Genomic DNA, 144,179 nt, shown 5'->3' with positions numbered 1-144,179 from the left:
CAATGTGCTTAGCTTGCCACTGATCTCCTCATACATGGTATAAGGAAATAATCTTATCCATGCAATGAGGAATTGGAAGGGAGGATGTATTGTAAGCATATTTCACTAAAAAAAAAAGGCCTCAGATGTAATTGCTCAAACTAGACAGAAAACTAATTGAACATAATAACTGTGGTAATGCTTTGTGCTTCATGGCAGAGGCAGCACTGTTGGCTGAGCTTTATCTGCATTAAGGTGTGTGGGTTCCACAGAGCAGCCCTAGGAAACAGCCTGCAGTCTGGACAGACTTCACACCAACTGTGTGGCCACCAACCCCACCTCCTTAAAGTAATAAGTGATTTTGAGAGACATAGATTATATAAGGTTGTTGTAACCAGCTGTTTTCTAAATAAGCAACTCATTTTTTTTACCTTCCTCTCTAACAGTTTTTACTCTACTGATTGCTGTTGTGAATATAAAATTTATTGCATCTTAAGCGAGACCAGGGGATTCAGGGAGAGTAAAGTAAAATGTAATTTGACATCAAAATAACTCACAGAGAAGCTGCTTCACTGACTGTAAGATTAATTGTCGTATTTAATGCATTATAAACCTCTACTTGTTAATTTATGTCAAGTCACCCCAAGATTTCCAGGCTGTTGCATCAGGCAGTTACTGCTTTCAGGGTAGCTTGTTCTAACATTTAGGTCCAGCCTGGCTATAGTCCATTAGGATCTTACTGCTCAATTACAAAAGGAACATTAAAAAATTATTTCATCTCATGACATCGATAATAAATCAGTTCTTCAACACCAAGTTTTATGCAATGGTTGACTGACTATATTTTAGCATATCTTTTTCAAAGCCTTTCCATCTTATTTTGAAAACCCTAAAGCTTTTTGAAATCTTGTTTTTGTGCACCTGGATTCCTGTGGCCCATCCCCAACTCAATCTCTGAGCAGATTAAATCATTACCTCTCCCCAGATCTGTGGCAGTCCTTGGGCCACAAACCACTGGCCCAGAAATTGAGAGGTTTACACCTGTTTTTCCACCCAATTTTTAAGAATGACTCCTAAATATCTATTCTTGTCCAGTGTTTAAGAAAAAAATGGCATGAGCTGAATCTTTGGTCTGATTTGGCAGAGTCCTCCTTGGAGCACAGCTTTGGTCCTCCATCTGCCTGTCTGTAAGAGGGATGAGGGGTGGGTTTGGTAACAGTTGTGTAAAGTCAACATCCACGACAGAGGGGTGAGGCCCAGAAATCTGTTTTTCACACAAAAGGACTCAGAGAACTCCTTCAGAATCATCTGGATGGACTCTCCATGCTGCTTGCTGTGCTGCACAGGAAGCACGTTTCCCATCAGACAAGGGCAGATCACAACAGGCGAAGGAAACCTCTGTTTAAGCAAATTTAAAGACTATCCATGCATGCTTTAGAGGCACAAATTAATGCCCCCCTCTGCCCACAAACCAATCAAGCAGCAGTGCTGTAAACGTGGAGACATCAGAGTGCAATCCCCCTCTCTGGCTCTCTCTGCGCTCCACGCGCACACACAGAGTGTTCGTCTCCGGGTCAGTGGGAAAGTTAATTAGAAGAACGGAGTTTCTTGTGATGGAAGATGCCACCCTGTTATGATTCTGAGTCTTCTCTCTGCTTCTGATGAATTACAAATGACAGCAAGGGAAGTGAAGGACACTGGCAGTGACAGTTTGTCAGCCACACTCACTCTGCGTGCGTTGTTTTGGGTGGATAACTCTTCCCTTCTCCCTTCATTTACACCACTCACTACGACTTCCTTCCTCCCCTCTGCCTCCTCTCCTTTCCTTGCCTTCACCAGAGGAAGGTGAAAGAGAGGGCAGGCTCTTTGATCAGACCTGACTGGGATGGGGCAGTGCAGGAGAGCTCTGGATGGGGCTTTCAGATGGGACCAGGGCGGTGCTGAGCAAACACCTGAGCAGGTGCAGGGCTCTGTGCTCAGCCTCACCTGCCTCCACACAGGCAGAGCAGGAGCCCAGCACTGAAACGTGTCTTAGCAAGAGATGCTGCTTCTTTCCTCCAGCCTATCAATCAAGAAGCCAGCAAGAAAACTGGAACAGGGCGTGCTCGTTGCTGCTTCTTCATTCTTTGTATTTTTGCAAGTTGTTCATCTACTGCTACAAAGTCCTGGTTTTTCTTAAGTGTGTTTTTAATGAGAGGTGACTGCTGTTATCCTGATATATCATGGGCTGGGCAAAAATATTCTCTGCACAGAGTGATTTCTCCCATCAGAGTATTTTATTCCTACCAAAATATATGTCTACAAAATACTTGTTTCCTCTCCTTAAAAAAACCAAATACCTGTTTCCTCTCCTAAAAAACAACTAAACCAAAACAACAACAAAACAACAAAACAACAAAACAACAAAAAAACCAAAAACAAAACAACAAAAAAAAAAAGACAAAAAAAAAGGAGACACACAGAAAGAGAAATTTAATTTAGTGAACTTTGCATCTTGAGACAATTTTTTTTTGGAAAACCTCTCTTTGAAGTTGGAAACATATTTCAATGAATTCCAGAGGAAGAAAGTTCTGATTTTATTTTCTTGAAAATAAGTGCAAGATAGATCAGTTTGGGAAGAACTGTGGGCTGTGGAAGTCTTCCCAGGGCAGCAAAAGCTCTCTGAGTGATTGGAGTGTGCTTCTATTCTCCCAAGTGCTTCTCCTTCACAGAAGCAGATAAAACATGCAGGGCCCCTAAGTCTTGATCTAGGAGCCAGAATAGGGAATTGAGCACTCATTTCAAAGGATGGAAAATTAAGCAAATAGCAATAGAGAAGAGTATGTGTTCATGAATCAGATTATGATCATGCCTGAGTGAAGACAATTGGTTGTTAACTCTACTCCTATTAAAGTTCATATTCTGAAAGGCTACACAGCTGCTAAATAAAAGCTGAAATAGATTTCTGTGCTAACTTCAAGGTCATGTTTCTGCAGCATTATGGAATACATTAAAATGCTCAATTTATCCTCTCTAACTCAAAAAAAAAAATTTAGCTTATATTAAATAAACCTTTGCCAGGATCTCTTCTTCTCTCACTTTTTCTCCTTTGACCTCTATATTTAATAGAAAATGTATTTCAATATGAGAAGATTTTCTTTATTATATTTGCTCTTTCCTCAATGGAAAGCCATTATTGCCCAGAAGGAAAAATATATAGAGTGTCCTCTTGCCCACAAAATCCACTGACCTCAATACAACTATTTTTTGTCCTACCATAGGATAGCAATGGTAAGAGCCCTGATTTTCTTTGATTATGAGCAGGCATGTGCCATGTTGTGCAAGAATAATGTGGTTCCTTTACCTCCAGACTAACCCAGCCTGGTGAGGGGAACCCTTACCATGCAGGGGCTGTACTTGTGGGCAGCAGAATTCCCAGTCCATGTATTCAAGGGCAATCCAAAAAATCACAATCAGGCAGTGGAGTGTAAATTAAGATAGCAGATGCAGTGTTTTTGTTATTACTGCCTGCTGCTGCAGAAATTAAAGGGAAATGTCCCAGAATTTGTAAAGACATGCTCGAATCCTTTAGGGAATGTTTTCCCTAAGGAGAGAGCAGCATCCTGCTAAAATGACCATATAAATGGCTCTTATGCCAGGTTGGGATTACATCTGACCAGTTTGGAGCACACCAAGATTGGCCATCTGGCTCCTGCCAGGGAAGATACAGCTTCAAAGGCATTTTTAGTAGGATATCTGCTGAGTCTGTGCTTCTTCCATAGTGCATCCATCAAAATTCTGGTGAGGTAAGGAATTGCTTCTAGGCACCCCTTCCATGGGAGCAAAGAACAGGATTTACCCTTTGAGGTGGACTCACACTGCAGTCATGGGCACAGCTGCCCTTGAGTTTGGGTAAGCTGAGGATCAGCTTCAGATCTCTCTGGACTCAACCAGAAAAGGCTCTTGCTTTGTGACACACCTGAAATTAAAATCTGTCGGCATTTTAGTCCTCTGCCACGGATGGTGCTGTGGTGCAGATGCAGAAAGATGGGCCTCTTGCCAGAGCACTGAGCTCTGAAGGACACACCAGAACCATGGGAAGAGTTTCTGTGAGCTGAAATAACCATTATTTTAATCACCCTTCTGTCAAGTCCTGTACTGCAAAGAAACCAGCTCCCAACCATTTACTTTACTGCCTCGACCTAGATGGAATTTCACAGGACACATAATTTTTCAGCTAACAAACCAGATCTTGCTCCTTCTACCACAGTGTCATGCGGGGGACTCTCTTGGCTCCTGCAGACCTGGCAGTGCAGCAGGGAGGCCTTTGTTCCCCTCCTTGCCACATCCCTTGGGCTGTCTGGCAGCACCATGTCCCACGGGCTTTGCCCTGAGCTGCTCTGCCAAATGGCTTCACATTTAGAAGAAGAAGAGGAAGCTGTTTCCTGCAAACAGATTATGAATTTAAATATTTCCCCGAGCTTCTGTTCACAGGATTTCTAATGCGCTGGGCATCAGCGTAGCCCTCTGATGAATCAAAGTCATTTTGCAAAAATGGCACCTTAGTGTTGCATATATATTGCCCCTCTACAGCTTCCCTGGTATATTTATTCAGTTTACTAGTCAAAACTAGTTTCATGCTACACTAAGCCCAGCAGGGTCAACACCTAGCCTATGAAAACCAAGCTGTCTCTTTTCTCTCTGCTTCATACACTATCATCAACCAAAGCTGGATATTAGAAAGTAGGTTTTGATCCTGGAATGATTATTGCTGCTGCTGCCTGGGATATGGCAGGAAGAAAGACAAAGAGAAATGTGGGCGTTTGCAATGGTTTGATCCTGAAGATCTGGGAGAGAAAAGCAGGGAAAGTGTGACCTGTCATATCAAGTGAGAGCACCATGTGGACAAGGTGTAAGGGTGTCTGTGCTGAGGCTGCAGATGCTGGGATGGCTTGGTAGGGACATTCAGAAACACACCAGCACAGAGGAGCTGGAAGAGCTGCAGTAGGGAAAGCCCTGCCTGCACACAACACAGAGAGAGGGGAAAAAAGGGAGTGAAAGAGTAACTTAAGCTTCAAACCGAAAGAGAGCAGATTTAGATTGGACATTATGCAGAAATTATTTACTGTGGGGTGGTGAGGCACTGGAGCAAGTAGCCCAGAAAAGATGTCAATGCCCCACTCCTGGAAGTGGGGCTGGTTGGACGAGCTTTGAGCAAGCTGGTCTAGTGGAAGGTGTCCGTACCCACAGCAAGAGGGCTGGAACTGATCTTTAAGATACCTTCCAACTCAAACCATTCTGGGATTCTGTGATAGGCTGGCCCTGCTCAGAGCTGTCAGATTGCTCTATGACCAGAGGAGAAAATCAGGAGTTGCATCTGACTATCCAACTCAAAGCACACAATCCCTATATTAATTCAAATTAGTTATGCCTTTTAAATTAAAAAATGCTTTCTCCATTGATTTTCCTCTCACTCTCCCTGATTGTCTCCACTGACAGCTTTAGGATGGTGGTCTGACGATACAGCACTGAGCATCAGGGCTGTGCTTTGAAAATGGCCAAAACTCCACAACCTTCTGGGAGACCAGGATGCTCAGGAGCTCAGGTTCTGGCAGTACCTGCAGAAGGGGGCACAGGAGCAGGGATGTGTGAGGAAGTTGAGAGCAGGGACACCTACAGAGCCCCAGGCAGATTCATGCAGCACTAACTGTGTGCAGGTGTAGCTGATACAGTCCCTCTCTGACTGACAAACCCAGCAAAACTGAGCTTTCCAGTGAGATTAAAAAAACCCTGAAACATCTCTCATCATCTGTGGAGCATGCACAAGGGGAGGCTGGTAACACAAACACACACACACACACACACACACACACACACACATTTATTGAAGTTTTGCAGCCATAATTAAAAGCAGGCATTTCCATCCCGCAGCACACGCTGTGCTGCAGCCCTGGAGCTGTGCAGCTCCCCCTGCTCCCTGCCCTGCTGCTCAGCTCCACAACAGCTCCAGTTGTCACTTTTACATTTCTCTGTGTTTAACATGCAGCCAGCACTCCTCACCTGCCTTTCACTGCAACTCAGCGTGGCCCCCCTGCTATTGATTAATTTGCGCTAATTGAAACCAGCAGCGTTTCTGAAGAAAAGAAAGATGTGTAAGTGTCAATAAGTTATGGGAAATTTCACAGATTAGAGATTGCCAACTTCTGCTTGAAAATAACTAAACAAATGTTAATGGCTCCTTCCAAAAAGCCTAAATTCACTAACAGTGCTGTAGGAGTGAGCTCCAGTGCTCTTCTTGGATTTCAGTGACTTGCAGTGATGCTCTGCCTGGGTTACAAACTGAAAGACTTCATTTTTTCCAACAAAAGTATTTCTGTTTTCCAAGACAATTTATGCATCATTGCTCTATTCTTCCTTGCCAGCGACTCAAACCAATCCGTTGAACCAAGATTTTTCACTGCCAACAACATGGCAGCCCCACTGAAATCCCAAGCAAATAAACAGAGGAATTGTGGTGAGCCACCAAGCCAGCAGTGCTTGTTAGCAGCTGCTGGTAATAAACCTGCTGGAAAGCAGGTGCAGTGAGGAAAACTTCGTAAATCTAGAACAAACAGCTGGGGAAAAGCCTAGATTTTATGGCATGAAACTGGATTCAGGAACCTGAGGTAGGGGTAATTCAGAGCAAGGTTAAATTTCCATCGCCCCAGACCTGGGGTGCAGATGGAGGGAGCAGCACTGGGACAATTTTCTTGCACTTTTCTTTTCCCTGTGTTCCCTGCCCTGACTCCAGTGATCCCAGTTTTAAATACAGCACTTTCTTGGTGGTTTACAAGATTTACAAAGTCAGCTTCAGGAGATGTTGGTGAACAGGAGCAGCCTCCCAGTCTCTGCAGCTCAGCAGGGACAGTTTATCCTCAGGGCTTACAGATGCACAGTGGCTAAAATCCAAATGCACCAAAGTTTTGCAGCTTGATGGCAGTTGAGGATGCAGACAGCATCAGCTTTAGGCTTTCCAGCAGGGACAGTGCACTCACTGATTTTCAGGTGGGAGGAGTGAACTCCCTGGGAATGAGAAGCATTATGAGGCCTGACAGTGCCAGTGAGACTGAGGGCACGGGGGCTCAGTTGTGAGAGGGGTGTGTGGTTTGTTACAGGGTGAGGTTTAATGCAGCCCTTTTGCCCTTCATCTCTGGAGCTGTGTGAGAGAGCAGAGAGGAGGCAGGGCTCAAATGTCAGCTCTGCACTGGGGTGGGTGAATTCCCCAGCCCTGGCTGGGATGAGGTCCTTTCCTGGTGGGCGAATCTCATCAGACGTGCTGAGAGCAGCAATGAGAAATCAGGAAGTTCCTGCCGTTGGCTTGGTGGGATTAATTAACTCCAGCATTGTCACTGCCTCCAATTAACTCCGTGGCTGCAGGCTGGGTCCTGCTGGGTTTTGGTGGGGAAGGACTGATGGGGTGGTGAAGGCTGGTGAGTGGAAGCTGTGTGGCAGCACAGGGGCAGGAGCAGATCAGGGGCTCAGCTGCACACAGAGAAAGGGAAATGCCATTGGAAGTAGACAGAAATGTGAAAGAAACAACAGTTTGAAAAGTCATGCACTTGGGTGTGACATAAGGAAGAATTTTTACAGCACAGCTAGGGAGGGAAAGGAGGACCCCTGTCCTTTGTAATTCTTTCTGTTGAAAGACTCATTTTATTAGTCATCCATGATAGAAAAAATGTCATCAGAACAGTGTTTTCATGAGAAAAGGGAAGAACTGATGCCAAGGCAGTAGTAAGACTGTGTTTGGAATATTTTGTACAGTTTATGGTTACTCTCAGTCAAGACAAAAGGCATGATGTTAGTCTGTTAGTCTGGCATGATGGACATCAGTCTTTGATCTTCAGACTCCTGGGGTCAGAAGGTCCATTGAACTTTAAAATGTCCCCTAAAGCATTATTTGATTCCAGAACTGGATTGCCACCTGGACCAAGGACAGAGATAGGGGCTCTGTGGCTCACACTTTATTTCACTGCTGCTAAGGAATATATATTTGGTCTGATACATACCTTAGGCTGCAATAAATTAATTTCCAATAGTCCATCTCAATTACTGTCACCCATAATGACCAGTATCTCAAGATGTGAAAGAGTTTATAAAGTTGAGGTATAATTTAGCATTACCTGACTTAGCTTGTTGTTTGTTGCAGGAAAGACAAGAAAACAAGATTGACAGTTCTGGAAATGTTCAAATAGCCTTAATCCACAGGTATTCTGTACCACCTGCTGCCTGGTCTGGTTAAAAACTCCAGATGCTGCCCTCAAGAATTCAGTTTGTGGAAACTGTGGAGACTTTTTGTGACCAATCCAGCATCAAACTGTAGGAGGGTGGAGAATTCTGCACTGAGATACCCAGAAATCAGAAATGGGATTAATTTCATATTCTTATTCAGAGAACTAATCCACTCATCATAGCTTTATTTTACAGGCTAGAAAGAATAATAGGCTTTTTAAAGTGCAGTTCATCTCATGCTATTACAGACATTAGGCTGACTGCCTGTGTCTGTCCTTGGCTATAATTGGAGCCTGGGGTGCCCAGCTCAAATGGAAATATCTGCCTCGAAGAATTGAGATAAATCCAACCCCTTGCATAAAGAAACAGAGGGTTATACTTTTTCTTTCCTCTCCAAGATAGACCATCCTTTTAGGGTGCTCCTATTCTGAGTTGCTCAGCATTTTTCTAGACAGGTGTCTTTGTTTTTCTCCATGGTGTTTCAGGACTCTCTTTCCAAGCACAAGCTCATTATGCCTGTCCGGTTGCCTGCCATGGGCTAACAGGTCTAATCATAGCTTGCATGGGTGCTGTGCCCTTTTGTCACTCCCCCAACTCTTGGAAAAGAAGCTCTGAACTCTTGTGGAGAGGGAGGAAGACATGGCCCATGGAAGGGTAATGGCCATTCAATCCTGTAAGCAGCAGAGCTGGGCAAAGGCCTCAACTTGTGACCTTTAGGCTGTGATGTCTGTCCAGACCAGGCAATGATGTGCTGCTTCTAGCTGAGCTGGGAGGAGCAGCAAAAGTCTTTGGCAAGTCTATAGGGAAACATACAGGAAAGAAACAATATCACAGTTATTGAGTTGTGGGTGAGGTATTAAACCATGGTCATTTGCACTGAGCATGAAACCTCACATTCAAAACAAAGCACATGCTTTTTTTATTCCTTGGAAAACACACACTTGGGAGACAAGTGGATTATTTCAGAATGCAGTGTTAATGAGGCGTTTTTCAACCTCTCCCCAGGTCAGTAAGTCAAGATCTTGCCCCTCATGCCAAATCCTGAGTGATCATATTTACCTCAGCTCTGAAAGACAGCAAGGTACCAGCAGGGCAGAGGCAGGAAAAATGCCATGGAAGAGCCCTGGGGAAAGCTCAGATGTGAGGTTAAAGAGCAGCTTGGCCACTCTGTCCGCTGGAACAATGTGAAAGGAGTTCAGAGTCCAAACCGGAGGGGGAGAAGTTTGTGTCAGAGGAGAGCAAATTGTGTGCTGAGCAATTCAGGTGGATGAAGACACACCAAAGTGGATCCCTGAGGTTGAACACCAAGAACTGGAGCTGCAGATGCTGACACTGGTCAGATGGGAAATGCTGGGGGAAGTGACCTGAACCTTGCACAGAACCTGCCATCCCACACAATCAGTGCCCTGGGAGCTCTGTACCCACTCACAAAGGTTTCAGACAGAAGAGAGAGCTGTGTCAGCACAAAACCCAGCTCCATTATGCATGGGCTGTTGGTTTCCCTTTATTGCCAGCTCCTCTGGATTCATATCAGGAAGCCTGGAAGCTGCACATCCCTAATGAAAAGCAGAAGATATTCATTATTAAATCTGAACTGTTCAAATGCATTTGATTGCTAGCAGGCTTCAAGGTCTGTTTCAGTGATCCCCATGCAACAAAACCAACACAAGGCAGATGGTGATGGAGCAGCTCTGGCTGAGGCTGGTGGTACAAAACTTCCACTGGAACTGCTTTTTGCTGTTTCCAAGGCTGCTGGTTCATCTACAGAGACAACTTCTGCCCTCAGAGACTGGCAGTGGCTTCTTAATCTGTTCTATTCTCCTGAGTTTAGGTGGAAGCTCAGTACAATCAGACATTCTCTCCATGACACAAAAAATCTTCCCTTCCATTAAGTGGTCACTTGGAAACACATCTTCTCTGGACCTCTGCAACACCAGATCTCACATAATGCATTAAACTCATGTTTCCTGCAGGACTGTGAGTGATCTGCAGTAATTCCCAAGAAAGTTGGGTATTTAAAGATATTTCACTGCCATACTTTTAAGAACAACTATATTACTGCAGTAAAATGTGCCTAAATATCAAACCATCCATGCTGAAAACAGACTAAGCTCAAATTCAGGGAAGATAAAATGCAAATAAAAATGATTATTTACAATGTCTAACTGCACAACACAGTAGCAGGTGAAGAAAGCAAGAAAAAGCTACTCTATCCAGTTACACAAGGATCAGATCTACAAAGGCTCTTTCTTTCTCCATGTACTTAAGCTTCTCTCAGCTGGCACTACTGACCCTCTGGATCCAGTGCAAGGAGCTGGTGGTGCAGCTTCTCCAAATGTGGGACTTCTGGGAAAACTTAGTGGCTGTACAATCCAGACAGGCAAATCTGCAGAGCACCAGCAGACAGTTTCAATATTCCCCTGTCTCTGCACACTGGGATCTTTGTTCATGAAATGCCTCTTATTTTAAACTAAAACACTGCCTATTATCTCATCTCCAGACACATCAGAACAATGTTTTTCAGCAAAGCTGTAATCAAGAGTGTGATACTTCTCTGGGCCTCATAGCTCTCTCTATTGCTGGAAAATTGGGGGTTGCTTTTTAAGTTGCAGGCTGAAAGAAGCAGGGGATTTATTTCCATTTATCCCAACAGGAACATTTTAGGCCTGAGCTGCATCAGGAGAAATACTTGGGGGCTTCCTAAATTTTCAAGACACCTTCCCTTAATTCATCGTGAAATTTATTTTCGCGGTAAATCAGGAGAGTCAGTTTGTCTTGTAAATATGCAGATGAAACCCTGGTGGGCTGAGAGGAGAGGGGAGAGGCATGAGAGATGAGTGCCTTGGGTGCACTAAGGAGATGCAAGCAAGCGCTGACGAGGTGCTGAGCAGACCACAAACGGGGTGACCATACCAGGATGGCACTGGGCCAGAGCTCATCCAGCATGCTGGCAGCCTGGCTTTGTTCAGCTGCTTGGGCTCCCTGCCGTGGTGCTGCAGTGTGTGCTGGTCAGCCTGGAGAGTGGGCAGAACACACCTGGTTTAGTGGCGCTGGGTGTGCCTGCAGCCCTTCTCTCCTTCCCACCGCTCAGTCTGGAGGGAGGGAAGAAATGTGTCTCGTTTTCCTCCCCATGTTCTTGCCAGGAGACTTGAAAACTCTCCATCCTTCCATTTATGCTCTGCAGAGCAGTTTGATCTCAATGCATAAGCAAATATGAGCAGGAATACCCTCCCCATCTCCTCAGCATCCAGCCTAAAGCTCCAGGAGTCAGTACTCTGCAGGATGGCAGAGGTCAGGCATCCCTTACCACTCATGGAAAAAGGAAACACATCCTGCTTGCCCATGTGTGAATCTCCAGGCTTGCATTGGGAAGGCATCTGAGGCTTGATAAAGATTTAACCACTCCTCATGGTGACTAAAGCTGGTTGAGCAATGCGCAACTCCCCACAAAAGTCATTAAAAAAAGTACAAAAAGCATGGCTGTTCTCTAAATCCAGTATTTTAAAGGAAATGCAAGCCCTGAAATATCATATTCCCAAGCAGAGATATTTCATATTAATAATGTCCCTGTGGTGTCTCAAACCAGTCAGATTTGAAGCACTCCAGGCTCTCCCTGTCTTTGTAGGTGAGACCTCCTGCTCAGGCTCCTTCCCAGAGGATTTCCTCCCTGAAGAGGGAGGCACTGCCCCAGGAACTCTGCCATGCCCACCACCAAAGAGGCAGCAGATTCAGGGCATTCACTCCACGTGGGGAATGAGAATTACTCTGACAAAATCCCCTGTGTGGCAGCATTTCCAAATCAAAGTATTTTAATAGAGACAAAAACACACACATTGTGGATTGGATTTTTTTTTTTTTTTGCTTTTTTGGCTGAAGTATTTAGGGTTTCCGTCAAAATGTTTTCATTTTTTAATATTTGTTTTTCTGAGGAATAATTGAAGTTTTTGCTGTGAAGCAGATACTTCACACAATAAACATGTCTTTTTTTCAAAAGAAAAAAAAACAGATTAGAGGGAAAATTTTCAACCATCTGTCTGGCTGAAGGACTACTGAAGAGGGAATACTAAGGGTTTATGTAGATTTTTTTGCAACTCTTTGAGACTCATTAAAAACCAGAAGCTTTGACTCGTGTGAGAAAAGGTGAAGGACAAAGAAGGGAAAGCAAAACAACAGGGTCAAGTGAAATGCCACAGTCAAAGTAGCTCTGAAATAATCATGAAAACTTTCAGTAGCCCTTTTCTGTATTTCCAGTGTGTTTTTCCACATGGGGTATTGCTGACTCTCCTTGGAAAGAGAAAGGGCTGCACTGTGACGGTGGTCACAAGGGTTTGAGGTGAAGAGAGAGAAGGCTTGATTTATTACTTTATGATATATATACTACATTATAACTATACTAAAAGAAATAGAAGGAAAAGTTCTCAGAAGGCTAGCTAAGCTAAGAATAGAAAAAAATGAATAACAAAGGAGCTCTCTCTGACTCTGTCCCCGAGAGAGCTCGGTCCTTGATTGGCCATTAATTATACACATCCAACATGGTCCAATCACAGGTGCACCTGTTGCATTTCACAGCAGCAGATAACCATTGTTTACATTCTTTTTCTGGGGCCTCAGCTTCCCAGAGGGGAAAATCCTAAAGAAAGGATTTTTATGAAAAGATGTCTGCGACACTGCACTGCCGCACTGCTTTGGGAAGGTCCCTTTCTCCACCAGCACTTCACTGAAATCCCCTGGACTGTTTGTGCAGCAGACACAGAAGCAAAGCCCAGCACCCAGAGGTGGCCCAAGCATCTCTGCAGAACCTCCAGTGCTGCAGATCCCTGTGCTGGTCCAGCTCTGCAGAACCCCCCAGTGCTGCAGATCCCTGTGCTGGTCCCTGTGCTCACACCCTGAGAGGAACAGCAGCAATTGCAGCCAAGGTGCTGATTGTCATCAGGCAGGGAAAGGATCAGCTCGTCAGGGGCTCGTTCCTCTGCACAGCTAAAGGAGCTTAGTGCAGTGGAGGTTAGCTGGAATCCAGGCAGAATTGGATTCCCCCTCCCCTCCCCTCCTGGGAATCACCCCCTCTTTCAGCATAAATCCTTAGATCTGGACCCAGAGGCACTGAGTGAAATATTGGTGGACCCTCCTCCACCCTCTCCATCAGGCAGCGTAATGTGGTTTAGCCCTTCCAAAAAAATAAAAAGAGGAGGGGGAATCACTAAACATTTTCTATTTCAAAACAGATTTCATCTTCCTTAGAAAGTAATACTGCCTCCAGCCATGTGTAACTTATTTTTTATCCAACAGAGTATATGGGCTTATAACTAGATCCTGATAGGAACCCAGGTTTAAAACATTATTCACAGCAGGTTATTTGATCTTTATTTGCTGAATGCACTCAGCTGAATCCCTATCTCCAAACAATATGAGAAATAAAATGCCGGGCATGCTTCATTGGCCAGCCAGCTCATCTTGATTTGCAGAGATGGCTACATCCCTCTCAGAGATGTGCTGTATCCCAGGCCCTGAGAGGCAGCTTTCCTTTCCTCTTCCCCCACCCAAACACTTATCATTTCTTGTTTTTCTCCTTTCCCCCATTAGAAGCTTTAAAAAAACCACTTCAGACCAGAGCTTTCGTCTCCCTTCACCATGATTTCTGGGAAATTGTTTTTCCCACTGCATATTTGTGGATACTCATGCAGAATTCCTTTGCTAGCTGCTGTTGTGCAGAAGGTCAGATGCTGATAACCTGCCCAGGAAGCCACAGGGTTTGGTGATGAGGCTGCAGAAAGATGGGTTGGAGGAGCCTGCAAGACTCTGGCAAAATTACTGATACTTCATTTTATTAACAGAACTGCTGTGACACATCTCAGTGCTGACCTTGCCTCTCCCGCACCAACCTTGCTGCAGCTTCAAGCTGTGCCACAGTTAAAGGTGGACTTGGACATCACAGGTGACCACTGGGATCGCTTTTTTCAAGAAAACCCCTGATGGCTACAAACTGGATTAATTGCCAAGCAGGATGGATAAGGCTTTGCTATCCTGAAAGGGAAGCCAGAGCAGCTTGGGGAGAGAGGCCAAGCTGCACACAAGGAGGTCAGGTTCTTCATTCCCTTTGACTTTTGATGAGATATGCCTTTGAAAATCCTCTCTCACATATCCTAAAATAAAACTCTCCAGTTTCCAGGCCAGAGCCTAAGCACAAAATATATTTCAGGAATTTCAGCATGGAGGGTTCTGCTGCAGCAGGGCTCTGGGAATAGCAGGCAAGTCCTCGGTGGACATCCCTGAATCAGGATGGTGTCATTAAAGTGGCCATTTTTCTGCCTGCTATTGCAGATACAGCAGCACAGAGCCACTTCTCACATGAATATCTGCAGCTCTAATGTTTCCTTGCCTGGGATGTGTTTCAAAGCCTATCTGCCCATCACAGCTACCTCCTCCTGCTTCCCTTTCAAGACATGTCAGGAGGCCATCCTGCTGCCAGGCACTGTGTAGTTCATGCTCATTTTCCCTGGGTAAGGGCAGAGCAGTGTCACTGACCCAGCTGAATGTTTCTTCACAAAAACACGAATTAAAACCACCCCCTGCTGCCAGTAACCAGCTCACTGTGCAGTGTGGAGGATTTGTCCCTGTCGTCGTCCCTGGCCAGCCTGGGAGTGTCACCGAGGCCACAAGGATGTGGCAGCAGCTGGGACAGCCCAGCCTGGGCTCTGTGGTCTAAGGGCAAACAGATTCTGGGGGCTTCACTGGGGAGGGAGGGGGAGATCTGAGCAGGCAAGAATTAAATGTCTCACTTTTCTTTACCAGTAATTAACCCTGGAAAAGAGAAGAGGGAAAAAAAAGAAACAGAAACCAGTCAGAGATGAAGCTTTGCATGACTGGATTAGAGTTACAGTTGGCCTATCCCCTTGGGAACACTACTCTGCTATTAATAAAAAGATAAACAAGCCCTTTTATTTATTTATTTTCCCTTCTCTCCAAGCCCTTTGATTTCTCTTTTCCTGCTTGAGGGGGTCCTGCTCCCTTCCATCAGCTCTGCATAAGGGAGAGTTTGCAGAGTGTTTGCAAGGCTGCCTGGGAAAGACAAAAACCGAGGGTGAAGGGATTGTGGGGAAGAAGAAAGTGGGTGAAAATCATTTTAACCGTTTCTAGCAATCACATCACCTCTTGGCACTGGCAGAAACGATGCCTTTATTTATTCCTCTTGCCATTCCCACAGGCTTCCTGCAGGTACCTGTCTGTCCCTCCCCAGCCCTGGGGGCAGCTGTCTGGAGCCCCTTGCTGAGACTCAGACAGGCTGCTGCCTTCCCTGGGTCCGTGTGGAATAGGGGCTGTCAGGCAGGGGTGGTGGGGAGGGTTCCCCACTGAGAAAATGCTAATTGCTGCTCTCAGGCAAGGGGGTCTGTGAGTCTGAACCATCAGCAGAGTGCAACCGATCTCAGCAGCTCCCCAAGAGGAAAAACACATCAGGTTATTTGCCACAGAAGGGATATTTGCCAATTTTGTGGGCAGAAATGGGTAGGGATTAAACTGTGGTAATTCTGTGGTAATTCTCTGTACAAATTAGGCATTCAACTGAGTCTGAATTTTAAATATTAGTCTTAAAAAAATTAAACACCTGAAAAATACTTCCTAAAGCTTCAGAATAAGTGATGAAAGCTATTTTCCAGGCTTGTTCTTTGAGACTTAGAATAGAAAAAAGGTAGATAAATGGCATACACACACACCTGGGCACTACTTGTGTGCATTTTTGGGGGATCATCTCATCAGTACCTCTGGACATGATCTGAGAAAAATATGCTTGTTGAAGGGACAGGAACGATCTGAAGAAGTTCAGAGCTTGGTGTGTTTGCTGCTCCAGAGACACTCAGACTTTGAGCAACAAGCATCAGTCATCGGCATGGGGGTGCCCATGGCAGGAGCTGTCCCTGTGCTCTGCGTGTCCCCTTGGAGAGCTGGCAGAAAAGGAGGAGGAGATGCCTCAGAGCTGCTATGGGATTACTCTTGCCCAGCCTGAGTACCAGCCTGACATGCTTTTTGCTGGTAAAAGCAGAGTTGCAGAGCAGTGGGGAATGGAGAATCAGGAAACTGAGCTGCCAAGCCACTAGAGGAATATCCCAGGGTCTCACCCCAAACACAAGCCCAAGCACTGCTTCCTCAGGGACCTTTGTCTCCCGAACCATCCCTCTAGTCTTTCCATCAATGTGTTGAATTTTCTTTAAAAGTTTTGCAAATAAAACCCCTTTTTGCCTTTTTTTTTTTCCTTTTTATTTTTCTTTTTCCTCAGCAAGCATGGGGCAGGGAAGTGAGAGCAGAGGCCAGCACTGCAGTCAGGGTGTTAATGGCCACATTAGCTGGAATGGGGCAGCCAAAGCAGGATGTGTAAAACCCCACCCAGGCTGCCCTTTAATTTGCTGTTACATGGAGTGGAAGATTTGAAAGCGTATTTCTGGGTAATTAATTCAAAGAGTGATTCTAATGGCTAATGCTGTCAGTTTTGACTGCAAGGGAGGTCTGGGGCTGAAGCAGGCAGTGAAGGGAAAGGAAAATGCTTGGAGGTCACAGGCAGATGTTAAAATATTTTGACAGCCCACATCCAAGAGGCTAACTTAATGAAAGCCTTTGGCCAGCACCTTCCAAGAGGTCTGAAACTGAATCCATTTATTTTTCTCCAGAATAGCATGCACGGCTTGGACCATGGCTTGTCCATAAATCACCATTCTCCATTTGGTCAGCAACACCATCAATCATTCTCAGAGCCCACCAGCCTGCTCTCTGTGCCACTGCAGAAACACCAGTAAGAGGGATTTGGTGTCTCTTTGAATTTAGCTCCTCAATTTTCAGTGACGCACAGGATAAGCTCTGCCTTTATCTCTACTGATTATTAAAGCCAGTGAGCAAAGGTCCTGCACCTGTGTATGGAAATATAACTGCTCCATGGTGCTGGGAAATGAAATTAGGAAGCTCTATTCATGTTGTTATCTTGCTTGGAAGGATTTAATCAAAGCAGTGCAGTTCTGAGGGGATGTCCACAGCCTGGCAGTTTGGTTCCTCCCCAGCTGTATATCCCTGTGGCATTCACTGAACTCCTCCAGCCTACCCCAGCAGACTTGGAGCTGAGTAGCATTTGCAAAGGGTTTGCTGGGGACCATTCTGCTGAGGTTTTTTCAAAAGATTTCATCAGGAAGCTGGAAAGGCACAGCTCCTGGCAATCGTGTTCACTGGTTTTCACTGCTTTTTTCTTTGTGCTTCAGAGAGCACTTGGAGTAAAGACACAGGGAATGAAAATTTGTGAATATGGAAAGTAACTGGGAGAATATTTGATTCAAGTTTATATTTTGAAATAAGGTTTGGGTGAAGTCTGCTCCTTTTGACCTCCTTTGGCTGTTTAAATTAATTCAGTTCCTGCTATGTATCAGCTCATCACTTCAGCATCTACCATTGCAATACTTCTTGTAACAGAATGTGTTCATAAATTGGTTCATCCTTCATTTCATGTTCTTAACTTTTGTGCAGGACTGTAATGCATGGAAAAACGTTTTTCCAGCCCAGACCTGGGGTGGCTGCACTTCAGGATGAGTGAAAGAATGCCCTGTGCCTCTGCCACTTGCAGATGCAGTCACAGACATTGATTAGACCAAAGCTGGCAGATTTCCACCCCAATTCACTGCATTAATTTTATTCAGCTCTCTAAAAAAACACAAGAGACAGACATCCACATGCAGAAATGGCCATCTACAGAATTACAGGTGCCAATACATGTGGTATATGCCAACACAGAATTTAGAGCAGAGCCTCACCATCCTGGGGCTCCTGGAGTTTGAGAACTGGGCTTGTGGGTGATGGCACAGGACACCACCTTCCTTAGCCTGTGTTCTCAGGAGATGTGAATCACTGAAACACAAGTGTGGCACCAGAGATGTGTAAATCTCTCTACCAAGCACATGCACAATTGCACCCTGGGTTTATAAGCAGACGTTGTCTCTCCAGTGATTATTTGGTGCTTGCTCCACTGGCTGATCATCTGTATGTGGACATGCACTGGCCTTATTGCAGGGCTAAAGTAAGGAAAAGTCTTTTGAGTCCAAAAATGTCTGGAACCCCTGGTCATGTCAATATCATTTACTTCTTTATTCCAGTTCTGCTGCAGACGTGCAGCCAGTCTGTCTGAACACATTTTTCATTAGCAGTTCTCCGGGATGGCCAATGAACATAATTAAACCATACATAACACACAATTAAACCATTGTTTGCCCAATGTCCTCCTCCAGGCACCCCAGGGGAATCAATAAGCAGCATTTTGGGATCAGCAGCAGGCATCAGCCCCTCTTTGCCAGCAGTGAAGTGCTCTCACTCCCTGCCCCATGTTGAGGTGTCCAGGGAGGGCAGTGTCAGGGTGTTTGGCACATTCTGCCTGGCACAAGCTGCCCTTCCTTAAGCTCTGCTGCTGCTGAGCCCTGCACAGAAGGTGGCTCCAGCAGCCCTTGATATTTTGGCCACTGAGCACAGCAATAAGAGCACAGTGCTTGGGAGGGAGTGGGAACAGCTCTGCTCTCTCCCAGATCAAGCCTTGCTCTCACTGTAATAAAAAGGAGAGATTTCTCTTTGGCATTTTATTGTTAAGGAACAAGTGACAGCTATGAAAGATTTTTCCCTCCATGTTCTTCTCCACTTCTGTGAAGCCAGAGCAAACTTGCCTTGCTGAAGGAGGGTGTGAAAGCACATGGCAGGTTTTGCAAGTGTCCATTAAGCTCATCAGGTACACCCTGTACTTCTGTGTTAACTCACATCCAAGCTTTCCGTGGCAGTGGTGGGAGTCAAACAGAAACTCCCCAGGATCAGAGCCAGGCTAGCAGAGCTGGGCTTTACTCATAGGGGGAGCATGACAAGAAGGGCAGCTTTGATTCATTGCAGCCCCCAAATATATCTGGGGTTTGCCTTGTGCTGCAGATTTGTTCATTGCTGTGAAATTTCTTTCATCCTGGATAACATCTCACAGCATCAGCTCCTGAACGATGTGACTTGGGTCACAGCTCAGGGCTGGGGAGATGTCCTCTCATGGTGAGGAGGAGTCAAAGAGCAAATGAAAAAACTACATCAGAGGGGCAGGCAGTTACTCTGAGAGCACCAAAATCACCCAAATAGCTGCTGGGGGGAAGGGGGGCTGTGTACAGAGTCTGGTATTTCATATGCACAGCACACTCCATAATCAGCATAAGGGGAAGAGCAGTTAGAAACTTGATAAAGTTTCAGAATAATTTTAATGTTTTCTTACTAATTTTTCATTTGGATACTTCTGCAGCTTGTTTTTAACATTTCATCAGGGTGTGATAGTCTCCTATTCCTGTTTTCCCTTGGAGAAACTGAGGCACAGAGCAATGACATGACCTGGCTGGGGTGATCTGACAAAATGTTGTATTTTCTGTATTTGAAAACCCAAATTCTGAAAACCCAAAACTTGGGAGATTTTAGCTGCTTTGGGGCAGGCAGATGAGGGAGGGTAGGTAACAGCAAAAAACTGCAGCATGGCTATTAACTTCAGTGCCTTCAGAAGTAACCCTTTATCCTGGAGCCTGGCAGAGCAGCCCTCCTCACTCGTTAATGTGCTTGCTTAAAACCATTGCCCTTAAACTTCCACCAGTGCTGGAGTTAATGCACTGCCCTTTGCCACCTCGAGCGAGGCTCTGCTGGGGAAAGCTGATTCCTGTCAAGGCTGTATAATCAGAGATGGGAAAAACTGGAGAAGTGGCTCTTAGGAGGTGCCTCCCAGGCTGAGACAACTTCTTTTTATGTTGGAAAAATACAGTGTTTTTCTGCTAAGAAAGGAGAAAGTTGTCTGCAAAACTTCTACAAGTTAAAAATTACTTTAGGCTCTCTGTGAAATCCCCACACTTTCACTGATGAGAGGATGAAATACCAGATATCTGCTCAGAATAAACAGGGGAAAGAGGGAGGAAAGGCCACCTCCACTGCTACAGCATAGAAATGCTTTAGAAAGGGCCAGTTTTGCTTCACCTCAAGGATGGATAAAATGCTGGTGTTGTCTCAGATCCTAAGAGCAGCTCCTAACCTATGATTAGAATGACTAATCTTGCTTTCTCATCCACACCCTTCATGCTGCTGAGGATGGGTCTGGCAGCCAGTGTTTGTCAGGCCAGCTCTGAGCCAGATCTGAGCTGCTGCCCCTCCTGAGAGAGACGTGCTCAGACCTGGCACACACTGGGACAGTGATGGTGCTTTTGGATGGGGTAAGAGGTGCATTGTGGTGCCTTTGGAGCAGAGCAAGGGCAGAGCTCCAGTGGCACAATGACTCCCACACCTGTGGTAAAGCCCAGAGATCCCATTTAAAGCTGAAATTCAAATGGACTTGTCTTCATCAGGGCCAGGTCTTAACCCCATGCCACAAAACCAGCAAATCCCAAATATGTCATCTATGGGGCTTTTGCTGCTCAGATGTGTTAGAAAGTCTCTTTTCCCAGCCCAGAAGCCAAAGAAGGAGCCATAACTCTTCAGTTCTCATTCTCAAGGTTGTTTATTGTTTCTTATCTATAAAATTCTTTATTCTGGCCTGCTGAAGTCCATTCAGCAGGACAGACAGAGGCACTCTGCCTTCCTTGGGGTGGAGTTATCTTTTTATACTAAAAACTACGTGTACAATGTTTACAATTACTTTCCAATCCCTATCACCTATGTTAGACAGTGAGCTTCTACTCTAAACCAATCCAAAAGTGCCACCATCACAGCAGAAGATGGAGGCCAAGAAGAAGAAGGAGAAAGGCTGGGAGCGCCCAGATCCCTCCATCTTGCCTCCTGAACCCCCACTCTAAAAATCCTAAAAAATCCATTTTTCACCCCGTGACAAACTAACTATTATTCTACTTAGACTTTTGTGACTTGCAGATCCTCATATAAGGTTGGTAATTTTTTCCATGGGTCACAATCAAAATCACAGGTGTCTTGGGCTCTGTGCCAGGGTCTCTGAGCCCCGGGGTTCTGGCAATCCAGGACAGCCAGAGGGATGTCCTGAATTCTGGCAATGTCACAGGTCTGCCATGGTAGCAGTGAGGTTATTCGAGCATAACACACAATTAAAATAATCACAATCACAATTAAATATTCACTTTTTGGTGTGGTGCACAGATTGAGCTTGGGGAGCCACATCTGCATGGGGGAGTTGTGCTGCAGGTGATGAGCAGAACTGGTCACTGGGAGAGGGGGAATGGGCTTCAGGTCGGGAAGGAGGTTCCTGGAACAGCTTCCCAAGGGACTGGGAAATGGGGAAACAGCAGAGCACAGGTTGGCGTTGTGCCATGCTGGCAAACCTCTCTGGAGTGCTGGGGAATGGAGAAGCAGAGAATGATTTTGGCCAGGCTTCAGCATCTGCTAGAAGGGGTGTGCATGTGTGAGGGCTCGATGACTGAGGCTTTGGCAGGTGGAGGGATAAAAAGGAGCTTTTCTGTTGTGTTGCAAAACCTAAAATTTCATGAGGGAAAAATATGCATGAGTCAAATTAAACCAGAGCATTTGCAGGAGGAAGGATTCAAATCCCTGAAAAAAACATAACTCAGGGGGTAACTTGAAGTTCCCCATTTGCACTGAAACAAATAACTCAGAATGTTTAGCCCTGATTTCTTTAAAACTCTCTTTCAATTTGATTCTTCCCAGAATGAAAAATGCCATTTTGAAACAATAAAGTTTCCCTCAAAAATATCTTCAAAATGAAACACTGCAACATATCCAAATATTTGTTTCCCTTTAAAACTGTCAAAATGCAGTGTGTCACACTTGCCTACAGCTTTGCCCTGACCTTTTTATTCAACCAAAATAATTTTCTCAGTGTAACCAGAGCAGCTTTAGCCCCCTTGAAGTTTTGCTTTTTGGGATGAATTTACAATTTACTGAAAGAATATCTTTTCAGTTTTGCTTTAGTCTGAAGTATATTAGCAGAGCTGTTTTGGAGAAGGAAATACTCAGTTTTGTTCCTGCTGTTAAAACTGCTGATGGTCTCCATTAACAAAACATCACTTTCATAAGACATGGGCTCATCTGAAAGTGCATAGAAGAGAAGACCTGAAAACAGAGCTGAGGAATAATAAAAGAAAAATATTAACTGCACAAAAAGGCTACTTACATTTATGGGATCTTTTAAAATAGCATTTAGATGGAAAGCTGATTCCTCATTTTTGTCCACGCTGGTATTTTTCTCAGGCTATCTCAAATTTCAGGAGTTAAGAAAAGAAAAAAGTCTTGCATCGCACCATATATGCCAAAGAAATGCAATACAATCTGATTTCACTTCTTTCTCTCATGCCTGAATGTGCTCATTTTTGCTTACAAAAGGAAAGGCACAAAAGGATTGTAAGAAAAGGAATCAGATGGTGCTGCCCGATACTGTTTCACAGCTAAAACGTGAAAACAAGACCAGCTCCTTCTGCTGACACTCAGGTCTCAAAAAAAAGGGGTTATTATTCTTTTTAAAGGGAATTCTCTTAAAGGGAAATTGCTCTGAGTTTAATCAAAAGCAGCATTTATTATAACTGAGCGGAGCGGGTGCCACCCGCTGCCGAGGCACCGCGCCTTCTGCCCGGCTCCGCAGCAGCACCAGCTCCCACATTCCCTCCCTGGGGCTCCCACTGGGCTGCACTCTTACAAATGGAGGTGGGACCCACTTTGTTGGGGACTCATGGCTTAGCTTTCCCCTCCTTGGATGGTGCACAGCTGTGACTTTTCAAGATTTCTCTTGATTTCTCAAGGAATTTCAAGGTCACCTGGGTAGCCTGGGCTGAGTGGTGCACCTCAGGCAGCACAGTGGGAGGAGTGCATGGGCACCTGAAGGCAGCAGTCACCCAGCAGCTGGTGTCACCCCTCCTGCTAGGTGATCCAAACTCATCCCACCTCCAGCTCCCTGCTCAAATTCCAGGCCCAGCTTGAGAGAGACAGAGCGAGACAGCACATGGTGTGCTACAAACCTGTACCAGGACCTCTGTTCCTCTCAGAGGCCTCAGTAATGAGGAAAACAAATGGTGTTTTGAGGCTTGCAATTGTTACATACATATAAACAATTTCACCTCCTCGTGTGTCCAAGTTTCAGGGTATTTGGCATAGTGTATAAAGCACAAATAGATTCACGCCCTCTCCCAGCTACAGCTCTCTCCCAGTAGATGATTTTCAAAGGACCAAATCTCTCTTTAGGTAAGGTTTCTTTCCTCTTTCTGCCTTGCTATTGTCTCCTTTGCCATCCAGAATTTTGCAGCTTTCTGCATTGTTCAGGTCAGGATGAAGGCCAAGAGAAACTGTGGTCCTAAAATTACCTGGTCTGAACGCTTTGTGCCTTTCCCATATGCTGGCAAAATAACATCTTAGCACAAGTGGAAATGGAAGTGGAAGGAGAAACACTTGGAAATGATTGTTATTTTTAAGTTCTGCCTCAACAAACAGCCACTTGCAGCACTTACCGTCTGTCACACCAGAAAAACCTACATCAGTCCCCCGTAACCAAACACCAGCCTTGCTAATGGGTTCAGACAACAGGAATCATTGCAGGCTGTCCTGTGGCTTCTGCCATGGATGAGTCTCCTGCTGGCTTTTATCCTCAAATCTCAAGCAGAAGTTGAAAGAAAGGAAAACTTGCTGCAGAATGCTCTCAGCACATCTGGCAGGTCCCACACCAAGGCCAAAGGGACAGCTGCTCCATCACAGAGCCAAGTGCAGAGCACAGGACACCCTGGTGTGCCACTGCTGGCACGTTCACCCTGGTGCCAAACACCAGATTGTGGCATTATCCCAGCTGTCACACAGAGGGGGCTGCTCTACACTGCTGCTCCACATGGGCTTCCCAGCCTGCAGCTTTCAATAGGCCTCAGGAAAATCAGGGTCTGACTTGTCTCCTAAGCCTTGCACTCTCTCAGCTGAAAGGGAGCCCACCCCTCACATCCGTGCATCAAACAAAGGCACAATATGCTAATGGATCCAGAAAACTTGAAGTCTAGACTTTGCTCATCACTGCTGATGTGGTTTATAAACCTGGGTGAGTTACAGAGCTTATCTGAGAAACAGGAGGCATTTGAATGGTTACTTCCAGCCACTTCCATAAGCTCCCAGATGAAAACCTGTCGATGAAAACATCTCTATGAATGGGGCTTTATGCAGCTTGTGGTTATCTGAATAATCCTTAATACCAGCTCCCTCTTCCTGCCTGATTTCTGCTGTGGTTAAGAAGCCTAAAGTAGTAAGATTAAGAAGCCTAAAGTAGTAAGAAATATGCCCTAAAGCAGTCAGCTAAGGATCCAAACTTAATGGGAACATCTGCAAAGGACTGAGAGCTGGAAAATTAGCTTTGCAATATTGGCTGCTGTGTCTCAAGGCACAAAGGGATTGCTCCCAGACAGGAGGCAGCAAGACAGAGCAAAACCATCATATCCTGTGGCATCATTTGTAGGGCAAAACCCCATCCCAGTTTCAGCCAGGGAATTTAGCCCTACCCTGAAGTTGCTGTAACATATGCTGTGGAACAGGCTTTGCTTTCCCCATCCCAGCAGACCTATGAAAGACAACAAAGCACCCCAAAACCAGCTGTCCCTACTATGAGCCCAGAGGAAAGGATCTGACTCTGAAATATGAGCCCCAATAGAAACACCTCCCTTTCCAGAAGGAATGCCCTCAACCAGGCCAGCACCCTCCCTTCCTAGCTTTCCCTTTTATCACCTGCAGCAGGGCCTATAAGTTCACTGAATACAGGGGGAACATCCCACCAGCCCTTAGCCCTTCCTCTTCTGCTCTTCTCCCACAAATCCCAAAGAAAATAAAATGGATGAACCAAAGGACATCCAAGCAAAATTCCTTGAACTTTTTGGTACAAACCTTCTGGAACAGTAGCAGGCCATGGTGAAGTGGGAACTTCTGCAAATGCAGATCAGAGGAAAATCCTGTCCTGAAGTTCAGGAGGGCAAGAGTTACTTCAGCAATTTGAAAAAAAACATTCTTTGCCCAGATGGTGCCTTGAACATAAACTGTCAAAGTCATTACTCAGACTTTATTGTCAGGGTTATGTTTTCTTTATTCGCTTTAATATTCCATATGCTGGTCATATAATAAATTTCTTTGTATTCCTCTTCCCTTTTATTCTCTTTGTTTGTTTCATTCATGACTTATCACCTTCTGGTGGCAATTTAATTATCGGATCTATATTATTGGTATCTCTTTTTTTTTTAATATAATAAAAGATTTCAGTACAAAACACTGCAAGTAATTCAATTTCCATCAGTGAGGAAGGAAGCTGGGTGTATTCAATGAAAGGGAGGAGAGTAGCTGGCTATAACATTTTTAATAAAAATATAATAGCCCTTTGTACTTTTTAGCATCTTCTATTTGGAGAGCGTTGTGGCTTCATAATCATTAATATTGTTTAACTTTTCCTCTGCACTTTTCATCTATAGCTTTCCCAGCACTTTCTGAAGGTGAATCAGTATTACCCTCCCTTTTATTTCGCCCAGGGAAACAATATGAAAGCCAATACAATCCAGCTGGACAGGGTTACTGCAGGGATGAGACCCTGGGCATCCTGGAGCCCCAGACTGAAGTTCTTTCCCCTGGGCTGTGCTGTTCCTCAATATGAAGAGCTGCTCATCCCTTTCCATGAGTGATGAGCAGCCCCATCTCCTTCTCAAGTCTACTGTTGCCTACAAAAGTCAAGAGTCCATCACTTTTTAATCTTGGTCTGCTTTAGGGCATTCTGCCCTGTCCGATCTGAACTACCCCATGTGCTCCTCTGGGCAGGTCCTGCATTCTCTGGGCAGGAGAGCTTCAGAAGGGTTTGCTACAACAGGACACAAAAGAGACTCAACCCCAGAAGCCCTACAAAGACTTCCTGAAATGTCTCAGTTTGCCCCTTAATCATGTGGGACAGATTTCTGGTTTGACATTTTGTGTGAAAATTCAGTTTCTCTAGAAGCGAAGGATCCCAGATTTGATTGACCAAATCCCGAGTGACCTGAAGGTGGTGAGTAGGGGTCAATAGTTTTTGTCTAATACAAGGCTATTAAGTTGCATATTTGGCATAAAAACAGTGAAATGTTTCTTCAGTTCATGTGGAGCTGAGCTGCAGAACACATACTGAGGATGCTGAAAGTTTATATGGATGCGAAAGATGATCTGAAGGATCCCACAGAAGCACAATGCCCCAAGGACTGTTAAGTACAGAGATGCCACCTTGGGCTCAGAACCTCCCACAACAACCATCAGTGTGGTGCAGTGTTTGGAGGGGGGTAATTCTGTGCCTTCCATCCGCTTCCCTCAGCCTCAGCACCAGAGGTGGGATGATGGGCCCACACTGACCTTCTCAGCAAGTGCCAGCCTGGAGGGAAGAGGGTTGTTTGGTAGCCCAGATGTACACTGCTTTGTACCACACCTGAGTGACTGAGAGCCTTCATCTCAAGACACATCATTTGACTGGAGAAACTGTGTGCAAGGCAAGATCTACCTTTGGCAGGTGGGTCCCTGTGTCTGTGTTGTGGTGCCTTGACTTTTCCATGGCTGAGACAATCCTCCAGAGAGGGCCTGTGGAACTATCTCCTGAGATGATAAATTTATTTTGTTATGCATTCTTTTCAATTTGTTTTCTTCCTAGTAAAGTTCAAAATTACTCTCTAAAATTTAGTATCTTCAAATAATGAAGATACTAGACTGGCTATTTTGCCACCTCTAACTTCTTCATAAAAAAAGGTAGGTTCTTGCTTTTCCTATTCATAAAGACAGCTCTGCTCCTAAGTCTCCAAACACAGCAGTCAGAATGACAGAAGATGTTATTTTCTGATGGGTAAAGTGTTTAGAGTAAAAGCTTTCCTTATTTTGCTGCTTCTTTAAGTATCAGTCAGTTTTCTTTTCTCATAGATCAAAGCTTTCATGTGGTATTTTTTTGTTTCTGTAGTGTTTCTTAGGTCAGAAATTATTTAGAACACAATGGAGAAAAAGAAATCAACATTTCTTTCCCTTTTGCTTTTTAAATGAAATCACTAAAAATATTTTAAGTTCCAAAATTATCACCCAAACTCAAAACACCCACAAAAATGACGTGGGAAGAAAAAAAAGGGAAAAAAGCCAGTAGACATATATTCATGAGACTAGCATGTGTGTGGCAGATTTGTTTATTTATTTATTTATTTAGGTATTTTAATACTAGGGAATTATTGTATCTGCAAGCCAAAACAACAGCACTCCCCAATGCCAACTCCAGCTGTTCATCCCTTGTAAAATTATGAGCTGTTTTCAAGAGCTTGATTGAGTTCTGTGATGGAACTTCAGCATAGCTGTGCAGATATTGTTGATTGCTGTGGCGCTGTGAAGACTCCATGTGACAAAAGAGAGCAGTTATTGGCCTGATTGGAAAAAATCCTCCTGGAGTGCACACCAAGGCCATGGCCATGGTCATTTCACAGAGATGTAGGAGCAGCCACACTTGTGGAACAGCCTTGGCTTGCCTTTGGCAGCCCCAGTGTCCCTGGAGCTGGCTATGGGCTCTCGGGCTGTCTAGAGCCCAACCCTAGGCCTAACCCTAAGCCTAAGCCCAAGCCCATGTCTCACTCTAACCCAGAACATTGAGTATGGGTTTTCCTGTTTAGAAGGATATAGGAGCAGCCATTTTGGGGCCTTGTCAGAGTGGCCTTGGCCTGCCTTTTCCAGCCACAGCGTTCCTGGAGCTGTAGGCCCTTTGATTGTCTAGAGGACAGCCCTAGGCCTACACCTAGGCCTAAACCTTAACCTAATCCTAACCCCAACCACTACCCCTAAGCTCTATCATAAACCCTCCCCTAACCACTACCCTCTCCCCACCCCTCACCAGGTATGATCAAGCTGAAATGTCCATCCTGACTTAAGATCCACCCCAAATCCTTTTGGGGAGCTCTAGCAAACAGGCTTGGCTTTCAAAGATAGGATGAAATAGCTCAGTATCTTCACCACAAGCTCTCCACAAAGCTCCAAAAGGCATCTGGCACTGAAGGCAACAGCAACGCTCGTGTCCTGTAGGGAATTCTGCTGAGCTTGAGGAAGGTAAGCACAGTGGCAGCTGTCCAAAACACCTGTGGCCTCACTCACTTTAGGCTGTGATGTAGAAGTTTCACCCTGAGCATGTTTTGCTGTTGGAAGTCTCCTGTCAGGTATCATGAAAGGAGCAATTTTATGTCACCTAATCTGAATTCAAATTTCATCATTATAATTTTGTGTCTGCTTCTCCCCAAAGGAAAGACTCAACTATTTATAGAGGTCTAGAAAAGACCACGGTCAGAACAAGCAGCAGTATCATCAGTCCTGGATAGGTTGTCCAGAGCAACTAAAGTTAAGAGAGATATTGCCAGGTTCTGCTGGCTGGAGGCATTAACTCAAGTGCTCCACCCTCCACACATGCTTGCCATAAAGAAAAAAGTGCAGATGACATGAATTATGCAGCCACTAACTAAGAAGGTATGTGTAACTTCTGAGTTTGTGGTTTTAAATATTTTCATGCCACAGAGATCTCAAACCACTAAGCAGCTCAAGACTTGTAAGACAAAAGCTTTAAAATGTCTGCCAAGGACTCACAATAAAGGACATTAAAACTTAAATAGAAAATTGGAAAAGAAGTGAGATTATTAATTGCTACCTTTTAAGCAAAGCTGTCTGTAGTACTAGGACCTTTTGTGGCTTGACATTTGTAGACTTGGTAAATTAGAGCCATAAAAGAAATTGGCCTCTCTAGACACAGGTAAAATCAGGTGTAATACCAAGGGTTACTAGTTAGTTCACAGTCCTTCAGCATATTGCAGATAAAAATCCCTGAGGCCTGAGCTTCCATCCCCATTTTGATTGATCAGGAGACATCCCCAGGTAAGGCACAGCTTCCCCAGCTGTCCCAGGGAGCAGGTGATGCTGTGAGTTACCAGGTCAAAGGACTCATGTGGCAAGAAGGAAAATCATAGATTTATCCTCTCTTTTCCTTTCAGATTATTTACATCCGTAGGAGTGCAAGGAGCAATCAGCCCCTCTCTCTCTTGCCTGTCAAACCATAAAGAGTCTAATCCAAATCACTGTTAATATTTCATTCGAGTTCAGTAGAATTTGGAGCCAGCCCCAGGCTCAGACTTAGCATGTCTTTTTGGAAGCTCACTACCTGATTTTTATTAAGATGTGAGAGGCTCCTGTGAAGCAGAAGCCTTAGGATCCCTGTTGAAATGAGACTTGAAGCAGTGAAAGGAAGAAAAACTAGATTGTTTGGGCTGCATCTTGCCCTGTGCCCAGGAAACTCAGCACTGCTCCAGGAACAGAGGGAAGATATGGAAGTGATGTACTACAGATGTTTTAACATGATATCAGGTAGCCTGCAGATCCCAGTGCAAGCAGCACACAGGAACTTGCTGTTTTCTGGGATCTTAGGGATAAACTCTGATGTTGTGCACATCCTTCAGACATTTTGCACTTATTCTGAACTGTGGTGGTGGAGCATCCTCTGCTCTGCATCACCATTTACACTGCACAAGGTGTTGGCACAGGCCCCCAGCCAGGTAATAATTAGCATTGACCCCATTATTCTCAGAAGGCTGATCAGTCACTTTATTGTACTATACTTATTAAGAAACCCATTACCCTCACACAGTCATGATACAGGTGGATCCAATTAGTCCTTGAATCCAAACACCATGACCATTGGCCAATTAGGAAACTACCCTTTGGTAAACAAATGTCCATAACACATTCCACCTGCTCACAACAACAGGTGCAGCAAGTGAAGGTAAGAATTGTTTATAATTCTTTTCTCTGATCTTCACACAGCCTTCTCCAGGTCAATGCCTGGGGAAGTTGTGCCTCTGTGGCCAGAGAGGTGCTGCTGTACAAGGCATAAAGGAGTCAGTGCCATGGTATCAGGTGATGGAAGCTGTTTTTACATCCCTTTCTTACACTGTGTGTAACTTGCCTTGACCTAGGGAATAACCTGAAGGGGTTGGAAGCAGATAAGAAGACACCTCAGCCACCTCCTACCTTAGTCTGCACCTCCTCCCACCATGGGAAGGGACTGGCAAGCCAAATGTTGTGTCAGACACCAGAATGCCTCACACAGTTTAGGAATACATGGTGTTTCCTGTACCTAATGATTGAACTCTCCCAGTACTCTCTGATGCTTGTAGTGGTTCTTCACTGCCATGCAGTTTGTCACCTCTGTGGTTTCCCACTGCTGCTGGGAGGATGTAAAACCCAATAGGTCTAGGCCAAATGGAAGCACATCTTGCTAAAATGTAGTATTTTTGAGAATGAATAATAACAGCAGATTATAGAGTTCATATGTGTTTCCAATTTCCAAGATGTTATCTTTAATAGCTTTTTTTGATACAGCTTGATATAAGTAGCATCCTAGGAAATTCAGTCTGGGCTGGTTACAACTTTGACCACTGCACTGGTAGGGTCTATGCACAGCTGTTTGGTCTTTTTCCATCAGCCTTGAGTTTGCTCAAAGGCGGTGTGAGATGTTTTGGAGTCTCTAATGAGCTTTGGTGTGTGAACTCAACAAAGATCCTTCCTAAGCCAGATAATTACTGTATCAGGGTGATCAGAAACAATGATCCTTGTGTTCTTATATAAACACATAGAAAAGTGCATTAGTATCCTCAGAATAGGCTGGGGAGACACATGAACAGCCTGCTTAAGCTTAGTGAAGTCACCTTAGTGGGATGCCAAGGTGTAACCCTCATGCCAGGATTATTTTAATGCCTGGAGAACCAGGAATTCTGAGGCAGCACTCTCCCATGGGCACTCTTTGGGCTACACAGGTGGATGGCAAAGTGAGGAGCAGAGCCCACTGCTGTCTCTCCTCTGAAAGGATTAACAAACAATCTGTCAGTAGGAGCCTGGGAGTGAGAGATCCCCATAATAGCAGAGCAAGTGAATAGCATGTGTTTAAAGAGCCCATAATCCTATATTTACACAACAGTCCTTAATGGCTCATTCAGAGCCATTGCAAAGAACCAAGTAAATAGTGTGGTTAGAAAGTCTGTTACTTTATATTTACTCACTAGACCGTCTGCTGTGGGAGCTGTGAATGTCATGGAGAGTTAAAAGGAGCATTCTTTTGATTTTAATTTTCTTTTTTTTTTTCCTTTTCTTTTTTTTTTTCTTTTTGCTATGAAAAGCTAACTAATAATGATACTGAAAACCACTTTCAATAGGAACTACACCTTCACTTTGCACCAGTGGAGAACAACCATTAGCACACTTTGTCAAGGAAAGGGATGCATTTATCATCACCTGGAGCCTTTTCATAGAGGCTGGATGTGCTCTAAAAGATACACTCTTACTCAACAAGATGCTATTGAACTCAATAGCACTCACCTGTGTGGCGGGAAAAATTCATTCCTGTCGCTGCAAGAACTTCTGGGAAGGCATAAAATGGTCTGGTTTACACATATTTTATACAAATAGTCTCTTCTGGCTTTAAAATATGCTACATGTGAGACTGGACACTAAATTTATTCTCTCAAATGTTTATTCATGTAAACAATCAAATCTTCATTAAAGTCGAAATTATACACACAAATCAGAGTGAAGCAGACAGCTGATTAGTGTGTGAAATGAAGGTGACATTAAATATTTGGAGATTTGCATAGCAAATAATTATAAATCCAAAGTTAGTGGTGAGTTATGAAATACACTGTTAAGATCTAACAAAGTCCACTTAAATAAGAAAAATTCACATAGGCAGCCTGGTATCTTAGATCCCTGAAACATTATTCAAGATCTTATCTGAACCTTAATTAACTGATCCTCAGAATTCCCATGAGACAACAGCAAGCACTGGAAAAGAGCAAATAATTAATAAGTAATCATTTACACAATGAATTTTTCTTCTTGTTTGTGATCATCTACAGAGATCATTAAATCTATTTATAATACACAATGACTCACAATTTTGTCAATAATACTTTGCTTGTAAATAGTTTATAATTTGCAACTAGAAGGAAGGACAGAGGAATCCTGTGTGTTTACTGCTGTTTCCTGACTATTTACAAAACCCATGAGATCAGCAAGGGTGACTGTGAATTCAGAATCAAATATTGAACAAAATGTGCTATTTAAAATTTCTCTTCAGTAGAAAAAAAATAAGACCTACTATCTAAGGAAGAAGGTGCTTTTTCCTAGAGGAAAAAGGTGAGAAGAAATGACAAACTGTAGTTCAGGCAGTCCAGTGTGTGGTCACACACCACTCAGAGTGCCCAGGGAGGGTGACACATAGAGTGGCTGCAGCCATATGGGAGAAGGGGATAATGCTGAAGCCCTCCTGAACCTCCACATGTTGGGGGACCTAAAATTTAAAGCCACCACTTCAACATCTATCCCACCTTATTCAAAGAGATCTGATGAAACTTCACTCTGATGTAATCTCCTGTTTCCTTCCTCCAAGCACATGTGCTACCAAGGTATGAGAAATAAATTGTGCCAGGAGAGTAAAGGGAAATAGATCAAGAACTGGTCAAATTGACTTTCCCTATCAAAATGAAGTGAGTTTTTGAGAGCCAAAAATATAATGTGGGAAATCCAGTTTAAGCAACAAAATTATTGATGATTGGGGAGAAGGAGGCACAGGCCAGCAATGAGGAGCCAGTAATAACAACCAGGATTTTCCTGTTGAAAGATCCAAAGTTTGTAAGGCTTCATCCACTGCAAGGAGGGCAAGCCTATGCTCCTCTCTGTACCACAAAACCTCAGCAGTATTTCTGCTATTTTCATAGGATACTCTTCACAGACAGCAGACCCTTTTCTACTGCAAAAGTGCATTTCTGCCTTGACTTTTGCAGCACATTAACACAGCAGAATGGCCACGAGCACCTACAGAGCCTGTGATATTGGATTTGGATAGCACTCCTTTCCTCCTGTTTGCTGCAGCATTCAGCCCTGCCTTTCTCACTCCACATTTGCAGCCCTGTAAGGAATTATTTCAGTCTGGGTGAGGGGTCTTGTCTCAGACACTACCAGGCCTGTGAGCATGGCTATATGAATTTGTGTAAGGATAGCAACACCCATCCCTATTTGTGCCTTGCCATTCTTAAAAGGCTTTTCTCATGGCAGTAGAGGGAATGAGATTAGAACAGCAGTTCTGAAGCATTTTTTTCAGTGTATCCTTTTTCTTCTGCTGCTTTGTCTTTTGCCCCTGAGCTGATGTCAAAGGTCTCATCTGTAACTGCAGCCAAAATGTCTCCATCAGTCCTGACCAGGCTCAGGGGCCAGTGGACACCCACATGAAAGGATGTGCATGAGTAAAACCTGGAGTGAATCCTCCAAGCTCAGGGGTCCTTGTGCCTTCATCTCATTTCCCTGGGTTTTTTTCAGTACAGTCGAGATACTGACTTGACTACATCTGTGGTTTTTCACAGTTTCTTTAGCTAATTAAATGTTTTAAGATGCCACAATGAACGTTATATAGACACAAGCAATTTTTATGAACTGGTAGCATTAATTTACACTTGATTCCAGCAGAGCATGCCTTGATGTTTCTGGCTATTAGGCCATCACTAATACAGACTATAGAATAGGTCCTTTCAGTCCATTCAAATCCAAGACATATTTTGATTTGCTGAATAGCTTTAATTCTCCCAAAGCTGATCAAATAATAATAACAACAGTAACAATAACAATAAAGGCAATTCCAGTGTGATTGGCTAATCTGATGGTTTTGCTCCCAGTTTATTTTTAATTTCTGGCAGCAGTGATATTGGAAATTAAAAAGCTCTCTTGACACTCGAGTGACTCGAATCTCAGACCAGATGAAATGAGGTGACTGAAGCAGCTCTGGGCCTTTTATTCTCTCCTATCATTATCACAGCTAATAAGAAGGAACTGTGAGGCTGCCCAGCAGTGAAGGCTGAGGACTTCCTCCCCCCATCCTTTCTTTCCTTTTTGTGCTATCCAAGATAAAGTACTAATTATCAGGACAGCTCAAGCTCATTTGTAGGAGGAAGGGAATTGAATGCTGCTTCAGTGAAAAGACTTAGCTCCTGTGTGCCCTTGGGCAGGAATTGTGGTACTTTGGTGATTTAAGCAATCCAAATTTAAGCACCTTGAAATGACAGGCAGACATCCCAATGGGCTTGCTCCTAGGACCTCTGTCCTAGCTCTTGTTGCAAGGTGCAACAGATAAAAAAACCCAATAATGTCACCCAGACCATCATGTAAAAGCTCAGGCCCTTCTCTGATTTGGACAGCCAAACTGGGAAGCTCCGAAGCATAAGTTTACCCCAGGACACAGGGAAGTGTGGACTGGAAATTCACACATTATTGGATAGCAAATGATTTGTGTGGAAGAGCAATTGGATTGAAAGTCTGGGGATGAATAAGTCTTTGGCCTGGTTCTGTCTGGAAAGGACACACTTCAGTGTGCACACAGTGTGATGGCACTGTCACTGCTGCCACAGCACAGGAAGCACAGGATGTGCAGGCTGACTCAGCCTGCAGCCCTCTCTTTGGTGTTTGTCACACCTCTTTTTGAAGATCCCCAGTGATGATGGGGACTCTGCAGACTGCCTGGCCTTTTCTTCCTTGTCAAAAGTCACCTACACTATGACATTGTGAGGAATGCCACAAAGAGGACTGTGGTTGTGCAATGGGCTTAGCATCAAGCAAAGATTTCCCCCAAATCACTGCTGCACTCACTCTGAAGCTGCTGAGGGAGGCCACAGTGAGAATATAGGATGAGGGGTTGTGAGAAGGGCCCCAAAAACCCTCCCCAGTGCAAGGAACATCCAACAACCCCTCTGCTTCATGGGTGAAGGTCCTGCTGTGTTCTGCTTGTCCAGGCAGCAGGCACTGAGTGAACAGAAGGAGTGTTTGGGCCACAGGTCTGTCAAATCCAGGAACTAATTATTTTGAAATAAAACACAGTGTTTTCATTGCTGGTATTAAAGTGCTTTATCAGCAGGAATCTGTGTCTGCCATGTTGCAGATAAATGCTGGGAGAGGAGCAGAGCACTGTGCTCACAGGCTGCCCCATCATCTGTTTTGTTAATGGCTCCATCTCTTGCCTGCCTGGAGAGGATGATTCTCACCATGCATCATGAGGATGCTGAACGTGCCTTACAGGCTTTGGTGCCAGAGGAGAGCCATTCCTCCTTCCCACCCCTGCACCAAGTGCCCCAGGGGGGGAAAAATTCAGCTCTGCCACTTCTGCCCATGAGTAGACAAAGCAGTGTGTGATTTTGCTGATTGCTCAGAAAAACTACCACAGGTGAGGGCAGGAATGGGAGAAGTTGGGAGGGAGATTTTGCAGAACATCTTCCCCATTGGGTTGCTTGGGGCTCCCAAGGAGAGTGGCACAGTTTTTCTTGTCTTCTAGGCATTTAATTCTTCTTTTCCATTCGATGTCCCTTAGGATGCTTCACCCCCATTAATACCACAAGTGTTTTGGAATGGTGGTTTGTCACAGACATCTTTTATGAAAAATCCTTTCCTTAGGATTTTTCCTCCTGAGAAGCTGAGAGACCTCAAGAACAAAATGTAAACAATGATTATCTGCTGCTGTGGAATGCAACAGGTGCATCTGTGATTGGTCTCATGCAGTTGTTTCTAATTAATGGCCAATCACAGTCAGCTGGCTCAGGCAGAGAGCCAAGACACAAGCCTTTGTTATCATTCTTTCCTATTCTATTCTTAGCTAGCCTTCTGATGAAATCCTTTCTTCTATTCCTTTAGTATAGTTTTAATATAATATATATATATCATAAAATAATAAATCAAGCCTTCTGAAACATGGAGTCAGATCCTCGTCTCTTCCCTCATCCTCAGACCCCTGTGAACACCGTCACAGTGGTTCACACTGGCAGACATTTGCTGTCTTGTACCCAAAGCAAAACCAAAGCAGGATTTGAGGAGAGTGTTTCCCTGGCCTGGGCTGTCTGGGAGCCCTCTCGTGTCTGAGGGGCTGGGAATCCCAGGGGAGGCTTGCTGACTGTGGCGATGGCTCCCATGTCTGCCAGAGGACAAGGTGGTAAATAAATTTCAGGCTAATGGAGTTGGGTGTTAAATATTTGCTGTACTTGAGCAGGAGGGCCTTTGTCACTAATTAGCAGGAGATGTTAAAGGAGATGGGATGTATTTAAACCTCATTGTTTGCTATTAAAGCACAGATTCTTTTACTTCTCTTCTGGGCTAGGCAGCTAATGCATTTCAAGCAATAGCAGAAGGGCTTGGTGGATTAATCACTGTCCTTGGAAATACAAAATGATTTAATTTAATGCATGCAAATGCCAGGCAAGAGATAGAAGCAAGTGGTCACTGGCTTGTGAGCCAGATCAGAGTCTGGGGTCTGGTCTCTGCATCCAAACAGGCTCTTCAGACTCAGCGCTGACCTGAGGGAGAGCAGAGACTGGGGGATGTGCCAGGCAGGGGTGTCCTGAGTATCTTCACTGGTGCCTTCCTGGAAGCTTAAAGTCTTTGTAACACCTGCCATCCAACCTCAGGGCCCAGCACTGGGGAAAACATCAGGTTCTTCAGGCTTAAAGAAAAGCTTGGTGGCTGCAGAAGCTTCTCTACCCATTTCTCACCAGCTCAATCCTTCCAACACACGTGATTTGTGTGGCCCTTGGCAGCTGAGTATATGGGTGAGCAGACAATACTAACTATGCTATTAACTCCAGCTCAGTAACTAGAAGGATTCCTTGGCCCTTTCCCTGCTGCTAAAAGTACAGCACAGAAAGGCTTTAAACAGTGCAAGGGAATTCTTGCCAGCTCCAATGCCTGTGGTGCCATCCAGCTTGGCACCCAGAGCAGCCCAGGGCACCCATGTGCATCAATCCCCATCTGCAGGTGCCTTGTGGCTGTGACTGAGCCTGGCCCAGGGAGTGGGGAGGCTCTGGGGATGCAGGCAGGCTGTCAGCCTTCACTGCTCCACAGTCCTCATTGTGCACTAACACCCTTATTCACCCTGGGTGAATCAGATTAATTACTGCAACGAGAAATTTCCCCTAGCAAGTCATTTTCCCGTTCAGTGCACTTTGTAAATATGAGCTGCCTCTTCCAAAATCTTCCTGTGAATCAACAGAAAATCCTGGTTTTCCAGAAAGGAAAGTGAGGCATAGGAAAAGGTAAATGACATGCCCAGAGCACAGGGAAGTTTGTATAAATGAAACGAGAACAATCTTATCAACACTTTTATGGGAATTTGAAGATTATAATTACAGCAGGTGATGGGGCATATTTTCTCAATGCAGTGTGTGAAAAAACATTTTTCCTACCTCAAGTGTTTTCTGGCAGAGGAGGGAAGCCCTGAACAGTACATCTAACTGTCTGCATAACAAACCTGTTTTTCTCAGTTATGTCTTGCAGATCCATTAGAAATAGTCCATGAACTCCCTTAGATCCCTGCTGCAGAGATTAGGAAAAACTGTAGATAGAACATTTACATCATAGTGAAAAAGAAGATGTTAAATTATTGGTTTTAATCCAATGCAGAACCAGAAAACATCTGATTTCCTAGCTGTCCACCAAGCAGAATGCCCAGCCAATTTTTTTAAATCTAAATTTTATATTACAATATTAAGAGGAAACATTGTGCCAAAAAAATAAAGACATATTTCTATTAGTGCTAAGCAGCAACTACTCTTGGGATTTTACTGATGGGATGCAAAAAAGAATGGCAGAATATTTCCAGCAGCACATCTGTGGAATCAGGATCTATTGGCATAGGTTATTATTCTAGTTTTTCTTTATGCATTTCTGCCTGTGACTTTAGAAGGCAGGCAGCTAAGAAATTTACAGAAAAAAATAGAAATAAAAATTTCCACATGTGTTGCAAGGACCAAAAAATTCAAAACTTAAAAATTTACCAAACAAAAGTTTTTCTTTCACCACGTTCAGATTTTGCCAGGAAGAAGATGCTGAAATTTCAAGGAAAGTTTTGGTTTTGACTGACCAGTGTTTTTCAATAGGAAATAGTATTGGCATAGAGGTTCTAAATAGCTCCAATCCCAAGTCAACATTTGCAGCCCATAGTGACAGGCAGCCTACAATGGCTGAAATAAAGACATCCATTTTCTGGAAGTTTAACTGCAGAAAGGTTGGGGAAGGCATCACAAAGCCTGGTATGACCTCGTTTGCCTAAGAGAAGAACAGATGGGTTAAAAGAAAGCACCAGGTTAGGGATTCAGGAGGATCAGCTCAGCAGTGCCAGCATTCCCACCAGGTTTTGATGGTCCACCAGAATCAAACTGTGGAAAACAGATGGTGTGAAGGTCAAGGCAGTCAGGACCAGCAGGACCAGGTTCAGCACCTCCAGGGTCAGCAGGACTAAAGCACCTCCTTGAAGGCAGCCTTACCCCAGGACAATCCTGCCCTGCCCCAGAGCTGATTCCCAGTGTCCCAGCCACAGCAGGTACCAGGGCTGTGAGTGCTCACAGGGGATTCACCTGAGAAGGAATGGGGTGTGCTGAAGAGGCAGTCCAGCACTCACACATGTCAGGAGACGTAAAATCCTGGGCTGTAATCTCCAGTGGGTGGCAAGAGTGTAACTGGGGCATAGACTGAGTTGCTAAAGACACCTGGGATGTGTATTGCAAAAACAAGGAAGGATTGGGAGAAACACATGTCCCCAGTTTCATGTTCTCATAGAATCATTTAGATTGGAAAAGACCATTTAAGGTCATTGAGTCCAACCATTAACCCAGCACTGCCCAGCCCAGCACTTGCCCATGTCCCTTGGTGCCACATCTTCACAGCTTTTCAATTCCCCCAGAGATGGTGACTCCACCACTTCCCTGGCAGGCTTTTCCAATGTTTGACAACCTTTTTTCCTAATGTCCAATGTAAACTTCCCCTCTCATCACTATTTATTTCTCCTTTCCAAGGACCTTGATCTTGCCTCTTATTCCTAAGATAAACACAGGAAATTTTATATCAGGCTTGTGCCTGCTGTCTTCCCTGGATTTAGGAGACATTGCTGTGCTCTTCACCCTTGGGAGCCCTCCATTTGCAGGAGAGCTGGGAGAACTCCTTTCCCAAGGCAGTGCTGAAATGAGGATCTTTTGGATGAACCACAAAGCAGCTTATTCCAGATGAGCCAGGAGGAGCTGAGTGGAAGTGTGTCCCAGCTGGAAGTCTCTCTTAGCAGCTATTACAACAGCAGGGTAATCTCTGCTGCTGAAAGGAGATGTTACTGTGAGCTATGACAAACTCATTGAGTTTTGCAACAACACAAGCAAACTAAAGGCAATGAATTTAGAGAGGATGCTTGGGGAATGCTAAGCCAGTTCCTTCCTCTGCCTTTGGCTTTGCACCACTCATTAAGCCTTGCTCCAAGGCATGAAGGAAGAGTTGGGATTTAGGACACATGCATACACAAGCACATCTTTTATCTTTGCTCACAAGGATATGGCCATGGGGAGGTGCTTTATTTTAGTGAAGAATACAGAATACTGAGTTGATTGGAATTGAAAGATGGTGCAAGAGGCTCCACTAGCATTTTCCAGAATTCATCAGAGAGCAATATCAACAGGCATGTGAAATCCTCACCATTTCAGCCCACTAATGAGAAAACACACATGGCCAAAGGAGTGATTGCAGCTCAAGTTTCTTGGCTTTGAATCTGCCTTTCAAGCTATGTGAAGAAAGAGTTGTGGCTAGCAGAAATGCTACAGCTACTTCACCAACACTCTCCCAAACCTCCTAGCCAGACTCAAGCCCTTTACTTGACAAATGTCACTAAAGTGGTGTCACCACTGGTTTAGGGCAGTTAAAGAGTAAGTTTATGCTCAGAGACTCCAGAGGAGACCTGGCAAGGGCACTGCCAGGCTCAAGAGCTATTCAGGTGCCTACACACAGACATCATGGACAGCACATGGAGTCAGAGATGCCTGGAAGTGGTGGGTGGAAGTGATATTGGGAGCTCTTGGCAAGGTGGGATGCCTGAAGGCCACTGTGTTTCACAACCTACATTGCTCACCAGAGAACACAAACATGCTGTGGGGAGCTCTATGCCCTCGGCAGGCAGTGCTCTGGGCTGCTGGAAAGCACCAGCAAGGACATGCTTTGCTCCTGACACATCCCCTCCAACAGCACTCCTAAGAGGACAAGGCAGGCCAAAGTCTAGTCTGCAGCTGGTGCCATCCAGAAAAAAAACCAAAAACATTTTAATAGAAAAGCAAATCCACAATGGCAAGGTGAGCAGTAGGAGCTGGAGAATCAACAGAGTGTCTCCATTGCTGTAAATCTTGCAATAGCTGCAACTGCCCCAAAAATCTATTTTGTTCTTTTCACGATGACTTTTTCAGAGGAAAATTGAGGACCTTATTGTTATTTATTATGATCACAGCTAGTTCTTCAGAGATTTCCTTAATTAGCATCATTAGACACACAGCTTAATCTTAAAATCCTAGGCTTGTCAGCATAGCAAATTAAAACTTCAGTTTTTTTACTCCCTTCTACATGCCAGGTTGGAGAGTGTGTGAAGGAAAACTGGGGGTCTCCTGACAGTTTCTGGGAGTGTGGGAATCTGTCTTTAATCTTTGATGGCTGGAGCAGGGTATGCAGAGCGGGTGAGTTAGAGGAGTCAGTTCTGTGGCAGAGAGGGAAATCAAGGGTCACTGCATTCAAAAGCAGACCTAGCCTTTTTCACACCAGATGAGCTGAGCATACAGCTTGCTGGCTCCCCCCCTCCAGCGAGAAATTTCTCAAACCCTTCAGGAATAATGGGGGAAAATACCTGCTGCAGTTAATGAACACTGAATCCTAGCAGAAAGAAACCCTACAGAAGTATCTGTGACATCCACATTAATAGCAAAGGAGTTAGTTGTGATTGATGCTATTCCAGTGAACACTAAAGGAATTAATAATGATTAGGGCCATTATTTTAAAGCATTACCCCCCAAAACACCCAAAGGAAAAACAATTAGATGTCTTCAGTGGTTATCTTTCACAGTATACTTACTGCAGTGATCAGACACGATATTATGCCTATTAATCAGCAAAATGATGGAAAAGGATGTAACTCGTGTATATCCACGAGACAGTCCTTAGCAGCACATACCTTATTTGCTAGTCTGATTATGAATCTGCTGCTGGCACAGAGAAACACATTTTATCTTTTCATACCCGTAGAAGGTGCCTCATGAGCTTGGAAATAGGTGGAAGAGTGGTTCATTGAGAAGAAAACAAATAAAACCAGCCACTCTTAGGGATTTTGCATGCATAGACCATATGACCCTGCTTACCTCCACTGGGTCTGAGGGAGGGTGCTCCAAGCCCTGTGAGATCAGTTTTTTATCAGCAGTGAAAAGTTGTGATGGGCCTTATCACTATATTGCAGGTGAGGAAACTGAGGCTCCGAGACATCATGAGATTTTCCTGAGGTCACACACTAATCAGTACAGAGCCAGAGGGAAATCCTGATTTTTGGCACTCTGCATTAAGCACTGAGTTAATAATCTCTCTTTTGTCCGTCTGTGGTGCGTTGATTCACTTCTATCATCAATGGGTCATGACCCAACGTCATTGCTCATCTGTGTCACGGTCCTGCAATGCAAAGTGAGCTTTTAGTAATTCATCTGAGCCTAATGGGTGGGTTGAGACACAAATGCCAGCAGGGAGAGGGCTGTGGGGTGCAATGCCTGTCCACCCCTGCAGGATGAGAGCACTGAGAGCAGGCCAGCCCCAGCTGCTGTGGAAGGCAGGCAGTGCCTTCTCATGCCCAGCAGCACCAGAGGGTGCAGAATCATGCCCAGCTCAAGCCTGGCTGAAGTTAATGGTTTATATAGTTTATATTCCTTCTGCAGGTTGACCAGGGCAGGTTGGGAGGAAAGATGGTGGAAAAGGTCATTATGTGATGTATCTGCTTGTGATGTGATGTATCTGCATTTTCTCAGGCAGGGGCAGATGGGATTCCACTGTATCTAAAGCCATAACATGCCATAAGCTGAATAATCACACCAGCATCTCTATTCTCTTCCAGGGGCCAGTTATGTTCACTGTACCCCTATCATAGCTAAAGAGAGGAGAGCTTGAACACAAGTCAATGACAAAACAACATCAACCCTTGGGATCATTTTCTTTTCCAAGTTAAATTTCAGCTGTTATTAAACTCTTTCAGACCACATAGATTTGGCTTCCATTTTCCTTTTGAAAAGTGATCTGAATTTTCCAGCCAATTCTCTGTACCCCTCAGTCCCAACTTTGATGATTAACGTCCCCAAACGGGGCTGAGAATTCAAATAGGAGCCTGTAATAAAATTCCTCATTGATTCCCATGATACAGGATCAGAAGCACAATGATGAAGCAATCCTAATTTTGCAGCCAGAGCCAAATGCCAATTAGATCCTCAGCGGGTGTAAACTGAGCTGGCATTGTTCTCCCTGGAAGAGATAAAGCTGATTTACACCCGGGTGAAGATCTGCCTTGCCAGCCCTTCCTGTCCTGTGTAACACTGAGCTCCCACAGTGGCCCAGTGGCCCAGAGGGAAGTGAGCAAAAGTGTATTTCCATGACAATGGATGTCCATGTAAGCGGGAAATATTCCACTTTCTCTATGCCTATCAATGGGAGTAAGCACAGTCCTTGTTTTAGAGGTCATTTTGAAGCACTAAAATTCAGCCATGGAAATAATCTGTCCATACCTTCCTTTATTTCCAGCCTGGCACACCCCCTTCCCTGCAGCTCTTTGGGAGAGGGACCAAGTCAGGCTCCCACACCCTTTTTCCTTGGGGAGGATTCTGCTGGCTCATGGCAGCAGCTCTGGTTCTGCCCAGCTCCCAGCGCATCACAGCACAGCCCTGCAGTGCAGGACATCCCCCCCATCTTTCCCAGCTGCTCCTCAGCTGTCACTTAGCCCTTCCTTCCCATATCTGGGTTTAGCATTGCTTCCAGAGACAAAATCCTTGTGATTCCACTACCACAGAAATCAAAGCGAGCTAGAGAAATAAAATCTTAAAATCTGTGTTCAGAAAAGGAGCTGTGGCTGCATCAGGCTGTGCAGAGCCACCCACCCATCTCGAGCACCCTCACTGAGCTCCTGGGAGCCTGGATGTGAAGTGCTGCTCCAAGAGGGATTATCCTGCACCCAAAGAGGAACCACCCACGTTAAAAATGGCAGCAGCAAAAGAGAATATATTCAGGGAATTAATTGTACGGGAAATTATCCAGGCTATTAAAAGCCACACGAACAGGCTGAATATCATGCATTTTAAGCATACACAGAAAAACATCATTTTGAAGGGGATTATTGTTGAAACAGGCAATAGGGGTTCTAGCAGATAAGCTTCCTGCTCCTGTCTTCTCTTATTGTCTGGAGTACATTATCTCCACCATAATATTCTCAGCTCTCTCCAGGAGTATTGTCAGAGTGAAATGCTATTTTAAAAGTATATGTTTATGTTTCAATAGACTTTATAATAGCAAACACATCCACCCAAGACACAGTAAGTGAGAAGGAAAAAAAGGAGAAGGAAAATCAAGAAACAGAGGTGGCAGTTTTCCTGGCATGGAGTATAGGAGGAATAAATGTTACCAGCTGAAGGTGCTCTGGGTTTTTTTCCTCCCTGCTGAATGCAGGCATCCAGAGGAGGATTAGCTAATGTGCATTTGTCCATGGGACAAGCAGCCAGCAGCACACAACCATTGGACAAGGACAGGTCTGCACAGGACCTCAGCCCCTCTGTGGGGCTCCCCTTCAGCAGTCACTTCATTGCATTTGCAAGCTTTGGTTTAAAAGGTGAAAATCCAGGCCAGGCTGGATGGAGCTCTGAGCAACCTTGTCTAGAGCAAGGTGTCCCTGCCTCACGCAGGGGGTTGGAACTGGGTGATCTGTAAGGTTCCTTCCAACCCAGACTCATCTAGGATTCAGTGAAAACAGCCCAATGCAAGGCTGAGCTACCACAGCCTCCCACCCATCTGCTCTGAATTAGGGAAAAGCTCGAGTGACCCCAACCCTGCATCTTGTGTTTGCCCAGAGGCCTGGAGCCATCCTGTTGGGATGCCCTGTGCATGTCTGTGCACACATGGGGGTGGACCTGGCTGGGCTGTGGGATTTGTACATGGCAGGAGGTAGAAGCTACCCCGAGTCTGTAATTCACTTTTGAAGCTGTCAGACATCATTACAATGTATTTCTGAAAGATATACTGTACAGAGTGAATTTCTAACAAGCTTCCATGTGATTTTAATCTCTCGAGTGAGAGGAACCTGATAAAGATATAGATCCATTCTCACATCTTGGCATAAAATCATATCTTATTGGTTTACATCATTCTGTGTTTTATTTTTTTATAGTACTAGTGTTTTCTAGTTGCAGCAGAAAATACAAACACTCAAGAGATCTCATTTTTCTGCTAAATGGATTTTCATTCCACATGAGTTATCACTCTCTAGATATAAACATACACACACAGATATACCATGTACACCCCCTCACATTAAATGCCAAAGACACCATTAAATGTAATGTTAAAATAAAAAATCCCCAGGCTGGCACTCAAAAATCTCCTCTTTTAAACATTCACAATTTAAAGATACTTAAATAGACATTCTTCAAACTTGAGTCAATTTTAGCCTCTGTAGCATAGCCCATAAAACAAGCTGAGAGTAGTAATTTTTGGGGGGAAGCTATTCTGGGAGCAGTGCATGTGGAACTTCTCCATTGTTGTATGGGGGATGAATGTGGTCTCCACTCATCCTCACCTACCTTAAATAGGTCAGCTGAACCACACCAACCCCCCAGTTACCATAATAAAATATTACAGAGAGGAGCTAAATTTGAAAAGTGAGAATCACTTGCTTCCTCCCTCAGAAAAGGGAGAAACTACAAAGGACAGTCTGAATACTGAATTTATGGCAAGCTTTTTCTTACAGACTCGGCGCCAAAAATCTGCTGTCAGTTACATTAGTATAAATCTGGAGCAGCTCCACTATCATCATTAGAGTTACAGGCCAATTACGTAATGAAAAGAAGTATTTTGGGCTTGCCAAAAATCTTAAATGTAGGTCCTGCTTCAGGCCATGCTGAAAGCCCAGATTAGTGGCCTGAATTTCAGTGCACCCTTCACCAGCATTTCATGCCACCTACCAGTTATTATTATGCCTATCAACAGTTGTATGTATAAATTTATATTGTTATCAAGCATGATTTGACCTCTAATTCTGGGAATAAAAAGGAAGTCCACCCATTGACTTTCCATGTCTTTGATGTTAAACTCTGCAGACAAAATACTATTCAGGAGATCCTGATAGATGGCTGGATAAAATATCCAGGGAGATCTTAATGCATTCATTTGCCCTTCCTTTAAGACATGGCTGTCAAAGGAGATTGTATCACCAACAGTGCTGGAGAGATTCAGCTTGACCTGGGATGTTTTAGGTGTCACAGTCCAGAGGAAGATTTTCTCTGACTTTGGGAAGGTACATTGAGCTACTGAAATTGCTTTTCACAATTCCCCATGGCAACCCAAGGAGAACTTTGGGGTATCAGCCACTGCTCAATTTACTGGGCATTGGCACTTTCTGGTTTAGCTAAAACAGCCAATATTGGACTGAAAACACATTTCCCTTTAAAAGCCTTACCTCCTCTTACCAGCTCTTCCTCTTTCCCCATCTTACAGTACCAAAGCTGGTGAACTTCATGAAAATAGAGGGGAAAGAAGGTAATTTTGCCGAACTGGAATTTACCCAGAAAAATATTCTCCAACCATTTCTGCCAAACCCTGAGCCCCTGCAGAGCAGCCCCATGGGCACACACATGCTCACACATGCATGCAGTGGACACAGATGGGTAGATACCCGTGCAAGAGTCACAAAAGCTGGTATTAATCTCCAGCCGTGGCTGCAGAGCAGGAACACTGATCAATTCCTATTCACAGCATTGTTGAAAGGTAGAGTTCACAGAGTGCCTGGTGTGATCTCTTCCCCCATTTCCTGAAGATGCAGAGTATGTAGAAATGTGAAGGGAAAAAAGGAAGGTTATTCCCGGCGGTGTAATTGGCCAGCAGTGCCTGGATGGGAGCCAGAAGATCAGAGGAAGAGAGGAGAGCACTGAGTAATGAACCACATGCTTTTAATTTCACTTAAGAACTCAAAGCAGGAAAACCTGAGCTGTATCCATGGGGATTGCAATCAATAGTCAAGCAGATAACAAAGAACTGCTGCTCAGGATAGAAAACTGCCTGGGCCCATTAGTTTATTGCCCAGCATTTCTTTGGGAATTTGCCCTTTCTTTCCTGAGTTTTTGGCTCCAGCTCTGAATCCTGCTAACACTAGGGAGCAGCAGCTTCCTTTGAAAACATCCTGGCTGCACGATGGGGCTGGTGCTGTCAACTTTTGCCGTGTGCCAGCCCTTAAAATAAAGAGAGAGAGAAGCGGGGGAAAGGGAGGGGGGGTGGCTGTTGGGAAAGCGTTCTTGATGATAATTTGATTGCATGCATTAATGATCAAAGTGTTGCAGACTAATTACCAACACTTACCTCTCAAATATTAAGTTATCATTTATTCCCCACCACCACCCCAGCTTTAGCTTTGCATCTACCCCCCTACATTCAGGGCAGTCTGCTGCTCAGTGACACCTCACAGTATCAGTGCCCTGAGACCCGACAGCCTCACAAGCTCCAGCCCGGATGTTCAGGGAGCATCCCCTCCCCAGCACCACCACCACGTGTTCCCTTTGGAGGATACTCTCTCATTCCAGGGGAACCAGGTCAGCCTGGAAGAGGGAAGCAGAGCACATTTTGCCATGTTCTAGAGGGGTTCTTGGAAAATCAGCCACCTCCTCTTCATCTCTTATCCAAAGACTGCTCCCTCCACGTGCGTACCTCAGTGCAAGGTGCCTGCTCTGGATTGGTCCAGCTGGGTACCTGCCAAGCCAGAAATGCAAATAATGACAGTCCCAAACAATGTGCTTTTCCATGCTGCTTCCAGCATCCATTTTAACTAGACAAATGCCAGCCTGCTGCCATCTGGTAACAAGAGGTACTAAAAGCCTCAGTGAGGAGCAGAGAGAATCTGGGGGATATTACCAGTGGCAAACAGGTTGCAGAGGAGGAGATTTCTTTTTAACCTGGGCTATTCATACTCAAAAATGAGCACAAAGGACTCTGGTAGTGATGGGGACTGAGGAAATACTCATTTAAGTGTCCCCTCTGTGTCTATCCACTGTGACAGCAGGAAAAGCATCCTTGCTTCTTTCAGTGCCTCCTTTTTCTGGGGGAAGAGCAGGCAGGAGCAAATGCTGGGTTGGATTTTATGTTATGTTTTTAATTAGGTTATCTTTAATTGACTAACACCTTCCCCTGAGCCATCTTGCTCTGCTCAGAGACAAAATACCACGGAATTGGCCCATTTTCCATGAGCACTGTGGTATTTCCTCTATTCACACAGCTAAATAGCCTCCATGCAGATTTGGCTACCTCCTTGCAACTACTAGAAATAACCAAAATACAAGGACTAGATTCAGAACCTGTGGCAACCAGCTCAACCAGAGTGCAGTCAGTGGAGTTGCATCTCTTCTGCATGCTGCTAAGGAGCACTCTTCATGCTTGCAAGGGGCTTTTCCTGGGCATCTTTGGGTTTTTTCACCCCATTCCTTTCACAGGATGAAACTGTGGTTACTGCTAAATAAAACCTTCAGAGCTGCTCGTTCTGATGTGGTGCTTGAGATACAAATGGGTGCACAGGAGCTGCCAGCTCCTTCATCTGGAGCCTGGCTGTGTCTGGGGAGGCTCCCAGGCGGGCAGGTCAATGCCCCACATGGCAGTGACGTTTTTTGGCAGCAGCACCAGTGGCCAAAAGCTCCGAGAGCAGGGCAAGGCTTTGCTGGAGCACACACACAGCAGATGAGATGTCACTCTGTTTACTCACACGTACTGTGCACAAACTGCCCATTATTGGCACTGCAGAGTTCCTGGCTGCAGGAGGCACAGCAGCATCTTTCAAAGGGCTGTAATGAAAGTGGGTCAGATGTTTTCCCTTCCCGGGGCAATCCTTTAGCATAAGCAGGGATTTAAGTGTGCACAATTCCCATTATCTGTGATTGTTATACTCTTTCTCACAAAGAAAGGGCTTGGTAATTCAACCAGATCTGTCAAATGCACACACAGTGATGAAAATGGCCTGTTAGATGATAGGGGGTTGCCCTTTCAGTGCTGAGAAAGGGCATAGTCCTCCTGGGAGAGAACGATTCTAATCCTGAACCGATAAACTGTGCTTGATCTTAGAGAAACGTTTGCAGAGGTGTCTTTCCTTGGAGCTCTGGTGCTCATTTTGCCACAGGGTAGAGCCCTGGGTCTCCTCTACAGCCAAGAGGGTGGGTTCAGGCATCATCTAGCTGCTCCTGAGCCTCACAGCAGAGCCAAGGGTGAGCAAGGCCAGCCAAAACCAGACCCTCCACCCATGGAGAAGTTGTCAGTGTGCTGCACCTCCCATGCAGGGCAGAAGGGCAGGTCCAGTGCATGCAGGCAGGACCTGCACAACAAGGGAATATCTGAACCCTGTCAACTGGCATTAGACCTTCAGACATTCAGACACTGGTATAATGTGATCCAAAGCAGGAAGGTGATAACTCCAGTAGCAAAATGTCTCTTTAAGCCCCTGAAAAGCTAAGCTCCAAGCCATTTTAAAGATGCATGAAAGGTCCATCTGAGTGGCCAGTATGAGATCAATCCCCCATCTCAGGCATTAGCATTTGGTGTCAGCTTTTGCTCTCACTACAAACTTAAGAATAAAAAGTGGAAAATGGGAATAGAACAGACCATGTTGTAAAAAATCCTATCTCTATAATAGCCTTAAAAATTACTTCTGTTGCTCTCCTTGAAAGAGAGTGTTTCAAAAGCTTTTGTTGAGCTGACCTTGCTTCATTATTCTCTTCCTCTTTGGAGGATGTAAGGGCAGTAGAGAAAAAGAGAAATTAATAGGATGAAAACACGAAAGATGAAGAGAAATCCTGTATTGCACAGGAAAGGAAGACAAGATGAAGAAACAAAATTTTTAAAAATCATCATCATCGTCTTTATCATCATTCACGTAAGTATGGGTGAAAATGTTGCTTTCCTTTGGGTCTGAAGGCAAATTTTGGGTCTGTTCTCACAGGACATTGCAAATAGCTTCTGATTTCTTGTCCTACTCACTTCCCAGGAATTCACTGGTGGCGTCCCTCAGGTAGCAAGGCTGTCTGGCAGCCCTTGGAAATAAAACCTCTTCCAAAGATTCAGAGACAGACCTAAAGGAAAAAGTCCTCTTTTCCTCCCTTTTTGCTGCTTCTTTTAGAACAGCTGAGGAAATTATACAAATTCACTCTCAGGTGCCACATACTAATGAGCATTTGTGAGCTTCCATGTTTCTGGATGACAAGATGGAAGCAAACCAGCACACAAACTAAAAAAAGCAACATGAAGCAGTCCCTCTCCACAAGAGACTAAAGCACAGCAGCAGTCAGGAAGGCAGCTTTCTAGTGGTGACCTCCAATGGATCCAATATTTTTTCCACTTCCACGGGTCTCTGCTCAGCACTCAGAATGATGATCTTTCTAAATGCCAGCTCATCCAACTCTACCCTGATCGGAGGAGAATTCAGTCTGGCTCTTGCCTCCTCACTGGCAATAACGATTCTTCAAATGGAAATTAGCCGACAGATTTGATGATGATGCACGAGCCAGAAGAGAACACAGCTCACTCTGCCATGGCTCTGCAATCTCCTCAGGGAAAACAGGAGTAAAAATCCATTTGTGTTTGCAAACAAGATATGTCTTGAATGTTCACGGGGGACCTCTTGAGCAAGGAGGTGCCAATTTTACTGTCGTCTTTTCTAGACATCACATAAAACCAGCAGCCCAAGTGCATGAGGTATTTTCTTCTCCAATAAAGACCTTTTGCCCTTGTGTCCTATACTGAAAGTGTTTCAATTCATAGAGGAATTTTTGTCCTTCGTAATGTGATTACTGATCTGGGGATCTCTCATGCAGAGAAAGGGAGTCCACAGTCTGTGTATTTTCCTTCTCTTTCCTTCAAGGCTGCAGAGAAGCGCAACTGTTTGTTAGTGCACACCTGCAGCTACTGGGAATCCATCAAATCTGCTGGGACCACATCTAAGTCAACAGGGTTTTCTCAAAAAGACAGGAAGGCTCAGGCCTCTGAAAACCTCAGCTTCCAGTGCAGCCAGTGGAATTCAGGGCTTAGGCTGCTCCAAGAAGGTACTCCCAGATACTTGGATTAAAATTACCCCCTCTTGTGAACACCTCCATTGCAAATTTTACCCAGAAATTACTCAGAAACTGGGTTTTACTGATAGCCTGAAGAGTTTCTGACACTGTATTGACGTTTTCCCATGCCACAAGCTTGTATTTCTGAAAATGTACCTCGTGGCTAGGACGGACTTACAAGATTAGAGTGAGAAAGCTATTAGCACTCTCAATTTCTAATTAAGAAGTAAAAATCTATAGCAAATTAGCCATCTAAATAGAAGATAGCACCATAAATACCTTTGTAGATCTTGGGCTAAATCCTTTTGCTCCTACCATAAATGATTGTTACCCCAAGCTCCACGTTTATCTCGTCAAGTGGGTCAAATGTGAAAAAGCTTCATCAAATTTAAACAGTGAGTATAATTTCACAGAGAAAATTAATGAGAGTTCTGATTTAAGACCATAGACACTAACTCAGAGGAAAATTTAGCCTGAATATCTGAAAGCAGTATATCACAATTCTGTGAGACTGGAAATGTTTCTCCACAGAAAGCAGGAGAAAGGAAATTTAAACCTAGGCTGGAGAAAACGTCATGGCATTGAGGGAGAAGCCTGTGGTGACAGAGGAGGACAGAAGGAGTAAATAAAGCTTTTTGCCCTGAATTTTTGTCCTCAGTGAAGGGACAAAGCCTCCCCGAGTTTACAGTGACAAAGGGAATGTTGCAGCAATCTCTTTTCATTTAAATTAGCAGGTCATCCTGGGAGATGTGGGGAGGAGGAGGAGGGAGAGGAGGGGACCTGCTTCAAATGACTAAAAGAAAAACAAGGACATCTCAAAGGATGAAGCGAATTTCTCAGAAAATGGAGTTCACTTACAGATGCCAGCTTAGCATAAAAAGGCACTGAAATGCAAAAGCTCCTGAACAAAATGCAGTGACTACAGCAAGTTGGAGACGTGGTCACAGGGAGTTTGTATCCAGGTGCTGGCTCAGTAATTGGGTCAATGTCTGCAGATTCACGAGTGCAGGTGTCCCACAGGGAAGCAACAGAGCATGCTCGTAACCTACCCTGGATCTCCTGAATCCATCATCCATCCCCAGATAGCTTAATTCATTTAGAAGGGAAAAAAAAATATCATTTGTTTCTAAACCCCAAATGAGGCAACAAATTTGACAGTGAAAGAGAGAGAGAGTGGCTGGCTGTATGTCCTTGATAGGCTCTTCACTTTCCCCTGGTAAACCATGAGAGGTAGATTAAAGAAAGAAACTGTTGTTTCAGACTTGCATCCCCAAATTTTTCCTTTGTCATAACTGTTCTGCTCTGCTCTCCAAGGGCTCCTGTGGGCTGTCTGTTGCTCTCAGAAAGAGCAGCCTTTACAAAGGCTGGGAGCACAGTGCATCTTGCCTCCTGCCAGCATCCTGTTCACAGAGCCCCGTGGCTGGCAGTAGATCCGGATGTGCCCTGGGCATGCTGATATAAGGCAGGGTGATTTGAGGAGGGCTCTGGACAGGCCTGGGGTGCCCACAGGCTCACAGGGGTGTAGGTGAGCACACCTGTCTTCAGAACAGCCCAATAAAAACTCTGCACCACCCCGTTGTCCTCCTCACCTTCCTCCACCTGCACCTTCCATGCCAGGACTGGCATCTGCCCCGGGTTCCTTTCTCCAAGGAGAGAAACCCCTGTAGAGCCAGCACTTTTATTAGGGAGTCCTTTTTTAGTGCTGGAGTGCCTTCATGGTAATAGGGCAGCAAGTGGGTAGAAGGGACCCATCTGGCACTTGGAGAGGGACTCAGCAAGCTTTGCAGTGGGCTTAATTGCTGTGGGATTTGCTGGCAGCTGCAAACTGAACTTTAATACAGAGAAGCTTCCTCCTGTGGTTAAAGAGATCAAAAAGGACAGGTGTAGAGAAAGGAGTCTGTAATCCTGCTGAGTCTCTGGGTACTGTGAGGACCCATAGGGAAGACCTTGCAGCCTAGAGCAGGCAGCCTGGTGGTCTAATTTAGAAGAAGAACATAGCCAGTCAAATTAATAGCTCAGAAGTGCAAGGCACAATTGATACCTCTAACTGCACTCCACGTGAGCAGAGTTTCCCCCAAAATATCAGCCCAGACTAATGTAGTTGTCTCATGCTATTTGAGCACACACTGATAGCACACAGAGCAGCCTAAGGATTATAAGACAATGACTGTTGTAAATGTAAGATCATGAACAGGGTCCACTATTTGTCTTCAAAGCAATTTTGCTATTAGAGAGGGAGAAGAAAACAAATCAAGTAAATTATATTTGTTTTAAAATGATCAATCTCTTTATCTGATTCGTTTGGCCAGTGTCCATGCTTGTCAGGTGTGACTGCCTGTACAATCTTCCATTGTTTCTAATGACCTGCTCAGGCTCGGGTTAATTGACCCACTCAGACATCTTTCATTAGCCTTCTTATTTTAATAAAAAGCACTTGGGAAATTTATAAAGGCTAAGATGAATCAAGATAAAAAATAAAGTTAAAGAAGGTTCTTATTTAGCTGTTTCCCTCTTTGCTTTTCCCTGGGTAATGGCTACAAGCAGGCAGTCAGCAGTAAGGAAAGATGTAGTGCAATAGGAGGATTCCTAATTGCTCCTTCTGGTTACAAAGAACAGGAGCAGCCAATTTCTGCACCTCCATCAGAAGGGCATTAATTCAAAGCCCATTGTGTTTATGCCTATCTTGGATCAAGCCTTGAAATAATTTTAAATCTGTTGTAAATACCTGAAAAATGTGTAATTACAGTCCCTCATGAAGGTAAATCTTTGATGACCTGAAGCCATAGGTGGAGCATTGGAAAGCATGGGAGAGTTGTTCAATATTTAACTCTCTTGCAAGCTGGGAGAGCAACATTTAAATTAGTAATAAACTCACAGGCACCTCCAAGAAAGGCCAGTGGCTATAAAGGCAAAACTCCCATCAATTTTCCTTGAAATACCTGCTGGAGAAACTCAGTGTTCAATAGAAATTCCTCCTGAAGTTCACTGAAACTTTTCACTGCACAGAATTCCTGCAGGGAGAGGATTTGTGAGGCGTGTACTTGTCTGTGTATGTAATGTTGGTGATGTGCACACACTACAATTTGCTCAGTGAGGATTGTTTGGAATCCCACCCAGGGAGCAGCCATGAATCCAGAAAGTCCCTGCAGGTGCTCGGGAGGGGATGGAGGATCTGTTCCTTTCCATTCCTTTTGATGTCCACAGCCAGCCCTGCTGCGATGCCTGGACCCAACAGCAACCACGGCCAGAGGTGATGGATGTCTTCAAAGAGCATCAGAGTGAGGGTGAGGTGAAAGGATGTCCAAAAAACACACACCAACCCCAAGGACAGCACCTCAAGAGTAGCTCAGCACAGCAAATAACTGATGGAAATGGCCACAGTCTAGCCTTGATAAACACATATTTAAGACTTATTCATTCCACCTCCTTTTCTTCTCATTCAATGGCTCAGTCCTATGCTAAAACAAACTGTGAATGGGCAAGAGTGACAAAATTAAAATGCACTGTGGGAATGAGAGACTGAGAACCAAGTAGTGGCACCTCGGGGAGAGGCAGAAACACCCAGGGTTTGCTGGGAGAGATCTGCTCAGAAAGACCCTGGGGAAATGTGCAGCCAGCTCTGTAATTGTGACGGTGTTATTAATAAAGCAGGAGCACTGTAGAAGACAGACAATCCAGAAGAAGCTCAGGGATTAAGGAGAAAGCTTTGCAGAAATTTTTAGATACCATCGGGTGTGCTTTAATATCAGCCAATGCTTACTGGAAAAGAGTGAACAAATATTCTGCTGTAAAACAGTTCTTGCCATTTTGCCACATTTTTCTACTTAGCTTTTAGTAGTTTGGGAAATTTTTGATCTTTCAAACACAATTAAAGGGACTGAGGGGGAGAATTCTTCTTTCCCTCTCACAGGTTTCAGGTTGAATTAGCTCAGTTCCCAACTCTATTTCGTTATTTTAATAAGACTGCAGACATATGTTTAAGGGTTTTATACTAACATATTTACATATACAGATCAATAGAAATGCATATTAACAAGTAGGTAGACAAGTATACATTATAAAAGATATGTTTTTCATATGAAAATCATTACACACAGCTTAGCATTTTGGTGATTGACACAACATTATTATAACTAAATTGGAAAGTGTCTTTTCCTGTAACACCTGCCTCACTCTTTGTTGCAGAGAACACAGATGGAAGTTGTGAGACTCTCCATTCTACTCCTTTCACTTTTATTTTGCATTAATAAATGCACACAAAAGAGGGCAAATCCTTAATTTGGAGATGGGTTTGAGATGTCTTTTAGGCCAGGCACGTTGGGCCTTTCCTTCTTCCTTGCTGTCAGAGGTTGCACATCCTGGTGGAAACCCGAGGACACCAGGACACCCTTCTGGAGGGGAGAACAGTGCAGCTCCCACTGAGCTGTGCCCAGAATGTGTACACAGGTACAACCTGTGACTCACATCCACCTGGGGACACAGTGCTTATTTTAGCACTGGCATCAGGGGGTGCCTTGCAGCCAGCTCTCTCTGCTCACTGCAGCTCCTCTCTGCCCTATCTGTTCCAGCCAGGAGTATGGATGGCCATTTTGGCAAGGTTATCACTCTCTGTGGTGCCCTGGAGCCCAGGATACATTTAGATCCCATAATAATACTGATAATGATAATAATAAATAAAGCTGGAATCTTGGGAGGACATTTATTTTAATGATTCCAGCTCTGCCTGCTGCATTCAGGGGTAATATCAGCTATCTGTCTACATCTTCTTTAATCTGGCCAAGTAATTTGAGGTAATATTTATCACATAAAGGCTCTGGGTATTTGCAAATACCTCTTCTGTCCATTCATAACTCTCAAAACTCAGATTTCATGCAGCAGAAGATTCCCATGGCTAACTAGCCCAGGCTTGAGGCATTTTCAGTTTTGAGCTCGATCCTGATAATGCTGATTATTTTTCTGTGGTGCTGGGCTTATTCACTGCTCTCAACGTTCAGGAAAATGTAGAGATAAATAAAAAGTTGTGCAGGGATACAATGGTACATATCCAAATAAGCTCCCACCCTCCATCTCTTCATGATTCAGGGCTGTGTTGAGCCAGAGATGCAATGTCTTACTAGTTAGTAACACAGGCGGACTCCTCTCCAGTGAAAATGCTTGTCTCTTCCCTGAACCTACACAAACTACAAGTATCCAGAATTTCCCATGGAAAAAGGATTTCCATAATTCACACACTGGGCTGAGAACAGCGCCCTTGTGCTCACTCTGTGTCTGCTGAGTGCTCACCTCATTTGGTGCTTCCTTTTTCTTCTGGGAAAAGCGAGGAGCACTTTGTTCCTCAGGTTTGCAGAATTCACAGGGAAAACCTATCAATCTGGGACACCCAGCCCTCATGCCTCTTGCAGCAGGCTGAGACACATGTGGAGGGAAATTAGTGGGCAGAATCTTATCTGGAGCAGATCTCCCTGGAAGGGTCTGGCTTGGTGAGCAGCTCAGAGGGCTGAGGCCTCCGGTTTTCCTGGCAGATTGTGCTCTCACACCCCTGTTCTCTCACCTTGTCATCCAGTGAGATGACTCATGCAAATGAATAGCAGCTGAACTTAAATCAGAAAAGTCCTCAGGGACAATCAAAGGGCAAAGAACCTGGGGAGAGGGAGGGGAAAACGTGTTTGCATAGTCATCATGGCAGTCACCAGAGCAACAAACAATTAGATTCTTCCCTGCTGATGAATTAGCAATGCTTCAGCTGCAGTTGTCTATTGTGCAGTCTCTATGCAGGAGTCAACCAGGCCTTCAGGTGTTTAAAAATCTTCAAAAAGAGGGAACTTAACTTTAGAGAGAGCCTGTCCTCCCTCTGGCTGTCCCTGGAGAGAGAACTCCTTGACTCACCCACTTGTTTAATGACCGTCAGGGCTGCTTTGTGCAAAAACTCCTCAAGGTGAGTGAATCTCCTAGGAAATACACAGATATGAGGGCACACAGAGGAAATCTTTGTTTCCTACAGAAGAAAAAAACAAAGGTGAATGTGCCTGTGTATGCACAGCACCCTTCCTTGTCCTTCATTCCCATATCTTCCTTACAAGTTTGAATTCCTTGAATAAAAGGGGGCAGTGTTGAAACAGTGTCTCTAGGTCAACAAATGGAGGCTTGCTTATCAACACGTAGCTAAGGCACTACTGAAACACCATCTTAATTAATAACATGACCTTGTTAAATATGGCATCAAACTGCACATGCAAATTCCTGCTTATTTCTCAGTTGTGTTTGCTTTCTATTCCCAGTAAAAACAAGTGTTTACTCATCACCTAAGCTGCAGGGAATGCAAAGGGGAGGGATCCTGCTATCTTCCCAGCTGCACAACCTCTACTGGTGGTGCAAGGCATGGAAAAAGCAGAGCCTGATTTTCTCCAGTCCCAAACAGAGTTTCCCATGAGCACTCTTTGGAGATGCTCTGCTAGCCTGGGGCTTGACTTTTTGAGTTGTGTCTGACTTTTTGAGTCTCTGGAATTGTCAGGACCCAGGACATCCCTCTGGCTGTCCTGAGCAGCCAAGACCCCTGCCAGGGGGCTCAGAGACCCTGGCACAGAGCCCAAAATGCCCCTGTGGTTTTGACTATGACCCGTGGAGCAAGTTGCCAACCTTAGATGAAAATCTGCAAGCCATGACAAATTAAGTAGAATGACAGTGAATTTATCACAAGGTGAAAAAGTAGATTTTGGGGTTTTTAGAATGGGGGTTCAGGGGGCAAGATGGAGGGATCTGGGTGTGTCCAGCCTTTCTCCTTCTTCTTTTTCTTGGCCTCCATCTTCTGCTGTGATGTTGGCACTTACAGATTGGTTTAAATTCCAAGCTCACTGTCTAGCATAGGTGATAGGTATGGGAAATAATTGTAAACATTGTGTACACATAGTTTTTAGTGTAAAGACATAACACTGCTCCGGGGGCAGGCAGAGTGCCTGGAACTGTCCTGCTGGACAGACCTCAGCAGGGCAGGAGAAAGAATTTTATAGATGAGATACAATAAACAACCTTGAGACCAAGAAATGAAGAGCCCTGACTCCTTATTCAAGTGCCAGGCTGGGAAAAGAGAATTTCTAACTTTTCTCGAGGTCACTCTGACCAGCTAAAGATCCCGACATGGAATGAGGCTGAGGATGGAATCCCTGCTGGGATGGGTTTGCAGGACCCCCAGTCTCAGAGCAGCAGGTCTCCCCTGCATCAGAGCCAGGGCCAGAATGGGAGTGGGAAAGGCAGATTTCCTTCCCTAGCACCCCAGCAGTGTCCTGCAGTCCCAAAGTGAACCCTCCTGCACAATGCCCTCTCCAGAAAGGATCTCTTCCTAGAGCACACGCTGCTCTGGGAGGCCTCCATGCACTTGCAATATTCTTCCATTTTAAGGGGTGAGTGGCAGAATTGAAAAAGCAAAACAAAACAGAGAAATCCTTTCTGTCTCCTGGCATCTTTGCTACTTCATTGCTTTATAATAAATGCACATTCCCAGCTGCCCTGAGGGCTCTTCTCTCCTGCCTGGGCAGAGGTGCTATTCATTCACAGTTCACAGGGGAGGGAAGGAGTCACACACTTTGCTTTCACAGCCATGTAGTCCCAAATCAAGAACCTCCACAAGACACTATCTAATCAAAACCAGACACTCCCTGAGGGCACCATATACATTTAGGAAACAAGGGCATTCAACCCTCCATGACCAAATTTCTCAATGAAGGAGGGAATAGTCCTTTCTTTCACCACACCCTCCAAGCTTGCTTGAAAAATGAAAAATGGAATAATATTCTCATCTCCTCACGGTTCCCCACCCCCAAGTTCCCCCACTAAAGCAGACAGAGAAATAGCATCACACTGCTCAGGGATGCTCCTGCCTCTAATCTCCTGCTTAAGACAAAGGGACTCTTAATATAACAAATGTATTTCTTTCTGACTTCCCCACGGTGGGACTGAGGAAAAGCATCCACAAACAAGGCAGAAATGCTAGCAATAAAATGAGAGACATGAAGAGGGTGCAGGATTCCTGGGCTTTGTTTCGTGTCCTCCCACTGCTCGCTGTAGGGAGTGCAGAGAAGTCATGCTTAACCTCCCTCCACAGTTTATCTAATGCCATCTGGGTTTATTTTTCTGAAGCCTCAAAAAGCTCATGCTCACGTTCACTCTGTCAGTGCCCATGTGCAAGATCACACATGAAACAAAAGCTACTGCCTGCCTGTCTCCAGGAATGTGTGACCCCTGCCCACAACAAAAGAAGCCCCCTGGGATTGCTTGTGGCCTTGGGAAATGGGCTGAACCAGGTCTGGAAATCCCAAGGAGAGAGGAGATAGCTGCAATGAAATTCTTGAGGAAGGGAAATGTGTCCCCCATCCAACTTTGCTGAGAGATTGACATATACAAAGGTTTCTTGGGAGGAAAAATGCTGTTCTCCTTTCACTCATCCCAAGCATCATATTCCAGCCCCTGAATGATGGAGAATGGTTTCCCATGGGGTAATGCTGGTAGGGCAGTTGGAGTCACTGCCAGCCATAATTCAGCTCCAAATGCTAAAATCCCTGGGGCAGAGGCAGTTTTCTTTGCTCTACCTGTTCTGTGAGGAGCCTTAAATCCTGTTTCCAGCCTCAGAGTACACCCACAGGACAGACATCAAGAGAAGCAGAAGCTCTGCAAGGAGCAAAGCCAGAGTCAGCCTGCGAGGAGGAGCTGCTGAGAACAGGGAGTTAAAACCAGAGGGTTTTTCCCAAGATTGTTTTTCCTGCTAAAGCAAAAGGGTACTTAAGGATGGGCCTTAACTCCTTCAGTGTAAAGCACCATGAAGAGGAGAATGGCAGCCCTGCCTCCCCACTCTCCTGCTCCTAAATGGAAACACAGGACTTTCACCCTTCCCTCTCCATTACTCCTGGCTTCTGCTGCTTTGGGAGGCAAGAAAGGGGACAGCTCAAAATGGAAAAGAAAGCACTGAAAGGGATGATTACTTGTGGGAGAAAAAGAAAAAGCCCAGTTTTCTCCACACAAAGGGAAGCTGCTGGCTGATTGCTTTAGGCAATACACGAGGTTGCTTTGTAACACATAGTTTTCTATCCAGGGTCCTCTTTTAAGTGCTGCAATAGAAGAGGAGGGAGAAGGAAAAATGGAAGTGGATTCAAGTCCTCTTCACAGAGAAATGCCCAGCCCACCTTGTAAGGCTTTTATCCCCTCTTGTCAAAAATAACTAGATATGGTTGAGTCTTACAGAGCTCCCAGCTCTCACTGCTCCCAACTACCAAGCCCAGATGGTCATCCTGCTTCTCTGAAGCTGGAACACCACCTCCTACTCCTTGTCTCCTTCTCAGGGACTGGGTTTTCCATAGCCTTCCTGCACAGTGTCACTGTGTCAGGTCAGACCTACATGGCTGGCTGGTGTCTCCCCACACTGTGAGAACACAGTCGTATTTCTAACTCTACCATCAGCTCATCTAGCTAAAAAAAAAGGGCTGGAGGTGAAGAAATAAGAGCAGAACTGCAAGTAGCAGTAGTAAAGATGATGAGAAAGTTATGTCCAAATTTGGGAGATATACCTCCTATGGTGATGGGCAAAGCTTTTTTCAAAACTGTAACCCCTCAGTGACTCATGACAATGATGGTTATAACTCACTAGTCCGTGTGCTAAACTGTGCACATGGGAAGCAGATGTTCATGCCAGCTCTCCATCAAGACCTTCTGTGTCTCTCCAAAGCCATGTCCCTTCCAAAGCTCTCATTCCTCACCTCCCACTGAATCCTGTATTTTATGCCATCACTCCTCTCAACTGGCCACACATGCATCTTCAGTAAAGATTTTGGCTGTTGGGTGTGGAAAAGACAGAAGAGTGTTGCTGTTCCCTTGTGCATGAACTTCTCTGTGTTGCCTCCTTTAGGAACCAATCCAGAGTTTCCAAATCCCCCAGCCTGATTTCCAATGCATAATGATTTATCACTGTCCCCGTTGTCTCATCCACTCTTTACATCCAGCTATATATTTTGGGGAAGGAGATTTACTTTTTGAGTGATGTGAAAGCATTTGCTTGACATGATGGAAATTTATGAGTTGTGACTCCCAGCTCCTCCCCCAGGACCCAGGAAAGCAACTCCTGGCAGGGGATGAGGAGGGGAGAGCAGAGTCTGCAGACGGAACCAAATGGACATGGCTTCCTGCTGACAGGAGATATTTATGGATTTGCCAACATTTTAGTAGAAAAATAAGGAGAGTTACTGAGGTGTGGGGGGAATAGGGCAGAAACAGCAAACTCAAACACAGCCATCAATCTCCTGCCTGCCTGGGGTGACAAGTGGAGGAGAGACCTCTGTTACCCATCATTGCAAGCAACCATTACATAAGGATGCAGATGATGGACAATTTTCACAGGCTTCTGCTTTCTTTTTCCAAAGGTCTCCTGCCCCAAGACCTTTGCCTAGAAAAATGGCTCAAAGTAGACAAGACCTGAGTGTGCCAACACATTACTGCAGAGGGGCAGGACCTTGGAGGGATGGGTGGTGTTTTCCTGGGCAGTAATTGCACACAGAGAGCAGTTGATGTGTCGTGCTACAGCTGCTCCTTGGTGTCTGCAGGGTCTCAGCACCAGGGCTGGTGGGAATGTTTGTCAGCTGCTCCATGGACAGTGACTGCACACCTGTATGATTGTTGGCTGGCAGACTTTCACAGCCAGGGTGCTCAGAATTATCAGAGATCAGTCCCATTAAGCAAGTCCTAGGCTGCTTCCCTTCCACTTCTACCCTTTTGCCTCTTCATCCTTCTTTGCTTCTCTCTTTCTCTCCCAGTGGTTTCTTTCTTCCCAAGAGCTGCTGCAGGTAAGGGCTGAAATTTCTGCCCTTTGGTCACATTCCCCACTGAAGGTCTCACCTATAAGATGACACCGAGAGCATTTCCAGTTCTGTGGGCTTGGAGAACAGAGTAATTGACTCAAAAATTGCTTTTTATGTATTCTGCTGTAGAACCCAGCCCCTCAAGTGCCCAATGTGTTGTTCCTTCAGCCTCAGTTTTTCCCCAAGTTTTGTGATCAGAAGTTTGGTATCCCTCACAAATGCAGCAGCTTTACAGAACCTCTGAGAGACAGAGGTGGGGGCACAAAAGGATTAGCCAGCATTCCTGGGAGCTCAGCATGGAAAAGGTAGGGTGCTATAAAGGGAAAATCATGCTGTCAAGAAAACTTAAAACTGAACAAAAAGTGTTGATTTTGGCTTTTTTTTTTTTTTCTGGGGGGCTTGCTTGCTTCTTCTGTTTTTCAGTTGTTTCAGTAATAAATCATTAAGCATTTGTGCATATGTGTTCACAAATTGCTTGTGGATAGTCATTTGGCTTGTACTATTTTGTGCTTTAATTGTAAAGGATGAGCATTTTATGGAAGCATATTTCAGCTTATGGGCTACCCTGAGGATACAGCTGTCTTGTAATTCACAGTGTGTTACTGGTCAATGAAGTCTCATGATATTTATTTTATCTGTAGAAACAAAACTTCATTTTCCAAAAGCTGAACATGTCCCAGCATGACAGAGGATTCTGGGAACTCACATTTGGATGCAAGAACCATTCTGCTGCACCCTTCACACAAACCTTCTCAAGGAGGAGGATGAGACAGGCATGGACATGGGTCACTCAATCCATTGCTGCAAATCCAAAACATCCCCACCCACCATGTGTTGTATTTGCCTGACAAAATCTCCAGTCAGTTCTTCAAGTTGCACAATTTGTCCTTGGGGACCTGCAATCCAATTGCATTCATTCCAACACGCGTGGCTTTGTCACGCTGGCATGGCTGAAGAATAAAACTTGTGGACTGCAGGATTTGTGCTATGAGCACAAATGAGAGACTGAGGAGAAGAGATGCTTCCTGTGAGAAACTGCCCAGATAAAAAGGAGCAGCTCTCCACGCTGCTGCATGTCTATTTAATTTCCCTGTTTTCACTCAGGCAGTGCATTCTGGAGGAGTGATGGACTGCCTGCTCTGCAGCTACACTGCCCCTTCCATCCTCCCCTCCCACCCCTCTGTTCAAACCCCACCAGCTGCGCACTGAAGGCACAAACAACAGCTCCAGCACGGGTCAGCAGCAGAGGCACCAGGCAGGAGGTGGCTGTGGGCACTGGGGGCGTGCAGTTGGCACGGCAGAGCTGGAGCTCGCCAGCTGCTGGGACCCACCCCTGCAATCTGCCGGTGCACACAGTGCTGCACACAAGGGCTCTGCAAAGGGAGCAATCAAACCCGTGGTAGCAGCAAAGATTATTTACCCCAAGCTCATGAGTTTGTTATTAATGATTTCTCCCAGCCCCGTGTGCCAGTGCAGTTCTGAGTGCCCACCCTTTATTTGCTGGAAGACAAGAGCAAATATGGGGTGAGGCAGCACACCACAAACAGCTCCTGAGCACCACAGAAACAGCCTGCCCCCACTGCCCTCCCAACAGGGACTGGAAACCTGCACACCTTATTGCTCCTTCAACAATTTCTGATTCACACATCTCCCCCAGACCCCTGATGATGTACAAGCCTGCAGACAGAGTGTGTTTTCTCCGCAGAGCCACAGCCTATGGCTGAAAGCAGTGTCAGATAACAGCAGCTATGGGGCACAGCAAAGCACTGTCCCACAGGGCACCTGCTGGTGCTCCACTGCAGTTTGGTGCTGGCTTGGTCAGCCCATGCTTGTGGGTACAGTGGGCAAGCTGGAGGTGAATTCCGTGGCAAGGACTGCTCCAATGGGACTGTGGGCATCTGCAGCAGACACGCTCAGACAGCCTGGCACTGATGGACTCCTTCAGTGTATTTATCCTCCAACTCCTCATTAGACAAGGAACATTATAGATGATGAATTGGAGAGGAGAGTCTAAGCAGGGAAGGAGCTGTTCACTGTAAGATTGAACTGAGCAGTTGGCTGCCCAACAAGCCCAGCATCATTTTCACTATGGGGCGGGTCTTCTGAGGCTAAAAATATCTTACATTCAATACACAGGGCAAAGCCATCAAGCCAGTGGTATGCCAATATTCCTAGCAGGAGTAAAAAGTCTTATTTGGAGTATTTTTTCCTTGGCTGAGACTGTCACCCAGGAGTTGTCCTTATCATCATGTTTGTAGTTCCTGCCTGCCAAACAGGAACTGGATTTTAATCAACAATTTGTTTCCCTTCAGGGCACCAAGCAGTTCTGCTTACACTTTGGGATATGACCAACACTCCTCTACCCTTCATTAATACAAATGAGCAGTGCTGTTGCTTAGTAGTGATTTTTAAGTAGTTATGAGGCTAAAACTGGCCTTTTACACAATTTTCTCTGAGAAGACAAGCAAGGCTCGAAGTTGTGTACCTCTGTGTCAGCTGTTGGGATATGGGGTGTTTGAATTATCAGTACTCACTGAAGAATATGGGAGGAAAGTGGCAATATTTACATTTCAGTTGGGAGTTGAGTTCTCTTGCTCCTAACTTTCTTGAGACCCATTCCAGTTGGGACACATTTCCCTGAAAGCAGGTCTGGACTAATCTAGGAATAACACCATGGCACATATCACAGGGGATTACATCTAATGACAGTCACAAGAAAATGAAAACCAAGATCTTGCACAGAGCAGTTCCCATGTGGAACAATTCCTTCCAAAATGCCTGAACAAAACTGGAGCTGATTATTGCTCTTGTTCTGGAGGGGCAGAAGGCTTTGGTTCTTTTCTGCAGCATCTTTCACAGCTGATGGTTGGCTTCCTTGCAGGGGACCTTGTCCTCCCTCCTGTCCTGGCAAGTGGCCCAAAGATTTTATCTGTTCAATTCACACGCACACAGACCCTTGTTTGGGGGAATGTAGATAACATTTCTGCCTCTTGCGAAGGCATGGCCACCCTTGCTCACCTGGATTGTTCCTGTGCAAAGGGACTGGAGCCCTCACACCACGGCAGTGTGCTAATTCTCATTCTGACTTTCAGCTCCCTGAATTTAATCCGAACTTTTCTCTGTAACACTAATGTTATGGAAAATCAGTTGTAATAGACGAGGACCATTATTGTTCTTCAGGTCAAGCAATCAATGCAGTAATTTCCTTCCACTTTAATGCTATTATTTGGCTGTAATCATTTCCAGTTGAGTTTGCATGAGAATGAAGTTGAAATTTCTCCTGGTCACATTTATCTGGAAAATTTTCAAGACTGTGCTCTAGAAAATCAAGACTTTGTTCCATTCAGCTTTAATTAATGGTGATCATGATTCTGCTCCTCTCTAAGTATTTCATACCTTCTGGAGATGTCACCAAAGACACTCAAGGGATACTATAATTCACTGTAAATTTCTATCTGAGAGAGATCTCACTATGGCCTTGGATTGCAGCCTGGGTGCATTTTTTGTTAGCTTTTTAGCAGCAAAGCTAAACCAGAAAAAATCCCAAACCCTCTCTTTTATGGGCAGTCAGATCAGCCCTCGGTGATAAAGGAAACCAGAACATTGCCTGGAAAGCAAGGCTCAAAATACTGGCAGTTTTCTGCCATAAATCCTGTTCCTTAAACAACACATCCATATATAATGGTTTAAATAAAGCAGGGCCAGATGCAGTTCAGAAAAGAAAGTAGCTAAAAAGAATGCTGTTATTTAGGGCTTTCCATAGTACAACTACCATGGCTTATATATTGGTGCAGGGGTCTACAGCCCTTTAATTTTCCTGACAGGTTTATGCACAGTTATCCCTTCAGAGGCTGCCTCTGATGCCTCTTCTGCACTGTGATATTGCAAGTCATGAAGAATGTCAACACAGATCCCAGTCTCTTTTGCCTAGGACGTGTCTTTCCCCAATATGTTGTTGTGTGGTCTGGGAGAAGGGGAGGAGACCTCAAATACAACATATCTGGGGTTCTTCAGCCAGCAGGGGCTGATTCAGACCATGCATCAGATGAGACTCCATTGTCCAGAATTTCCCTGGGTCTCCAACTAGTTGACAGGGAAAAAGGAGAAACTTTGACCCAGTTTCTTGAAATCCTCTCAGAGACGTGCTCCAAGAGCATCCAAAAGCAGCAGCACTTCATAAAGGCCATTGTTTGCTGAGATAGACTTGGCCTGGCATCCTTGTGCCTGTTAGAAAGCTCCTTCTGCATCGTAAGGCCGGTGTCCAAAAGCAGAGGGACTGTTGGAGCAGAAAATTTGAGGCACACTCAGAAAAGCATGGAGTTGACTTTGCTAACCAGGTTTCCCTTGTGCTTAGCAACAGCTCCAGTGGGCCCCTGGGAGTTTTCAGTAGTCGGGAGCCTTGTTCCTTGGCAGAAACATAATGTTGGCTGTTTAGCATGCTGCTGAACCTGTAATCTACAGCCAAGCAATAGCAAACGCTGGAGCCAAGTGAACAGCAGGCTTGGAAGGGGGCTGTTTGCGAGGGCTGATTTCCTCTGCCATTTGCAAAAGGGCATCCTGCAGCCAGGCCATATGATTCTGGACTCTGCCTCACCGTGGATGTGCTGCCTCAGTGCTCTGTTTGTACAGAATCCAGTGCCACTCCTGACAGATTCAGGTGACATCAGTTCAGTAGGCAGGTAAGAGGCTCATTAAAATCAAAGAATTTGCTACCCCAGAACATGCAGAGCAAAGCTAGATGCTGCAAATGCTTTTCCCCAAGGTGCTGACCAAAGCAGAGCTCTCTCGTGCACCTGGCATCTTCTCCAACACTGTTTTGTTCTTTTGGCATAATTCTTACTAAAGCTCCACCCTGCTTTGACCAGCTTGCCTTTTTCATGGAGTCACTTGTGGCTGTGTCCCACTTCAAGAACACATGTAGGAATCTCAGCCCACTCAAGACCACAATCACTCAGAACCATGATCCACAACATCCCTTGCTGCTTCTCCCCTGAGTAATTTTGAAACAATGGATACCAATCACAATAAATTGCTCCAAATGGCTCAGCAGTTTGCTGGTATGGAGAAATGATGAGCAGGACAACTGTAGATTAATTTTCACTTGTAGTCGCAGCCAGAATTGGCATGGACTAATGACTATGGTAAGTTGAGCAAATTCATTTTTGCCTGTGACCTCTGCCAGGATTTTAATGCAAGGTCTAGTACACTAAATGATTATCAAAGGATTGTCTGTGGGTGTCTATTGAACACATCAGTGCACCCATTTCCAGGGAAGTGTCATGTGTACTTCCAGCACAATCCAAACTTGGGGGAAATGTTTCATTTTCCTCTCACCAAAAGTGAGTTATGTATTTGAATAGTGAAAACAGGCGCATCCTCTGCTCGTGGACCAGAGCTCCCCTCCTCCCCTCTCCCACAGTGAGAGGTGAAATTTCTCACTCAGCACCATGCTCTGCCCCATTATGTCCATATCTTTGTGTGTTCCCACACCCCTTTCCCTTCCTGTCATTTCCAGCAGGCAACTGGAATCATTTGTACTAAGCTTTGTTGACAGAAGTAAAACAAAAATAAAAACTGACTAAAGCATAATGCATTCAAAACAAAAACTTGGGCTTCCTTTTAACTTGTTAAACAAAAAGCCAGGATACAAACATTTTTTGGGAAATTCTAGGCCATGTTCCAATTGTCCTTTTTTCAGTTCCAGCTCTAAATGAGAGTCTTGATAATGGTTTATTTTAAGATGTAGAGTGGCAACTCTCTTTGTCATGTCCCAAGTGTCCAGATAGCACAGACATGCAAGACAGACACCATGCACACTGAAAAAGCAAGGAAAAGAGAGTCTGATATGGGGTTCGTGTCCAGGAGATGACAACACATCCAGAATGCTCCCTGCTGTGGAGAGGGGTCTGACCTGGACCAAGCTTCACAGTTTTCCTGGGCAAACTGGTGGCACTGGTACCATCAGTGGTGCTGTGCCACTGATTTATGGTGTCACTGAGGTCACCACATGCACTGCCTCCACATCAGCCACTGTGTCTCTGTTGGGGGTTCTGGGACAGCCCTGTCATCCTTCTCCTCACTTCTGAAAGAGCTAAGTGGGGTCTGCAGATGGGAAGAGGTGACCCTCGCACTGCCAAAATCACCCTGGGGTTTAGACAGCCCCACACCCCATCCCAGGCTGCCGCGTGAAGTTTGGCTCAGCATTGTTGGGTTGTGTTGGAGTCTGAATCACCCAGCATGAGCCCCCCACTGAAGCAAATACATGACAGGCAAAAGAAAGCACAGAACACCTTGGTCCAGGCATGGTAAAATCTCACTTCCTTGAGCTGGTGTCCTCACACATTTCCTCCTCAGCCCCCCTCCACATGCCAGACTGGTCACTGTCCCTGGAGTAAACTCCCTCTGACAGCTCCCTTGCAGGCTGACAGCTTCACAGGGGGCTCCAGGAGACCCACAGGTTGCCCTTTTGCCCTTGTTAACATCTGTATTATGAGCAACACTAATGGCAACATGACAAGCTGGAGATGGATGGATGTAAACAAACTCCCAGCAACAGTCATAGGAGAATTATTTGCATCATTATCTCTTTCTTCATTACCTGCAAAGGATCAGGACATTTATATTTTTGACATGTGCTGCTGGTCAGTTTAGCAGATGCAGGTTTAATTCTTATCCTTCATTGAAAAGGGGAAGAAGAAGAAGGATTGGAAAGGCTTTGCCCTTGTTTATGGGAAGGCTCTAAAGGTTGAAGGAAAGCTGAAGATCACCCTGGCAGTGTTGCCAGTCTGTTTATAAGCTATGGGCACAAGAAGCAGAAATTCTCGGGTTAGAAATCACTCTTCCTCAAAAGGAGAGAAAGCAGGTATTGGGGCAGCACACGTTACAGAAATCACATGGGAAGGTCAGTGGATGAACAGCAGAGCACAAGGTGCAACTGAACCTGTGAACCTGTGCTTCCTGTCAGTGTCCCAGGGTATTGAAGGGAGAGAGAGATTTATAGTGCCTAAGTGTGGGAGATGGCTGGGGAATATTCATTTTTCCCAGGGTGACCAAGGGACCTTTTGGCTGCTGTCAAGACAATCTCTTGGAGAGATCCATGGAGGAACATGCAGCTAGGAATTTCTCTGAACAGGAGCAGGCAAAAACATGCTCAGAAAAAACTAGCCTAACTCTGTCACCAGTAAAAAAATCCCATGGAACCAGACCCAGCAAGGAATTAATACAACATGCCACGTGATACAATTACTTATTTTTATGGAGTCAAGCCATCTGGTTGTTTTGTTTTTTTCAGACATTTTCCCTATAACAGATCTCATCCCTTCATATGTTTTTCTTATTTAAAGAAAAAAAAAAAAAAAGAAATCACCAAACCTCAAAATCCAAAGTACTGAGATTTCACACAGGAAGGACTTGGAAAGTTTCACAGAGAAAACTCTATATGAGCTGTTCTGTGCTTTTCCAGAGGACCCCCAGGATTTTCTTCATTTAGATTTATGAAAGGACCAGCATATTGATTATGTAACTGCCATCTGAAGTTTAATAATATATAGAAGAAGTAAATGGAGCTGCTGAGGAATTTAACTGGCCTATAAATAGAGAGTGGCATCCCCATTAATTCATTAAAGGTATATGGGAAGTGTAACGTATTCCAATTAACATTTCATAAGATGGTTGTAGCTTGTTAGTTATGAACCAACATTTGTCATTTTCTTTTTAGAGCAATTAAATGATATCCAATTCCCTTGGCAGGCTGGAGCTGTCTCCTTTGATAGCTTTCAAAGTTTCTAGAGAGGACACATGGAAAAGGTAAAGAGGTTCCTGTTTTGCTGATCTTTTTCTTTTTCTTTTTCTTTTTCTTTTTCTTTTTCTTTTTCTTTTTCTTTTTCTTTTTCTTTTTCTTTTTCTTTTTCTTTTTCTTTTTTTCTTTTTCTTTTTCTTTTTTTCTTATTTTTCTTTTTCTTCCACCTCTTCGATTTTCTCCTCTCACTCTTTCTCTCTGCCAATTAGAAAACATTCTGCATGATGAATGGGCTTATTCACCCATCATTCAGTGAAATAACCACTAGCTAGATATATCTTGCTTAAGAACAACAACTGGCCTGGTACCAGATGAGCTTGATATTTATTTAACAAACAGTGCTGTCTTCATAGATCTAAATTAGAGCCTTATTTGAAATACTTAAAGTTTACCCATTACTGTTTGCCCTCAGTGAAAACCCAAGTTCTGGTTACATCCCTGCTCACTAGGATTAGAACTGTCACAATATTTATTTAACAGAAGGAGGCATGCTAAGCCATGCTGCAAACATTGCTGTGCCAATATGAAGAGGAACTTACTGCTTTTTACAGTATTTCTTTCCCTGCATGTGCTCTCTCTCCATCCCTCCCTCTTTCCTCTCCTTCCTGCTCCTCCAGCCCCTCGACATGCCCTCTCCCACAGGTGCCATTTCTATTGTCCACAGAATGATTCTGGTCGAAAAATATGTTTGAGAAACACATGGGATTGGTGCTGATGGAGGGAAGGAGGGCAGGGCATGGCCTGTCCCCTCCTCTCCTGGTGTCCCTTGTGCCCCAAACCACACTGATCGGTGCAATGGACACGTGGTAGGGCACAGAGCCCTGGCCTCTGGGTTCCTCATCCCCCTTGGTGGAACTCAAGCTGCACCACAAACTGCCTCCAGCTGGAATGTGTCCCTTTGCCATTAGTTCAGGTTATTTCCCACAGCAGCAAGGCCAGGTGCACTTTGGGTCCTTTCCCATCTCCCTGTGAAAATGTAAGCTGTGGTGGGGGAGGGAAATTGTTCTTCTGTTTCACTGGTGATGCAAATTCCCAGTGAAATTCCCCACAGGGAATGGATGAACAAATACCCTTGGCACAAGTGCTAGGATAGCCTGGCATTTTCCCCTTCTTTTTGAGATACAAAGCACAGATCCCTCCCTCCAGTCTGCAAAGCCTGCTCAATTTCCAGAGCTCAGCAAAGAGAAGGGTGGTTTCCTATCTCCAGCCCTCTGGAAAGACAGCAGCACAGGGGAAGGAAAAGCAGCAGCAAAAAGGTAGGAGGAAGACTGTGGTAAGCAGTATGCATGTATTTTATGCTGATAATTATGAAAGAACATAGTTGCTATCTCAAGAAGTTAGTATTTTCAGCCTGATTTCCTCAGCAATCATCCTGTCTGTCAGTTCTCCTTTAATAACTTTTGAACCAGTTGGCCAATTTCAATCAGACTTGACAGAGAGATGGAATTTTGAGTGGTACCAAGTTCTTGCTGGGTTTACAGAGCTGGTGCCATGTTGAGCACAGAGATCACAGCTCCCCACTGAGGGGAGCAGCCCATGAGGGCAGGGCAGGACCACTCTGTGTGCTGGCAGCACTGGAACCACCCCAGGTATGGAAACATTTCTGAGCCCCAGGTGAGCTCTGGGTCTCCAGAAAGAGGAGAGGGTGGGGCAGGGGAATGGGAGGGAGAGATTGCCAGGTGTCCTTTGTGCAGAATAAAGAACTCCAAGGAATACCCTAGCACTTCAGAAAGGGCTGGAAAAGCAGGGGAAAGTAAATCCTACAAGTACAGCATCACAAAAACCCGGAATGAAGGAAACACTGCCATTGAGTCCACTAAAAGCATAATGAGGAAAGCAAGTCCAACTGCTTTCAGCTAACCCATCCCAGTCTCTGGGTGAGGAACACTCCATTGAAGGACTGAATTCCAAAGCCAACAGACTTGTGACAGCCAATTATCATTTCAACTACAGATGGGAAAACCTGATAAAATGAGTCCTGTATGGACAGGGGATTGAAATAGAGCTTGGCCAGGGATTGCAGCCAGAGATTATTGGCCATAAATACATCAAAAGCAAAGGACTTTAAGACACATGCATAGCACCACCATTTATAAACTGCCATGTGTCCCAACTCATACCTCACCATTCATGGGCATGCTGGGAAGGCTGCACAGACTCCTCATGAAGAAAGACCCTTTTCCATTGTTACTGCAGCTTTCAGAAACTGCAGTGGTTTTTTGTTTGGGTGTTTTTAGTCCCAAGGCCAACCAAATAAAAAGAAAAAATAAAGCATCTGTGCCTATTAAGATGTCTCTCATCTGGTGTGCTAAGCCTGTGCTGGAGTTAACTCTGCGTCTGCATCTTCATCAACAATGCGACATCGCTTACACCAATTTGATTTTACCTTGTCTGGGAGATGAAAGCAATTTATAAGTTTCAAAGAGCACTCTGGCTGGGATCCAAACACGGGAGTGTAGTGCTGAAAAGAGAATTGCTGGAGACTTTTATGTCTGGCATATGGTGTGCTAGTTTCCTTTCTAATCTGGGTAATGAAGGTCAGTAGGAAGTGCTGAGTCGGTTGTGTTGGCCAAGGCGTTTGATGACCTGCTCACACAGGTGGGGATTCCAAACCCTGACCAATGTGAGCTAGCAGAAGGAAATCTAATCACTCACTGCACTGAAAACCTGGAAATATGTGTTTTCCTCCTCATTTCTGCACACATTTTCCTGGAGAAGACAAAAGTCATGACTGGGCTGCAGCAATGGAAGATTTCCACAGGCTATGCCACTTGGGGCTGTTCAGTAGTGCACCTGGTGGATCCCACTGGCATCTGTGACTAATTGAGAAGATAAATCCATTTTGCTGGAGTGGTTTAGATTTCCAAAAGTCCTTCAGTCTATTCCAGCTGAGCTGATTAGAGTCCAGCTCACTGGGAGTCATTACTGTCAATCCCACCAGCTGGCCTGAATTTTGCAAGTAGAAAAAAGCAAGAAAAATGCATTAAAAATGAATAAATCTATATTTCATGACTTATGCAAACTGATTTTCCCCAAAGGGGGTCCTATTCCTAACATCATCACATCTTTGTGATGTTCCTGCATGGCTTGGCTTGCTTGTGGATCTCCTTCAAAAAGAGAAGTATTTCAAGAGTTAAGTGTCAGCATCAATAAAATTAAGAGCATTTTGGATACAGATGAGATAAGGGCACACACAGCCTCTGGATATAGACACATATAGAGGTAATGAATTCAATATCTAATGCAAGATCTAAATTCTTGCATTCAACCAAGTTATATTTATCACAGACTCGGCTTCTTAGAGTACAGTCATAGCTGGAGCACAATTAGAAGTGCAGTTCATTTCAGTTACCTCAGACTATTTAGCAGTTGTATTTGCTGTAGATTTTGCTCATCTGCCAGCTCCAGGATTTTTCAGGACCTCTGTCACTTGTTTTGCAGATGGGAGGAAAGAGTCACCACCTTTGGAGGTGAACATGCTGGCTTGGGAGCCTGTGTTCAGATAAACCCCCACATCTTCCCTCCACCTCAGGTATTTCTTGCTAGTCCATCTGAGGGGCCTGTCACTAGTCCCACTGCAGACAGATGAGCCTCCATCAAGCCATAGGAAGGGTCAGGGTTTTTTGTCACTCAATTTTCCTTTTTTCTTGTTCCCTTTTCCCTCTAGTAGTTTATTTAAGCCCAGAGAAAGAGCTTCGTCCCTAGCTCATGTAGAGCTCTGATGTATGCAAATCCTCCTTGTGCTCCCATGGCCCTTTTTTTTCCCTTCTTCTTTCCTTTTAATTCTAGATTTGAAAACAAAATGCGAGCTGGCTGCACAGAGATCTCTCATGTGTGCAACTTCCAATTGTGGCAAATTGGAACTGTCGATGCAAGCAGCTCAGATTTATTTATATATTTAAGAGGAAGGAGGGAGGAGAGGGAAAGGGAGGGGGAGGTACTCGTGCTGGAAAGGAAAAAGAAAAATAACAGATACAAGCAAAAGGGGATTTGAATCTCAAATACTGCTCCCTGGCCCATATTACCCAAATCCCTCCAGTTTTGTCCATGGCTGCCTCTTGCCTAGTTAAAAACAACAGGCAAAAGATCAAAAACATTTTTTTTTCCCCCCACAACACTAAGAAATGTTGAGTTTTGCAGATGCCATTAGGCAACCAAAGTCTAACACCGAGACTGATGCAATTAATACTTGGTGCTTCAAAACATTAACACAGCTATTTATATAAATTAGTAACCTTAAGCCCAGGCGGTAGCATTATTACAGCATTACTAATTAAATCACAATAAGCTTAGTTTGCAGTACTATTAATTATGAAGCTGACATAGTGATATTGGAGATCTGATTGGCCTATTGTCAGTCATTACCCGATCAGTAATGAAGCAGACAGGCAATGAAAATCAAAGCTGATGCTCCAGCAGTGCTGCTCCCAGCTCCTGGGAAGGAGGGCCACCATTCCAGCAGAGGCAGCATCAGCATCCTCCATCAGAGCAGGGAGGCAGCAGGAACAGAGGTTAGGGCATGTGGGGGAGGTTCTTGCCTGTCCTGTCTGCTGTCCTCAGACCCAGGAGGAAAATTTACTCATTCTTATGTCTAACAAAGAGGTAGTGGGCCTCTTTTGTGAGAGCAAGTGAAGAAAGCTTTGTCACCTCTAGTGGAGTTTCTGACTGGAGTGGAGTAGAGAATAACTTTCAGGGAGTTTTCTGGCTAGATTAGTGTAGGGAAGAGCACTGATGTGGCCAGTCTGATGTGGGCACCTCTGTGATCATTTATAAAGGGCATTTATTAATGAAGACCTGTCTCAAATGTCTTTTTTAATGGAAAGGGAAGCAGGACAAAGCCACCATCTCAGGGAAGTGAGGCAAATAGTGCTGTGCCCATGGGCAGGGGGAAAGGAGGGGGTGTCACCATCAACCCAGGGGTGCAAATGGGGAGCAGAGGCTGTAGGGCTTTACTCTGGTTGTGTTCCCCATTGAACACAACACTGCTGCCGGTGCTGGGGCTGAGGAAAGCAGAGGTTGCTGACAGGAGGCTGAAGAGAAAAAGTCCAAGGTCAGCAAGCTAAAGCAACCAACCTCATAGGCTGGACCTACCAAGTCCAACCTAGTTAATTCTCTGAACACAAGTCAGTCTGAATTTGCCCATCTGTAACATGGCAGTAAGAGACAGAACAAGGATATCTGCGCACCAGTCTTGGCCTCTGCTTTGGGTAGGAGGTGATGAGTTTACCCAGAACAAGAGGTTTGGCCTGGGAAACCCTAAAAAGTGCCTCTTTCAGAGTTGTTTGGTGTTTCCTTGTTCCAGCAAGACACCTAGCCATGGTGTCTCCATGCTCTCTCCTGTGTTACAGCTGTTCTCCTGCACAGCCAGAGATTCTGGGAGCAAAGAACCCATAAACCAGCAGGAATACACTCAGTGACAGCTGTGCATGTCTCATTAAAGTAAAAGCAAATGATTGACAGGTGTCAGTTTTGCCTCCACATGCCTCTCATTTCCTGATGGACATAAAATGATGAGCATGCCATAGAAATGGAAGTAAGCCAGCTGTCTTCCACTCCTGTTATTCACAACAACGACCCAAAGCAATAAAACCATCAGAGTTTGGGAGGGCAGATCCTTTTCCCTGATTCTGAGTTAATATCTCAACTTCTGCCCACAAAAGGGAACCTCTTCTGAAAAACAAAGCAAAACAATCATTCAAGCAGGGGGAAAATTATCATGGAAAGGTCTGGTAGCATGAAAAGATCTGCTCCTCTGATGGAATTGAAGAGATGGGAAAGGTGTTGCTCAGGTTTTGCACCAGTTACAGGATTTGCAAGGTCCTGAGAAATTTGATATCATCACTGGCCATTGGAGAGATGGCAGATACCAGCCCTCACTGCCAGCTGACAGATTCCTCACCCATCTCTAGCCTAGGAGAGGCCTTGTCCCTCCTTTCAAGATGGGCAGAGGGAGGGTGCAGGTTGTATTTCTACCCCACACTGCTTCATGTGTGATGGCCAGTGTCAGAAGCTGCTCTGTGCTCACAAGCCAGATCTTGCTGGCACCTCCTCTCAGCATCAGCCTTAAAACACTGACCTGCAGCAACAACAAAGGAAGAGCACCTTGGTCTATCCAAAGAAACACAAAGAAAATGTAATCCCTAAATTAAACAGAACAAGGCTCTCAGGACAGGTCTCAGGATGTAAGTTCCTCACTTTTTAAGATCACAGAGCTGACAGGGATTTTCTTAGTGCTGCAGCATGTAGGGCTACAGCTCCATGTTCAGGGGAGCACAGCATTGTCTGCCATAAATTACATGCTCTTTCAAGAGAGCCCTGGGTTCTCCACCAGCTGAGGTTGTGACCCCTCTTATGCCCTGATGAGAGAGCTCCTGGAGCCACAACCCCAAATCCATGAGTATTTTGCAAGGATTAGGCTCTCCACAGCAGCTACAAAGGAAAGGATGGATGCACTCCTTCCCTAGACACTGACTTGTGTTCCTGCTGTTGCATAGGTCAGCAGATGGCACTGCTACATTTAGACTTACAGGGTTTTTTTTCTTCTTAACGTGCAAATGTGTCTTTTTTGAAGAGAAATGCTGCATTGCTGTACTGCCTTCTCTTTGCTGTTTGACTGCTCCAAGTCCAGTGCTGCCTGGGCTGCCCACAGCCCCATGGCAGAAACTGCTGTTGGAAACTGGTGATGGTGGGACAGGTTGGAACTGGGGACTCTGCAGGTCAGATTTGGACAAGTCTCTTCCAGGGCAGGTAGAAAGACTATTATTCTTAGATTATACTCAGTTTCTACAGTGCCAGTTTCTTTTTCAGAATTACCACTTAATAAAGGTGTGCTGTAACAGTGGCAGAATCTTCAGCACTTCAGGGTGCTGGGATGATGCCTAGGAATGGCTGCGGGGTCTCAATTCCCTCTAGACCACACCTGATCTTCAAGCAGTGGCAATAAGGGGATGCTGAAAGAACAATATGTACAGGTGAGCTGTGTTAAGAGTGCCCCAGCTATTTTCACCCTGGGGTTATCCTGAGCTGGATGCAATATCTCTGCTGTGCCCTCCTTCTCCTGAAGCCCACCTTGCTGATAGCATCCACAGCATCCCTTAACAAGGAGCTCCACTGTCAAACAACCCATTGTATGAAGAATTCACCTTTTTTTTGCTGGTTTTGAGCCTGGCTGCTGTTAGTTCCTTTTGATGGTCTTAAGGATATTTGTTGTTCAAGGGAGGGAGTGATCCCTCCCACTTTCTTCATGCCACTGACAGCTCTGTAGCCACTTTTCACTCCCCATAGCTGCTGAAGAAGCCAGAACACGTGGAAGAGAGAAGGGCAAGAAGCAAGGACAAGGTCAGACAGCAAGATGAGCAGCACAAAACAGGGACCATGAGATGGCCTCAGCTTCTACAGCCATACCTTGAGGCAGGTTCTGCCCCATCCCAAAAATGATGGGGTGGACAGGGAGGCAGGGGATGGGCCTGGGCAGAACAGGGCTGCTCATCATAATCCATGAGGGAGGATAAGAAGCCACTTTGCTGGAGGGGTTGCCAGGCTAGCCCACAGCATGGCTCAGAGCCAGAGCTGCTCAGAACATGAGGAGATGCCTGAAGACATTGGCAGGCATTCTAAGGAGATAAAGATTGAGAGCAAAGAAGAGCACGAATACCACAGGAGAGACTTAAGCACATTTAGGCTTAATTGGAATGGGAAGACCCTGGAGGAATACCTGCTCTGGCAATGCCCAGGCTGGGGCTGGAACCAGAAGAAGCAGCTGCTTATCTGAGGCTGAGCTGGGAGCTGTCAGAGTCCAAGGAAGTTGGTAAGTAGCTATCAGTGAGCACCAAGAGCCCTTGAGGAGCAGGAACACTCCAAAGCAGCAGAGACAGTGCATTTGCAAGGAAGCCTCAGTCTCTCAATAAAATTTGTGTTCTTTCCACTTTATGGTCAAGGAGTTGCTTTCGCCCCAGAGAGCAGGGAGAGCCAGCTGCTCTAGAGAGCTGGAGCAGGTGTTGGGGAGAGTCAGGTGGCTGCAGACACAGCACACACAGCTTTTCTGTGCTGTTATATGGGGGTTCCCAGTGCCCAGTCTCACAGGAAGGTCCTTGTGGCTAAAGCAGAATTCTTACAGATTCCATCTCCCACATGCTGTGGCATCCTGAGGGATAAGGATACTAACTGATCCTTTGTGTTCCAAGGGGAATTGCTCTGGAAGAAGCTGTTCAAGGGCCTTTGCTGTGCATTTCTGGCAGGGTGAGTGAAACCTGGGTGTTGCCCTAAGCTTCCTGGATGTCTGCTCAAGGGCTGTGGGAGCGGCACCCCAGGGAGATGCTGCAGTGTTCAGAAATCTAGAAAGCAGAAGCAAGGATTTAAAAGAGAGAGAGGCCTTGGGAAGAGACAGAAGGCAGACGCCTTGGGAAGAGACATCTCCAGACATCAGAAGGGTGAATATAAAGGATGGTTTGATCCGAGGCCGGGCAAAGGTATCATGCTAGGTGTGTGGGAAGAGACAAGACTGCATTTAAACAGCCCTACTGTGTCACTGCCACGTGCCCAGGGAGACCTAGCAGCCCCACAGAACAAATAGCCAGCACTGCCCTGAAGGTTCTGTAGCTCTTAAAAACATCAAACACCATGACAGGCGTGAAGTGCCAAAAGCAAAGGGACACCCTCCAGCCCCTGGGATGGGGACAAAGCACTCTGCATAGCCAAGCACATCCAAAGCTCCCTCAATTGCTTTGAAGGTCCTTGCTCACACTCTTGCTCCACTTTCCAGTTTTAATTTGCAGGATGCAGGAGCAGGATGGAGTAGAGGAGCCAGAGGATTCTGTCAGGCTGTGCTGAAAGCAGCAGCAGCCACTGTAGCAGCAGGCAGAGCCCAGTCAGAAATGACCTCACCAAGCTGCTCATTTTCTTTGTGCATTTCCATTCCTGGCAAAAGCCCCGCCAAGGCAGAGAGTTCTCTAGGCAGGCCAGGCAGGAGCATCCAGCCCACAGGAGGAGCCCACTGTCACTGCAGCTGCTCATTAGGGCTGGGAGAGGAGGCTGAGCACAGGAGCAGGGACTGCTTTACAGGCACCCTGGGCAGATCTTAGAAAACACAAGGTGGGCATAAAAACATGTGCTGTGATTTCATAGATGATTACAGTTCTGTGCCAGGCTGCTGAAGGAAGGGAGGCAGGAGCTGTGATATTAAATGAAAGGCTGCACAGAGAACCATTGCTGAGCAGAAATAGTTTTAGGGTACCTGGAAGGCATCACTGTTTTTAATCCTTGCAAGAGATTTTTACAAGAAACAAGATGTTGCTTTGCTTTGTTTTGCTCTCCCTTGAGATGGGATTCAGATGCAATGCTGGAATACAGATTTCACCCAGCCTGGCATTTTGGGCAATCTCTTCTCAGAACTCTAGAGATGTTCAGAACTGGATTCTGATTTGAACCTCACTGCTCAGATATGAGCTCAGAGTGGGTTTGGAAGGAGATTTGGTTTGGTGCCAGCCCCTACACAGGGAAGAATGGAGGTTGGCAAATACAGTCAAAAAACCCCACAAAGACACCAGCTTAATGCAGCTACAGATTTAGGCTTGTCTTGGACTCTGAGACATTGAAAACAGTGTGTAAAACAACTCTAGTCTTTCTTGACAGAAGATGTAAATGGTGAAGGAAATGTCAAAAGCAACTTGGAACTGGAAGCCAGTTCTTTAGAAAGCAGTCAGAAAGAGAATTTGGAGGACGAAGAGATGAATATTTGAATCTTATAACAGCAAGCAGGGACTGTGCTCGTGCCATGGGGATGGGCACTGAGCTCTGTGTCCCTCCAGCCCTGACTTCCCACTCACCCAGAGCAGGGGACTGTTTATGGCACACAATGCTGGTTTCCTCCTTGTCCATGAACCTTTACAGACTGGGAGGACTTCTGGATCCCATGGTTTGAATAATCCCAATGTGAGAACACCAATCCTCAGCAAAGAGCTGTGCCCAGACAAGCTGTGATGCCCTAGAACACATTATTTGATCAAAAGCTTACTAAAGTAGTACTAGATAGAAGACAGGCACTGGCAAGGCAGCATCCAGCTTTTGACAAAACCATGGATAAGCCAATGTTGACTGAAGTTTCCCAAACCTCCACCTAAACTTCAATTTTCAACTCAAAGTGCTGATTCCAAGGCATCTGGTTATGGCATAAATTCCTCCTCACTGCCCTGTCTCCATGCAGCTGTTCTTTATTTTCTGCTTCTCTCCATCTCCCAGCAGTGCTTGCAACAGCAATATTGTCTTGTTAATAGGAGGTCTTCTTGTCCAGAAGAATTAGCACTTGTAGAAGGGAGGAAGCTGAGCAGCATAAATGGGTCAAAGCTCAGGAAAATTATGGCACTGTCCTAGAAGCAAAGCCCATGTGTTGCGAGTGAGATGAGAGCAGGGAAGGAAAAACTGTCGCAGACTCTTTTCATGAAAATCCTTTCCTTAGGATTTTTCCTCCTGAGAAGCTGAGAGGCCTCAGGAACAAAACGTAAACATTGATTATCTGCTGCTGTGGAATGCAACAGGTGGATGTGTGATTGTCCCATGTTGGATGTTTATAATTAATGGTCAATCACAGTCAGCTGGCTGAGACAGAGAGTCTGAGACAGCTGCCTTTGTTATCATTCTTTTCCTTTCTATTCTTAGCCTAGCTAGCCTTCTGAGATAAAACCTTTTCTTCTATTCCTTTAGTATAGTTTTAATGTAATGTATATCATAAAATAATAAATCAAGCCTTCTGAAACATGGAGTCAGATCCTTGTCTCTTCCCTCATTCCAGGACCCCTGTGAACACTGTCACAAAAAACAAATTATGAAGTGAGTGGATAAAAGAGGAGGGGCTTCACTGAGTAATGGGAAAAGATGACACAGTAGATGATCAGTAGGAAAAAGTCAGTTAGGAAAAAGAAGGAAGGAAAACCAGCTTCAGGATTTGGGATCTTCTTCCATCAAATTGTAAAATTCCTGTAAGTATGGCATTAACTGGCATATGATACTAAACTGTCATTCCAGCCACTGGAAGCTTTTATCATCCTCTAGTAGCCTGCTGCCCCTTCAGGCTCCTGCTGTGTCACCCCAGCAGCTCTGCACCCCTGCCCCAGCCTCCAGCTGCCTTCCAGCAAATCAGCCCCAGCAGCTGCCCAGAGGCGAGAGGTAGGACAGGAAGAGCAGGGAAGAGGGATTATTTTGGCCTTTTTTCAAAGCAGGACAAGTGCTTAGTGTTAATATGCAGAATGTCTGTATATCTCAATTATACACCTCCCACAGGGGCCTATTACAGCTACCCTGGGCAGCCAACATGTGTCAGCAGAGCAAACATCCAAGGCTATCCCAGTGTACTCCAAAAATAAAAAGCAGGGAAAGCAGGACAGAGCCTGTCAACAGCTGCTTCTTTTCCCCCCTGCCCCTTCCCCATGTGGTTTTCAGGTCTAGCTGCCAGGCCTGTCCCTCAGCATTTTAACAAGTGTGTGAAATTGCAATCCCCCCTGTCCCTCCCTACATGGTGGAAATTGGGAAATTAGCATTGCCCCATCATAGCTGGTACAAGTTCATGTTACAATTCAATGTTGTTTTTATAAATGGTTGATTGGAGATTGGAAGATGGAAAAAAAATGGAGATTGGAAGGGAAGAAAAATGTTTTTCCAGTATAAGAATGATTTTTGGTGTACTGATTCCTCCCTGACACACATATTATTCCCACAGCCTGGGTACCTGAGAGGCAGAAAAAAATTAAATACATCCTTTAAAACATATAAACCTTACCCTCAACAGAGATTTGTGCCCTGGAAGAGGCAAAAAGAAAATCCATGCAGCCTAAACACTTCTGTACTTTTGTTATTAAGGTCCGTTTAAAGGTGCTCAGAAACAGCCAGAGTGGAGAATAACAGAAACATAAAGATGAATGAATTTGGCAAAATGAGTCCTGGAATTGATGATTCACTCCACTTTTAGTTACACCTTTTAACTCCTACATCTTCCCCTGTCTATTGCTCCCTCATCCCATAGATATTTGCATGGTACCACCAGAATATTCACTGAGCTGAAGCTCCTGGTAGAGTTTCACACAAATGCAAAACCTGAACAGAAATACCTCGAATGAACAAACCGTGCACGGATAAAAGGGAAAAGCCAATTCTAGTAAATCCTTGCCTGTGAATTTACTGGGAGCTGCCCAGTGGAGCTCACAGCTTCTGCTGGTTTTTTGGCCAGCACTGTCCTTGCACAGCACTGCCAAGATTGGAGCCCTGCTGAAAGCTGAGCACAGAGGCACAGCTGCCACCCTTCCAGTGGCAAGGGGGTTAATGTGACAGGGCTGCTGTGGCACACAAGCCAGGCAATTGTGCATCTCTTCGGTTTTCTACTTGATTTCCTGTGATTGAGCAAGGGAGAAAAAGCATTCAAAATTACTACAAATAAGTGCAAAACCATTTTGAAGTGCCCAAAGAAAACCGTGGTTAGAGAGCAGCCTGTTGACTTTTTGTGGCCCAGAAATGGCTCCTGTCTTCGCAGATGTTTTCCTGACATATTATCCCCTATATATTACTGCACCTTCTCCAAACTATCTTGCTCATCCTTTCACTGTTTGCTGTCATATCTTTCTATTTTCTGAGAACATTGTATTGTTATCATTAGACTGATGCTTATCTACTCTCTGCCTTCCTTTTTATCTTACCTAGCCTGACTGCATTTCCGACCACGCAGGAAAGTGTTTGTTGTTCTGAAGAAATTCTTTCTGGCTATAATATTTTGCACTTTCAGGTTTCTGGTTCTGATGGATAGAAAGTGTCCCTTTTTTGTCACTTGCCACATATGGAGCTCAGGCAGCAAAAAGAAGTGAGCTTCACTTTAGAGTAAAGCCCAAGGGTCAGATTTAGGCTGTTCAGTAGCTGACACTTCTAAGATGGTTTCATATCTCCCTCCTCTTGTAATTCCAAAATCAAAGCATTTAACTCTTTTGAAAATCTGATTTATTCAAAGCATCTGATGGAGAGGCAGAAAAAAAGAGTTCTTAGTGAGACAGTCTCTGTAAGAAGAAGAAACCAGGTGATTTTACATTGCCATATTGCCTCAGTGGGGTTCCCTTCAGCTCACGTGGAACAGGAAAGCAGCAGGCTACTGCCAGACTTGGCACTGAACACTTTCTGAGCACCACAAAAGGAGCTCTATCATCCCACCTGTAGGAATCCACAGCTCCTAGAGGGATGGGAAGGTGTCCCCAGAAGTGCATGGCCATGAGGTGCCACCTCCTGTTGCCCTGCTTGGCTGCCACCAGACTCGTTCCTCACCAGCATCTGTGTCTGTAAGCATCAACACAAACACCACAACATCTTCAGCCTTGTGTCAGCCAGGGGCAACTCAGTTTCAGAAAACAGTTTCCAGCCTGAAGATGTAACAATAGTCTTTCATGAGAGTGTGGAGATGCACTTACATTACCCCAAACCTCATTATTTCCTCCATCAATTTCCCCTTTCTTGTATAAATTAGAGTGAATTACAGTATTCATTCAGAATAATGTATAGCCACAAATGGATTCACATCAGTCAGAAAGGATACGTTTATTCATGAACACTTGGGTGTTTATTTCAAGAATATTAGTGGGGATAGAGGAGCTTCAGAGATGGTGGTGCTGTTAAGTAGCTGGGAGTATTCCTTCTGGAAGTGTGCTTCAAGATTCTCTCAATGGCTCCTATTTATTACTCACACAATGGATTAAAAGAGCACTTCCACATGCTTCCTAACAATTTTTGAATAAAGGGGTCCTTTTCCATTTAATGTGTCCCTCCCATCCACCCAGCAGCAGAAACAAGACTGCACACCATGGATGGCCACTCGTACAAGCAGTAAATCAGAAACAGGTCTTACTCATTGCAAGAGCCATTCATGGAGGGAGCAGCATTTGAATTTGGCTGTGCTGACTATAGTATGAACAGTTGTGAAACTGCAAGTAATCAACACTTTAATAAAACTCATAATCTGCTTGCAGATAGTCTGGCAAGGAGAAAACTGCTAAAGGAGCTAAATCATTTGCAGAAATCATTTTTGGTGGATAATTTGACCAACTCCAACATGATGGTATTCATGTGCAAAAGCTCTGAAAATCTTTTCTCAATGGACTGCAGAAAATGACTGCAGATTTCTTATGGCTATGGATCAGAGCTGCTTTCAATGTTCATAAAGTAGAGACAGTATCTGCAGAAGACACCTGTCCAAAGGCACAATCTGTTTGTGCAAACCACTGAACATTTTCCAGTTCCATGAAAGCTCCTGGCTCTGCAGTGCTGCAGCAGTGCTCTGCACAGGGTCTCTGAGCTTCAAGCATGCACTCAAAGTTTAGATGTCATGTGAGTATATCAATTTATTGCTATACTGAGTTAGATTCTGCCTGAAATCTGTAGCTGCATGAGGCTACACGCAGCAGAGACTCTTGTTCAAAATACTTAGCTAATAGTTTACAGGGTGACTCAATAATTTAAGAGGATTAGGAGCTGGAAATGAAGCCTTGCAGCTATGCACTGCTTATTTAGCTCCACTCCAAATTTACAATTATCTGATGATTGTTTGGTGGTCGAGGTGAACTGAGTTGCCACCCCCAGACTCTTTTGTAGGAGTCTGCTGTGTATGTATTACAGACATCACATCTCCATCACAAATGGCTGGGCAGTGAACAGCTGAAAAAATCCCACAAGGACTGGCAGCCCAAACATGATCCCTCTGCTAAAGCTCCACATGCAAAAGGCAGGTGGGAGACAATTCTGTGGTGGGGGCCCAATGTGAGGGACCTGATAGGGACCCACAGGCCACCTTAAACACCCTTCAGTGATGATGCATGGCAGTGACAATGGATGACAGTTACTGTCAATTTGTAAACGATTTAGGGAGCTGAATGGGAAAAGACCTTTATCCCATTTGAATTGGCTGGGGCAATTGAGTCTCCCACTGTGGTATTTCCAACCTCTCTTGCAGCCTCTGCTCTGTGCATCAGAATTATTAGAATGCCCCATTTCAGTGAGTAAATTTTATTAACATGCATTACTATCACCTTGACCTTTAGTGCTCCTTCCCTTGATTGGCTTCCCATCCCAGAGCTGCTTCCAGGTGGGATGGCAGGGATGGATGGAAAGAGCAGGCAGCTCATCACAGCATCACCCCTGAGAGAGATCAGCAGGTTCTGCATCAGCAGAGAAACATTTACTGTCCCAGAGGTTATTCCCATCTGGAGCTGCCACCTACACAGGGAGCTGGGAGGAAGCAATGGATCCTTGTGATGGATCAGGAAAAATGGAAGCAAAACTGATCTAATGCTTTTGTCTTAAGGAAATGCAAGTCTGCATTTCAGGCAAACAGTCAGGCTGGGGGTGAATGAGAACACAAAACATGAACAAGGGCATTGCCCTGTTTCTGGGGAGATCATTCTCCTCTCAGGGAACAGAGCAGAAAACTTGGAAAACATTGTTTTAGCACTTGGAAATCCTCAAGGACATTGGTAGAGAGTATCCAGACCTGGCCTAAGAAGGGGACAACTTTGGGCAGTAGCACTTGTGATGTCATCTGTAAGATGGTCTGGGACAGCAAAGGATTTTCATGCAGGATTAGAGAATAAACAGAGGGCAGAAGCAATTTTTGGGACATCAGATGAGCCTAAAGTTGCATCCCAAGAGCTGTGTAGATACACACCCTGGGATTCTCTATTTTTATTTCTTCTGCTGAAGAAGCACTGAATATTTTTGTTTTCCTTTCCCTTGAAAAAGTGGGAAAATAAGTTGAAATGGCTTCTTTTGAGGCATTTACACCCACTGAATTTAGAAGAGTTGTATTAAAAAGACAATGAAAGAAAAATTCAATAAAGTAAAAATCCATTGAAATTCCATAGGTTTTTACAGATGGAGGTTATCTGCAGAAGGTGAGCAGTTGGAGCCATAGTCTATAATCCCATGGCATGCACAGCTGTATTGCAAGAAGACACAAGCCCAGCCCCACAGCAGCTTGGTAAATAACTCCTGGCTTTAGGACAGAGCCTCTCCCTTTTGGGAGGTGATAGCCCTCTGCCCATGCTGACTTCACAGGGCAGCCTCCTCCAAGTGCTACCTGCAGGAAAAGGTTCTTGCTATATTTTGTATGCTGGTTCTCCTCAAAATTCAGCTACTCCAAAATTTCTCTCCCAGAATCTGTGCTGTTCACTCCAGAGTGGTGGAAACTTCCTGGGCCCCAGCTCAGGCAATCAGGGATCCTTCAACCCTGTTCCTTCCCTACCTCCACCCTACAAATAATGCCTGCAGACACAGAATTGATCAAGGAGGGGTTTTTTGACAAAAGATGTTGGACACAGATGATATCAAGGAATAAGATCTGACATTACTGCAAGCTGCTTGGTTTAGTCAATTTTGCTCCAGGACTGTGCCCCATGCATGGCTCCACTGGGGCTCACGCCCCCAATGGGTACCAGTAAAACTGTGATGCCTTCTTCTCCTCTCCCAGCTGATTTTGAGTTGTCCAGATCCAAGGTCTCCCTGTGTGCAGATTCAGGATTTTGGATCACCCTGACATAGGAGGAACCTCCTGATTTGAATCCTCATGTTTTTGGACACTGGGGTGATCGCACTGCTTCCAGCTCAGCACCAGGTTTCTCCCCTCTGACCCCGCCCAGCCATCAAAGTGGTTTTCAAAGGATTTCCTTTCTGCCACAAGGCCAGGGCTTTGGGGGGCACCTACCCAAACAAGGCTCCAGATTGGACCCAACCCCACCTTCCCATCTTTTCACCAGCTTAGGATGCCTCTGGGCCTTCTTTGCCTGCCTCCCTTTCTCATTCACTGCTCCCCAGGAGACAATAAGCACTTTAGAAACCGCTTTAGGGATTCTCCACAAGGATAAAACAAGGAAACCCAGAGACAACAACCTAATCAGCAAACAGCTGAGCCAAGGATAAATTCACATGGAAAGTCTGTGTTTGTTTATTACTAATGGGTAACAGAGATGATAACCTTTTAATCCAAAACCATAATGAAATATGCATATTTGTTAATGTGCAACTATAAAATGCAAATCTTGCAACACAATGGAGAAGGGCAAAGAAAGTACTCAGCACCAATACTAATTTATTCCTTTGGCTTCAGACATTTATTCAAATTGAGTTGTGTATGTAATATAAAGTCAAATGAATATGTAATTGTAATGTATATGTATAAACATTTTCATCTCAAATATGCAAACTGTTTATCATAATAGGAAGTAATACATATTTTGCCGAATAAAAGGTTACCTATTAAAATATTTTTACGCTCTTCCCACCCCAAGCTTTTGTGCTCTCTGTAAAAGCTCTATTAACATAGAGACAATTTCTGATTTTCCCTTTTGAGTCACGCTACCCAAATTCAAAAGATTTAAAGTATTAACAAAGTAGAATCAGAAAGACTTTTACATGAAGATTTTCTCTCTCACTCTCCTCTTTTCCAAGCTACACAGAAATTGCTCTCCTAAATATCAATTTAAAACATTGACTAAAAAGCTGAGCAATTTTCCCCTTCTATTTCCAGCCCCCAAAGAAACAGCTTTCCCCTGTTGCTGTTGGAGTAACTGCATATTCATCTACATATTCATGCAGTGACAACCAGGCTTTATTGCTAGTCCTGGTCACCACTGCTTTCCTAAACTGTCTCTGGCAGTTTGGCAGCCTGAGAGCTAGAACCAGCTTCACACACTGTATGTGAGAAGATCTGAATCAGTTTGTGAATATGAAGAACAGTAAAGAAACCAGGAAAATAAAGATTTGAGACAAATCCTCTTTTCCTAAACTCACCTGAAATCAAATCTCTTCCTGCAAAGGAAAAGTTCAGGTGGTTTTCCTTCTTTTTTTCTTGGTGGGACAATCATGCTCATGATTCATGAGCTATTGAGCCATGAGGAGTATTTCTGTCTGAAATTTAGCATGTATTAATTGTCTGAAACTTGAATGTATTCACAGGAAGTCAACAACAATATTTTTTCACTGGCTTCACTGAGCACTGGAACAGTGGAGTCAGGGCAGAGCACAAAGAATTTTGTAATCAACCTCCACCCATTGCTTCTTTCATCTCTCCTGACTGTGCTATTCCCTTTCCCACTGCTGCCATAACTCTGCTGCTTTTAGTCAGCCCTGCCTGGTGCATTCAGCATTTTCTTCTCTTGTCTTCCAAACAAAACATTTCCCACCTCTTTGTGTTTTCTGACTCTCCCGAGGACCAGAGCCATGTAGCAATAACCAGAAGAGAAGAGTAAATCCCATCACTATTTATAGCCTCAAATTCTATGAATTCAGGAGTTCTAGAGAAGCACAAAAAGTGCTGGTGGGTAACTGACGCTGAGTAATTTTCCATTCTCTTTTGCATATACTCCTGAAAATGGAAGGAAAGATAATTTTGATGCAGGGCTATAGCATAGTCCCATGAAATCAGTACAGTGAGTGCACAGACTTTCTCTTTTCACTGCCCCGAGCTAGACTAACACAGCCTTACAGCAACATGCCCAGGTTCATCCACCCCTGGCATGAAGGTCCAGCCAGGAGTCACCATCCCTCTTGCTAATGCGATTGATCCCTGCAGGGTAGTTTAAAAACTCCTTGCTGTAACCTCTCCAAACTCCAAAAAGACTTTGGCAGCACTCCCCAGGGCTGCCAAAGCCACTGCAGAGTCACAGACTTGGAGAGCAGCTACTGAAGTTCTTGAGAAAAGCAAAGTGGGTCCCTTTCCTCCCCAGCATTTATTTGCCCAAATAATTTAGCAGGAAAGCAGCCAGAAAGCACCATGCTTAACCTGTTTCTCCCCACTTGCAACATCCACAGAGACAATGCTCTGCAGACAGCTTGTGCAGGAGAACAGGTCTATTGGCTTTTGAGAAAGGAGGGTGAAGGAGCAAGGGAGAAAAGCCAGCAGGCCAAATGAGAAGCACTCCTCTAGAAGTCTTCCATCATTTAAGACTCATAAATCATGGTGCAGATTAATGAGGAATTAATGCAGTGCAGAAATTACAGGGGATGAGGAGCTGTCGGTCAGCAGCAGGAATGCCTGTATGTGAGACAAAGCAGAGAAAACCTCCAAAAAGAAAGAGGGCTCAGCAGCCTGGACCAGCTCTTTAATGAGGAAAGACTAAGAGGTCAGCATGGGAGCAAGATAGTGTGTGGCTGCATCGGGGAGACAAGGGCACTATTTAAAAATCCTGTCAAAAGACTCACTGGACTGATTTGTATTAAAGCCTTATTCATATCTTCTAATGAAAAATCCTCCTGCATTGAATCATTATATATAAGCCTTAAAAGAGAGAGAGGGGGAGAGAGAGTGTGCGTGCACAAGAGCAGAGGGGAGGATATCAAAGGAGTAGAGGTTAATTTCACTATGCACCTCCTCTGTTTGGGGGGAAAAAATAACACAGGCAAGGAAAATAGCCTACTTTACCTCCTGTCCTTTCCCTGAGATCCTCCAGTGACATTATTTTAAGCATTTAACTTTCTGATAGCAGTTAGGCTGGTCACATTTTCCCTCCATTTAGTGGCAGGTTTTGAGCGCATCATTTAGTACAGCAGTGGAAGTGATGGAGCATGGGCATGATAGATGACTCCCTTCCCTGCTGCTGGGACTTTGGGGGCTAACAAGTATCTTACCACGTTGCTGGTTCAAGCTCTCTGCAAAGCAGGGCGTGCAAAGGTGGGGAGAGGGCAAAAACTGATCTTCCTTCTTATTATTTCACATTCAAGGGAGCTGAGTACTGTCATCTTCTAAGATAAATTTTCTCTCCTCCTCTATGGAAAGTGTTCTCACTAGGAGTCCAAGCCAAGAAAGTGTAAATTGAGTCCCAATGTCCCATCCATGCAGATTTGGAAAGGCAGTGACAGAAACTCGTGGGAGTGATTTTGGAGAACGTGGCTGTTCCACAGCAGGTAGGGAGTCCTCATGTGAATACTGCAGTGGTACCTTCACTTACAGCTCCTGTTGGTCCCACTGCCCACAGGATGCCTGTAACCATAGCAATGGCTCTGGTGGAGGGTTCTCTTTGTGCACAGAGCAGGCAGTGGCAGCTGATGGTATCAGCACAGAGGATTATCCAGACAGAGCCACTGTGGCTGATGGGGAGAGCACACTCAGAGCCCAGGCAGATGGCAGCCCATGACCCTGATGTTAAGCCAGGTAGAGAGCAGTTCTCAGACACCGTGGGGAAGGGCATGGGAGAGGAATGGAAAGGGAACACAGGGTAAATGAGGATGGACATTTGTTGCAGACAACTTTTATGAAAAATCCTTTCCTTAGGATTTTTCCTCCTGAGAAGCTGAGAGGCTTCAGGAACAAAATGTAAACAATGGTTATCTGCTGCTGTGGAATGCAGCAGGTGCATCTGTGATTGGCCCATGTTAGATGTTGTAAGTAATGGCCAATCACAGTCAGCTGGCTGAGACAGAGAGCCGAGCCACAAACCTTTGTTATCATTCTTTCCTATTCTATTCTTAGCTAGCCTTCTGATTAAACCTTTTCTTCTATTCTTTTAGTATAGTTTTAATGTAATATATATTAAAAAATAATAAATCAAGCCTTCTGAACATGGAGTCAGATGCTCATCTCTTCCCTCATCCAAAAACCCCTGTGAACACCGTCACAGATGTTCAGCTGGCTCAAAGGTGAACACATCCACGTGTCACTGTATACAACACCTAATGAACTATACACCCTCAGTTTAATTCTGCTTGGTCCATCCAGGTTTTCCAGCTCTGGGACAGGGCTGGAGGAAAGCTGGGATGGGGCCTCAAGTGTTGAAGCATTTTGGGAGCACATTGAGGAGAACACAGAACCCTGCATTTGTATGAGTTGTATCCAGGCTGGAGATGGTGCCTTTATGTGAGCATCTGAGAACAAACCAGGCACCAAACATGCAGATTTTGCTATAGGCAGTTCTGGATGCAAAATGACATCCCTGCTGACCAGTGGGTACTAACATCTCATGTTCCCCAGCTCTTATACACTCTCATTTTTCATTTAGGGGATGGAGACCCAGGTAGAATGGAGTTTCTTTAAGCCTAGGGGCATCACAAGTCCCTAAGATCCCAAGCAAGCCATACATTTGTGTAATATCCCCTCTGACAGCTTCTTCTTTTTTTTTTTAAGAGATGCAGTCTTTAATATTGCACCATCGGGTGGAACATCTTTTTTTAAAATCTGCTCACATGCACACATGCACAAAGGATAAAATACAAGTGGGGGAAAAGAAATCACAAAAAGGACTCTATTTATCAAAAAAACAATGGCTCAGTAGTGGCAGTGAAATAGAGATATTGTTACTTAGTGATAATAAGGGAAAAAAGCCATTGTCAAAATGATAAGGCCATTTCTGTTGTCTCCCCAAGTGATAATATCTCTGCTACCACTACTGCCTGAGTATTGTTAGGATATTTCATGGCAAGTGTTAGACAGAATAAGTTATTCACTGAGCCCACAGCAAACTCCAAAGCCTCCAACTTCACCTCCCCCCATATCCCTGTTCACACAACAGCATCTTCTTTAATACCTTTGCAGCAGTGGTTTCTATTCCCCATGGCTTTTCATCTGCTTCTGTTTAAATATAACACTGCTTCCAAGTTGGTTGACAAGATACCTTTCACTGATAAGTAGCCCAACTTTCTCTTGCAATAGGTCATCAAAAAGCCAGACTATCACATCTCAGAAAATGTAGGAAATGCTGGTAAAACTGCCAGTGAAATGAGTTAAGGTAAAGAAAAAAAAAATAAGGAAAAAAAAGTAATAACATTGTAGTAGGAATACAGAAAGCAGCTGGAAATCTCTGGCAGATGTCCTGATGTTCTTGCAGAGTCTACAGATAAAATTTACCTGTCCACTCAGGAGCAGAGGTTGTCCTCTTTGGGGGACTTGACACAAAGGTGCCTTCAGGGGAGTTTCCATTCTCTCATTGCAGCTGGAAAAGAGCCAGACTCATGGCAGCTCCAGCCCCACAGGAGAGCCAATCCCACAGCAGCTCCAGCCCCATAGCAGCTCCAGCCCCATAGCAGCTCCAGCCCCACAGTAGTTCCAGCCCCAGATCCAGCTCCACGGCAACTCCAACGCTACCGGAGCTCCAACCCCACAACAGCTCCAGCCCCATGACAGCTCCAGACCCACAGGAGGAGCTCCAGGCCCACAGGAGGAGCTCCAGGCCCAGGGCAGCTCCAGCCCCAAAGCAGCTCCAGCCCCACAGGAGGAGATCCAGCCCCACAGCACCTCCAGCCCCATGACAGCTCCAGGCCCATCCCCATTCCCACAGGAGGAGCTCCAACCCCAAAGCAGCTCCAGACTCAGGACAGCTCCAGCCCCAGCTCCATCCCCACAGCAGCTCCCTCCCCACAGCAGCTCCAGCCCCAGGGCAGCTCCATCCCCACAGCAGCTCCAGCCCCAGGGCAGCTCCATCCCCACAGCAGCTCCAGCCCCAGGGCAGCTCCAGCCCCAGGGCAGCTCCATCCCCACAGCAGCTCCATCCCCACAGCAGCTCCAGCCCCAGGGCAGCTCCATCCCCACAGCAGCTCCAGCCCCAGGGCAGCTCCAGCCCCACAGCAGCTCCAGCCCCACAGCAGCTCCAGCCCCAGGGCAGCTCCATCCCCACAGCAGCTCCAGCCCCACAGCAGCTCCAGCCCCAGGGCAGCTCCAGCCCCACAGCAGCTCCATCCCCACAGCAGCTCCAGCCCCACAGCAGCTCCAGCCCCACAGCAGCTCCAGGCCCACAGCAGCTCCAGGCCCAGGGCAGCTCCAGCTGCTCCCGTACCAAGCAGCCCTGGACATCAGAGGTTCATCTCGGTGCTGCCCAGCCAGTCAGGACCTCCCTGCGCAATGAGCAGAAAGGGAGTGAAGAGAGGGAGAAAGTCTCGTGCAGGGGACAAATATTCCTCTTTTGTTAAATGTAATTTCCTTTTCTATATATATCATCAACATCACCACCAGCTGATGGAATCCACAGGGGCCCTGCTGCCCACAGCACTGGTTCTGTAGATGCTTTTTTATCTTACAGACCATCAAGCAAAAGAAACAGGGGTTGGCAGGACAGTGCAAGGAAGGTTTAAGCCACCACAGAGGAGCCTCTCTGAGCAGAGGTTGTGCGCTGTCCATGCCAGCCTTGAGAAACTCTGCAGGTCCAGGAGTCACTGCTTCCAAAACCAGGCTTTCCTGCAGCTCATGCAGGAGGGAGGGCAAGCAAACCTAGCCGGGGAAAAATATCCAGGCTAATAAATCTAAAAGCAGCCTCCTCCCCTCCAGGGAACAAGGATCATGATTTTGCACTGGGTCACACATCAATGTCCACACTGTCTGGGGCCAGAAGCCTGTTTTCTGCCTCTGTTCTGGGAGCCAGCATTCTGCCAGGGGCTGTGTCTTGGAATGGGACAGGGAAAATACAGTGTCCTGAGACACACAATTCCTTGTTTAATATGTCATTCCTAAAATCTGGGATGCCACATTGTCCTGGAGACTTCCTTCCAATTCTGGACAAAGGTGTGTTTTCCAGAATTGTCCTGGCAACTGAAGACATGGTATTATGTCTAATTTTTAAGCACACCTTACAGCCAGTCAGTAAGGAAAAATACAAATCTTGGCAGAGAAAATTGCTCAAATTATAAACTCTTGTTGCTCAATATTTAGTAATTCATGGGGGAAAAAAAAAGAAAACCAACAACAACAAACCCACAAAAAAGCAGCAATTCAAACACAGAGCCATCTTCCTCACTTTTCTCTACCTCGGTTGAACATAAGGAAACTGAGTTCCTGGCACACTTTTATGAGTCTCACTTTAAAAAGTCTTTGTTGGAGCTGGATCTTTGCCCTGTCCTCTGCAGAAACATGAGCAGCCCCAGGCAAGTGAAATGCAGATTGTAGGTGGATGGGCAGCGTGCAGCCAGCACTGGGCTGGGACAGGGCAGTTCATCACCCACACAGCACAATGGCTCCAGAGTGAGCCTGTGCCTGCCCACCTGGGCAGAGCCATGACAAATGTTTACAAATTATCTTTGCAAATGCCTTCGCCTCCTTCTTTGGAGACAGCTAGTGATGCTTTCAAAAATAAATGAATAAACAAAAAGATCAGCATCCTGCAAGTTCCCCATGGAAGGTGGCATGGGATTCAGCAGCAGAGGCTGTGGAAGAAACAGCCTGGAGAAGGTTTGGGGATTTTTTCCTTTTTATTTTAAATAAATATTTGAGGCACAGCATGGGAGTTGAGCAGCAGTGTGTAAGTATATCAAACATAGAGAATCCCCAGATTATCCTCTCTGAAGGTATTAGCTGTCTGCAGAAAACAGCCATCTTGAACCCTTGGAATTAGGAAGGGTGCAAAAATATGGAGAAGTATTAAATAAGGTGTGAAACGGCATCAGGAATTAAACAATCCCTAACAAGCCATCTGAATAAACAGGATGAGAAAAAGCAGCATTGCTGCTGATGGCTGGCTCCCTTCTCCAGGCATTCTCTCTACCCCCTTTCTGCACCCTTACCTGCTTTTGGAATCAAGATGGCAGAGTGCTGTGCAACTAATCAGGATGGGGGGCAGCTGCTCTCTTCAAACAATTCCTGAAATTCCTCTTTGAAATCATCCATCTCCTCTTTGTCTCCAGTTTACATCTTCCCAAGGCCTTTAAAAGCCAGGCTGTAACGTGGAGCTTAACAGTTGGCAAACACGGGTTTAAAGTGAGCCTGTACATTTGCAGATTGATCCCAGAATGATCAAAGATAAATAATCTCCCCAGTGCTCCTTTGTACAAACTAATGAAACCTGGGGGGGAGAGGGAGGGAGGCAGTGCAAAGCAGGGTTCCGGTTCCCTGAATTTTTTTGATCACTTGATTGCAATTACTGCAAGAACTTTTCCCACCCATCCCCCTCTTCCTGGCACCCTCATTCCCCTCATCTCCAGTAAATATATGTAGGTAATTAGACCCACTGAATATAACCTGTTGATAGCAGTTCTCATTAGTGCAGCACCCTCTGGTTTGGCTGTCTGAGCCCACCCTTCATGTTCTTCATGGGCAAGGGCACACTGGGCCATGAGAATGGGTCACCTCAAGGAATGGAAAAGGTCCTTGGAAGGTTCATTTCCCTCCCTGGAAAGCTCCTGTCCCAGCTGAGCCTTCCCTTCCCTCTCAGGAGTGAGCTCTGCCACAGCTCAGGGTCTGGAACACTGCTCCTGCCAGACTGGGAAGGGGAAAATTCCTGGCCCAGCCTTTGCTCCCATTTCTCATTCTTGGGCATCTTGATGGGTCTTGGAGCAGGCTGATACTGTTTCACAGGAAACTCTGATTTGGCACAATCCCTGGAAATGAAATAAAACTACAAACTTAATGGTGCTATTAATGCCATCCCTGGGTGGAATAAAATGTCTAAAAAGAACCTTTGGTTATCTTTTTAGCCTGCAGCCCTCCCTGACATCTTTGGGTTACCTATCTTGCTCACAGGGTGCTATAATGAGCATCCTTTCCAGATCAGCCATAAGGGGCACTGAAGGAATCTTCTGAAAGTTCATGCTACTCTCTTAGCTTTGCTAATTCATTAAGCAGAAGGCAGACAGAAATACTGCTTGGAGAACAACAACAGAAGATTACAAATCCCTGAGTTTAAAGCCTTTCCTTTCCAAACTTCTAACGATTTTTCAGTGTTCATAGGCTATGATTAGGCAGATTCTGTGTCCATAGATTTAATGTTTCATACACTGAAAAGCTTTGATTCTGCCTTTTACATGGGGAAGAGACTCAAAAGGAAACAGAGCACTTTTAATTAGCCACAGGGTCTGTTCTCCATGAACATTTGAACCAACACTAGGACCAAACATAGGCAACAGCACAGTATGCTCATTGTCCCTGCAGGCTGCTCCCAACTCCTGCAAAAAAACTGCAGAGCCTGCACTTGCAGAGCTGGGCCAGTCTGAGCTTCACCCGTGAGCTACTGCCAAATGTGCTTGGTAAAATAAAGAATTCATAATGGTACCTCTCCCACCTAAGAAGAAGCAGAAGTGACTTGAAGACTTTGATCCTGTAGTCTCTGACAGCTGTTTAGACTCAACAAATATCCATGGCACTTTGGTCTCTGCTAGATTTGATAGACTTTATCCAAACTTCAGAAATCATCTCTGAATATTGATAGGGAGGTTTTAGTGGAAGCATTCAGCTAAAACAAGCCAGCAGAAGTGAGGGAAAGAAGGGAAAGAAAACATTAGAAAGGGTCATGGCTGGATTTGCTGAACAAATGAGCTCTCTGGTGACTATGAGATCTCATCATATTCCTCTCAATTTTGTTGTAGGAAGCAGTATAAGACAATGAATGACCTTCAAATACAGTGTGGAAATATGCAGGCTGACTCTCAACAAGAAAACCCTCCTAAAAGGGTATAATCAGATTTCCCTACAGGAGATCTTTTTTCTATGCTGCTGTTTAATCTCCCCTACCATATAGCTATCTTTTAAAATAGATCGATCATGCATTTAGGAAAAGAGAAAGAAAAGGGAAAAGGAGGCTGTGTGAGGAGGTTTGTGCCTGTAACATCAGCAGGAGTGGAGCAGGGGGTTGATCAGAGGCAGGGACAGCTGGCCTAGCAATTCCTCCAGCTGTGTGGGACAGGCAAGGCAGGTATGGATATGCAGGCAGGCAATGCACGCAGATCCAGCTGTGAACATCCCAGCCCTGCCCATCTCACTGATGCTGTGCTTGCTGCAGCCACACACGGAGGCTACGGGGACTGGAGGCTGCTCAGGAAGGAGGGACGAGGAAATTCCCTTCCCAAAGCTTTTGCTCTCAAAACCAACAGGGCAAGTGGGACACTGGGAAAGAGGGATCAGCCCTAGCTTGGAGGGAGAGGCTGCGCCCTTAGAATGCAAAGGGGATTTATAAGAAACTGCTCAGCCAGTTCCCATTCACTTCTGATGGGAATTAACTGCTCAGTTTTAAAATGGTTTCAGACCTTCAAGTCAGAGCAGGGGACTCATCCTCACTAAAGAGATATGCAGAAGATTTTTGAAGCTAAATTTACATCTGAGAGAGGTAATTTTTCTCCAGGGTTAAAATGACCGACCCCTTAGAGCAGTTATAACATCAGGTCCTAACCCTGAGTTCTCTTCCCTCATCATGAAATCTTTTACCTGTGTCCCTTCGGGTTAAACTTTCACCCTGATTTTATAAGCAAGGAAGAGTGTGGGCTGGGTCTCTATCACACCTGTTTTATCCACTGCATTCACCCTGACATAAAGACAAAGCCTGAACAATTAAAAATTAAATCCCAGAGTAGTCAGTGCAGGATCCAACACAGATACAATCTAACTTTACTCTCTATGGTTTACTTGGTTTTTTCTTGTTGTCTTCCTGCAAACAGGTCCCTCGGCCTTTTGATTTATACTTTACCATCTGAAATGCATAAAAGATGTGGCACTTTTGCTCCTCCATGAATCTTCCACAGTTTTGTTCAAAATTTTACTCAAGATGACATGACAAATTACTGCCCGAGTCAATTTGTGCTGGAGGAGGGCGTCATTAAAAAACAGAACACTTGTGACACAAAAAAAGAGTAAAGGGAGGGTGGGGGAAACAATGAGCTCACGACCCCTTTGAATATATCACACTCCAAAGGCAGTGCCACCAGGATGAGACTGGCAGCCTAATTACCCACACAGCAGATTGGCTGATTTAGGGGAGAGGGAGAACTCAACAGCTCCTTTGACCCATCCAGTAGGACTGCACTGTCTCTTGTTATCAGTTCTGCACTGTCTCTTGTTATCAGTTTTGGAGAGAGCAGAGGAGCAGAGAGAGGTAGGGTGGCTCACAGCACCACCCAGGGCTGAGCCTCTGCAGCCATCCCATGTCCCATGGCTGTAACTGTGCCCTGCTCCCGCCTCTGGCAGCCCCTCCGTGTTCCCTCACTCTAACCCCAAATTCATGGGCAGCATCTGTTAAATAAAGGCACAGCTATTTTTCTCCAGCTGTTCTCTATGATATTTACTTATATCCTAAGATGGTCTGTGGAAACACAGGCTGATGGGTACGGACCAATTTGTGTGAAATAATGGGAAAAGGACCATTTCTAGTTTAGTGTGTCTTATGTGAAGTGTGAGAAGTCTTGTTTCTCAGCACAAGTCTCGAGTTGGGAAGGAGTAGTCTGTATTGAACATGAATATGTTTTTTCACAATGACTCTCTATAAAAGTCTGATTCTGAGTAGTCATATATTTAAAGGCAGGCACTACATTATGTCATTTGTTGGTATTGCATCCCTTTCTGCTTAAGAACTGGATTGTCTCGGTTTGCAGCACCAAATAAATAAGAAAGGATTAAAATTTTAAGGATTAAATATATTGAACTTTCAAAAGACATGAAGAATTTTCTTTATCAGTAATGTCTTTTTAGTCAATAAAATTATTAATCTGATTGTTTCAATATGGTACCTCCACTCCAAAAGGATGAAGATACATTTTAGGTTTATCTTTGCATTTTTTTAAAAACAAATCTGTTTCTGCTTTATAAACTTGCATTGAAATGCACTTACAAACATTTTATATTTTACAGCCTAGATATACTGTTTAAATTATATATAAATCAATATATAATTGTTATTGCTGTAGAAAAAGTTAAACAAAGTTGCCCTTTGCTGTCACTTTAAAAAAGGAGACATTCATATTTCTAGGATATAAAGTAAACCCCCAAAAGACAAATAACCATCGCTTATGTGTTCTTAATAGACACACGATTCCTGCCATGCACATAAGAAACCATTTGGTTATTGCAGGTACTTCACTGTTTGCATTGTATAAAGAATATTTTGTCTTTGGTGCAGCTCAGAACAGTCAAGTAACAACAGGTAATTTGATATAAAAATAAAATAAAATAAACATATAAATATAAAAATAAACATATAACATGCTCATTTTATTTTCCCAACGAAAAGCAACATGGTAAGCAGTAGTATTATGAGCCATGTTCCTTCTCACAGGTCTTTCAAAGGTGTTGGAAGGAGAGCTTGTTTCTGCAGTGAATGGTGTCCCTGGTGTTTGCCTCTGTATCTTGTTTCAACACTTTCTACAGACAGAAAACTTGTATCCCTGTTGCAGTCCTGGGGACATTTTTCTTAGTAAACAGCGATTTTCACTGCAAATGCCAAGGTATCAGCCGGGATCAAATTCTGAAATGCTTGTGAAAATATCTGATTTCACACATGGCTGCTAGCAAAGTAAATATTAGCTAGGTTACCCACAGTTCTGGGCAGCACTTGGATCTGGTATGTTTGGTCTCTATTGGTCCTACAGGAATTTTACCCTATTTATTTTCTTTACTAGATCCATTGCCACTCTGAAGTGCCTGATGTCATGTTAATTTAGTGTTTCAATTTCTCACCTAGAACGGAATCATTTCAGGACTGACTTTGTAATTTACCTTTCACTTCCTAAGAAAATCTGTCTCAAATGGTGTTTTTGCACACAGATTAGAGCAATTAGAAGATCCTGAGTATTATTTCTGTTTACACTTGGCTTACTGGGAAAAGAAAATGCAGAAGAACACATGGGGTTTAGCACAAGCAAAATCCAGTGATCTTTTAAAATCACTGCACCAGGCTTAACAGATGCACCCTGCCCAGGTGCACCTGGAGTGCTCCTGAATTTACAATACTCAGAATATCTGGCTTAAAAAGTCTATTTTAGGTACAGTGACTACAGGACACAGCTGCTGTGCTAGGAAACATCCCAAGTGCACCTTAATGGGCATGGTCTGCTATGCACCCAGCCTGTGTCCAGGTAAAAGCCAGGTTGGCTCACAGCCAGACCTGCTCCAGGGGTGCTCAATTGCAGCATTTACCCAGCAGCTGCTTCCAAGGAGGCTCCCTGTGGAGGGCCCTGCAAGGGGTGTTGCATCCTAAGCCCACCTGGATCTCCTGTTATCTAAAGGAATTCCCATTAACTCCCTCAGCACACTGCTAATTTTCAGGGATTTCAGGTGGAAAGAGCTTCCTGAGCTGCTGAGTCCCAGAATTCTGTTACTGCCAGCACCACATCATTCAGCCCCACTTTGGCCTCACTGTCCCTTCTGAAGAGGGGTGGTGACACAACATGGTGGATCTAATGATGAGAACGTCTTAATTGCCACCCTAAATTTACCTGTAGGGCACTTGGTACCCTTTTTCCTATCTGAAATATATTTCTAGCACCTGCACATTCCTTTAGTCCAGTCTTGATCCCCATTCTGGTGTTGATCTCTCAGATCTCTTTTACCTCTCCTGCAAGAAAGGAGCAGCTCAGTAAAGAGAATGTGATGGGAAGTCTGGGACTAATAGGGAGAGATTTTACCCTTCCTTCTGTCACAGCTGGGAGAGGCAGGCCCTGGAGGGAGGTGCAGGCTGGAGAAGAGACCCTTCCCAGGGAAACTGGGCAAGCATGGGTGTCAGATCACCCTGGCTCTCTGTGGCTGCTGCTCCAAGGAGGATGTTTGGGATGCAGGGAAGAGTTCTGAGCCTCAAGGCAGTGCCAGGGAACACTAGAACAGCAGCTGAGAGAGGCATCAACTAAACTGGTCCCAGTCTTAGTGAGAGCCACCCAGGCTACTGCAAATCACTGTCAGCAAAAGCCAAGCCCAGATGTGTGAGTCCAGACAGCTGGAGGAAACAGCAGCAATCACAGAGCTGCACAGGGCAGCAGAGCCCTCTGAGAAGGCAGAAAGGAGAAATGAGCTCCTCTTGAAAGCTGGCTTGAGATGAATTTCTGGATGGCACTCGGGTTAGAGCGTTGTCCCCCTTGCATTTGCATCTAACAGCTGGTCTCCACACATACCTTCACTTGACTTGGTCCTTCACCTCCCCAGTTCCCACCTTTCTCCATTTTTAACTGTCTCACAGCTGAATACAGCATGCTTCATGCCCTCCCCCTCTATTATTCCAAACACCCACTTTTCTCTTTAATTCCTTATTTTCCATGAGCAGCAGTTGAGGACACAGATTGTCTGAAAACTGTGATGCCGTATAAACAATACCATAAATAGATTTCTAAAGAACCAACAGGAGCCTGGTACCCCTGAAAGATCAAAAGCACTTTTCTCACTTCTTCACACAGGAAAAAAGAAGCCACCTGCTCTCACATGCCTGAAGCAGTCACTGCTTGATAGGGCTCTTTGCAATGACCTCCCATTCCCTTGCTCCAAAGCTTCCCTTCAAGCCCTTGAGACCTGTGCCATGTCCACACCCTCTCTGCTAACCTGGTGATGAACAGCACTGCCCTCAGCATCTTGGATTTGCATTTACTCCTTTCCCTGCCGTGTCATTGGGGGGGCTGTAATTTTCCAGGGTTGCTTTGTTTTATTATAAGCAATACTCCCCATCTCCCAAACTCCTCCTAGCTTGGTTTATCTATTCCACACACATGCTGCTCTCTAATAACAGTAGTGCAAGCCCAGTAGCAGATTTTGCCATCTTTCAGGAGGTAGCTGATAAATTAGATTGGATGTTCAGTCCCATCATGGAGCAGCAGACCTGCAGGACCCTGGGCACACAGGCACAGTCCCCATTTAACCCTGAGACTTTTAATACCTTCCTCCTTATTTCTGTGTAGCAATTCCTGAGCAGAGTAAGCTGTCCTGTGAAAATGGCCAAAAAACCCAGGTTTGGGAGTTTTGGTTACCCTGAGAAGAGTTTCCCTTTCCAGCGCCCAGTTTCACACATGGGCAAATTGGGCTTCCAGAAAAGACAATCTTTTCAAGGCTTCTCTTAATACAAGAGATGCTTAACAAGTCATCCATTCTTTTCACCTTTAGCTCCTCTCCTGAAAGGAGACACAAATTACAAAGTGCCTGGGGAAAAGGCTGCCCAGGAAGGCTCCTTTTCTTTAGGTTTATACCTGGAGCATCTAAAGAAACTCAACAGAGCTGGGACCCAACCAGGCTGCCAGGAAACAAAAGCACTTGGCAAACACCAGTGCACAGTCCAGGGGATCCCATATGCCTGGGCTCAAATTCATGCCCTGCTCCACAAGTTCAAGGGTATTGAGATCAGATGTTTTGATTGACCTCATTATATATAAAGGGACCATCTGCAAAAGCTCAGATCTGGCTCCAAGCTTCTTCCAAGTCTAGGTTTGGGATTTTGATTTGAACCTCTGCCTAACTCACTCAAACTCTGCCAGGGCACAGTGAAAGCATGGTGCAAGATACCAAGAATCCTGTCTTGGATCCAAGCTGAGCTCAGCTCCTACTCTAAATCCCCAATTCTGGGCAGGCTTTCAGGTGTGCCCAGCATCCTATGGCTCCCCTGCACACCACAGCCTCTCCCTCCTTGCCTGTTTTCCACCTATGTCCCACACTGAGGAGCCTCTCAGAATGCCTATTAATGGAGTATACAAACCTGGAAACCAGTGAGTAGTGATGCATACACAAACTGTCTCTGCTTGCAAAGGTATGTGGCAAGGGATCCCTTCCAAAGCAAATGTGGAAGATCAACAGATTCAGCACACTCCCAGATTCCCTGTAGGTCTCACAGAGGCAAAACATTTCATAAACAGTGAGTAGCTGTGACAAGAGACCTTTTCTCTTTCCTTTATTCCTGAAAAAAGAATTGCATCTTTGAGATCCCATTGACAGCCATTCTCCCTTAACAATCTGCTTGACTCAACACAGGCCATGCTCTTGAGACTTGTTAAGGGAGGGGTGGGAAAGACATCTCCACACTGTTCTCTTCTTTCCTCCTTCCTTTAATCAGAGAAAGAAAACAAGGGGGGGAAAAAAAGGAAAAAATAATAAAAAATAAAGCAAGGACGAGGAGGAGGGGAAGCAATAGCCCCCTCCTCCCCAGTCCTTGGCTTTCTCCCCTATCTTCCTGGCTGTCAGATGCTCTGACATTCCTTGCACGTAAGTGTTTTGCTTCAAAAGTTAGAGGAGAGGGAGAAAGAGAAACTGCATTGCACAGTCCCTGTTGATAAGGTTCAAAGCAGACAGAGATGCCTCAGAAGCACATGTGGTCTCTCCCTCTCTCCCTGCTACAGGAGAAAAAAGAAGAGCTAAATTCCATGGCAGACTTTGCTTCCTCCTGCTGCTGTTATCTTCCCTTGCACACAGGCTGGAGGTAGGGGAAAAGATAGAAAATGTCCTGTTTACCTTGCAATTTCTCTCCACCCCCAGCCCCCTTTGAAATGTCATCTTTAAGCTGCTTTTTCAGACCCAATTTTTAATGGCATTTGTAAAATGAAAGAAAAATTACGGACATGTTTATCTGCCAAGCTGTTTTTTCCCCCCCACCTCCTCTCATTGTTTTACAATTTTCCAGAAGTTAGGAAGTATGAGAAGTTAAGAAGGACGAGCCCAGCTGAGGTTAGTCAAGAAAAATCCTGTCAAAAATACCATACTGTTATTATTTCCCCAACTTTGTCATTATCTGACTTTCCCCTTCCCCTACCCATTGATAAATCCCTCTCATTTTTCCTCCCTGCTTAGCATTGGAGAGGAAACACTACAGAGTTACCACCACAGCACTTACTTGGGGAACCCAGCCAAGAGTGCTCTGGCCTAGCAAAACCATCACAGCCATCTGTCTGCTTGTTGTGCTGGAGGAGAAACAAGCACATGCATTTGCTAAAAAGAATGAAACCCAAAAGCCATGGAAGTCAGAAAGTGGCCACCAGGATCAGCAATCACAGAGAATATTAACATAGAGTTTCAGTCACTCCACTGGGATTTCAGATGAGCCTGGTGAACTAAAATCTCTCTCCTTATTGCCTTCAAAGGGGAATTAAAATAGCTAAGAGCCTGGAAGAGGGAAGCCAGTAAAAGTTAAAGAGCTCATCAGGCTGCCCTCTCACTTCCCATCTGTGTAACAGTAGCATCAATCTGCTCAAGGTGGAAGATCCCCTTCCAGGGCACCTTAGCACAGCCCCAGCTGCCATGGGGGTTAATTTTTGCTTTCTGGTTGAGGTGGTTGGGGCTCAGATGTGGGGTGGGTACCTTGGGGTCCACAGGTGAGCTCCATCAGCTCCTGCCCCTGTCTGGAGCCTCCTCCCTCACAGCTGAGGTCTGTACAGAGCTTAGAGCTGGTCTTTATAACCCTGATCAAGAAGAACCCAGCCTGCACCTCCTTCTCCTGCAGGAATAAGGCTTTGACTGGCTCATCCCACTGTGACTGATGAGGGCAAAGGTTTCATCTCTCTTGGAGCTGCTCCTCAGGAGACAACCTCTAAATTTGCATCCTGCACGAGTCCTTTCATGCTCTGGGCTGGGTTAGCTCTGCACCCATCAGAGAAGAGGTGGCTGGAGGTAGGAATGGTGCCTGGAGAGGGCTGGACATGAGGAGACAGGAAGGGATTTATCCTGCAGTGAGTATCTGTATATTTATCTTTCTCTCCTGTTGTTGCATCAACTGCCTGAGATAAGTTAGCAACTCAGCAGCAGCATTTGAGGAGCACACAAAATGGTTTTGTCAAAATATGAATGATAAGAAAAGCCCTTGGTGTTATCAGTGTTTACTAGGGAAAGCTGGCACGGGAGGAAAAAAACCCTGACTACCTCAGGATGTTAACTACATCCAGATTGTCGCTAAGTTAACAATTTATACCAGACATTAAAAATTCTTTTTCCCATACAGCGAGGAATTCGGGCTATACATGGAGAATATTTCCATGCACAGCCATGCAGTCACTCCAGGAGGGCACTGGAGGCTGCAGGCTGTTTTCAGCCTGTTGCAGAGCAAGGGAGGGAGGATTTTTTACTGAAAATAATAAAACATCCCTGCTACTGGTAGCTGGACTTGGTGTCAGTACACTGAAAAACTCTTATGTCCTTTCCTGGGTGTTTTCCTGCCAAATGAGAAGAAACTTGGAAAACTCTGAAAAGTGAAGACCCCGTCCAGCTTCTACTTGGTCTGACTGTCCAAAGGCAGAAGAGCTCTGCTCATTTAAAAATAAGAGGTGTTGATGCTATTGAGCTCTCTTCATCCTTCTGATGAAGAGCGTCACATGTACTGGTTGACATTTAATGCTTCCCTATCCCAGACTGTCCTGGAGATACTGCTGAGGGATTATTTCACATTGAAAGCTGCTTCATAATTCTTAATGGAAAATCTTTGCAGGGGAAAGCACTGACCACTCTTCCCAACTGGCCAGCTGAAGCTTCATGAAGATATCTGGCCCCTATCCATGACCATACATTTGTCCAGCTTGGCTGGGAAGATTTATCTGACATCTGAACAATGAATTCCTAGTCTGAGGATCAATATCCTCAGTTGAGACCTTCAAAAACAGCCCAGGAGTGAGACAGGAGAGCAGAGTGCTCTGGTGTTTCTTTGTTGTCCCTATCCTGTGAACAGTCCTTACTGTGGGTGAGCATTTAACTGCGCCTGGTTCAGTCCCTGTGTCAGAAAACATCCTCTTTACTTCATCATCCTCTCTTCCTCATCGCACAGCACACCTTGTTTCCCAGTTCACAATCACTCTGCAGTGCTAAGGAACTTCTCTGTAAATTACAGTCATCAAGAAACAGAGTGCATAAGTTGTTTGCCCATGAAGGTAAGACACAGTGGGGAAAGGGACTGGTCTGTGCTAGGGATGGCTCTGTGCAGCCTGTGGTGACATTTCTGCATTGCAGTGAGGACATTTCACAGCCAGAAGAGCAATACTCCAAAGCAGCAGGGCCCTTGCTTGGAAAGTGAGTCTGAAATAATTTCATAGCTGCCTCCATCACTTCCTTTTTCAGCTCACAGGCACAAGAGTGCAGATGCAAACTTCAGCCTGCTAATGGAGCAGTTTGGGAACACCTATACAAGCTGCAATTCAGGACCTCGTTCCCCAAGTGCACATTTCAGACTCTGTTGCTGTAAAAGAATCATTTGGACCAGAAAACAACTTACTGCAGAATAATAAAAGCAGGAGACTTGGACTTTATAATCTGTTCTGAAGAATGTGAGTTCACTTACCACACAGTGAAGCAGCAATAAAGTTCCCAGTAGGTAAGAGCAGACCCATGCTGGTTACCACTGTACATCACGGCCAGCCTCACCCAGCCTGTCTTGCCTCAGGGCATGAGATCAGCTTGTTCTGCAAGTCACCTGCACTAGAGGCAAAAAAATCCCCTAAATTTCTTGCCCATAACATCTGAAGCAAACATTTCAAAGTTCAACATCTAGTCTGTTTTCAATTTTTCCTTCAAATACCAGAAGTGAATGCACCACATTATGGACTAATCGCCTGTCAAATTTAATTTCTTAAGATGAGGTTGCTTTAGAGCCAAGTGAATGAAAAGGAAAAAATACCCTGTCCAAACCTACTAAATTGTTATTTTTATGCTTGTATAGTTACCTGAAAATTGGAGCTTTTCTTTAATCTTTTGGTTTAACTGCATGGCAAACACATTGCTGTCAGTCTAGGGCATTATATGCAGAATTTGATCTTCCAGTAGGTCTTTATATTTAAATTGTAATGAAATTAATTTCATTAAAGTAGCACAAGGTCCAGTAAGGGGCAGAGTCCTTTTTTGTACTTATTACTGGAGATCAAACACACACCTTCATTTTCTCTTACTTGAAGTGTCTGCACTACCTGTTGGGACAAGGCCTCTCACATCATCTGTGTTGTGGCCCATCTGAGGGTCTCAGATTTATAAAAGTTTATTAATGCTCTTCAGCCCTAGGAAGGGGCCTCACCTCACCAGCACACACATGCTGTCTGCCATGGGATGATAGCCACTGCTGGCACAGAGAAAACTGGGCCCTTTCGGTGGGATTTTGGTGCAAACATAAATCCAGGCTCTCATCCCTCACCCTCCTGGAGGATAAATCTCAAATTCTGACAGGAGGTTATGGTCTGATGCAAGTTCATTCACATGGGGAAAAAAATCTCAGAGAAGCCTCAGGGTGCAAACTTTTGGTGAGAATACCTTGTACTTCAGCTGCTAAAACAGCAAAAGTTTGGGTTTGAGCATCCCTGAGTGCCTTGACCCCAAAACTGTAAAAGGGAGGACAAGGATGGGGGAAAGGATAGCAGAGCCATTGAGGATCTGGGTGGCAGAAAAGGAGCCTAAAACCATGCAAGGAAATTGATAGAAACAGGGCAGCAGTAACAGCAGAGGCTCACAGTAAAGATGATAACCCTACTGCTGTCAGTAGCTAGGATATGACACCTGTGGAGGCAATCTAAAATTTTCAACTCTCCCAATTAACCAGGTAGGCTGTGTGCTTCTTTTTATTATTTTTTTATTATTATTTTTGGGAGCTCCTTAAGAAAACACAAAGCTAGAAAATTACTTGAGTGGAAACATCACTATCAAAAAGAAAGTTACTTTGGACAAATGCCAAAAAAGAGAGGCAAACAAAAATTAAGACTGTCTGTGAACCAGTGGAAAACCTTTTGAAGTAACTATAATCATTCTTGATGTATTATCAGAGAGACCAAGTCCAGCTCTGATCTGCTGGTGTTTTTCATCTGCAGTTTCCAGCATGCTTTATAGCCTGCCTCTGCCTCCTTTCTTATAGGAAAGCAGAAGAGAAATTTGTTATGGCTGAGTGCCTCGGGTCACACAGCCAGCCAGTGACTGGCAGAGATGCCAAGCCTGCTGCCTCCCAGAAGCAGTCTAATTTATTGATTTTCCTCATGTGGGTGTAGACCGTTGCTAATGAGAAGAAAGATGGGTGTACAAAAATGATTCCCAGCTCCTGCCACCTACCAGAAATATCCAACCCATTTTGTCAATGGCTGATTTTCCCCTAAGTCTCTCTCATTTCCACCTTGCTTACCCTGGTTGGCTCAATCCTCTCTCCTCAGCAGTGATTTCACTGCCCTACTTTGTGCTGAGGTTAATATCAGCCCTTCCTGTATCTAGAGGTTGAAATATTTATTGGGTAACGGTGTTTCTGAAATGATAAGAAAACTTGTAAAATACACAGTTATTTGTGGAAACTATCATCAGCAAACAAGTTACCAGGCAAGAGTTTCCAATTTCTAGTTAAGCCATGTCGAAAGAAAAACATGGCCTGAAAGAAAGGCTTGAGGAAATTTTCCCAAACTTCTTCCAACTTTTTAAGTGATAACACAGTAGTTTTACAGCACACACATAAACCCATGCACAGTGAGATAAAAGTTTTGCTCTCACATTGGCATACCAGAGCAAATGGCTGGGAATTCTTCTGAAGTCTCTTGCTAAACCCACATTTTTCTTGGTTCAGGTTGGTTTTGTGTGGAGTTCATCAGCACAGGGCGACTGAAGGAGGCGAGCATTACTGGCCTCTCCTCCAATGCTGAAAATTCCCTTCTCAGAGGGAAAATTCCCAAATTCCCTTCTCAGAGCCTCCAAAGAGGCTTCAAAAATGACTGAAGCGGGTTTGGCAGTAGGCCCTGGTAAAGGGGAGAGTGGTGCCCATTAATTTCCATGTTCATTCAGGTCTCCACCTTTGTGGCCAGTATAGTTTTCACGTGGATGGATTGGTGCTGGTGCCTGGGGCTTTGAGCAGCTCAGTGGCAGGATTTGAGAGGGAAGGGCAGCGAGTGATGGTGAAACGTGGCGTGTCCACAAATAAATGTGACTATTTCCCTCCCCCTGCTCTCTGCCTTTTCTATTTCAATACACACAAGCCCTGATGTTAATAGAGCTGACTTCAGAGAGGCAGCAATCACAGCAAGCATGAAGGTCTGGCTATTAGCCTGGAAATAAGATGAACAAATAGCCTTGGGAAACTGCTTGCCTGCTATCTCTCCAAGCACAGCCCCTTGCTTCTCTGGGAATTGGTGCACCTCCTACAGATTGGTTACACCACTAAACTTGTTTTTCCTCTCTGACCCATGTCTGTCCCAGTCTCTGTGGCTCTGCAGTGCTCTTCAGGGGCCTGATGTCCAGGGCAGACCTCAGACACATCCTGAATCCCCATCCAGAGCCAACCTGGTGCTTCCCCCATCCCTGCACCACACTGAAGAAGGAAACCAGGGCCACAGGCTGTGCAGGAGCCACAATTTCTCTGTAGGTCTCACTGTAGGAGATACCTGTCCCTCCTGATGTGAACACATCCAGAGCCTGGTTCCTCTTGGCTGGGTGCCTCTGCAGGCTTAGAGCCAGACTCTGGGAAACATGAGATAATGGGCACTTGGGTGGAATTTGTGCTGGCTGCATCCAGCCCATTTAATGTGTCCTCAGAAACTCTATTTTTTTCAGAAGAAAAGCAGAAAACGAGGGATGGTTCTCTATTGTTCTGCACTTCACTGGCAATAGAAATGGAAAGTATTCTCATCCAAGCCAAGAGCTGCTCAACACTTTTGGGAATAGGGAGGTGTAAAAGTTGTCTGCCAGCTGCCTTATCCCTCCTTCCTGCTTTTTAGTCTGAGGATGGGATTTATTGTGCAGCCAACAACTGGATGCCTCACCTGCATCTGCCCTCAGCCATGCAGCGCAGTCCTGTCCTCTGCACAGCACTGACTGGGGGAGCTAAACAAGCAGAGTTATTCACTTCTGCAGGGTTGCCTCTACTGCACTCTGCTGGGAAGCATCCCCCCATAAATCAATAGGCTGAAGGAGATCTCTGATCTGTGTATGTATGATAAGAAGTGGCCAGCACAGAAGCTCTGCCCATCCTGCTCCCCTCCACAGCTCCTCTGAGAGGTCCATCCATCTCTGTAGTGGCTGAGAGTCACGTTGGAAGGCAGAAAGTATAACAGCCTTTAAGCCAGTGGCTTAAAAGTTTTCAGGCTCCCAAGAACAGAATCATTAAGGTTGGAAAAGGCCTCCAGGGTCATGGAGCCCAACTTTTGACCAAGTATTCAGGTAATGGAAATACTGGCAACCAGACAGCATCAGAGAGGAATTGCTCTGGAGAAATCAAAACTTGGAGGGTGGATCAATGGCAACAGCTCCCATCTTCAACAAGGATAAATCCTGTGAACCAGTTTATTCACCTGTGCAGGAAAACTGGTTCTCAAAAGGCTGGTATAAAATGATAGGGAGGGTGGGGATGCTCTTTGTATGAACCTCAGCATCCTTCCTGAGAGTAACAGAAACACCCATTAGCTTCAAAGCCTGGGTTGTTTCTGTCTCCCTTTGAGAGAAGAGAGCCCCAAGGAAGTATCTGTATTTAGAAGGCTCCAGAGAGACATTCTGTACTGAGTACAGAGGAGAACAGGCCAGGAACCAGCCTCCCTGCTCATGCCAGCCCTGTAGTCAGGGGAGGCTGAGTTTTGTGTGGGAAGGACAGTTCCTGGCCATTTGCAAAGGGATTGGGAAAAGTTGCCACAAATACATTGCAGTGAATAATCCCCTGCTAGATCACAGATGATTGAGGAGGATGGGGAAACTCAGACATTTAAGTTGATACCTAATAGGTCTTTTCCACCTCTGATTTCTATGATGTGCTGTACACAAAACAACAAGCAGCAGCTAAAATCAATGCACAGCCAGAGCCAAGTGTGGAGGTTTTAATCAATCTGAGAAGCTGTTTATTGTGAGGATCCAACAAAGCCACAGAGATTATCATTACTACACATGAAACAGGGACAGGGAAAGCATTGAGCTCCTGCTTTGCGGGGACTGAAAATTGTACCTACTGCTTCTGTACCTGTCAGAATTAATAGTGGCATTGCAAGAGTAAATAACTTGGGCAGGGGTGTGGAGAGAGGGGATCATTAAGTCCCAGGTATTGATCAATGCTGGGTTTAGAACAGGAATAGCTTTTGACTACCTCTGCTTGGGAAGGAAAGCTTAGCCCCCAAGGTAAATGATGTTTTCCAGTGGCACATCTGGGTGAAACAGTGAGGAGCTGTGAGCAGACTGTCTTGTGACTGAAGGGACAGTGTATATGAAGGCAGATCTTCAGGACTCGGAAAAATCAGTAAATAAATATCTTGCACACCCATCTCCTTTGCAAGTCAGAACTGGCCATTCCTCTTTCCCTCAGCAGGGTTTTAAGAGGATGGAGTATGGAAAATGCCAATAACTGGGAGCAAACGGTGCAGAGATGGGTGCCATGTCCTCTGAGTGCTCCTGCCTCTGGACAAAAACCACCTCCGACTCCAGAAAGGGAATCTTGTCTTTGCTTCCAGCACACACTAGATACCCAGTCTAAGCAGATTCAAAGTTAAAATTGGATCTAACTTCTGAGTCTCGACCAGTTTTCTTCTGAATGTAAAGCAGCAGGGGCCTTCAGGCTCAGGCAAGAGCAATTGCTGTGTTGTGCTGGTGGTGACAGAAGTAGCCCTGATGTTGAACAGCAAGGAACTGTAGTTCATAAATGATGACCTCATAAAGTATATTGTTGCATCTCAATATGATTACCAAGTGGATCGTAATTAAACTTCAGCAATTTCAGGAACACAATAATTTTCATTACACAATATTTGGATGGGTTGTAGAGGTAACGGAAGGAACTACATAATCTAATAGACCTTTGCAAGACCTTTTCCATCTTCATCTTCTTTGATGTTCTAAATGTAAAAACTGAGCAGAACCATCACTCCAAGCAATAAGGAAAAATGCACACTGTAGCAGATGTTCACAGCTGCCCAGAAGAAAATGGGAAGATAGTGCAGACTTGCTCAGTTGTCTGTTCCACCAGGAGAAACTCAGGGTTTCTTTACCTTCCCTGGCTCCCAATTCTCTCAAACATTTCACTCTCCTCTGTTAGGACACCTAAAGTCTTCCTACTTTCACACCCAGCTCAGGATCACAGCTGCTGAGGTGGCTGCATAGGGACAGGGACACTGAACAACATCAGACATGGGACAAGACCCAAAGCCTGGCCTCACTGGGGTTTCTGATCTTCCCTTTCCATCCCCACACAACCCAAATGCCACAGCAGCTGTGGCCAACTTGGCTTCCAACTAACAAAGGTCAACGTGGGTTCAGGGCTTTTTCACCGCTGGGTATTTTCCAGAAGTCTGGAAAATGCTGTCCCCACCAGCCCCTTCAGCTCCAGCAGTTCCCATGGGTTTGATATCCAGGAGATCCTGTTTAAAAGCTCACATGTGCATGGCTGTGGAGCAGAGATACCTGTCAGTGACCACTCCTTGTCTGACTGACTGCAGAGCAGGTTCTGAATTCCCTGAGCACAAAGTGGTTGAGAAAGCCATGGCTGAGCCCCCATTTATTAATTCCAGACAACGCAGTGCAACAAGAGCCAACATTTCACTGCTCTTTAGCCATGTCTCCATTTATGTCAGCATCCCTGCATTTGGCATCCTCCTTTTCATTCCAAAACTTTCAGTGCTGTGGCCATGAGAAATAACATGCAGAACAAGAGCCACACGGAGGAGAAATCCCAAACAAAACAAAACATTCATTTATCTCTCTTTAATGTGTCTTTTCCCCTTTCCCTCCCCATAAGAGGAGATGGTGGGGGCTGGCAAGGGGGAGGGACGATCCCAGCAGAACAGCCTAACTATAAAAATATGAGTGCAGTTGCTAAAAGCCCAATCTATTTTCAAATGATGTGCTCTAATGGAATGTTGCTGTACATCTTTTGATGAGACAGGAGTCTATTTAAAAAGACAGGCGCTTTCGAATGTGCTTTTAAACCCCGTCTGTCAATTAGAACAACATCAAGGGTTCAGTGGCTGGGAAAAAAGATGACAGTAATGAAAAGCTGGGAGGGCATCAGAAGAAAAGAAAGATAAAGACAAAAAAAGGTGGGGGGGAGGGGGGGGGAAGTCAGTAGGAAAAGAAAGAAAACCATATTTAAAAAAAAAAAAGAATTAAAAAGGAAGTGAAAGGGCAGAATAAAGATTTATAAAGAATAGAGGAGAATAAAGATTCATGAAACAAGATTGCACTCTTTTACCCCCAAAATTATGTATTCATTCACTGCCAAGAAGGATGCTGAGTACAGAGAAAGCAGAAAATGCAATGCCTCTTAAAATCTGATTCCCTGCATTACTCAGCATCTCTAAGTAAGGGAGAGGAAAGTGTTCCTCAGCCTTTCCATGGATGGATCCCATGCTGGGACCTCTTCCTGCAGCTCTGCTATGAACCTGAGCAAACACAGGAAGATAATTTAATCTTTGAGAAGCATTAAGGTGAGGATCACTGTAGGAAAAATTCCTCAAGGAAATTTATAACTGGTATTAAGTGCAGGATGCAGAGAGCAGTAAATAAGTCACTAGGCCACAAAGTGAACATGGCAGGAAAAAAACCTTTGGGTTGGGTTTTCCCCAAGGAAATGGTATCTCTCCTGCACATTGGAGGTGTCAAGAAAGGTGAAGGTGGAGGTGGGCACCTGGAGGTGAGCACTACGCAAAGTAAAAATCATGTGTGGTTTTGGTTTGGTCGCCCAAGCCCAGTGCCCAAGATGAAGACTCAGAGGTCTAAATACTCCCATAACAGTCAGAGACAGAGTTTGTGTGCCTCATTTCCCTGTGGTGCAGACAGCTCTGATGTGCAGGGTCTCCTGGTGCTCACCTGTAGCAGGGACTCCATATCCACACCATACCTGAAGCAGCTGCTGTCCTGCAGGAGGAGCAGAGGTTTTGGCAGAACAAGTCATGTTTCACACCTTTTGCCCCTGGAAAGAGCAGGTGCACTTGCCAAGAAGCAGTCCTGAGCTCTCACTCATATTGCTGGGATTTAGAGACTTTTGTTTTGCTCGTTTCTACAGCTGCACATTGTTTATAGCCTCTGTTGCAGCGAGTCTTAAAAAGTCATAACATTTAACATATCCAGCTCCTCAAGAAACTGAATAAATCCTCCTCACCAGTTGCCTTTGCTGCTTGTGGAGCTGCTCATGAGAGGCAGTGCACTATTTCTCCAGGTTTAATTGCAGGCCCTCCCTCAGGCTGGAGCAGAGCATGCTGGCAGAGCAGAAGCCATGGGCAGGGTTGGTGCTGCAGCTGGATGCCTTGCAGGAGCCCACAGGCACCCTGGGCTGTGCTGAGCTTCCTACAAAGGTACAACCAAAGGGTGGAGGTAAATCAAACCTGTGTGATGAGGAATCCTCTCTCCAGATTAGACCCAAGTGGATTTGCACACCTTAATGAGAAGAGCTGTGGGTTTTCAGTGTCTTTTTTCACATGATGTTTGAAGAAAGGGATGTGCAATCTCTCTCTCATGTGGCAGTGTAATTAGACAGTGTAATCTGCAGGGAGGGAGGGAAAAAAAAAAGGCAGCAAGCTAACTTAAAATGCCTTTTTTTTTTGCATCATCTGCTGATGTATGGTAACTTGTTGCCTATGCTGGTAACTTCCTCATGTATCTCTATCCTATGTCTGGACAAAGCAATGCTTGTTCAGCCAAGAAAACACTTTACAACTATCAGCCATGCAAAGACATTAATTGGGGATAAATACTGGAGCTGAAGTTTCCCAAGTTGGACAAGAGAATCAAGAGCCCCAAAGGCCCTTTTATGCAGCTCCCTCAGGCATTACTCCATATATATAACAAAAATACTGCAGGGAAACAATTAATGGCAGAACTGGCTGCTGCAGGAACTTCATGGCCACAAAAATATGAACCTCTTATCAGGCCTTGGCACCCACAGGCATTTCTTTGAGTTCAGTGAAGGTTTCCCTGGCAGCCTTTATATTCCACCCTGGAATATAAGGGTTTAGGATATATGTGTGTGTGTGTGTATATATATATATATATATACGTACGTACGTATGTCTGTATGTATGTATGTATTTTATATATATATATATGTATGTATGAAGTTTATATATATATGTTTATATATATATGTATTAAATATACATGTATGTATGTATTTTATATATATATATATAAGGAATATAAGGTGGTTTAGCATAAATAAGTAGAGCTTCCTTGCAAGAGGCTATCAATATTTGCTGCCTCTGAAGCAGAGGGGGTCAGTGTCCCCATCCCTTGAGGACCAGGCTCTTCCTCTCTGTGTGAGAGGCACAGGACACTGCCAGTGCTGGGAGTGCAGAGAGGGTTTGGTGTGGGCATAGGATTGCACCAAAGTTCCCATTTGTGCTCAGCTCAGGCAGCAGCAGCACAGGAACCATGTCTGGAGGAACAATGCTTAGGGTTTGGGGGGCTGGGGTGGGTCAGGGGTCCCCTCTCTGTTTTCCTCCCCACAGAGACACCCAAACTCCACATGTTGAGATAACACCCTCCCATTTTTAGAATAAATGCACTGCAGAGTGTGAGGAGCTTGGAGGCTGTGGAAGAGAGGTCTATGCAAGAACCTCCAAGGTATGTTTAAGCAGCCACCACTCAGATCTTCAGTCATCATTACCCAGGGAAACCAGCTGTTCTTCTGCTATTTATGATCTCCCCCTTAAATCTACCCTCCCTTATGACTAAACCCACAGGCTTAAAGTGTGCAGTGTATTGACATTTATATAGTACATTTCATACACTTCCTCTCAAAGCTTTTTACAAAGCCATGAATTACATACCTGTCACCCACTGAATTCATTCATCCAAAAAAGCAGCAGTCATTACCCACTCAGCAATAAGCCTCATAACACTGCCAGCCATTGGGTCTGGAGATGTGTGCACCAAGGAGATAAAGTTACTTTAATGCCATCTCTTCTTTTAATGCAACGGGAAGCAAGGGAGGGGAAGGATGAGGAGAGGGGGAGTAAATGATGGGTGGGAGGCTCTGGGTCTTTCTCCAGACCTAGATGCAGAGATGTAGCATACATTAACTGCCTAAGAGGCTGCAGCTGCAGGAAGGTAATTGTGTGAGTGGCAAGGTGCCTCCATCCTGGTCTGTAGGAGAAATACTAAACAATGGAATGCTTTGCATTTGTTTTGCTCCTTTCATTCTGGGACCCCAAAGTGCTTTTTAGACAGTAATTAATTCTCACTAAAGAAAAAAACATATTACAACACCACCATAACTTTGGAGCTGTTCTCATTTTGGAGATGGAGGCACTGACAGGTTTGCAAATTTTCTGCAGGCTGCAGAAAGAATTAATAGCAGAAATAAACCCTGCCATCTTGGTTCCTAGCTCATTGGTCCACCTCACACACTCACCTCCTTTTCATCTACTCCTATCAAGCCTGCTTCCTTTTAATCAGTATTCCAGTGGGATGGCTTTCACTGCTGAGAAAAGGCTGTCTTAACTTTTGTCTCAATGAACCAAACATATGCACAGCATCTAATTAATATCCCTGGACTTGATTGCAGGCAGGGAAAAAAAAACCTTTCTCCAGATTCCAGTGATTTTAGGATGCATTTTCCACCAGCCCTGTGAAGCCCATCTGTGTTGAGGGACTGGAAGCAATCAGTTCAAAGACAAAAAGACTGAACTCAATCTGCTGCATCCTGCACAGGTCCTGGATTTCCCCTGAATGGAGTAAACCCTCTGGTGTGCTGCTTTTGAGCCAGCTTTTACCCAAACTTTAACCCTCATTCCTCCTCCCCATACTGCGCTGCAATGGCATTTTTGATTGCAGGATTCAAGAGATTCAGATTTTGGTAGTCCAAAGCCTACCCCAAACCTCAGTGGAAAAGGGCTCCCCCTGCCCAGAACAGATGAAGAAGGACTGGGAGGGGACAGAGCATAAATCACCTCTTAAGAGATGTATTTAGTTGATCGACTGAAATTGAACTGTCGTAAAGTGACAGCTCCTGGTCTCACTTGAACTCTCCAATTTCAGAAGAAGTCAAAAGCAGGGCTGAATGAGAGAAATCACTAAACTGGGGAAAGGAGTTAAATGGGTTTTTTTCTCTTCATGTTGCTAGTTCTAATCTGGCTTTTGTAAGACCAAGTCCCTCTTCAACCCCCAGGATACCAAATACATGAAACATGTTGCTCTGCAAGAAGAAAGAGCAGAAAACAAGGTATGAGAAAATAAATGCTCTCTTGCTGAAGACTGCCACCACCTTCATCTTTCCCATTCCAAGAGAAGCCAAGAGGAAAATGGTCTCTTTTTCCCTGGTGCTACCTTCAAATGATAGCAAACTCATTTCCAATAGATGAGTTTCACTTTAGAAGGGTGGTAAGAGATTTACCTTCACCAAAAATCAGTCTGGAAAAATTCTGAAAAACCACTGTCAAAATGATCAGCTCATGATTTTCAGTCCATGAACCATTTTCAGGACTGTTCTGTCAGTGGCTGGAAAGGATGAGCCCATGTCAACACCAGATGCTCATAAAAACTGTCTTTGCCCAAATCCTTCTCAATTCTCTCACCAATTACTGCAGTCAGCAAGGAGGAAAGTCATCCAGATCATCAAATGACCATGAAAATTTCTACGCAGGAATGAAGGAACCAACATAACAATTCTGCTCTGTGTTTTCTAAGTGTCTTCTAGCTCAGGACACAACTTGCCAGGCACTGACAACTTCCAGGTGACATGGCCATTCAGCCATTCAGTTAGACAGACAGATTGCCGGACAGACAGAATACACAGATCCTTATTTGCACCCATCCAGTGTATCTTTGCCTGCAGGGAGGTGCCATCATTCATTTCAGAGGGATTCCTACTCACTGTGCCAGGTACATGAAGCAAGAGTGGGTCATTTGAGGGCTTGCTGTGGTAGAGACTGATTGGTTGTGTGGATTGTGTAGAGCTGCACTGATGACAGACCCTTATGGAGAAATCTCCTGCCTCACCTGGGGATGACTCAAGCCCAGAGTTCATAAACCCATTTGTAAACAGTGTGTGGTTTAGCAATGACAGCCTCTTTCTTAAACCAAGTCATTAATTTAATAGTGTATATGTAACTTAAATTAATAACATTAATTTAATACCAATAATGTAACTTAAACACATTTCCCTGTATTCTTTTCCTCCAGGCTGTGGCCACAGCACTGAAAGGTGCCACACCAACATGCAGAGTGTGCTTACAAGGCTGGGAAATTCATCTGAGAATCAAACATGTCAATCACCAAATGCCCCTCTTCAAAACCCAAAGGCCTCTAGGGAGCAGGCAGGATCCAAATCACTGACCCTCATGTAATATTCAGAAGCAGCAATACCTGTCTGTCCAAAGAGCTTCCCTCTGTCTGTAAAATACACAAATGTGGAGTTCTCTTTGCCTCTGTTTTCACCAGATCACAGTTCTCAATGGTGTTTAAATATGTTCTCTCAATTGGAGATATGTTCAAAAATCCCTTTACAAATGGCAAAATAGAATATAAAACAACAAAAAGGGCATTGCTTTAAGTCTAGCTAGATTGCAGTTATTATGAAAAAAGATATTTTACATTTCTTTAGTAAATTCCACAGTAAAGCATTTAGCAGCCTACTGCAATATGTTGGATCATATGCTTAAGACCCACTAATTTAAATGAAAAGTAGAGATAGGCATTTACATCTCCTACATATTCCATCTCCCCCTCCCCAGCACACATCCTTGCAGACTCTTGCATGCACACAGAAATCCCTTTGGCCACGTGGTGGTTTCTGCGGTGGTTGTACTGCTGAGCTGAATGTTTGGAAAGTCCAATGCATCCAACTGGCAGGCAAGAAGAATGAGATCTCACACTGGAAATGAAGGGGGAAAATGGAGAAGAAACCCCATTTTTATTCACAGGGCGTGTGTCACAGACATCTTTTATGAAAAATCCTTTCCTTAGGATTTTTTCCTCCTGAGAAGCTGAGAGGCCTCAGGAACAAAATGCAAACAATGGTTATCTGCTGCTGTGGAATGCAACAGGTGCATCTGTGATTGGCCCATCTTGGATGTTTAGAATTAATGGCCAGTCACAGCCCAGCTGGCTCGGACACAGAGCCCGACCCACAAACCTTTGTTATCATTCTTTCCTATTCTATTCTTAGCTAGCCTTCTGATGAAACCTTTTCTTCTACTCATTTAGTATAGTTTTAATGTAATATATGTCATAAAACAATAAATCAAGCCTTCTGAAACATGGAGTCATATCCTCATCTCTTCCCCAATCCAAGAACCCCTGTGAACACCGTCACAGGCATGGAGAGAAGACCTATCAACCATGCCTAGAAGGGGAACCACAATTTCTTGGAGAGGTAAGATGCTCAGGGCATTAAATTTTGCATCGTATTAGAGGTAAGTGCTTGAGAGAAGGAGTCCCCATCCTCTGCCAGGCCCCTCATGTCAGCCATGACCACAATTCCAGCTGTGACATCCATGGATGGTGCCACTGGAGCATTCTTTAAAGCCTGTCTCACATTTCAGACCACGCTAATCCCACCTGTGAGCACTCTGTATCCTCCAGTGTGTCACAAAGGAGGGACCTGCTGCAGGAGGCTTCGTGTGCTGCAGATGAGGGCAGAGTGGGCTGGAAACTGTAGGAAATTTAAACCTAGTTCCAGTTCACAGTGATGTCAAACCACAGGAAATGAAAGCAGAAAGTGGGGATTTATGAAAAAAGTGGCAGGAGTCATTACTATGTGTGCAGTATTGATTGAAGAAGATCGTGTTGCCCCCAAATCGAAATGGCTTTTACGTGTTTGGGCCCATCCTGACAAAAACACTTTCTTCTCTGTTGACAAGGCCATGTTGCCATGGAGATGCAGGGCTGGATGCTTGGCAAAAGCACGTTTCAATAAGGCAGGTCTAATGGATATATTTTCACAACATTCACAGTTCCTTTCTGCTCATTTTCTCCTGAGCAGACTTGTCCACTTCTTCCATTTTGCCACTTGATGAAAAAATATCATTTTAATCTTTTAATTTAGCTTAGATTTCCCTCCCTCCAGCACCAGAGCTTGCCAATTAAACTACTTATCTGAGATGCTCCACACCAAGGCCAAGTGCTGGCTTTTCATTATCAGGTTGGGTGGCTTGTTCTCACCCTCCCTGCTCCATGTCTGAACCTCTTTGCTGCTTGCTGTATGTTGCAGATGTTGTGATACAAGATGTGAGCTTAGAGTTTCATGCTGGTGGAAGAGGCCAAAGGTTCAGCTTTTCTTTAAGGCAGCCCTTCTGAAGTCCTTAGGACAACAAAACAATGTTGTTGTGGCTGGTACATGTCTTGGAGCACAGGCTGATGCTGCCTGGGCCAAAAGCAGGGATAATCATGCAGTGTCACCTAGAAGAGAAGCAGAGTTTAGTTTAATGTTTTTAATTCTGTGTGTCTGTTTATCTTTTTACTATAAGCAAATGCAAGTTTCTTTTAAACTAATTTGAATAAAATAGCAATATCTGTGCTTATGCAGGTACACAAATACAAGCATTCCAGAGAGAAGTAACTTCACATCCAGTTCCATTCCAACATCTTTTCCAGGTTTTTGTTTTATTTTTTTAGTATCTTTGGATCATCTTCTGGAATCTGTTTGAGCTTCTTTAGGAGGAATAACCAGCAGGCATATTGACTAGAAGGGATGCTCACAAAAACAGCCTATTTGAAAGGAAACAGCAGACTCAAAGAATACTTTTAGTCAGTGAATTGAAAAAATATATATTCATGCCACAAAATGCATTTATGCCATGTGGCCTCTGTGACCAATTAAAATTAGTCAATTCCTTTTGGTTTGGGGATACTCTTAATGAACTTCTCCCAGAGAAAAGAGCAGACCAAGAAGTATTTGCATCAGCAAACAATTTCAAACAACCAATTAGCTGGAGAAATCAACACTGCAAGCATAGAAAATTCACAAATAGAAAAAGAGGCAAAATTCATCCAATAAATTATTCATCAGGAATTATTTGTCCAGTTTCCTTTAGATCTGGCCTGAGTTATTACCAATTAGTTATGGACACCTTTACCTACCAGGGCAGACTTGGCTGAGGAGTGGAAAAAACCATTTTCCGCAGCAATGATTCGAAGGCAGCTCCCAGAAGCTGGTAACTCAAAGCTTGCATCACCAAGTGACTCTTGCAAGCTCTCTTGTTCCAGCTGACAATAACACAGGCTGATTTTCAATGGTGACAGTTATCAAAGAGAGTATTCATCTCTTTCCCCCCGAGTCAGGGCCGAGGCGTGCTGTTGGGTCAATATTTTGGAGGCGTCATTGTTCAGCACATTCAGAAAGTGCCCGAAGGACTGCAGACACCAGGGCTGTCACTCAGACATTTCACAAAGATTGGGATGTTTCTTTGTCCTTTTGTACATGCCAGCGTTCTTGGAAAAAAGAAAAGAAGAAATGAGATTTAGTATCACAGGATTCCTTGTTTCTTTGGCTTTGCCTCTGTCTGGGCCCTGTGTCATATAATAGGGCTTTGGCCCAGGACGTGGGCTCTGAGATGTGAGGCAAATGGGGCAAGGGAATAATCATCCAATAAGCAAATTCATTTCATCTCCTCATGCTTCAATTTTGCCATCCACAAGACACTGCTAATGACACTTCCCCTGCTCTGAGGTCTTTGGATGCAAAAACCCAGCATTAACTCTTTAAAGAGGCTAATCCTCTTTGTGTGCTTTAACCACAGAAGCATGCAAAGCTCAGCGTTAGATGTGCCTCTGCACTGCAGAGCAGCTATAATTGGGAGCTCAGAAAAGTATGGGGGAGAAGGGGCAAAGCCAGCCAGGAGCAGGGAACTGCTTCAGTAGGAGGAGACACCAAGCAGGACCCTGTGGATGCTGAGGGAGGGATGAGGTGGGGTCTGTGGGACCACAAGAGGTGGGAAGGCAGTGGAGCAGGAGCAATTTTGCACCATGTTGCATGAAGAGTGATTTGTTAACACATTTGAAACACGTAAAACACAGTCCTTTCCACACCACTCCTAGTGACTCTGGGATTGCACCCAAGAGCTTGTTATCACCACAGATGGAACTGTTTTTTAACAGCATCCCTGACCAATCTACTGACTCTGAGGAGAATCAACAGACTTCCCCACCACCCTTAGGATAACTGTCAAATTTTGCAGGGCTTTGAGGACTTGTGCACAGTCCTGTCCTGAGCATCAGAAGATTGCAGCCACATGTCTGAAAATGCCCTGAGTGGGAAGATATTACTGAAACAGAGAAGGTATCCTTAAAACAGGACATCTGCATCTGCACACAGCCAGTTGATGAACACAAGGCTTACTCTGGTTACCCTGTTCATCTGATTGCAGGGTGGGAGATCAGCGAGGAGGAGGTCTGGGTACACCACGCCTTCCTTGTAGATTTTCTCTGTGGAGTTTTCACACGGTCACGCTTCATTGATAAAATGAGTCCCAGGAAGGTTTATTCATTTTACTGCTTATTGTTTTCTCTAACAGGTGCAATCACCATAATTAGGTCTGTACAACAGCATTTTCTTGTTACTCAAATTCCTTCTGTCTCTCAGATGCTCCTGGCTATAGCACTACAGTGGCTGCTGCTTAGAGAATGAGTAAAAATGAGTTGTTTTCTTTCCCTCCTTTTTCTTCATTCATCCATATTAAGCCAAAAAACCACACCCTCGTTTTCACAGAGATAATTTCTTCCTTGTCTTTCTTGGGCTCAACCAAAGGGGTTACCAAATCCCCCACCCACTACTGATACCATCATTTTCCTTGAGAGCACTGCACAGACCCACACCAGAGAGAGATGCAAGCACCAGAGCAGAGCATAGTTAGTGTAAAAGGGGAAAGAAAAAAACAGGCTGACCCTAAAAAAACCAGGCTGTCCGTGGGTAACTGCCCTTTGCCTCCAGTTTTGGATGGAAGGAGACCAGACAGCTCAATGACTGACCATTCATGGCTCCTGCAGGGAAAATGTTGAGGCAAAGGCTGATATCCAACAATTGAACACATGCCCACTGCATCTTTTCCTGCCTTAGAGGCTGTGTTTCTTTCCCTCCAAGTTAATGCACACAAATACATAACCCATCAGGCACGTGGTGTAATACACAGGAATGTGTGGATGCATCCAGTTGAACCAGGAAAAAACTGCTTTTTGAAGCCACATCAAACCAATGCCTTCCCTTCCAGAAAACACTGAGCTAGAAAACAAGGGAAAATGCATCTCTGCTGGCACTGTACAGAAATGGGTTGTTTTCCCTGTCATTTTCGTGCCTCATCACATGATGTGCCAAAAATGCAAATTCAAATGGTGCCTTGGCGTGGGGTCTTTCTGGAAATGATGGGGTTGCATGTTGGCAGAGGCCTCAAGGCCCGATGGGTTTGAGGCTACAAGAAGCAACATCTCACTGAGAAAATGAGGCTCTCAGGATAACAACTGGGGGGATGTGTGCTGCTTTCAGTCAATCAAGCCCAAACTCAGCCACAGAGTAATCAAGCTCAATTCAACTGACTTCTGTGTTATTATTGTTATTATTTATCACTTGAATTACTGGAGCACCTTGAGGAGGCAACTGAAATGAGAGCAGAGAGAGCTGCTGCTGTACAAAGATGCAATGGGAGTGTGGCAGTCAGAGTGAGCACACAGGCTGCAGAGAAGAGGCTGAAACAAGACGAAGAGAAATGGGGTTGCAATTAGGCATTGGCAGCGTTCATCTGCTGGCCCTGAGGGGAAGATCCTGCACCCTGATTTCAGCATCTGGCACACTCAGGGCTCTCTCCACAGCTGGAGGCAGCAGAGACAGAGTGCAAAGCTCAAGTCTGACACAGGTCCTGTACAGAGCTGCATGGAGCAGCAGGCTCAGGCCATCATGCTGCCCATCAGAGCCTTCATCTTTCCTGTTCTTCCTCCGATAGGAGCTTTTTCATCTCACTGAAGTCATTGGCCACTGCTTGCTTCTCTCAGCACCCGGTGCTCTCAGCAGAAAAGCTGACACATCCATTGGCATGTCAGCTGGGATCTGTCCAAATGAGACAGGAGTCAAGTCCCTTCCCTCTGCCTCGCTGCTGAGCTCACACCAACTGTCATCTGTAAGTAATATGCTAGACATGTTTCTTTTTCAGTTAAAAAAAAAAAAGAAAGTAATTTATTTTCTAATTACAAAAGAATATAGGATAGGAGAAAAAGAAAAAAAAAAGAAAAGAAATTATGACTACCAGATGGCAAATCACCATTTAGCAGGAGCAGGCAAAGAGAGGACTCAGTCAATCACAGGGTAAGTGATAAGACACCAGAGGGAACTACCGAAAAGAAAGGCAGCTCATTACACAAAGCACTAAATTATTCTTAGTGGGACTTCTCCTCCTTCTTTTCCCCTTTCTATTTTTCATTCTAAGCCATAAAGCAAGTAATTCCACTGAGGCCCTCTTTTAAATGATTAACATTTCCATTTTAACTTTTGTTTTTGATTGTGTCCCTGCCATTAATCTTCATGTCTTTTTCTGTGCCCTGCTGTTCACCTCATCTTCCAACTTTCCAATTCCCCTGGCCCATCCCTCGCACCCACAACACATCAACACATCCATAGGCTTTTCTGCTGGTGGGAGCCTTGGATGGATCTAACCAAGGTTGGGGGGATGTCCCAACACAGCATCACACCAGAGCCCAGCAGCAGAGTCACCATCCCTCTAAAGAGATATCTAGACCAGATTGCCTTATTTGCATGGGGCAATTTAGAAATCCCTGGTTAAGACATAATCCTGAGATATACCTGGCCAGCAATCCCTGCTTGACTGATGATATCTTTAGCTGATGATATCCAAAGCTGGCTGAGATCTCTTTCTGGCTCAATTCCTTTCCACTGAGCAGCTAATTCATCAGTGGGATGAGAAGTTTTGGGCAGTGCAGTGTTTTCAGGCAACATCACAGCAACATCTGTCTTTGCTGCATGAGGAGGCAGGATACAAACCACAGCTGCCTTTCCCCAGGGAAGACACTGAGGAAAAGGTGGCAGCTCAAAACGACCTGCTGTCCATTCCTGCACATTTCTGGGTAAATAGGAAAATTCAGGGAGTGTTCATGATTCACTGATGGCTCTCACTGTGCCACGGGTCCCAGGAGAGCTGCGAGTTGCTGGGCTGCATTCCTGTCCTGCCTTTGATCCTGGTCTGTGCTGGGACATTTCCAAAATCTCCTCCTCCCCCAGTTTCCCTCTATTTCCAGAGAGGTAAATATCATTTCCTTCCTTTGCAAATCCCCTGTAAAACACTGCTAATGTGCAGGGAGGGCTCAGGTTTTTACAGCTGCTGCTGGCACAGGAAAAGCCTGTCCCCTCAGCAGCAGCGAGCCAGACATGGGTGTTGCCACCCCATAAATTCCCTCACACTACCTGTCTCCTGGCATTGCTGCCATTTAGAGCTTGTTCACGTGCTTTGGGAGCATTAGGCAAAATACTGATAGTCAGGCATTTTATTATTCACATTTCTCCGGCCTTAAATGCTACTTGCTAATGAACTGGGCTGAAGCAAATGTGTTGGCAGCACTAACTGAAGGGAGAGGAGTGAAACTTCACCTGCCTGGCGCCTTTCACAGCTGTGGCCATGGGTGTGTTACTGGGAATGCTGGCAGGGCTCACATGCTGGGGGAAATCCCCATCCTTGGCTATAAAAGCAGTGTGGATAGACCTGCACAGAGAGAACCTGGGGAAAGAGGCTGAGGAAATCCCAAGGCCTGGCACAAAAGGACTCCCATACACTCCAGGCCTCCATCCCAGAGATGAGCTGCTAAATGATGCAGTTTTGTTTTTTCTGGAAATCACACAGACAAAAAGGAGAGGTTTCAGCCAATACATAAAGCACTTTTTAGCAAAATGGGAGAACTTCAGCTCTGAGCAGCACAGGGGCATCTGCTAACTGTGGCAGCTTTGGAATATGGGCACTCACTTGTCAATGAAAACCAAATCTTGCGCTTGAAACAAAAACAAATTAAAATTAATTAATCAGTGGAAAACACTTCATTTGAACTGGGAAGAGCAGATGCAACTAGCAGGTCTAGGTGGACAAACAAGATAATCAAATCAATACTCACACTCTTCTCACTGGCTGGCAGCCACAGGCTACTAAGTGAGAGCAGAGGTGTGGATCTGCCTTGTTTTTATCAGCCATCAGCTGGTTCTGTAATTAACTGGAATTCAGACCTGCTGGGGGAGTTATTACCCTGTCCTTGGGTAGGTTTGGTGTGCACATGGGGGGCAGCTTTCTCCTGCTGCTGGTGCCTCCCAAATCCCATCTTGCTGCTTTACAAACCTCACTCCCTCCCTGCAAACCATCACTGCCTGTGAGATGTGAACTGTAGGAGGGTGCTGGATATGGAGGGATAAACCCAGTTCAGGGCTGTACCAGCTAATCAGTGCCATTGTCAGCAGGAATAGCTGCAAACGAGTAGGGCCAGGTGTAGGGCTCAGTTAATAATGCTGTAATTGAGAGTAGATTATCGGGCCCCGACACAGGAGCGGGGCTGCGGGGAGATTTTCCTCTCTCTTTGTTTTTAGCTGTGTTTAGCTGTTTATGAAACGCTGCTCAGATTTTGCAGATGGCAGTCATCTTGTTCACGTGCCAGAATTGTGGGGACGTTCCCTCCAGTGCAGTCGTGGCTTCTGTGGGTGCTCCCATAATGGATTACCCATAGAAAATACCTAATATCAAGGAAGGGAGCAGTGTCCCCATTCCTATCCACCTGGCCCCGGGACACATTGTGTCCCGAGGGCTGAAAACAATGCTGGCGTCAGTTAAAGACACCCTGTGAAATCTGGGCTCTAACATTTGAAAAGCAGGAATCAGAAAATGGGAGTTTCCCTGGCTCTTACTAGAGGTGGCCCAAGAGCCATCTCAGCTGAAGAGAGGTGGACTATTTTTTTCTTTTATTACGTTTTTAATTATTATTTGACATTTTCTTTTTGCTAGAAGAAGCTGTCTTGGTCCCAGAACCAGTTAGATACTAAGAAAGACTCATAAATATGCATTTAAACTGCTCTAAATTAATTCCAGAGCAATTCGTTGTTGGTTTTGCTTCCCACGGACATTCAAGGGAAGAAGTTTTGCTAGGTGAGGCAGTAACCAAAAAAGACAAAATTTCGCAGAAGCATTGAGATTATTTGCCAAGCCACCCCCTAACCCCCCCAAGTTTCTCACTTTGGAATCACAGGCAGTTTCAGTGGTGATCAGAGTAGAGCATGAAGAGTTAGTGCCATCCTGCTGGGGCCAAGGAACACGTGGTAACACCTACATACTCAAGCCACTGCAGATTTCAAGCAGCACCAATGACTCATGGGTCAAACCAGTGGCTTGGGAATTCACTGGAATATAGAATAATTAATAAAAGGGGAAAAAATGGGGGGGAAAAAAAGACAACTCACAAAACAGGAATGATTCTCCCTAGACCCACGTTTCATTGTTAATGAATGCTTAGATCACCTCTCCTGTACTCTCAATGCCTTTTTTATTGTCCCTGTCCTTAATTTTGCATTAGTTACACTTGAAGCTTTTTGTTTAGGCAACAGAAACATGTATTTCACCTGCAGCACTTCCATATTCCTGAGATGAATGTGGATCTGTTTTAGAGGCTGGGAAAAAATCATTACTCTGAGATTCAGGGTCTGTTTGCTATTCCAAAAGCTTGTGAAAGAGGAGAAGCTGAGTCCCAACGATCAAGATTGTCTGTGTGTGTGTGTTTGCATTCACACCTTAATGTGCATCTCAGTGATTCTGTTCCTCCCTCACCCCCCTTCCTCCACCCAAGGTCTAATTAAAACAAGAATGCACCAGGCTGCCTTTTCCTCTGTTTCATCTCCTGATATTTTTTTGTTAAACCCACCAAGGAAATCTCCTGAAGCCTTTGAAGTCTTGGGGTGTGTGAATAAAGATGTCACAACGGTAGACACAGGGCTTCTTAATGAGGACACAAGGTTTGATGTCAGAACACTTCAGTGCCCAAAGGAAAGAGATGCTCTCCAGCAGACCCTCCCTTTTTCTCCTTCCCTCTCTTTTTTTTTTGTATTCTTGCTGCAAGGGCCTGACATTTTTTTTTCTCTTTTATATTTTTTATTCTGTCCCCATCTTTCAAGGAGGAAAGGGATAAATGAGAGGAAATGTAGGGAAAATGCAGTTTTACAAATCCTATTGTTGTTGATGCCACTGTTTCTTTGTCCCATTTAATCTCAGTATCACCTGATATTTAATCTGAACCTATTCATATTCCCACTGCCTCCTTTCCAGGCTGGCCTGAGGTACCAGACCCTCTCCCTGTCTCTGTCTCCCCCCCCAGACAAACTTCTGATGCAGGGAAAGAAAGTTCAGCTTTATCAAGAGCAGAAATCAGTTTAATATAACTGAGGGGAACATCTGATCCCTAGAGTAAAAAATTCATTACCACAAGCCTGGTCAGTGACAACAGCTCCAAATACTCCCTGGGACCTCGATGTGTTTGAGGTAATCTGTGTCTGCCTTGAATTCACCTGCTGGATCCTTATCCCTATTGCTTTCCCCTGTGGCACCTGGGAAGTCATCTTGCAAAAAATCACGGGCAAGTAGAAACCAAGGAAACTTATCCCGTGATTCTCCCCCACATCTAACCAGCAGTGCAACAGGATACCACTAAGGCAGGGCTGAACATCCTCTTGAGCATGTCAGTTATATGGTGGACAAAGCTCCCACATTTCATGGGAAAAAGACACATCCCACAGATGGGGAATCCTTGGAGCCAGGTGTTCCCTTCCCTTTGCTGTGTGCTCTCTCCTGAGGGAGCTGCTGGCTGTCCTGTGCTAACCTCTCAGGCAGGGCCTGGCTCACACCATGTCCTGTCCCTACTGAGCAAAGTCCCATTGTCAAATATGGGATCCTTCCTTTGAACACTGTCCTTGGGTCCAGCCACAGCACGCTGGCTGATTTGCTCCCCATTTATCTCCCATCACAATGGGTTTCATGGTGGGATCCCCCCATGGCCTTCTCTTGTTGTCTCCACGTTCTGAAGGCTTGATTTATTATTCTATGATATATAGATATTGCATTATAACTATACTAAAAAGAAATAGAAGGAAAGGTTTCCTCAGAAAGCTAGCTAGGAATAGAATAGACAAGAATGATAACAAAAGGCAGCTCTCTCAGACTCTGTCCAAGATAGCTTGACCCTTGATTGGCCATTAATTATAAATATCCAAGATGGGCCAATCACAGATGGACCTGTTGCATTCCACAGCAGCAGATAATCATTGTTTACATTTTGTTGCTGAAACTTCTCAGCTTCAGCAGGAAAAATCCTAAGAAAGGATTTTCCCAAAAAGATGTCTACGACAACCTTCCCTCCTATGGACCATTTGAGAATATCTTTACTTTTTTTTCAGGATCCTACACCTCATCTTCCCAGTCTCTATCACCTTGCACAGCACTCGGCACACTCCAGTGCAGAAGCTGAGCCCATACAATGCAATCCTCCCAGACAGAAGGGACCTTCATTGGCAGGGATGTTGTTTTGGTGCTGTTTGAGTGTGTACAGGCTCCTGCTTTCGTGCCCTGGATCAGTGAGACCCTGAAGGAAAACACTGAAGCCTTGAAGCCTCAGAAGTTCATATCTTTGTGAGAGGTGGTGGGGAGTGCTTTCTGGTTTGTAGCAGAGAAAATAAAGTTTGGGGCAATGCTGAAAATCCAACCTGCTGGCTGCAGAAGCCAGTTTAGCTCCTGAGGATACTGCCTGTGTACTTTTTCATTAAGCTCAAGCATAGCTGGAGTTCCTGCTGCAAACCTCTGAATTTCGAGCTCAGCATGAGTCAGCCCCAAAGTGCTGAAATATTTAAGGTTTTTTTTCCACTGAGGAGCTAGATTTATTGACACCAAATGAGCTGCATCATTTTTCAGCTAAGAAAACCCTGAAGTTCGGGGTGGATAGTGATGATGACGATGATGATGATTGTTGAAATTAAGCCCTTTGCATTGACTGACCAAATCTGCTCTGTTCCATCCTTCTCAAATAAGACACAATCTTCCTTCCCCATCAGGATTCCTCCTCAAAGCCTATTGTCTTCCAGCCCCCTCGGGTGATGCTAATACATTTTAATAGGGATGTGGGAGCACACTCACCTCCTCAGTTTGTACTTTGATTTAATTGTCTAGACCTGTGGGCTTTTGTTCCCACTGCTGAGAGACGTCTGGAGGAGGGAGGTGAGCTGTGGGATCCCAGCCTGCCTGCACAGGGACCTGGCACAGCAGCTGGGCTGGAGCTCCCAGCTTGCAAAATACCTGTGCCAGGGCAGGCTGGGTGGTCTCACAGCAAGGGGAATGTGAGTGCTTTTGCTTTGCAATTTTCTTCACAAGGAAAGCTGGGTAGTCAGCCTTTTCCTTCCCCCTCTAAGAAAGTCACAGCCATCTTCTTTCTTCTCTCCTTTCAATAAAACAAAGTACATGGATCAGGTGATTCCCTTTAATGGTATATATGTTGCACAAAGAAGGGGAGGTTTGTGCTGGAAAATGAAAGGGCATGATCTGAGCTCTGGCCCTTATGTTTACTGCTGCAACCTGCTGCAGCAATCAAAGGTGCCCACAGCTCCCCTGCCAAAGGAAGTGACTTCTGAGGCTGAGATTTGGGTGAGGTGTTTCTGTCTGCACTGTGATGCTCTCCATTCCCCAGACAGTGATTTATCACCAGACTCCACGCTGACAGAATAAGTTAACACAGAGGCAGTGAGTGTTTATCCCAGGCAGAGGGGCAGGGAGACAGCTGGGTTGGTAGCCTGTTACAGAGAGCTCTGCCAGAGGCTGCCTGTCAAAATGAAGCCCCTCTCTGCCTGTCGAGCTCAACACTTGTTATAATCTGGTCTTAGACCAGAGCTCTGACTTTGCTGTGCTGGAGACTCTGAAAATTCTGCAGAGTATCAAGTTATTTTCTTGAGGGCTGGCAATTTTTAAGTGAGTGTTAACAAATTTCATGTGTGTATGCTAAGAGATCAGGTTGCCATGTAGTTTTATCTATTTACCATCCCCTTTGCAGGCTATGAGCACACCAAAAACCTGGTCTGTAAAGCCAGAAAAATCCTGGGGGGTGCAGGGCCAAATCCCAGTTTTCCAGCCCTGACCAAACCTCGTCTCTGGATCTGATCATCCTTCACACCAGGGATGTGAGGCCACACAGATCCTGAGCACTGTGATGATGATTGCATTGCTCCTGCTGTCAGGCAGAGGATTAAGTCCTGTTCAGGTTTAAGGTCACCTCCTTTCCTGGTCCGGGTGAAGCCATCTGGTTTTTGTGTCACTGACCTTTGTCAGTCACCACTAATTCACAGAGGCTGGCAAAAGTGCTCCAGACTTGCTTTCTGCAGAGCCATGAGTCACCACTGGGAGCTAGAAGCGAAAAACTGTTCAGTTTTGCTGTGGTTTCCAGATCCTCATTAATAAATCCCTGCTCAGGTCCAATTAGATTGTTGCTGTAAAATTCCCTGCCTCTGATCCTGTTTGCCTGAGTTTCTAATCTCCACAGCACCAAAAGCCAGCACTGACACAGCCCCAGTTACCAGATGTAGTTTTTGATTTTGTCATCAACCACACCTGTTCTGCTGTGCCAGCTTCCTTCCTTGGCTTCTCCCATGTCCTTCTAAACACTTTGGTATCTTTTCCCAAAAGCACCTAGTTTGGAAGGAAATCCTGGTCTACCTTATCATAACCCAGGTAGTCCAGTGTCTTCATTCCACTTCATCCAAATAAAATTTTTTTGGTGATAAAATGTGCCTGCTTTTCACAACCTGACCTATGGCCAGACCTGTCAGAGTCTGCAGGAGCACATCTCATACAATGCACCAACAGCTCATAAAAATGATTGATTGGTGCTGATTGGAGACTGCAGTGGGCTGGCTCTGGCTGGACACTATGTGCCCAGCAAAGTTGTTTTGTCAGTCTCTTCCTCAGAACAGGGGAGAGAAAATACAATGAAAGGCTTGTGGGCTGGGATAAGGACAGGAAGAGATCACTCTTCAGCTGCCATCATGAGCACAACAGACCCAACTTGGGGAAATTAATTTAACTTATTACCAATCAAATCCGAGCAGGATAATGAGAAACAAAACAGAATCTTAAAACACCCTTCACCCACCCCTCCCTTTTTCCTGGGCTTAAGCTATCTCGTCCCCACCAGTGCAGGGGGACAGAGAATGGAACCTGCAGGAAAGAATTCAGGGCAGTGTGCAGGTACAGGGAGCATCCCACTGCACATGCCATGGGCTTATCCTGCACATTGAGCCAGGAGCTGGGCAGGAGGGAGCAGTGCTTTACACACCATTTAGCCTTTCTCTTGCCTGGAGCCCGGGTCACCACAGTGGCACAAATGCCATTAAACAGCTCCAATCTGATTTGCTGAACTTCAGTGCTCCTTTGGTATTCACAATAGGAAAAAAAATAAGAGGGCAGAGTTTCTTCCATTCATTCTGGAAATGGAAAGCATTTTCTTTCCTGCTTTGTTGGTCGCGCGATTGTTTGGCTTGTGCTGTTATTTTAAAAGGTCTGTCAGGCAGCCACAGAGGAGAAAGATTTCCATGTGCCCAGTCGTGTGCCATGCAGAAATAACAGCAAATAGTTGAGCTAAGCAGTCTGCCAGCTCTCCACAGCGAGGGAGTCAGCCATCTGAGCTGCTCTCTCCATCCTCATGAATGCACTCCCTAGCCATGGGAGACAATTCTCAGATGCGAGGCTCTCTGCCAGTGGAGCTTCACTTTGGGAAATCCCATTTGGCATGGTCATTGCTCAGCAGCCCCACACTGTGCTTTCCCCCTTCCCTGAAGTGTTCTGCTGCTGGGAGGTGGGAAGGGCACTTCACCCCGGGTCTGTGGGGCTGGGTGCCTGCAGCCCCTCATCTGGGTGAAGGGAGAACACTGTCAGAGGTACTGGCAGAAATCAGGGTCCTCTGGGCAGTGACCAGTGACCTCTGTTACTGGAACAGACATAAATGGAAGGGACTGATTGCATAATTTATAGTTAATCAACAAAATTGACATGAAAATTAGGGGAAGGGTTCTGAAAGAGATGGGGGAAGCCAAGTTATTCAGGGCTGACCATGCTGCTGCCTCTCTTCTCCTTTGTCCCTCTCTAACTAGATAGCTCTAAGCAGGATAATCTGGGGCCAAAGGTTGTGTTATCCCACATTCTTTCTTTTATTTTGTCTTCTTTGCCTCCACAAGGATAGCTGTGGACTAGTATTTGGGGTTTGACCTGCAAATTTCTTCCAAAACTGAAAGATTGTGGCAAAGAGCTGAGGTCTCATATCAGAGAATCTCACTATGCCTTGTGCACATATTAGGAGATGGAATATAAAGGTGATTAAAGCATCTAGAGGCCCTTTCCTGTCTCCAGGGTTTCTGTGTGCAGTTCTGATGCCAGGATTGAATGTGTAACCTTTGCCATGTGGCTCAAACTCTGCATGAACAGACACTCAGACCTCAGACCAAAGCACACCCGCTGTGCTTCCTGAGAGGGTGGGGATGCAGCTCCACAGACACCTCTGTGGTCTTCCCAGCATCCATGAAAACAGGTGAAAGAGAAATATTGAGCAGCCTTGAAGTCTGTGGAGCAGACCACAAAAGTGGCCCTTGTACGCATAAATGAAGTGTAGCCGAAGCCACCCTCACTGTGGGTGACTGCTTTCAAAATAGCCTTGGGAGCAGGGAGGATGTGTCCTTGGGCAGCATTTCAGCAGTCACAGGGTGTCCAAGGTCCTTTGGCATCGTGGCCAGATGAGTGTCAATGTGCCAAACTCTTTTAGCAAGACCTCCTCATAAATGGTGACGTTGGGATCGAGCGAGCCGGCAAAAAAATGTCACGTTCAGCAAAACTCAGCTTCCCTTTTCTCCTTTAGAAATTACTGCCATTTGAAGTATGCACAGTGGCACTGCAAGCCAGACCAGCTGTGTCTGGGCAATTAACTCAAAGTTCAGATGAGGTTTGTTCACAGAATCGAGGTAGGAGGCGTGAGTCAAATGTGATTGTCACCACAATTTGAAAAAAATTGCAGCACTATAGAATTTTTACCAAAACCCCCTTAGAAGTCCCCTGTGTGTAACACAAGGAGCAATTTTACCCTCTGGTGTGATCTCAAAGCAAGCATCATGCTGACATTGGCATCTGTGCAAGAATTAAAACAAGAAACCTTGCAAAGGGAAACCAGCTCACTTCAGTTAGCCTCAGCGAGCAGTGCAGGGAACTTGCTCGGTATTGAAGGCCATGAAACACCTGTTTAGCATTTTCTAGAGCTGCATTACTACTTGTGCCCTACTTGCCTGGAAATACACTTCAAAAATACACTGCCTTTCACTTCCAGCACTTGCATTTGCTACCACACAGCAGCTTCTATGGTTTCCCATTCCTCAGCTTGGCTCTGTTTTACACATCTCCTGCCAGGGGCTGACCCAGCTGAAATCTCTGTTTCTAGTTCTTCAGAGTGAATCACAAGACTTCAGCTTTTTACTGTTACTGGCTTTTTCAGGAGCAGAATTCTTTCAATATCCTTGGGGTTTTCATAAAGCCTCACTAAGTTCAGAAATGATGGGCTGAGACCCCCCGAAGTTCAAAATAGCAGTACTTTGTGGAGGATGTTCCACTTGTGGGAGTCACTGATTCCCCTGATGTGCAGAACCAGTGTTTGACTGCCTTCCCTATAGCAAATATGCACATTGATCCTGATTACATCTATGTCAATCTGCTTAAAATCCCACTGGCTGCATTGAGAGTGCAGGATGTGGGCCAGATGCTGTGCATGGCACCTGATTCCTGCTTCCCACACAAAGATAACCCATGATTCAAACCCCTTCTCTCCCTCTTCCTCCTCCTCTCTTTTGGCAGCCTGTGTGGATGAAACTGGGATGTTTTATGCTAAGCATTTTTCTTGCTTTCTGCTAACCTTCCTGCAACTTCTGGAAGTCTGAGTCAGGCTTTCTGCAGTGCACCATTATTCCCCTAAAATTTAAGAGTGGGCTGATCATGTCAGTATGCCTGTAGCTTGGCCTTTTCTCTGTATGAGACTGAAATAAGCAACATTCCACATCCCTCCTTCTCTGGTGAGCAGAGTTTCTGATGTCAGGCCTAGGGTTAATCATAGGGTTAACCAAGTCACGAAAATATATTCTGGGAAAATGCAGAAGATTTCTCGCTTGGTTGGACTAAGCAATCTTTCTTTTTTAAATTCAGTGTCACAGGGCAGTCAGACAGATTCCTCTTTCACTGTCAGTCTCTTCTGCTGTGGGTCAGCAACATGATGTGCTTCTCCTTCCTTGCTACCTCAGGGCAGAGCAGAATATTTGCAGGCATTTGCTTTGGTCCTTTCAGGAAGCCAGCTCGGTTTTCCCTTTGCTCCAACACCAGGTGAGGGGCAGTCAACCAGATCTTTGTATGAGCCTTCTCAGAGGGGCAAAAGAGAATTTCTTTGTGCACCATCCCCATGTCAGTGGTGACCAAAGTGTGGCTCTGTGCAGCCAGAGCTCTGCTGGCAGTTTCTGGCCCAGTAAGGAGCAAATGGTGCCTTCCCTTCCCTGGGTTCCTGTGTCACTGGGGCTTGAGATGGGCCATGCACAAGGGCCACTGATGTCTCTAGTCTGAGATGTTTATCTCTTTTCCTGAGTGAGAGTCCCTCTGGGAAGATTGATTACCCTGTAAAAGATAGTTTTAGACTATGTTTGACAGGGCTATCCGGTTCTGTCTGTGCAGCTGCTCAGTTTTCCCCTTTGCTAGTCTGATTTCTCCTGCCCCAGTCTGATCCCTGCTCCTCATTCCTTCCAACAGTCAGCTCCCCCCCTCAGCAAGGAGCAGTGCTCATTCATGCTTAGATGAACAACCTCTAAGCCTTTCTCCAAGTTTTAGGGATGCCTTTTGAAGTTGTTATTGATCCTCCAAGCCAGCTCATGTCTCATGCAGGAGGGCAGCATTGCCTGTTGCCTTTCACAGCCGGCATCCACATTTTGCTTCAGGTATGTGTAAGCGAGGGAGCCTTGATGGGAGTGTGGAAAGTGCCTGGATCAATGAGCTGGTGCCTGCCTGTCACTGGCAGCCTCTGGGGCAGCAGCCACACTGGGTGTCCTGGCTCCAGGCCCTTCCTGCACCTCCAGGAGGTGCAGAGTGTGCCAGGGGAGGGGCAGTTCAGGAGTGTCCCAAGGTGTGGGCACTGAGCACCAAATGCCCCAGCCAAGAACCTCACAGGAGTGCTCACTGGAGCTTTTCCCCACCTCCCAGGAAGGAAGAGGAGAAGAATCCTGGAACTTATAACTGTATTTAGGCTAATATCTGTAAGCCCACTTAGAGAATGGGTGACCCCAGGGCTTAAAACCAAGCGTCTGTAGAAGGGTAGAAAAAGTAAAGGGAGTAGTAACAGCACTCCAAATTCTGAATTTGTGCAAACTGATCCCCTAATGACCCAGGGGTCTAGTGTGCTCTGCTGAGTTCCTGGCACATGGCACACTAACCCAGCCACCCTGCAGCTCTTCTGCTCTCTGGGGCAGTCTAGACATATTACAGAAAGCTGCTCTTTTCCAAAATGCCTTTTTTTTTAATGCCCTTGTAATATGGCAGGAGTTGATCCTTTCTATCACTTGTTTTAAATTGCCTTCTGCTCATCAGCTGTTCTTTAAGAGATGAACAGACATCTTCACGTCCTGTCCTGATCTGCTGGTGCCTCTGAGATGCTGCCAAGCAGCTGCTGCCTTGCACAGCACTGAGGGCTCTTTTCTCAGGGAGTGGGGGTGAGATCTGTAGACTTAAGGTTTCAAAGTGCTTCCTAAACTTCTAGGATGAAAGCCACTGGAGAAATGTAAAATATTAGTGGTATTTTAAGGAAGTGTGTGGGTGTGTAGACACAATTAATTTTCCTTTTTATAGGCCTACATGGAATATCTCCATCTCTGAGGAAGATGCCTGGATCTATGGAGTGTTGGCATCCCAGAGGAGGGCTCTGTTCTGTTCATGTTAACAGAAAATGCCACGGAAATTAACAGTGCAGGAGCAGTGTTATGGTCAGGCTCTGTCAGCCCAATAAATTATTGCATGTGTGAGAGGAGGCAGGTTCAGAATCTCTCCATCCTTCCTGTGCTGAAACAGCTCTTGTTAAATGCAGGGGGTAGCAGTGGTAGGGGATTCTTGTCATGTTAGTCCCCCAAGACCAGAGAGAAGCTGATGTGACTTGGAAATCACTGCGTGGGATTAAACAGCAGAGGGGATGTGTGCTCACACACGCAGGCAGAGTGTCTGCTCTCATGCCATGCATTGCTATTGACACACTGCACCTTAATGGCTATAATGTCAATGGCCACTTTGGGACCTTTACTCACAGATTATTAATGCATTAGAGCACAGTTTTTATGGGTTATTGTGTCAAGAGAGGAGGGGAGTGGATGCCTAAAGTACACTGGCAGAACAAGGATGTTTTTTAACCAGGGCTGCGGTGTGCACTGTGAGTTCTGCACCTTAGAAATCATGTTTACTGCCCTCTCATACCTGCTTTCAGCAAGTGGGAGCTCACTGCAGCTCAGAGGACAGCATGGAAAAAATGAGACTGCCAGAGAGGAAAAGGGACAGCCCAGGGAAAGGAAGAGACCCTGGTGTCTGTGGCCAGGCAATTGTGCACTGCTGTCCCTGGCTGTGGGGAGATGATTTCCTGGCACCAGCCACCAATACCCTGAAACATGAAGATTAATAGGCTCTTTCTTTTATTGTTAGGAACTGCAGGTGCTGCTTTTATTTATATAAATGTGCACTGCTCTCCTCACTGTGGGCTCAGCCCGGGATGAATCCTCCCATGGGACTTTGGGGAGGGAAACTTTCTCACACTGCCTGTCTGCCTGAGAGCAAATGTCACAGCACAGGCTGGAGCACAGGTGTGGGGGGCACCACCAGAGCCTTTGGAGGTGATGGAAGCTGAAGGTGCCCAGTGCTCATCAGGGGACAGGTCCTGTCATTTTCAAGGGCCTTTTTGAACACATCACAATTTGCAGAGGAAAGCGATGCGAATGTAACAAGACTTTGGCTGATCTTTTCTAGGTAAATAGGATACATGTGTTTGCCAAAGCCCTGTTTGACAGGACATCATGCTAAAATCTGCAGAGGAGTGGGAAAGGCAGTATTACATGTTCAGATACCCTGGATGAAGGCCTGACTCCTGTGCTGGGGGAGCAGGGAAAGAAGGGGGATGCTGAGAACAAGTAGAACATGCATGATGTTGTAGGGTTGGAAATGTCCTAACTGTCATTTAAACAATGCAGTCACTTTCATGTCAAGTAACTCAGAGGACTGAGAGAAGGGCTCTTAACAAGAGCTCTGAGTTTATTTCTGAGAGAAATTGCCATCTTTCTTGTAATCACTGCTACTCCATTCTGTGGAGAATTGGAGAGCTTATCCTCACAGCCAAACCAGTTATTGGGCAATAGAAACAATAATCAGCCAGTTATAGAAAGCAAACCCACATCACAGGCCCTTCATCTGGGCATTGGCTCTAATAGATGAGCTATAAGGCATGGAGCAAGGGAAGAGGGGTGTGAAAGGCCTGAGCCCATGGCAATGCTGATTCTCCAAAATCCTAGAGGGCAAGAGATGGCTCTGCCCCAGAGGGAAATTCCCTATTTGCAACAGCTGTCATTGCACTAAAGGCCCTTGTCTTTCACTTTCTCAAGCCCTCATTCTCACAATTTCATAACTGAAGTAGGCCAAGAAATCCCCTGATTTTCCTGACAATGCTGAGTTCAGTTTGACTTTCCTTCATGTCATATCTGGGCCATGGAAAGGCCCCTACTTTTACTGTATGACGACATGGAAATTACTGAGTAATTACAGGATTATGCAGCACCCTGTAAATTAAATGTTACCTCTTTACCTTTTATAGAACAAAAAATAACCATGTAATTACCTAGTGAATTAAACTGTTAAGGTCTCATGGTAATTATATATGGAGTCAAAAGCTCTGAGTTCTTCTGGTAGTTACAAGTAAAGAATTATCTTTCATTTTTAAACATATGTTGCAGTTGGATCCCAAAGCCTGCACATTTCCATTTTAATAACACTATGGCCTGCCCAAATGAGAAGAGGCATATGTCTCGCATCTGAGTGTGCAAATAGAGTGAACATGTATATATAAAATAGATTGGACATATGCAAAACTGACCTAGGTTCATACCAGAAAAATGGAATACCAACAGAGGTAAAACATGATTAGTTGGATGATAACATTTAAAATTATGTTCAGTTTCCAAGCACTGGAATTTGTTTTCATAGGAAGCAAGTCAGTTTGATCCTATTTTTCACATGCTTGTGACTATATTTTGAAAACAGACAATCAAGCTGTCCATCAGGAACCTTTGTCTCCTAAAGGAAGGCTCAGGACTTGCTGCTGTAGGTGGGTTTTGCCCTGTATCAGCAAGGAGGGATTGACTGGGCTGGCACAAGAGCCCATGAAAACAAACACATTGATGGTGAGAGCTTGGAGGATGTCCTGCCGCAGCTGAGGAGGTTTTGCTGTTGTTTTGATGTCAGCAGCAATAGGACAGAGATCTCAGGGACACCGGCCCAGGGTCCAGACTCTCCGCAGAGACCAAGGAGAGACTCTGCACCACAGAGCTGCAGAAGGAGGGGCTGCAGATGGACAAGGGGTTGCTGCCTTGTGGCAGAGCTCATTCCTCTCAAAGCACCTCCAGGAACACATTTCCCTGCTGAAAAAGTGCCACCAGAGACCTGCAGCTCTGCAGAGGCTGCTGGATATGGAATAAGCTGTAGCAAAACCACAGACCATCCAGCCTCTCTGAGTGCACAGAGTGGACAAGCTTAAAAAAGGGCCATCAGACCAGTGATTGCAGATGCTAAAATTCCTTGTCAGATTTTTATTAAGTATGAACATATGTAGCACAAAGGAATCACCACTGTTGTCTGTATATCCTCTGTTCTGGTCTGAGCTAGCTAAAAATACCTTTTTGCTATTTGCTTTTTTTTTTAAAACTGTTCGGCATAATTTTTTCTTGTTTGATTTCTAACCAGAAAACAAACAGATCAAAGTTGTTTCAGGTTGTCTTCTACTTTCTTCAGCTTTTTATTTCCATATTTTTAGGACCATATTTCAGAAAAATCCCAGTGAACTTCAATTATTAAATAATAACCAACTTTGATGTCCTTTCAGCTTAAAACTAAACTTTTTCATGGGTCCCAAAACCAGATACTTTGTCTTCATAATTTTAGATTCTAAATCTGAAAAGCATGATGTTACAATAAGCATGACACTGTCTGAAAGGTGCGGTACATTCACCTCCAGCCCTTCAAATAAGCATTATGTGCATTTACAAGCTAATTTTTTAATTTGCTTTGGAATATGTAGCATGTTATCTAAGCACTGACTTTGGTAATCCTGGGATAAAATGCAGAACCAGGATAGGGAGGTGAGTTTTTATTCTAATGATGCTTAACAGTGCCATTTTAACTATTAAAATTGTGTCTGGTTTTGCTATCACAGACCTATTAGATCTACAAGTCATCCCTAGTCCAAACAGTAACTGCTCCAGGCACAAAATGAATCAAAGAAATTAGCTCCAAATATTTTTAATTTGTATGTTTTTATTGGTTTGCTTTCAATATGATCAGCAATTCTTTGTAGCACTGTGTTTCATAGCGCTCAAATCCTGCAGTAAAGCTGTCTGATGAATGCAGTAATGTGCATTTATTTCAAAGAGTCATTTATATCCCCTGGTGAGCAGGTAGTCTTTGCCTTAGAGATGTTGGGGTGTTTTAGTGCAAACGGGATTTTTTACATGTGTTTGTTGCATGATTTTTTTTCCCCTCATGTCCATCACTTGTATCACTTTGTAGTTGATATCCAGTGAATATTAAAAAGCTCCCATTGGTATTGGATCTGAAGAAGGGGGGGAATTGTGCTCCTCTCATTCCTCTCTCCTGCGCGCGGTGCCTCCATCCTGACACAGATTACTGCCAGCATTGTGCTCGCCCCATTCCTCTGCCTTAATAGCCTTAGTCTCATTGGAAGTGAGATCAAAGACACACGAGTACCAAAGGGCTTACATTCAATTAACAGCAGAGGGGCAGGCTTTAGACGTGCTCAGCAGAAGCTCTGATTGCAGCAAACTGCTGACTGCGGATCACGTACCACAGCCAGCCGTGCCTGCAGCTCCTTCCCCTGCCACGCTGAGAGGGGCTCTGGCCTGGCAAATGGCATTTCCTGCTCCTCCTGGCTGTGTCAGGATGGAGAGAGATGGAAAAAGCCATGGCCCTTCATGGGCGTGATCAGGTGGGTCTCTACCTCCCACTCCGGTCTTTTTCTTTTCTTTTCTCAGAGCTGCAGACTGCAAACTCTGTTAGACCTTGACCAATGTATTGGACAACTTGAATTTTTAATGAGGAGTGAATTCCCACTGCTCTCTTACACAGATCTCAGAGTCAGAGGCGTAGCCTGCGGCTGTCAGAGCTCCTAGGGCAAAAGCTGAGACTTTTGACCCTTCTTGTAGGTTTGGAGTGTATCACAATGAAATAAAGACCCCTTCAGTGCTCAGAATAAACTATCTGCTTTTCCCTTTTCCAGGGAATATTTGTGACATTGGGAAAAACTGCAAAGCTGTGTGTATGAAGAGATAGCTTGTGATTAGGAGATATCTGGGACCAGCCATTGTCATGGAAAACACAATACTGGGAATACAAGAAACTTGACTTATTATGGCAGTCTGGGTTTAAAATTTTTCCACTTCTCTTAATGAAAGGTTGAGAGAGGGAGAGTTGCAAAACTAGGAACTGGATGATAAACCTGGGGAGAAAAAAGTAGAGCATAAAAAATTATAGGGGATCACCAGAAGTTTATTTTTTGAGCATTGCTGAAGTGAGAGAGCACATCCCATCCCCTACACACCCAGTGCTCATTGCCATTAACTTCAGTTATGTTGAAGCCTCACATTTCCTGAGGTTATGTGTGTGATGTTTGGAAAAGACACAAGTCCTTAGCTTTGCATTATTGCTGGAATTTATTTTAGTATTATTTTTAGAGCCCTGAGACAGCATGGATCCCTATTTTATTAAATCTCACTCTCCACTGAGCTGATTGCTGAGATAACCTGCAGCCAGGGCTGTCTGAACTTATGTGACCTGGTTCCATCTGTGTACAACCCTGTTTTGCATTCTCTTCTATTTACTTCTAATGCAAACCTTGCAGAGCAGGATGTTCCTGCTGCACATACATAAAATCTCTTCCTAGGGATTCAGAGTCTTGCCAGGAATATTTTCAACTATTTTAACCTTTTAAAATTTTCTGCATTACTATGGGAGATGACCAGTCCTCACACTGCTCACAGGTTAACAGTGCTATAAAGAGTGCAGCTGGTCAGTGGAATTGGAAAACACTGAAAAGGTCAAAGCATGCAAGTATTGCAGGGGTTTCACTCTAAATGAGAGTAGCCTGTGACCTTCACTTAACCCTTACTTTGTATGATTGCAAATTAAGTTGGGCAACTTAGCTTGAGCTCTAAAAATCTAAATGCATTGAAAGATGAAACTACATCAAACAGCTTTCCATCACTGTCAGGCAGCGTTCTCTGACACACGTACACCAGACAGACATTTCTGTCTCTGAGCCTCACTTACCCACTGAGATGTATTCAAATAAAGCCCCATTAACATCCCCAGTGCTGAATGACATCCATGCATTTCTACCATAATGCAGCCATCCCTCTGAACAAAAGCATATCCCACCAAGGATCTTTCCAACAAGGTATTTTTTAATCTTCTTGGCTTATACAGGACTTAGAGATATAATATATGGTGTTTGCACAGCAGTCAAAGCAGGCTTTCAGCACTGAGAATCCATCACCTGCCTCCCATCAGCCATGCCAGAGCTTCCTTCACCTTCAGCAGGCAATATCCAATATCTCCTGGGCTCTAGGGACCAAATGCCCTGGCTAAATGACCAAATGGCACTGATCAAACATGAAGAGAAGAGCACTGCAGCAAAGCACCCTGTGAGACTGCTTGTCTTGACCTCCTCCATGCTGTGACACCAGAGCAAAATCAGAGATGGGGACCTGTGGCCTTCAGAGGAGCCATGCATGGGGTCCCCTGTGGGTCACAGCTTTGAGCACCCACCTGTGCCAGGAGCAGCAGAGCCAGGGACACCTGCCTAGGGCCAAGGGATGGATCCCCCGATAAACCATCAATGTTCCTTAGTCAAAGGGAGGAGCCCTGAAAAAGGCTTGGGTTTGTACTGTCAGCTCTTCTTATTGATGTTCTTTAATGTGGCCTTTTTTCCTTTTATTCCCTGCTTAACTACCTGACCCTTTTCTATTCCACAACAACAAATGTGAAAGCAAAACCATTTACTGAGCTGCAACCCCAAGAATTTCTGGTTTTTGCACCCACATAAATCTGGATCCCAGTAAAAGGAGCTGAAGACACACCTTCATAGAAACAACTCACAAAAGAAGTCCTTTACTTCTGTAGGAACCCAATTCTTCATAAAATTAATTTACATTGAGACAGGGAAGTAGTAGTGGGGAAATGATAATACCTTGGAGCAGCTCAGATTTGTTCAATGCCATGGCCAAGTAATGGCTGCTCAGTGACTGAATTACTGGCCAAGAGGATACTCTACTTTCTGAATTCCCATGGAGATGGCCTGATTTCCATAGCAACTGGATTCTTTCTCATGCCTTTCCCTTTAACAGGTAGAAACATACTTGAGTCCTGAAAATGCTAGATTCTTCTGAGTGTTATTGTATTTTTCGACACTAGAACACTTTCTGGACAATATGTTGAAATACAGGCTCCTTAATGATATTTTTTTGTATTGTCCTTTAGAACTGGTGATGACATTATTTTGCATCTGCTCTTAAGATCTGCTGTGATGAGTGCTTAAAGTTTTCTTTCTTTCTTTTCTTTCTTTCTTTCTTTCTTTCTTTCTTTCTTTCTTTCTTTCTTTCTTTCTTTCTTTCTTTCTTTCTTTCTTTCTTTCTTTCTTTCTTTCTTTCTTTCTTTCTTTCTTTCTTTCTTTCTTTCTTTCTTTCTTTTTCTTATTCTTTATCATTGTTCCAATTTTCTATTGGGTAGCCTGCAACAGAGGGTGATGACTTGGGGGAAAGAGGGCATTGATAATCCTAACTAAAAGCAATATCCAAAATGTATGAGATATATTTCTAGAGAAAGTTCAATCTCTACCCCAAAGATGGATTAAAAATTCATGCCATTATTCAATATATCAGACAGGAGGTCATGTCAGCAGTAAGTAAATACATTATTTTTCACCTATTTGTTGAGACTTTCTGTGGTTTTAGGGTTTGATTTTGTATGATAACTTGAGGTGTCTCTGTAGGTCTCTCCTCCTCAAGTACATCTCCACTGCTTCTCCTTTCTAGACTGCAGCTGAGTAGAAAGAATAAAACCAACCCAGAAGAAGTTGTGGGGTTAACTGCGGGGTTCCTCATAGCCACTGTGAAGGAAATTAAAGTTGACAGACCCTGCAAACCATGTCCCCAAAGATCTGCTGAATACACATACGGGACAAGAAGTCATGGAAAAAGGCTTTTGGATTGCAAAAAGACATCCATCTGGTTCCTTAAGGAAAGAAGTGCCATGGACACCATGAGCCGTGAATTACAGGTCTGGAAAGGCACCTAAGGTTGCATTGGTGAGGGAGCACAGAGGTGGAGTGCTCTGGAAAGCAGCAGGGTCATGGCAATCTGGACTAACCAAAGTGATTGGTACAAAAGCTGCTGCATGGCAGGGGCTGCTGACACAGTCAGAGGAAGGGCAGCAGGAGGTGATGAGTGCAGATCCTGTGTCTGCTAGAATGAAGACTTGGTGAAAGGTATTTCTGGCAAGTGAAGCCATTTGGGAATCCAGGAAAAGCTGAAAAGTGCTTGGGTTGCAGAGAAAGTGAGAAGTGTTGTTACAGAGGTGCTTTTCCTTTAGCCACAAATCACAGGAATGTGATGCCTGCATCGAGGATGAATTTCACCAATATCCCTTTCAGGCAGCAGCCTGGCCCTTGCCCCAGCCCTTGCAGTTGCTCTCTCTCTGAGCACACATTGGCCTCTTTCCCCCGACCTGGCAATTAAACAGTCAATTGTGGCAGCCTGAGATGCCAGCAGAGAATCCTGAGGGCCTGACAGCACTTTGCCAATTCACTGACCTCTGCTATGTTCTGAACCACAAGAGGTTACACCCGAAATCAGACTAAAAAATTGACCGATTTTCCTGTAACCCCCAGCCTGACCTTACATCTGAGTTTACATTTTTAAACCTCACCATGAGCTGCCAGCTGACATCCTCCCTCTCCCTGCAGCTCCTGCCCAGCTGCCCTGCATTTTGCAGCCCCCCTTGCCCACACCCCCTTGCTCTCAGGGGTTCCCCAGGTTCTCTACCTTGACAGCACCCCTCTTCTCCCCTCCTTGCTGTTTTCTCCCCCTCCCCAGCTAATGTCCAAAGCCACAGAATCTTTGCCTTGCAAATGCAATGGATGAGAGCAGAGGAAGAAAGGGGGAGATTGGAGGGGGAGCTCCCAGGGCTCTGTCACTTTGGCTGCCTCCAAGGCCATGGGGAGAGAAAGGGAGGGTGGTGCTGGGGCTGGGGCTGGAGCAAAGCCTGGTCCTTGGCAGTACCAGGAGCTTTATCACCTGT

This window comes from Ammospiza caudacuta, chromosome 12 (genome assembly GCF_027887145.1).
Source record: "Ammospiza caudacuta isolate bAmmCau1 chromosome 12, bAmmCau1.pri, whole genome shotgun sequence".
NCBI lineage: Eukaryota > Metazoa > Chordata > Aves > Passeriformes > Passerellidae > Ammospiza > Ammospiza caudacuta.
This window is presented reverse-complemented; position numbering follows the sequence as displayed.